The sequence below is a fragment of the Nomascus leucogenys genome, chromosome 1a (genome assembly GCF_006542625.1).
Source record: "Nomascus leucogenys isolate Asia chromosome 1a, Asia_NLE_v1, whole genome shotgun sequence".
Classification (NCBI taxonomy): domain Eukaryota; kingdom Metazoa; phylum Chordata; class Mammalia; order Primates; family Hylobatidae; genus Nomascus; species Nomascus leucogenys.
The window spans coordinates 73,424,189-73,568,367 of record NC_044381.1 but is presented as its reverse complement, the minus strand read 5'-3'; the positions used below and the strand labels follow the sequence as shown (position 1 = coordinate 73,568,367).

The 144,179-nt window shown below is 39.9% G+C and overlaps 1 protein-coding gene and 1 pseudogene across 3 annotated transcripts; one reads left to right on the top strand and one right to left on the bottom strand.

Moving 5' to 3' along the window:
- Positions 1-23,736: 23,736 nt before the first annotated feature.
- LOC100595633 lies at positions 23,737-24,057 on the top strand (annotated as a pseudogene).
- A 25,352-nt stretch (positions 24,058-49,409) lies between these two features.
- Positions 49,410-121,798, bottom strand: TMEM260 (transmembrane protein 260). 3 transcript variants are annotated; one of them, XM_030811049.1, is made up of 16 exons: positions 121,518-121,798; positions 116,403-116,434; positions 115,527-115,678; positions 97,902-98,079; positions 96,215-96,328; positions 92,612-92,791; positions 89,626-89,666; positions 85,894-85,977; positions 84,610-84,724; positions 83,136-83,305; positions 80,171-80,342; positions 76,355-76,503; positions 68,083-68,259; positions 66,302-66,355; positions 64,637-64,727; positions 49,410-51,223 (listed from the first exon to the last, which is right to left on the bottom strand). In XM_030811049.1, exons 1-16 carry the CDS (start codon positions 121,675-121,677, stop codon positions 51,182-51,184), a joined length of 1,911 nt encoding a protein of 636 aa, XP_030666909.1. In that variant the 5' UTR covers positions 121,678-121,798; the 3' UTR covers positions 49,410-51,181. The 3 variants fall into 3 exon arrangements, 2 of the variants coding, with proteins under 2 accessions (XP_030666909.1, XP_003267776.2); XM_003267728.2 differs by lacking the exon at positions 49,410-51,223 and adding an exon at positions 51,776-54,055; XR_004029685.1 differs by lacking the exon at positions 49,410-51,223 and adding an exon at positions 65,962-66,136 and having other exon boundaries at positions 64,644-64,727.
- Between the last annotated feature and the right edge of the window lie 22,381 nt (positions 121,799-144,179).

Here is a 144,179-nt window from a genome sequence, read left to right as displayed (position 1 = left end):
CCTGTATGAACCACATCAGTCACTTTAAATTTTTCAGTAGCTGCATTAAGAAGTAAAAAGAAACAGGTAAAATTAATAATACATTTTATTTGACCCAATGTATGAAAAAAATTCAGCATGCAATTAATAAATAGTAAAATTAAGATAGTTTCCTTTTTTTCATATGAAGTGTTCAAAATCCAGTGTGGTATTTATATATACAGCATGTCTCTATTCAGTAGAGCCAGGTTTCAAGTGTTCCATAGCACATGTGGGGCCAAGTGCAGTAGCTCATGCCTGTAATCCCAGCACTTTGGGAGGCTGAGGAAGGCAAATCGCTTGAACTCAGGAGTTCGAGGCCAGCCTAGGCAACATGATGAAACCCCCGTCTCTGCAAAAAATGTAAAAATTAGCTGGGTGGGGTGGTGCACACCTGTAGTCCCAGCTAGGGAGGCTGAGGTGGGAGGATCACTTGAACCTGGGAGGTGGAGGCTGCAGTGAGCTGTGATTGTGATTGCACCACTGCACTCTAGCTTGGGCAACAAAGCAACACCCTGTCAAAAAAAAAACAAAGAGAAAGAAGAAAGAAAGAAAGAAAAGGAAGGAAGGAAGGGAGAAGGAAAGAAAGGAAGAGAAAGAAAGAAAGAAATGGGAAAAAAAGAAAGAGAAAGAACAAAGAAAGAGAAAGAAAGGAAAGAAGAAGAAAGGAAAGAGAAAGAAAGAAAGAGAAAGAAAGAAAGAGAAAGAAAGAAAGAAAGAAAAAGAAAGAAAGAAAGAAAAGCATATGTGGCTCATAGCTACCAAATTAGACAGTGCATATCTAAAGCTGTCACCTTTATTTGCCTCTGCTGCTCACCCTCACACCACCACATAAAGGAAAAATTCCTCTACAAGTGGACACATGCTGAAATAAACACTCAGGCATCCTTGAAGGAAAGAAGTCACCAGAGGATGTACCAATGAAGGAGAAACTCTCTTGCGCTTAGATGGGGGTGGAATAGATCAAGGCCTATTGATACATTTTTCTATAAGCTGCGGACCCACCACCTTCTTCCTCAGTGGTTGCATTTGCAAGTTGGAGCCTCAGTCTATCTCAGTTAAGCAAAGCACTCTGTATAAAAATTCGTATTTGTGAAGGAGCTAAGTGGCTATTCAATTTAAATAAGAGTCTGCTTTACAAAAGGATTCGCTTTGGGATTGCCTAAGCTAGCGCATATCTCTTGTGTGTTTAAAATAAATCCATTTATTTTTAAAAGATTTAATCAGATTGCGCCAACATCTATTGAATGAAATAAATTATCCCTACGTGCGAAGGCTTCCTGAAAGTTGATTTGGGGGATGAATATGAGCAGAGAGAGGCAATACGCATAGAATGTTAGGGCTGTGAGAGAACATTGTGCTCAACAGCATCTAGTCCAGGGATGGCAGATGCAGGCAGCTGGGCCATCGCTTCTTGTGGACAGCAGGGTGGCCTGCCCTACCAAGTCTAGCGTGGCCCCAGCCGTAGTCTCTATCCATTCCTCGAGGCAGTTGCTACCAATAGATCTGTAGCAGCCGTGAGATGAAATCAGACATCCATGTTCTTATAACAGGTAGGGCACCTATAAGGATTATTTGCCAGTCTGCCCCCAACTTCCCCACCATTATTCTGAAGCTCACTGGGGGCCCCCATCCACGGTTGATTGGTCTAGGGTGGGCACCTGAGCTAATGTTAAGGGCAGCCCTTCCCAGGTATTTTTTGCATTTAGGAGACCAAGAGCATGTCAGTGAGTCTCTCTGGTGGCTGAAGCTTCAAATGGAAAACTCAGGAGTTGCCTGGGCTTCTCAATCCTCAGTGTACATCCAAAGGCAGAGGACAGAGCTGCTACTCTGAGGAGGGCAGAGATGACAGGACAGGGGCCTGGGGGCTCATCCCAGCTGAGTCTGTGGCACAGGCCAAACCCCCTCACTTGATTACCTCTCCCTCAGAATCCACACACCACAGTAACCATTCCATGAAGTACTTTTTGCAGAACAAGCATGACCTGGCTTCTCTCATTTGTAAACCCAGAATCTTAATTAATACAGAGACCCAGCTTTAGGGGCATGCAACCTGTGTCCTCACAAGTGGCTCCATGCTTAGGGCACTGTGCTTGGTTTAATGGTCTGCTATCATTGTCTTGAAATTCTTAACCTTTTTTTTTTGAGACGGAGTCTCGCTCTGTCGCCCAGGCTGGAGTGCAGTAGCACAATCTCGGCTCACTGCAAGCTCCACCTCCCACTTCAAGCAACGCTCCTGCCTCAGCCTCCTGAGTAGCTGGGACTATAGGCGCCCACCAGCATGCCTGGCTAATTTTTGTATTTTTAGTAGAGACAGGGTTTCACCAGATTGGCCAGGCTGGCCGCGAACTCCTGAGCTCAAGTGATCTGTCTGCCTCGGCCTCCCAAAGTGTTGGGATTACAGGCGTAAGCCACCGAGCCCGGCCTTAACCATTTTTATAAGGGACCTGACACTTTAATCTTGTATTCACCCCACAAATTATGTAGTCAGTACTGCAAATATACTTTCATTTTAGAAGAGGAGGTAATTGAAACTGAGATGAAGTCAGTAATTAAACTAAAATCACAGAGATGGCTACAGAATCCATTTCAGTCTGGTGGAGTCCAAGTTGGAACTGAGAAAAGGGCATAAACAGGTGAAAACGGTTAAGATTGGTGGGGAGAGAAAAATCATTTTGTTTCTCTTTCTTCTTCCATGACACAGAAATTCCCTAACCCCAAACCTTAATGGCTGTTGTTTTGCTTCTCAGTTTTCATAGAAATAAGCAGAAGAAAGGGTAGGTAGGAAAAGGCTGACTGGTGTCACAGACCAATTGTTCTGAGAGAAGGAAACATTTGCCAGGTTGCCAAAGCCGACCTCATTTCCCAATTTCCCAAAGACCCAATTTCCCCAGCTGCTTTGTTGACATAGCAACAGTGAATTCTGAAAGGGTTGTTATAATATTAATATGTATTTCATGGTGGGTTTGCCCTGTGTTCTTCCCGGCCCTTGTGATCTGGGTCTGAAAAAGAGGTGCTTTTTGGCTTCTGGCCATGGAAGCCAAGGCCCAGTTCTCTGAGTGGGATAAGTAAAGAGCAGGTGCCTCTGTCAGCACATCCACCAATTGGGTGGAGTCCCCCCACCAGGTCCTCCCACCCCCAAGACTTCTCTGCTTTCCCCAGAGTGAAGGGGCTGACGTTGTAGATATTTTAAGTAATAGCTGCACCTTGGGATACGTTTCCATCCTCCTACTACTCAGGGTGTTAAATGTAGCACCTGTGAGCCATTGTGTAGAAAATCAATTATACCTTGGGCCCAGTGATAAGAATTCATCCCCCGAGCTCAATTTTTAAAACGCTTCAAAAGGCCTCCCACCTCTTTCCCTTTTTCCAATGCAAATGAGCAACACTCAGGATATTTGCATGCCAAATTCCAGCATGGGTTTCAAGCGAGTAAATGGTCATATTTATTAGTAATAGCGGTGGTAGATGAGTAAGAGGGATTTAATAAATGTATGTTGAATATGTTCATGTTTCTATAGCACTTAACAGTTTTCAAAGCCTTTTTTCCCCCCTGAACATCATTTATTTGATTCTTAAACAAGCAAACAAACCCAAAAGGCCTGTGATGAGGACAAAGAGGAATTATCCTCGTTTTACTGATGAGAATAAGGCTAGAGAAAGATTTTATCTTGCCCAATGTCATATAACTGATTCATAGGTGTCAGAGTTATGATTAGAACTTGAGTTTGTCTACCAGCTAGCACTGCCTTTCCTCTGTTTCATGTTGCTTCATGGTATTTCAGAAGGGACACAGGGACAGAACAGGAGTTATATTAACTGAGTGCAGGAGAGTGCAATCAATAATAGCTAGAACCTATTAAAGGCTTACTATGTGTCTGCCATGGATATTATCTCATTTAATTTTTTTTTGTGGGGGGGATGGAGTCTTGCTCTGTCACTCCTAAAATATCTACAGAGTCAGCCCCTTCACTCTGGGGAGTGGCGTGAGTGCAGTAGTGTGATCTCTCAGCTCACTGCAACCTCCGCCTCCCAGGTTCAAGTGATTCTCCTGCCTCAGCCTCCCTAGTAACTGGGACTACAGGTACACGCCACCATGCCTGGCTACTTTTTGTATTTTTAGTAGAGACGGAGTTTCACTATATTGGTCAGGCTGGTCTCGAACTCCTGACCTCAGGTGATCCACCCGCCTCGGCTTCCCAAAGTGCTGGGATTACAGGCGTGAGCCACTGCGCCCAACCTCATTTAATTTTTTAATTCAACTTTTTAGTTTGAGATAATTGTAGACTCACATGCAGTTGTAGGAAATAAAAAGATCCTGTGTATCCTTTGCCTAGTTTCCCCCAATAGTAGTATCTTGCAGGACCATAGAACAAAGTCAGAACCAGGATGTTGACATTCATACAGTTAAGATACGCAATATTTTCATCACCACGGAGATCCCTTATAAAAGAAGTCCCCAACCCAGTACTGGTTCGTGGCCTGTTAGCAACGGGGCCACACTGCAGGAGGTGAGCAGACCCTGAGCGAGCACAGCTTCATCTGTATTTACAGCCGCTCCCCATCATTCAAATTACCGCCTCCTGTCAGTTCACTGGCGGCATTAGATCCTCACAGGAGTGCAAACCCTATTGTGAACCACAGATGTGAGGGATCTAGGCTGCATGCTTCTTATGAGAATCTGATAAATGTAATGTGCTTGAATCAGCCTGAAACCATTCCGCTGCACTCCGTGGAAAAATTGTCTTCCATTAAACGGATCCCTGGTGCCACAAAGGTTGGGGACCACTACCTTATATTGTCCTATTATAGCCACACCTACTTCCCTGTCACCCCCATCCCTCCTTAACCCCTGGCAACCACTAGTCTGTTCTCCATGTCTATGAATTTGTTATTTCCATGATGTTGTTGTATGAGTAGAAGTATGCAGCAAGTAATGCGTGATTCCCAGCCTTCCCCACTCAGCATAATTGTCTGGAGATCCATCAAGATTGCTGTATGTATCAATAGTTCATTCCTCTTTATTGCTGATAGCATTCCATGGTCCAGAAGTACCACAGTTTAACCATCTACCTGTTCCAGTTTTTTTTTTGTTGTTGTTGTTTTTGAGACGGAGTCTCGCTCTGTCGCCCAGGCTGGAGTGCAGTGGTGTGATCTCGGCTCACTGCAAGCTCTGCCTCCCGGGTTTCCGCCATTCTCCTGCCTCAGCCTCTCCGAGTAGCTGGGACTACAGGCGCCCGCCACCACGCCCGGCTAATTTTTTGTATTTTTAGTAGAGACGGGGTTTCACCGTGGTCTCGATTTCCTGACCTCGTGATCCGCCCGCCTCGGCCTCCCAAAGTGCTGGGATTACAAGCGTGAGCCACCGCGCCCGGCCCCTGTTCCAGTTTTTGACTATATAAATAAAGCTTCTGTAAACATTGGTGTACAGGTTTGTGTGTGAATGTAAGTATTCGCTTCCCTGGGATAAATGCCTAAGAATACAGTTATTGGGTTGTATCGTAGTTGCATGTTTAAGTCTGCCAAATTGTTTTACATGCCCAGTAGCGATGTCTGATCTGTCCAGCTTCTGCACATCCTCACCAGCATTTGGTGTTGTCACTATTTTTTAGTTCAGTCACTCTGATAGGCATATACTGATATTTCACTGTGGTTTTATTTTACATTTCCCTAATGGCTGATGTTGAATATGTTTTCATGTGCTTGTTTATCATTTGTGTATCCTGTATGATGATTGTGTATCCTGTATGATGAAATGTTTCTTCATGTCTTTTGCCCATTTTCTATTGTAATGTTCTCCTTTTTGGTGAAGGTTTTTTTGTTTGCTTTTTTGTTTGTTTGCTTTCACTGTAAAGTTTTGAAAGTTCTTTTTCTATTCTAGATACTAGAATATTACATATCCTCTATAGGATAAGAGATTTGCAATAGTTTCTCCAACTCTGTGGCTTGTTTTTTCATCTTATTAATAGGGTCTTATGTAGAACAAAAATTTAAATTTTGATTAAGTACAATTTATCTTTTTTTTTTTTAAGAGATCATGCTTTTGGTGTCAAGTATAAGAATTCTTTGCCTAGTCCTAGATCCTAAAGATTTTCTCCTGTATTTTTCTAGAAGTTTTCCCATTTACATTTATCAAGTTTGTGATCTATTTTGAATTAATTTTTGTATAAGGAACAGCCTATGGATGTCTAATTGCTCTAGCACCATTTGTTGAAAAGGCTGTCTTTCTTCTATTGAATTTCTTTTGCATCTTTGTCAAAATTCGATTGGATATATTTGTATGTGGGTCTATTTCCAGGTACTCTGTTCCGTCTTTTTTTTTTTTTTTTGAGATGGAGTCTCACTCTTGTCACCCAAGCTGGTGTGCAGTGGTGCATTCTCTGTTCACTGCAACCTCTGCCTCCTAAGTTCAAACGATTCTTCTGCCTCAGCCTCCCAAGTAGCTGGGATTACAGGCACCTGCCACCGCATCCAGCTAATTTTTGTATTTTTAGTAGAGATGGAGTTTCACCATGTTGGCCAGGCTGGTCTCAAACTCCTGACTGCAGGTGATCCGCCCACCTTGGCCTCCCAGAGTCCTGGGATTGCGGGCGGGAGCCACCACGCCCAGCCTGTCTTTAATTTTTAACAATTGCTTGTAATAAATAGATGCTATTATCGCCTCTACAGATGAATAAACTGACATACAGAGAACAGAACAAGGTTTTTATCACCAAATGTTTGCTACTTTAAAAGGCAAGCAAGAATACTGACAACCACTTCTATTTATAATGAGAAAAAGCTATACTAAAGGTGGGCTCAGTTACATTAAAATTCATTCTATACAAAGTCAAACCAGAAATATCCTCATCTGACCCGTCAGAATAGTGTCAAGAAACAAACACCTAGACTTAGATACAATAAAGTGACACTAGCTGGATTTTTATTCTCTTAGGTTCAATAAAGATCACTCTGTTGCCCTAACAAGCTAATGAGAACCATGACTTGTTAGATAAACTAACCATCAGGTGAAGAAAATAACTGTCAATAGGAGGCCCTTTACCTGTTGACAGACAACTGTGATGTAAAACCAGCAGCACATCATGATTATTTGAGAGGCTTTTTAAAAGTGCAGCTTCCTGAGCCACATACTAGAGCCACTCAGGCAGAATCTCTAGGCTCCAGCTTCTTCTATTTATATTTATTTATTTACCGTGTGTGTGTGTGTGTGTGTGTGTGTGTGTGTGGTGGTGTGGTGGTGGTGAGGAAGGAACATTTATAATTCTCCAGGGAATTTTGATGCAGCTGGTCACTGGATGGCCAAGACCAAAAAAAGCTTTTCTCAAATGTGGCATGTGGCAGAGTCTACCTTTTAGAGAAGAAGAAGCCGGGGTTCATTTTGAGAAATTGAGAGGCCATGAGCAATCCTTTTTTTAAAAATAGTGTCCTGTGTTTGGTTTTGTAGGAAAAGAATTTCCAAAAGTTGCCCATAAACTTCTTCCTCATATTTGAGACTGAATTTGGTTGCTAGAGATTGAACAGAGTTTTAATTTAATAAAGATCGTTCTGCAGGATCGAAAACCATTTTACGAACCCTTAAATGTTCAACTGTGATGTGCAAATAAAATGAACCCTGAAATTGTATGAAACACCTGTGCCTCCAAATTCAAATTGTCTAGGCAGAAGGGACTTTTCAGGTGAAGAATGGTAGTGTGTTTAGGTGAGAGTCTAACACAGGTAACTGGATTTGTCATTCTTTTTTCTGATGATCAAATCAAAGATTGGGTAATCAATACATGAGCAATACAGAGTAAACTACTCTTTCATTTGTGTCATCTTCTAAGATCTAAAAGGTTTATATTTGTTTTCTTAATTGTCAGACCACCTGGAATGGATTTATGATTTACTCCTCAACATTCATCCCACCTTAGAAGATTAGACTAATCTTATTCCACTGCCCTGCTACCACCACCTTCTCGGGTGACTGGTCAGGATTAGGCATGGTGGTGGAGACTTTCCAGCGTCCTCCACATCTGATTCTACTGTCCCTCCTTAGGACATAGGAAGACAATACTTCTCCATATACTTGCAATTGAATGGGGCCATATGACTAATAAGCCATGAAGGAAAGTGAGAAGTATCACTTAGGGATTCAGCATTAAATAGTTGTGCAAGACCCTCTGCTACTCTCCCTCTGCCATAAGGAATGTGGAAGAATGGAGATGCAGGTGTCCACAAGATTTCTAAGCCAGCCAACTCATGGAGCGAGCTGCCCCAGAGAGTCTCTGGAACCACAACATACTTTGCATGGAGCAAGAAACACACCTTTGCAGGCTGAAACTGCTGCGAGTTGAGGATTATTTCCTACTAGAGCATAATTTAGCTTAAGCTATGAACCTATTCTAGATAATGAAATGTTAGATAAAATCTGATGAGTGGCCGGACACAGTGGCTCACGTCTGTAATCCTAGCACTTTGGGAGGCTGAGGCAGGTGGGCAGATCACCTGAGGTCAGGAGTTTGAGATCAGCCTGGCCAACACGGTGAAACCCCATCTCTACTAAAAATACAAAAATTAGTCAGGCACGGTGGTGCACGCCTGTAATCCCAGCCACTCAGGAGGCTGAGGCAGGAGAATCACCCAAACCCGGGAGGTGGAGGTTGCAGTGAGCTGAGATTGCACCACTGCACTCCAGCCTGGGAGACAGAGAGAAACTCTGTCTCAAAAAAAAAATCTGATGAGGGCACTTTGGGAGAAAGTTTCCTCTCCTAAAAAAAAAAAACACAGGAAGAGGTAGTTTCTCATTTCCCTCTGGATTTTAGGTCTGGGTGTGAAGCTGGGACCACTACAGCCATCTCACTCCCAGCCCCAGAGTGAGGCTACTTAAGATGGGAGAGCAGAGAGGTCTTGGATCATTGGTGACATCTTTGAGGTGTTGAATCAACAACTCTGGAACTTACTGTACCTCTTTTCTTTCTGCTATGTGATATAACAAATTTCCTTATTGTTCAAATTGGTTTGATTTGGAGTTTGTTACTGTGATGGTTAATATTGAGTGTCAACTTGATTGGATTGAAGGATGCAAAGTACTGTTCCTGGGTGTGTCTCTGAGGGTGTTGCCAACAGAGATTAACACTTAAGTTAGTGGACTGGGAGAGATAGACCCACCTTCAACTTGGGTGGGTACCATTTAATCAGCAGCCAGTGTGGCTAGAATGAAACAGGCAGAAGAACGTAGAAAGACTTGACTTGCTGAGTCTTCCGGCTTTCATCTTTCTCCCATGCTGGATGCTTCCTGCCCTTGAACATCAGACTCCAAGTTCTTCAACTTTTGGACTCTTGGACTTAACTAGTGGTTTTGCCAGGAGCTCTCGGCCCTTTGGCCACAGACTGAAAGCTTCTCTGTCAGCTTCCATACTTGTGAGGTTTTGGGACTTGGACTGATCCACCACTGGCTTCCTTGCTCCTTAACTTGCAGACTACTCATTGTGGGACTTTTGATTGTGTAAGTCAATTCTCCTTAATAAACTCCCCTTCATATATACATATATCCCATTAGTTCTGTCCCTCTAGAGAACCCTAATACAGTTACTTTCAATCGAAAGCATCTTAACTGATCAATCATAGCTTTTGGCAATACACGATTAAACTTAACTTCACTCCTCTACAAATACTAATCTTGTAGCAGAAATGTTGCTAAAAGCTCTATTTCTCATCTAGGGCCAGGCACAGTGTCTTACTGTAATCCCAACACTCTGGGAGGCAAAGGCGGGAGGACTGCTTGAGTCCAGGAGTTTAAGACCAGCCTGGGCAATATGGTGAGACTTCATCTCTACAAAAGATTTCTTAAAAATTAGCCAGGCATGGTGTCGCATGCCTGTAGTTCCAGGAACTTAGGAGGCTGAGGTGGGAGGATTGCTTGAGCCCCAAAAGTCAAAGCTGCAGTGAGCAATGATTGTGCCACTGCATGAGCCTGGGTTACAGAACAAGACTCTGTCTTGAAAAAAAATAAATAAATAAAATCTAATTGAATTAAATAGGAAACTAAATTTAAAATAAACTTCCAGGCCAGGCACGGTGGCTTACGCCTGTAATCCCAGCATTTTGGGAGGCCGAAGCGGGAGGATCACTTGAGGTCAGGAGTTTGAGACCAGCCTGGCCAATATGGCAAAACACCCTCTCTATTAAAAATACAAAAATTAGCCAGGTGTGGTGGCGGGCACCTGTAATCCCAGCCACTCCAGAGGCTGAGGCAGGAGAATTGCTTGAACCTGGTGAGAGGCGGAGGTTGCAGTGAGCAGAGATCACACCACTGCACTCCAGCCAGGGCAACAGAGTGAGGCTCCATCTCAAAAATAAAAATAAAAAACAAACTTCCAATTGTTCTAACTGCTTTATAGTATTTATCTCCTTAAGATCCCACAGAAGCCAGCGAAAGAATCTGGCTCCCAACTGTGGGGACAACACTGAGGTGTGGCACCTTCTTGGCTCTGGAGGGAGCTCGGTCCCTGGACCTGCATTCTCCCACAGGCCCTGCCTCCTGCCCGCTTCTCTCAGCATCTGGTTGTGGAAAAAAAAAATGCCATGTTATACTGCAGTTGCATGTGATGATTCAGAGGGTAAGGGAACCTGAACAGAGCTTCTCGGCATCCCAGGACAACTTTTAAGATAAGTCTCTTCTGGTGCCAGCTTCCCAAGATGATTTGGTCTCCTATCATGCGGAGCTCAGGTGAAATATGGGCACTGTGTGCCTACTCACTCTGCATCTGAATGGTCCTAAAACCTCATAGAAAGGTTATATCCTTTCTATCTTCATATCCTTGATACAAGACTCCCAGCTGGGCATGGTGGCTCATGCCTGTAATCCCAGCACTCTGGGAGGCTGAGGTGGGTGGATCACTTGAGTTCAGGAGTTCCAGACCAGCCTGGCCAACATGGTGAAACTCCTGTCTCTACCAAAAAATAGAAAAAAAGCTGGGCATGGCGGCACGTGCCTGTACTCCCAGCTACTTGGGAGGCTGAGGTGGGAAAATCACTTGAACCCAGGAGGTAGAGGTTGCAGTGAGCCAAGATAATGCCACTGCACTCCAGCCTGAGTGACAAGAGCGAAACTCTGTCTCAAAAAAAAAAAAAGACATCCTTACACTTCCCCTAGAGGAATCTCTGAGGGAAAATCTATGCAGATCTCTAAAGGGTCACTGGGAAAGCATGAGAAAGGGACCAAGGCGAGTACAACTACTCAGTAGCCGCCGTGAGGGGCTCAACCATGATGATACTGGAGGGTGCCATTGATGTGGGTATGCAGTGACAAAACTAAGTGTTCTTTGTGTGTGTTGGGGGAAATATCCAGGAGACTGTGTGTCTCTTCTTTCTTCCCTTAAAATTTAACTTAATTCTGTTATAATCACTTCTTGGCCTTTTGGCTAAGATCAAGTGTAATTCTGTTATATTATTTTTATGTTGTATTATGTTTAAATTATTTGGGGATGTAGGTGGGGTTTAAGTAGAGTAAATAGTTAACTGTGATATCCAATATGGGGACAGTCATGGTTCGCTTGCAGTCACCTCATTCATTCATCCATCAAAAATACTTTTAAGGATCTACTGCTTGCCAGACATTGTACTAGACACAGGGATACAGAAAGAAGAGACACTGTCACGAGGTCAGGAGTTCGAGACCAGCCTGGCTCACATGGTGAAACCCCGTCTCTACTAAAAATACAAAAATTAGCCAGACGTGGTGGTGGGCATCTGTAATCCCAGCTACTCAGGAGGCTGAGGCAGGAGAATTGCTTGAACCCAGGAGGCAGAGGTTGCAGTAAGCCGAGATCACGTCATTGCACTCCAGCCTGGGCAGACAGAGCAAGACTCCATCTCAGAAAAATAAAAAACAAAGACACTGTTCTTGAATTCAGTATAAAGTGGGAGATAAACAAATAAGCAGGCCCTGACAATCCAGCAGAATGAAAGCCATGTGAGATCGTGCCTTAGTAGCTTCGGGGGCTTGGGGGAAGTTCACTACACCAACATGTATCCTGCAGCATGGAAATTCCACCTGTGGAGATGGAAGCCCTCTTAAGAAGTCCTCTGTTTAAAATAAGATCTTACCTTGACTTCTCCCAAAAAGGGCAGTCTGAGCTGAGGGCCTGTGTGTCAGTGGTTTATTTTGATAAGCCATCCTAGGGGTCTGGTGTGAGGGAATCAAGAAGAACCAAACAAGGGCTGGGCTTGGTGGCTCATGCCTGTAATCCCAGCACTTTGGGAGGCTGAGGTGGGTGGATCACCTGAGGTCAGGAGTTCAAGACCAGCCTGGCCAACATGGTGAAACTCCATCTCTACTACTGATAAAAATATAGAAACTATCCGGGCATGGTGGTGCACGCCTGTAATCCCAGCTACTTGGGAGGCTGAGGCACAAGAATCACTTGAACTTGGGAGGCAGAGGTTGCAACGAGCTGAGATTGCTCCACTGCACTCCAGCCTGGGCAACAGGGCAAGAGTCCATCTCAAAAAAAAAAAAAAAAAAAAGGAGGAAGGGAAAGCCAACTTAGGGGTGCATTACAGAACTACAGAGCTGGTTACTCCCATGGGCAAGTGGGACAGTTCCCCCAGGGAGGCTTTCTGAGGAACCACTGAAAGGCATGGGAGAGGGGAGGTTTCCCCTATTGGCTCTTCCATCCTTTGGTCAAAGTTCGCTCTGGAGTGTTGACGCTCACATTTCCTGGGTTTTGTGTGCGTGCACCAGGGCTGTGGACACAGAAGCCTGGGAGTAGGGGCAGGAGAAAGGAAGGACAGCCAAGGAAGGGCTGTCAGGCTCCAACTGCACAGGAGGCTGCTGCAGCCACAGCAGGAACTCACGGTGGCCTGAGTCAACAGACTAAAGGTCATCAAAGGTGCTTGGCTTAAAGGAAATGTTATCGGAGGAAAGGTTACTATTCCACTAGGCTAGTGCCAGCTACCGAGCATGCATATTCAATTCTGATGCAGCATTTATTGGGCTTTCCACTCCAGGGCCTGGTTTGCTCCCTCAGGGTCCTCCCGAGGAAAGGGACCAGGGAACAGGCAAATTCCAATAAGTCAGTGGGAGAAGAACCTTTTGGGGGCAGTGAGAGGTGGTGGAAGTTTTCGGGGGAAAACAGGGAAAGCCCATGAGACTGACTCAGATCACCAACTGCCTGAGGAGAGTGTGAAGGAAGCTTCAGAGGTCCTCTGTGGAAAGGAGGAAAGAAGCGCCTGTGGCAAAGCTCTCCAGCTGTACTCAGGAGGAGTCCCTCTAGGAGAAACTCAAAATGAAGATGCTTAAAGACAGCAGGGCACTCAGGGCTTCACGGAGAGGGAGACTGACAAGTTTTTGAGAAGTCTGAAAAGCCTTCATCCTTAGCATATTTTCTGAACTAAGGCCACTTTGCAAACCCAGGCCATTACACATACTTGAAACATAAGACACATTTCCCCAGAAGGCGAGGCCAGTTTCTATAAAGATTGGTCACGATGAATAGCCTTCTCATTGCTCCACCAAACTTGGGTTTCATTGGAATTGGATTACACCGTTGCTGCTTTGAACATACAATCCTACTCAGCTGAGAGCTGAGACACTACCTTCTGTGGCCGTAACTCTGCACTCTAATAGAATAACTGTCAGAACCACTAGCCATCAATTCTGGCTCCTCTTTCCTTATTGGTATTGGAAAACACCTACAATATGTTTAAAACCAAATGCTCAAGTGCTTTATTCCAGAAGGCCAAACACAGCCTGGAACTCCTCAAGCAACCCAGGCCCCCACATACCCCACTTGGTTTATTTTTTGCATGTGCGAACCTAGAGTTCCAAAGACCCACATGCATGGGCTGCAATTCCCAAATAAGGAGAGGAAAAAACAGAGGAAATTATCCAGAAAGAAACAGAGTTTCAAACCTCCAAGTCATAAATTTATTAATTAGAGCTACCATTTCTTGCATGCTTACTGTGTGCCAGGTCCTGTCCAAAATAGAATTATCTCATTTGATCCTTATAACAGTGTGAAGTAGGTGCTAGTTTCCACATTTTATAATCAAGGAAACTTGACCAAATAACATGCCCATGGCTGGGCGCAGTGGCTCACGCCTGTAATCCCAGCACTTTGGGAGGCTGAGGTGGGCAGATAATGAGGTCAGGAGTTCGAGACCAGCCTGACCAACATGGTGAAACCCCGTCTTTACTAAAAATACAAAATTAGCCGAGCATGGTGGTGCATGCCTATAATCCCAGCTACTTGGGAGGGTGAGGCAGAAGAATCGCTTGAACCCGGGAGGCAGAGGTTGCAGTGAGCCGAGATCGCGCCACTGCACTCCAGCTTGGGCAACAAGAGAGAAACTTCATCTGAAAAAAACAAACAAACAAAAACAAAAAAACCATGCTCACGATCACACAATTTGAAGGGCAAGAGCCAGAACTCAATTCAGGTCTGATTCCGAAGCCCTGGCTTTAGGTATTGAGTAGGGGGAAAAAAATTATAAATAAGAATAAAAATATCCCCTATGAAAACATCTTCTGTCCAAAAGGATGAGTTGAGATATTTCTAATAATCTGTTATCACTGCTTTGAGTTCTTGGCTTCAGGAGCAGAAATATTATCTTTTCTCCTCATTGACTTCTCTTCAGCAAAACCAGGCCACCCAATCACCCCCTCCCCAAAACCACAACCAATTATTCCTACACACTCCTGCTAATTACGAGTTATGCAGGTTCTTTCGGAGACAGAAGGAGTGATGAGGACAGTCAGCCAGAAAACATCTTCCTTCCACAAATATTCCTCACTGGGGCTAAAGGCTTCGGCTACCCAGATCTTGCAATGTAGTAATGTCTCTAAGCAAAGAGACTTTTTTCCTCCTTTTTGACTCTGGATTGCATCCCATGGTGCTAAAAGAGAACGGACTGGGTAGATTAGGCATCAACTTTAACTCTCCTCTATAGGTAGGGCATGGAATGATTGGTTCGCCTCTCTTTATTATGGAGACTTCCTCCTTCACACACATGGATGCCCACTGAACCCTTCTGAGGCCACTTGTCAAGTAAAATGAGGCACTTGAAAACAACTGACTGAACAACCTCCTCTTTTAAAAATTTTAGTCGATTCTTTCATCTTGCCGTTGCTCTTGGTGGGTGACTTTCGTACTTGAAACACTCACCTTTTCTCCATTATGCCCTCTTACCTGCACGCGGTGGTTTTCTGCCTCCTCCTTGTGGAGTGCAATCAATATTCTGTTATTCTCTGTCATTTGGATGTTACTTTGTGCAAACAGTAGTTAAAAAAAAAATAACATCAGGAGCTCTGCTGTCTACACAAATCAACAACAATGAGAAACAAGAAGTGGATTACTACCGAACGAAATCCTTTTTGTTCTAAACTGTAATCAACTATATTGGATGCGAGGTTTGTCCATTTTAAAAATTTAATAATGGGGTTTGGTCCTCTTGTTTCTATAAAAAGGGCATTTATAAATATTAATATGGAATACCAGGGAAAGAACAATACATAACAATAATGAGAATCACAAAATCCCATCACATTTGACACTGTCATATCACCAGCTTAAGGATTAGCAGGTTAACCTTAGAATTAAAAATATTGCTTTATGATTAAAAAAATCTCAAAATAAAAAAAGCTCCTTGTTGCATTATATATTCATTGTGCCTTCCTTATTTTTCTTCAGGTGATGGGATCACCGCTTCGATTAACATTTTTGGGGAGAGGAGGCTTATAAGAAGGTGGTAGGTTGACTTATCTGAGTTCTTTCTTGTTTAAATCATGCTGAGCTTGTCTTTTGTCTAATTCTAACCCCTGACACTACTTGAGTCAAAGGCCTGGCAACTAATACCCCCATTTTAGCTGGGGGTTTTTATCCACTCAGAGCTCCGTTTTAAATGATAAAGTTACCCAAGGTGTCAGTTTTCACCAGTATTTCTAAATACATCTAGTAAAAATGCAGCAATTTCATAGAAATCCAAGCTATTGAGATCTAATCACTGCTTAAGCTGTGGCTTTATTCAAATCTGGATCACCAATATGGCTTAAGATGTAAATGAAGTGCAGAGAGAAATAAAGCAAGAAAATCTCCGATGGCCTTTCTCTCTGCTATTTGAGGCCCAGGCCCTTATCAGTCAATTAATGCAGCTAAACTTCACTGGCAGCATCAGTGTAACGGCACCAGTGGCTGCTGTCCTCCTCCAGCCTCAGCCAAACAAAACACACTTTCAGTGGCCTTAATATGAAATGGGAAAAGGTCAAAATAGACAGCTTTGCCAAATAAATCCCAAAGATCCATTCTAATTTCCACCCAAGGATGTTTTAAGTCGTCCTGGATGCTTTTTATGATATGTTGATCCACACTTAGTTTCATTAAAACTTTGTGACTTGGTATTTTTCAACCTGATAGCTTCACTAAACTGTTCTCAAAGTGTCCACTAAGCCGCTATGCATAAAACTACTTTGCTGTCACGGTGGCTTCTAATATCACCTCAGTGCAGGCAGTGGCAGTTCTGGAAATGAACCTGATCTACATGCATTCCATCTGAGCTTGGGAATTACTTTCCTTTGGCTTTCACTGGATGTCTTCTGAGGAAGAGGTGCTGTCCTCTGCAGCCCCCATCCTAAACCCTCCTGAAACTGAATGCTGAATTATCTACCACCCTGTATTTGTTCTGGAAGCAATCTATATAGAACACGACTTTTATCTGCTGAGGTTTCCAGCTGGGATTAACAGATGCTGAAACATTTGGGGAGGAGGAAGGGGCCCACAGAAAAGAACAGAATTAAAATTAAGGTCTCTTCCAACAATGGCATGGCAAATACAGAGGAGATTCAGACTAAGCTTAAAAAGCAAGAGGTTCCTCAGAGAAGCACATGGAGAACCTAGCTTTACTGACATGAATTTTAAAATGGCAAAAGAAAAAAAAAAACACTACTCCGGCCTCTTGGCTACTCTGGAATTACTTCCCAGTTGGCTGGGTCTCTCTTAGTGATTACTAGCCCCTCAGCTTCCTTCCACCCTGAGATCTGACAGAAACCTTTATTTCTTTATCAATTGCTGTGGTCAGTATACATTACTACAGTCAACAGAACTATTGGCAAAGGGTTTCAAAAGAGGTGGAGATCATTTTTCTAGGGGCAGAGGGGATTAAACATAAAATAAATAAATCAGCCAGGCTGAATAACAGACTCCTAAACCTGGCTGAGTCTGCACTTGTCATGTTTTCAGGGACTATGGTACCCCCACAAGGTCTACCCAACATAGCAGCCGTGGACAGCCCTGCTCAGCCTCCACTTGCTGGGGTGCAGAGTGGAAAACCAGTCCTCACCTTAGCTGTCTTCACCTTCCTCGACAAGCTGCATTTCAGAATGTGGTGAATATAAGCCAAGATTTGACACCAGGCCTGCATTTATATTTACAAACTCTCAGACTTTGCAATCACATCAACCTGGATTGGAAATCTGCCTCTATCAGCAACTAGCTGTGTGACCTTGGATAACTTCTCTGAGTCTAAATTTCTTTTCTGTTTTTTTTATTATTATTATTCTTTTGAGACAGGTCTTGCTCTGTCACCCAGGCTGGAGTACAGTAGTGGCACAAACACAGCTCACTGCAGCCTCGACCTCCTGGGCTCAAGCAGTCCTCCCACCCCAAAAGTGGCTGGGCTTACAAAGTCTCAAAATGTTGGGATTACAGGTGTGAGCCACCATGCCTGGCCTCAATCTCTTCATCTATAAAATGGAGATGATAATAACACCTTCTGCTAGAGTAGATTGGATACGGTAATTTATGTGGAGCGCCAATCCTGGTGCCTGGCACATGTTTGATGCTTAATGCGGATAATATAGTGATACTTATTGTTGTACTAGGACTCTGTGCATACTGTGAATGGGCTAAGTGAGACTCTTCACTAGTGAACAACAAAATACATCCTGAAGCTTCAACCTCCACCTTTGTTGTTAAACCTCTAAGTTTGCTGTGGGTGCTGTTGTTAGTGTTGCTTCTATAACCAAACTGCTCTGGGATTCTCCCCTATTACTTGGAAATTGAGGATATTTAATTCTACAACTCTACCCACTCCCCACCCCATCATTAGACTGTATGTTATAGAAAGATATGACAACCACGCGTAGGCTTGAGTCTCCAGGAATATTAGGGAAAAGTGAAAAGGCCCTTAGGAGAACTCTCAGAATAGCCCAGTGGGCTCTCCTAGGGCCATAACCCAACCTGCTTCACCCTCTTGACTCTTCCCAAGGCATTTTCCAAGTTGGCTGCAGTTGCTCCGCCCACCGACCGCAGCGGGCCAACAGTTATGAAGCCCGCACAATTCTGCTTTCCTCATTGAGAACTGGATTCAGAAAAGTGAAGCCTTGTGATGATGAATGGACGGCTATAAAGAGCAGGGAAGCGGAGGAGCAATCAGCCACAGGATGTGTTCCCTGTAATCTGGAAGAATCTGGGGTTGAGGTGTGGCTTCAGGTTTTGGGAACATGAGGAATGGGTTAGTCACCTCCCTGTTGATGGCATCAAAAAGCTCCTAATGGCCTGAGGTGCTGGGAGAGGCCTCTTGCACAGAGGAGGGGGTGGAAAGAGCACTGGGCGACGGGATCAGGGACCCCTGCCCTTGCTCTGCCACAGAATGACTGCTTGACTTAACCTCTCTGAAGCCTAGTATCCGTATCTTTAAATGAGGTAGTTGACCCCATTACCAGGAATTATCTCTGAAGGATGAGATTATAGGAAGAACTTTCACTCTTCACTTTAAAAACCTCTCCTTGTTTAAAAACATTTTTTTAAACACCACATTGTATTACTTGTACAATATAAACTTTTCATTGAAATGGAAACTCAGGGGCTAGGGCTAGATCTCCTATAAAATCCAGAGGAAATGGTGGGTAAGGATTGCATAGGTGGCCAAATAAGGACCAACTGGAAACAACTGAGGAAAAAGTCTCTGAGCACTTATCATGACTAAGACAAGATAGGATCCAGAATATTCTTATATAGATCATCAGATCACACTAGGCCTGTGAAACCCAGACTCCACTGAGACCTACTTCTCACACACTGGATAATCATATGATCAACTAGAGCTCCTTCCTCTAAATCTGTGGGTCCTTTGGAACATTTCCTGACACCATGAAATGGGATCCTGAGAGGAACATGGGCAGTGGGGCTGGAGCTGTCCTGTAGGCTCTCTCAGCTTGGGGACTGGCCCTTGTTGCTCAGTCAAGGTGCACAGGATAGTCCTTCAAGTCTTTTGTTGGACTTGGCCAGCTGGCCCTGCCGCCCAGCAGCTTTAGTCTCTATTCGGAGGCCATGGGTCTAATGCGTTGTGACCGGCCTTTTCTGGCCTGACATCTCCTGGGCACCCTTGCCTATCTCCCCTCTTCATGTTCATGTCCTAGGTTACCAAATCATTTAGATCGGTAGTTCCCAAACCTGGCTGCATATCAGAAGCACCTGGGTAGTGAGTTAATAACAGATTCCTGAGCCCTATCCCAGGAGGTCCTAGACTAGGTGGGACCCAAAAATTGCATTTATTATGAAGCAGTGCAGGTATTTCTGATGCCACCAGGCCGGGACAGTGACATCCACTGTGGCATGTTACCAGATGATCTTTTTAGGGCTTCCCAGGAGCATGGTTCAGACCTGAAAACATAGTCACTCATGAACAAACCATCCAGACAGGTGAACCTAAACATTAATCCCAACCCACTGCTGCACCACACACAGGTGGGCGATTAGTGATGGGAACAAGGCTGAGGGTGTTTTGACAATACTGAGTGTGCCCCTCCCCTACTCCATCCGCGATGCACTGCGTCCCACTCTGTCCCTGACACCCAAAGGCAAGTTAACTGCAGATGGAACTAACCTCGAAAAACAAGAAAAGCGCTGCAGGAGGCCTTCTTGGCTTCGGGAGGATTCAGTCCAATTTGCCACCAGTATCAAGGCTTGCTTTTGATTATGTTGATGATAAAGACCGTAAACAAAACAGCCTTTCTCTACTAATTAATTCCCTTCGAAGAACTCTAAAGATCTTTAATTACACAGCTTGAAAAGCAGCGGTTACCGGATCGGCCTGATCGGGCTCTGCGCTCCTCTCTCTGTCCACCTGAATGAAATATTTTCTTGTTTTCCCTGCTTCACACACCTAGGACGGGCTTGCAGTAAATCCTGTCAACTAAACGCCTGACAAAAGTGCTCTGATGTCAGGTATAAAGAATGCCACCTACAGCTTAATATCTGAAAAAAAAAATTCTGAGGGCTGCAAACAATGAAGGTTTTTGTCTTCTTAATGCCCAGTATGCAATCGAGTGGAAATGCTACTTCCATCCATAATCTACAAATGAAATTAAAGTTGTTGAAAGACACAGGGTAAACCAGAAGCCTTTGTTTCTTTGCAGAACAGGAAAAATTTAAACCACTAAATGTTTTAGCAGATTTACTAAATTTCCAATTAAATCATGAAATCTATTACTGCAGAGCTCTAAGAAGGCAGTATCTTTCCCATTCTTTTCTCTGTCTCTCTCTCTCTCTCTGCCTCCTCCTATCCACTTGTGAATACATATGTGTGATATGCTATAAGCAAGCCGAACTCCCAAGTCCTCCAACACGTATATAGCCTCTGTGCAATCTGGGGGAAATTGGGGTACAGAGAGGGGCACACAAGCCTCAAGATAAATGAGGCCAGCTTAGCAGTGATTTTGGGGCGAGATGGGGCCAGGTTTGGGGGAAAAATAGGAATTTTCCTCCTCTCTATGCTTGCAGGGTTCCTGGGCCCCCAGCAGGTCAAGGCAGCAGGCTGGAGCAGAAAGGCCTCAGGAGCTCAGGCGTGGGGAGGGAGTCAGATCTGCTATACAAGAGCACCCTCTGCCAGTTGGCACAGAGGGCTGGCTGGAGAGGCCTGTGGCCCAGAGTCAGGGGAAAGGGCACGGCACCCTGCATTTAAAGCTTGCAGGGTTGGGAACCAGGCAGGAGAGAGATTCTATCTTTAAAATAGAACATTCACCTCTGGAACAATAGCCGGTGCAGGCAGGAGCAATGCTGATTTTCCAAGGGCTCTCCACATTAATCCTCCCCACCAAATCCAGCCACTAGGAGCCTGAATGGTCCTCCAGACACCCATTCAGTAGAAAATGACGGGTGATTTTTGCCCTTGTCTCCCGAAATCTCCGGTGAGCACCGCTGCTCTGGCTGACATGTGTTTGTAAAGATAAAGCACCAGGCTACTTTGGGGGCCCTCCCAGGCTATTACAAAGAGCAAGTGGTGCCAACCATGGCTTTTTAGAATTGAGCTGTTAAATTTTTTTATATGCACCTCTTTCTAAAAAGGATTTGAAGCAACTTACAAAACGGCAAACAACGAAGTCATTCAACTAAAATTAGAAAAGCAAAGCCATGGGGAGGAGGAAGAACCAAGCATTGACTAGGAAGTATAATAGAATTACTGTGATTTAGCATCAGATTAGGCCTTGAGCTTCCTGGCAGGCAGGGCAAGAAAGGATACCCAATGAGACAGTCCATACAACCTATTAGAAGGAAGGGGGACAATTCTCTAAGAGAGGTTTTTTGTTTTTTCTTCTGACATTAACTTTCTTTCTTTTCCTTCTGTGTGTGTGTGCGTGTTTTCTGAGACGGAGTTCCACTCTTGTTGCCCAGGCTGGAGTGCAGTGGTGCAATCTCAGCTCGCTGCAACCTCTGCCTCCCAGGTTCAAGCAATTCTCCAGCCTCAGCCTCCCAAGTAGCTGGGATTACAGGCACCTACCACCACGCCCAGCTAATTTTTGTAATTTTAGTAGAGACGGGGTTTTACCATGTTGGCCAAGCTGGTCTCAAACTCCTGACCTCAGGTAATCCACTCGCCTCAGCTTCCCAAAGTGCTGGGATTACAGGGGTGAGCCACCGCGTCTGGCGCATTAACTTTCTTTTAGGAGACTTTGTATAGGAAACTTTGAAAACGTTATACAGTGTGTGTCTATCAATCTTGTTATACAGTAAATGCAGAGGCTATTCTGATATTGCTCTTTCTTGCTATAATCTTTGGCATTTGCAAAGGGCATATATCAATCACAACTCAGTAATGGTAAATCTTAATGGGATAAAACAAAGTGTGGGGTGAAGGGTAGCTACACAAATGTGAATCAAATTTTATTTCTTGTCCACCATGGTGGTACATGCCTGTAGTCCCACCAGGGAGGCTGAGTCGGAAGAATCACTTGAGCCCAGGAGTTTGAGGCTACAGTGCACTATGATCATGCCTGTGAATAGCTGCTGTATTCCAGAACAAAGCAAAACGCATCTCTAAAAAATAAAAATAGAAATAAAATTTAGCTTTGGGGTACTTCATTCATTCACTGGTGCATTTGATATTTATCAAGTGCCTACTAAGTGTCAGGCTCTAGTAAGGGAAATAGAGCAGTGAAGCGGTGGGCAAAGTCCTACTCTCAGGGTATGATCTCATCTGATGCTAAGAAAGAACTTACCATCCCCAGAGGAGTGGGCGGATAGCAGGCAAGATTCCTGGAGCTCAGTTGCTAAGTAAGAGCAGGTGTAACAAATAGAGTGCTTTCAGATATAGATCTCAGAAATCTCACCTCAAACTGCCTTAAATAATAAAGAAATGTGATTTTTTTTAAATTCAGTGGCTCAACAATGCCTTCTCTGGGTTATACCATCTTCACTGTTGGCCCCATCTTTGGACTCATAGCTATATGGCTGCAGCAATTAAAGACAGAAGACTATTTCTTCCTGTTGCTTTCCCTTAGGATGGAGGAAAAATGGTCTAGCCCATGTCTCCGCCTCCTCCAGCAGACTACTTTTGTCTCACTGGCCAGAAGGCCCACGTGTCCATTTGTGATCCCATCTTGTCATGGAAGCTGGGGTCACTCTTAGACCAACCAAGCCACTACTGGAGTTGGCTTCCCTTCTAATACTTGGCCAGGTGTGAAAGGAAGACACTCGAGCAAAGTTGGGGTTGTGTTGGGAAGGAAGAAGGGGCAGGGGAGAAGTGGATGCTGGGCAGACAGCTAACACTATCATTTTGGCCTTTAAATGCCAATCCCTTGGGAGATGTGAAGATTAGTGTAGAGTCATCAAGGCTGCTGGAATGTCTGTCTGCCTAGGCTTCTCAGGAAAAGAACCTTACTAAATAGTAAATCCTTACTATTTGCCTTATTTCTTGAATGAGACTTACTATTATCCATATCTGCCAATTCCTTGGTTAAAGCCTTTACTTCTGTTTGTACACATTAAAAAAAATTCTTTTAACTGGTCTTCCTACCTCCAATCTTAATCAAATCTAGTCCAACTTCCACATTGTTAGTAGGACCATCTTCTCAAAAATAAATGTATAATATTATTTTGTGTAGCAACCTCTTTGACTTGCTATCACCTGTAATATAAAGTTAAACATCTCTGCATTAACATACCAAAAAAATAAAATATTTAGGTATACATCTAACAAATTTGTATGATATTTATGTTAGGAAAACTAAAAAACTTATGAAAGAAATCAATGTAGAGCTAAATAAATCGAAAGACATTCCATGCTCATGGATAGGAAGGCTAAATATTATTAAGATGTCAGTCCTTCCCAACATGATCCATAGATTTAATGCAATGCTAATCAAAATCCCAGCAAGTTATTTTGTGAGTATCAACAAATTGATTGGAAAGTTTATACATATATATATATATATATTTCCTTACCGATAGCACTCCCGCAAACATGGTGAATGTTCCTAAAACCCACTGGACTTCCTGTAAGAAATGAGGCAAGCACCAACCCCACAAAGTGACACAGTACAAGAAGGGCAAGGATTCTCTGTAGGCCCAGGGAAAGCAGCGTTACGACAGGAAGGAGAGCGGCTGTGGTGGGCAGACTAAGCCGATTTTCTGGAAAAAGGCTAAAACTACAAAGAAGATTGTGCTAAGGCTTGAGTGCATTGAGCCCAACTGCAGATCTAAAAGAATGCTGGCTATGAAGAGATGCAAGCGTTTTGAACGGGGAGGAGGTAAGAAGAGAGAGAGCCAAGTGATCCAGTTCTAAGTGTGATCCTTTGTTTGATTGGGAAGACAATAAAATCTTGGGTTGAAAAAAAAAAGAAAGTTTATATTGAAAGGCAAATAAAACCAAGAAGAGTAAACACAATATTGCAGAAAAAGTCAGAGGTCTGACGCTAGCCAACTTCAAGACTTATGATAAAACTATAGTAATTGAGGCAGTATGGTATTGGTGAAAGAATAGACAAATAAATCAATGCAACAGAATAGACCTACAGAAATAGACAAATATAGCCAACTGATTTTTGACAAAGGAGTAATGGCAATTCAATGGAGAAAGGACATTCTTCGCAACAAATCGTGCTGGAACAACTGGACCATGCGAAGAAAGGAAAAAGAAAAAGAATCTAGACGTAAATCTTATACCTTTTGCAAAATTAATTCAAAATGGATCATCGGCCTAAAGTAAAATGCAAGACTATTAAACTTCTAGAGATAATATGAGAAAATCTAGATAACATTGGATTGGGTGATGGCTTTTTAGATACAATACACACACAAAAAAAATGATTCATGAAAGAAAGAAAAAAATCAAAAAGTTGAACTTCATTAGAATTAAAAAACTTCTGCTCTGCAAAAGACACTGTTAAGAGAATGAAGAGACAAGCTACAGACTAGGAGATAATATTTGCAAAACACCTAACTGATAAAGCCCTTGTATCCAGAATACACAAAGAACTCTTCAAATTTAACAGTAAGGAAACAGACAACGCAATTTAAAAATGGGTGAAAGATCTGAACTGATATCTCAACCAAAAAGATATAGAGATGGAAAATAAGCACATGAAAAGATGCTCAACATTAGGGAATTGCAAATTAAAACAACAGTGAGATACCATTACATATCTATTAGAATGGATAAAAACCAAAACACTGACAACATCAAATCCTGGTGAGGATATAGAGCAACAGGAACTCTCGTTTATTGCTGGTGGGAATACAAAATGGTATAGCCACTATTGAAGACAGTTTGGCAGTTTCTTACAAAGCTAAACATAGTCTTACCCTATGACCCAGCAATCACACTTTTTGGTGTTTTACACAAATGAGTTGAAAATTTGTGCCCACATAAAAACCTGGCATTTAACAATTGTCAAAAACTTGAAAACAACCAAGATACCCTTCAATAAGCAAATGGATAAACAAACTCAAGTACATCCATATAATGGAATGTTAGTCTGTAATAAGAAGTGAGCTATCGAGCCACAAAAAGACTTAGAGGGGCTTTACATGCTCATTGCCAAGTAAAATAAGCCAGTCTGGACCAAGCACAGTGTGACTCACACCTGTAATCCCAGTACTTTGGGAGGATGAAATGGGAAGATTACTTGAGGCCAGGAGTTTGAGACCATCCTGGGCAATGTAGCAAGGCCCTGTTTCTACAAAATAAAAATATTAGCCAGGCATGGTAACCGGCGTCTATAGTCCAAACTACACAGGAGGCAGAGGTGGGGGGATCTTTTGATCCCAGGAGTTCAAGGCTACAGTGAGCTATGATCATCCCACTGTACTCCAGCCTGGGTGACAAAGTGAGATTCTGTCTCTACAAAATCTTTTTTTTAAAAAAAGAAAAAGTAATTCTGAAAAGGCTACATAATATACGATTCCAACTACATGACATTCTGTAAAAAGCAAAAATATAGACAGTAGAAAGATCCATGGTTGCCAAGGGTTTCAGGGAAGATGGAGGAGGATTAATGGGTAGAAAATAGGAGATTTTTAGGGCAGTGAAGTTGTTTTTGTGTGACTCACACTTGTGGGTATATGACACTGTGCATTTGTCGAAACCCGTAAAACTGAACAACACAAAGAGTGAACCCTAATGTAAACTATAGATATTAGTTAATAATAGTGTATCAATATTGGTTCATCAATTGTAACTAATGTATCACACTAATGCAAGATATTAATGGGGGAAACTAGGGGGGAAGAGAAAGGGGGATGAGAGAGGGTGGAAACTGTATTTTCCGACCAATTTTTCTATAAATCTAAAATTGTTCAAAAAAATAGTCTATTGGTTAAAAAAAAACTTTACTATGACATAAAAGACTCTTCACTGTCAAGATGGTATCATTCGCCCTAAACTTAGCTCCACAAATTCTTGCCTATATCCTTTGCATTTTTTATCTTCTCATTTTTCCTAACCACGCAGTGCCATTTTTTTGGGTCCAGAACATTGCACTTTGCTTAGAATATTGCTTTCTTTATTCACTGACTGACAAACTTCTATGCATCAAGGCAAGCACTGCTTGCATGCCTACTATGTGCCGGGCCTATCAAAGTCCCTACCCTAGAGAAGCCCACAGTCTATTGGAAAGAAAACAACTCAAACAACCATCATAATTTTTTTTTTTTTTTTTTTTGAGAAAGTCTCACACCCTCACCCGGGCTGGAGTGCAGTGGCGTGATCTCAGCTCACTGCAACCTCTCCCTCCCGAATAGCTGTGATTACAGGCACCTGCCACCATGCCCAGCTAATTTTTATATTTTTAGTAGAGACGGGGTTTCAGCATGTTGGCCAAGCTGGTCTTAAACTCCTAACCTTGTGATTCACCCGCCTTGGCCTCCCAAAGTTCTGGGATTACAGGAGTGAGCCACCGCACCCAGCCCATCATGAATTTTTTACTGCAGTAATTAGTTTCATCCAGTTTTCTTGTTTATAGTCCACAGTATCAAAATTACCCTCCTGTTTTAAAATAGATTCTGGAAGCATCTCTGTTTCTTCTGATGGTAATTCTGCCACTATACAACGGTGAAGGAATGAAATAGAAGAAGTATCAACTGTCACGTTTATTACCAAAGTATATTCCCACATAGGGAAAGTGCCCATTATACAGGGTAGCAATGAGGCTCAGGGAAGTTCAGGAATTTGGGTAAGGTTGCTGAACTGGAAGGTTGCACAGTTCTTGCAAACTCAGTGCTTTGCAAGAACAGAATTATTATCTGCTGGTGGCTTCACCTCACACAACCCAGAAAGTAGCCCTAGCAGGTAACTTATTTCAGATTAGAGGTTGGTTGGCCTGAAAAGCCAAGCTGAAATCTAGCTGGGCCTATCCATAAAAAGAAGGCTTGAAAACATCCTCCAACCCCATGAATAAATGGAGACACTAGCCCTAGCCTCCTTACAGTCACGATGTGGCAGAGGATGGGTTGTGGTTAGTTTTTACACTACTGTATCCACTCCGCCTAGCACAGTGCCTGACCCACAGCAAATGCACTTGAAGTATCAGCTAAGTAAAAATAAAATAAAGGTCCCTATGTTTACCTTACTCCTTTTTAAGTCACTTCTACCTGCACTATCTCTTTGATATCACATTAGCCCTAAAGACTATGCAGAACAGAAATCATAGTCCTCACGCTGTGTGAAGAAAGAAAATCGGGACCAGCATCCAAGTTTCTTCACGTCCAGTCCAGAGCACTTCGTGTCTCAAAGCCACCCTTAAGGAAGCAGAGGCTCAGTGAGTAGGGATGGTCAAGGCCAACACTTACTGAGCACTCACTATTATATTATCTAATTTAATGCTAACAGTAGTATTGTGGGGTAGATTTCAATATTTCTATTTTAAAGAAGAGAAAACAGGCTCATTGAAATTGTCACTTGCCTAAGGTCACAAAGCTTTGTTTTCTAGTCATTCATACAAATTTATGGGGCACATGAGAAATTTTGTTTCATGTATATAATGCATAATTATCAAGTCAGGGTTTTCAGGGCGTCGAAGTACAATGCATTTTTGTAAAGTATAGTCACCCTACTCTCCTATCAAACATTGAATTTATTCCTTCTGTTTTACTACTGTATGTTTGTACCCTTTGACCCAGTTCTCTTCTTCCTCCTCTCTCACCCCACTCATCCTTCCTAGTCTCTGTTAGCTATTTTTCCACTTCCTTCCTTCAAATGATCAAATTTTCTAGTTCCCTCATAAGTGAGAACATACAATATTTGTCTTTTTGTGCCTGGCTTATTTCACTTAACATAATGGCCTCCAGCTCCATCCATGTTGCTGCAAATGACAGGATTTCATTATTTTTATGGCAGAAGAGTATTCCATGTGTATATATACTACTTTATTTTTTTTACCCATTCATCTGCTGATTCCGTATCTTTGCTATTGCTATTGCTTTGCTATTGTGAATAGTGCTGCAATAAATATGTGAGTGCAGGTATCCCTTTGATATATTCATTTCATTTTCTTTGGGTAGATGCCCAGTAGTGAGATTGCTGAATCCAGTGGTATTTCTATTTTTAGTTTTGTGAGAAATCTCCATACAGTCTTGCATAGTGGCTGTACTAGTTTACATTCCCACCAACCATGTGTAAGAGTTTCCTTTTCTCCACATCCTCACCATATCTGTTAATTTTTGTCTTTTTAGTAATAGCTATTCTGATGGGGTTAAGATGATATCTCATTGTGGTTTTGATTTGCATTTCTTTGAGGATTAGTCATATTGAGCATTCAAAAAATATACCTCACATGCCTGTTGGCCATTTGTATGTCTTCTATTGCGATCTATCTATTAATTTCCTTTGCCCACTTTTTAATAGGACCTTTTTTTCCTGTTGAGTTGTTGGAGTTCCTCATATATTCTGGATATTAGTTTCTTTCAGATGAATAGTTTGCAAATATTTTCTCCCATTCAACAGGTTTTCTCTTCACTCTGTTGATTGCTTCCTTTGCTGTATAGAAGCTTTTTAGTTTAGTCCAATTTATCTATTTTTGTTTCTGTTGTCTGTGTTTTTGAGGACTTAGTCACAAATTATTTGCCTAGACCAATGTCTGGGAGAGTTTTTTTTTTTTTTTTAGGTTTTCTTCTAGTATTTCTATAGTTTTGGATCTTATGTTTAAGTCTTTAAACTACTTTGAGTTGATTTGGTATATGGGGAGAGATGGGGTTCAGTTTCATTATTTTGCATTTGGCTATCCAATTTTCCCAGTGAGAGCCTAGATTCAAATCCAATTTCACTGGACTCCAAAATTCATGAATTTTCTTTCTATGATGTCAATGTACTGCCCAGTTTTCTAGATTAGGAAACTTTGAAAGGGTGTTATGTAATAAATGTTATTCTTATTTTTTTTGAAAACTGGCTCCCCTCTGCTATTTAATAAGAATGAGGTGATGACAATGCTTCAGATGCAGTGGATCAGGTGAGAGTTGATGGATAATCTAATGCAGTTGTCAGCAAAGGGAGGGGCCAAAGTACGGCACATGCAGCCTCTGTTCCGCTCAGTTTACACCTGCAACATTGGCTCTCTTTTTGGAAGCTGCCTTTCAAGAGGAACATTGATCTTGGACAGCATGGCCCTGGAAGGTGACAACAATGGGAGGTGCGAGCCTGGAAACCACTTTTTAATGAATGAAGAGATTAGCTGTGTCTAACTTGGAGAAGACTGAGGAAGACCATTGTTGTGGATAAAAAATGAAAAGTACTATTAGTAGAGGAGTAGTGGACTCACACCACGTGTTCCAGGAAGAAAGACCAAAACCAACATACATGAATGCAAATCAACTCACAGAGAAAAGAGTGCTCAAAGCCATGGTGGAAAGACTGGTCATGACATGGTGAGCTCCTTATGCTCTGCTCATCATTGTCCTCTCATGTCTTTGTCTCACATTTATGACCATCTGCCAGGTAACTAGGAAAAAAATATCTGTGCATCTTGGCCCAAGTCCTCTAAAAGGCAGTGTCAAAGGCAATAGTTTACATGGTTACCCTTTATTGGGGTGCAGGGTACAATCGTAGGGAAGCAGAAGTGAGGGGCAAGTCGAGTGAGGCAGAGCAGCAGTGAGATAAATATGGGAGCATGTTACTGAGCTGGTCTCAGCTTCGAAACAGGTGCCACCGATTGCTCAATCTTGTGGGGTTCATTAGAAAGACTATGTAAACTGCATCACAGTCTGTACAGGAGGAGAAAGGGAGATAAATGATCCCAAGAGTTGCCTTCCATCCCTGTCTCCCATTGGCTAGAGTCTGGCCCATAAGCGATTTACCTTTTTGCACTGTGGATTGCATTACCTGTCTCTGTGCAGCCACTGGGGAGGCCAGCACCCCTGCCTGAGAGAACAATCCAGCCAGTGGACTCCTCTGTCTGCTGGGGTGACAGCAGCAGCAGCAGTGACCTGGATCCATGACCCTGGGAGTAGTCAAGCTGTCACTAGAGCCACTCTGGCTGGACAGGGAAGGCAGCACACAGTGGCCCGCAGGCTAAGTCTAACAGAGTTTGAGCCAGAAGGGAAATAAATTGTCCAGGAATAAGGGAAGGAAGGTGCTATGGCTGAATGCTTGTGTTTCCCCCAAGTTCCTATGTTGAAATCCTAATCCCCAAGGTGATGGTATTTGGAGATTGGGCCTCTGGGAGGTAACTAGGTTATGATGGGGAAGCCCTCATGAATGGGATTAGTGCCCTTATAAAAAGGACCCCTGAGAGCTCTCTTGTGCTATGTGAGGACACAGCAAGAAGACATCCCTCAAGGAACCAGGAAATGGGCCCTCACTAGACACTGAGTCTGCCAGCACCTTGATCTTGGACTTCCCAGACTCCTGAGAAATTCATGTCTATTGCTTATATGTCACTCAGACAACGTTATTCTGTCCTAGCATCCCAAATGGAATAAGACAGAAGGGAATAACAGTCAGTGGAAAACCACTGCCTAGGCCTGGCTTGTGGTATAATAACAGCAATAGATTCTGAATGAGCACTTAGCATGGATCAGTTTGCATTTATTATATCATTGAATCCCCTCAGGCATCCTATAGAGGAAATATTATTGCCTACATTTTCTAGATGAAGCTGACACTCAGAGAGGTCAGGTCCAAGACCCTGCAGGGGTCTCCCAAATGAGAAGGAAAGATGGGATCACGAACTCCTAAACACATGCCACACCCTAGCTCTTCACCCAAGGCTAGTGCTCCTGGAAGGATGCCTTAAGACACAGAAAGCAGGTGCTCTGCACATTCAGAAGGCTGGAGTGGGCTGGCCAAGCTCCACCTTAGTAACCAGAGAAACACTCAGTCATCTCAAGAAAGCAAACAGGTTATGTCAGTACAATGCAAAGGTGTGCTGGACAACAGTTTAGTGAGGAATGTCTGAAAGCTCACTGTGGATCACTGACCTGCCCTAGAAACATCTCAATTTACCAAAAAATTACACACTTCATTCTGAATGTGTAGGTAGAGAACAATGTGGGAAGCTTTATGCCACTCTCCAAAGGCAAAGAAATAAGACTGTAGCCAAAAAGTAGTAGTAAATGGAGTGTTCCTCATGTGGACCTATGGAACTTTGGGATGCTGGGGCGTCCTGCTTCTGGCCAGCATATGAGATGGGAGAAAGCAATGTCGCATCTTGCAAGCAAGTGCCAGGGCACGAAGGATCTGGGAACAGGGGGAATGTCTGAACCACAGGCACCCACCCCTGCACTAGCTCTGAGTTAGGGAAGGAAAGGCAAGAGCATATGAACAATCCAGGAAGAAACAGCATCATAATACTGAGGTCTCCTTCTCTTTCCTGGTGCTTATCAAATACCATCCAGAACACACAATGATGTTGAGAGATGACCCTGTGTTGGGGAATACCATTATCACCAGCCTCCAAGGGCATCAAGCATTCCAAAGAGATCATGTGTATTTCTCTGCCAGGTTAACTCAGGCTCCTACAGATGGTGTCTGCCAATGCTTTGGAAATATGGAGAAAGGCAAAAATCCTCTTTACTCCAATTCAGGGACAAATTGAAGATCATGTTGAAGGCCAAGCCTAAGTTAGCAGGGGGCCTACAGGGACACTCCACTCCTTGGCTGCCACAGGCAGAAGTGAAGAGGGCCTTGCAGACGTTAATGCAGCCCTATCTCAGCATAGAGAGGTCACCGTTCAATACCCTGGGAGCTGGTTAGAAGAGAGAAGCCAACGATCGTCTGGGAAAGGACAACTGCAAAGTCATCTCAAAGATCGCTCTTTCAGGTTTGGGCAAGGTATCCTGAAACAGGAAGCATACTGTAGATGGAATAGGTTCTAATTATTTGTTTGGCATCTGGCTATTTGGAGGGCTAAATACACCTTGGGTAACCTTGAATACCCCAAACCCATATGTTCCTCTGGCCTCATGTTGCTTCCACTCTCTTATAAAGTTCAAAGCCCTGAGCATGGAGTACAACGCCCTTCTGTAGATGGCCCCACCAGCCACCCCACACTCTTTCCCCATCATCGTAGCCTTCACTCCTATTTATGAGGCACTCAGACCTACTTGCTACTGCCCAAACACACTGCAGAGAGATGTGTTTGCATAGTTGCGTTTTCCCTCTTGGCTTCTGTCATGGCAATGAGAAAGACATCCTGCTCCGCCAGTCCCAGGAAATGAGACATTCTGAATAGCCTGAAGCCAAGCCCAGCTGTGCCTAACCTAGATCAGCCAAACTCTAGTCTTATCACAGGTGTGCAAGCAAGAAATAAGTGCTCGTTGTCATATGCTACTGCCCCATCTTTCTGTATCTCTCCTTCACAAAAGGGCTTCCCCCACTTTACCTGTTTTATAGCCTGTTTTCTGCACTCTGCCAGGCATCTCCGTCCCTCACTTGTGTCTGAAAGCTGTTTCCTTCACTTGTTCCTCATCCGCATTTAAACTGGCTCTGCTGGCTCCAATCACTAAACCAAAACATCCATATTGACCCCCAAGTTCTCCTTCAGTAATCATCCTCACTCTCCTTCTCAGTCTGATTTCTTGGTGAGTTGTCCATGTCAGTTGCTCAGCTCCTGTCTTCACATCCTAATTTCCCACTAATTCCTCCAGACCGAAATCGGACTCTCCACTGTTATTCTAGGAAACCACCCTCACATATCTGTTCTTACACTGCTTCTTCACAGTGGCTTTGACTTTGGACCACCCCCTCTCTGAAATGCCCTTTCTTCTTGGTCTTTTGGTATCACACAGGCTTCTTCCTTCTTTCTTTTGGGGACATCACTGTCTCTGCCCTTCTCTCTTTTTTTTTTTTTGAGATGGAGTCTTGCTCTGTCACCCAGGCTGGTGTGCAGTGGCATGATCTTGGCTCACTGCAACCTCCGCCTCCTGGGTTCAAGCGATTCTCCTGCATCAGCCTCCTGAGTAGCTGGGATTATAGGCGTGTGCCACCACTCCCAGCTAATTTTTGTATTTTAGTAGAGATAGAGTTTCACCATATTGGCCAAGCTAGTCTCGAACTCCTGACCTCAAGTGATCCACCCCCCTTGGCCTCCAAAAGTGCTGGGATTACAGGCGTGAGCCACCGTGCCTGGCCTCACCTCTGCCCTTCTCTTAAAGGCTGATGTTTCTCAGGGCCCTTTCCTTGCCCCTTATTTATTCCTACTCTATGTCCTTCCCATGGGAGGTCACATCCACTGCAAGGGTTTCATGTACCATCTATCTGTTGGTGGCCTCCAGTCCTCATCTCTAGACCAGAACTCACTACTGAGTGCCAGACCCATAATCTGGTTTCCTACTGGAGTATCATCTATCTATTACACAAATATTTTGTTGACCACTCCTGTCTGCCAGACACTTGTTGTAGGTGCTGGATGTACAAGTAGTGAACAAAACAGACAAAAATCCCATCCTCATGAAGCATAGAGGTCACTAGAATAGGGGAGGTCAGACGATAAATAAATAAATAAGATGTTAGCACTATCAAAGGATGATGAGCAGAGGGCGATATCATCTGCTTGTATTTCTAAAGGGTCCTTCTGGCTATTGTGTTGCAAATAGACTGAGGAGGGGGGTAGGAGTGAGCAGAGAAAGGCAGGAACAGGGATATCAGCTACTGGACATCTATTTTTAAACGCCCTGTGGGCACCTGAGACTCAAAACTCCAACACTGAGCTCATTACCCTTCTTCTAAACTTGCTCTTCCTCTTGCGCTCAGGACACCCAAATCCACCAGGGACTCAAGCCAGAACGTGGAATTTCTGCCCCTGCAGCCCCTTCCCCTCACATCAAACCAGTCACAAGTCCTGTCCACTCTAGCTTCTGAATAGCCCATTGATTCATTCATTCATTCATTCACTAGTTCACTAGATTGTCAAACATTTACTAAATACTGACCGTGTTTCAGGCCAGTACTAGAAAGGTAGATGATGGTCTCTGCCCTCTGGGAGCTTACAGTTTAGTGTGTGAAACAGATAACAAAATGAAAAATGAAACAATACATATATGACTTCCTCTCATGCTAAGGGCTATAAAGAAAATAAACTAGTTTCAACAAAGGAGAAAAATAGCAATACTCTTAGGTAAGGTGGCCAGGGAAGGACCTCCTTAGGAGGAGATGCCTGAGACGGGATGAGTCACAGGTGAAGAATGATGTATTAATTTCCTAGGGCTGCAGTAACAAATTCCCTCCAACTGTTACAGTCTCACCAATGTACCACAATGTAGCAGTTTCTCATTATAAGGTATCACCCAGAGTTCTTTTTCTCAGGACCGTGCACACAATGGGTGAGGTTGGAGCAAAAGTTTAATAAGCGAAAGAGGAAGATCTCTGCTGCAGAAAGGGGAACCAGAAGAGGGCTGCCGTTTTCACAGTTGCATGCAAAGGCTTTTTTAGGAAATCGATGAGGGCTGGGTGTCTCATTTGCCTAAAGCACGAATTTCTGGTCGCTCCACCTCATCTTCCTAATGCACGTGTGGGCCCTTAGCTTGAGTTATTCCATATTGCTTTGTTCCCCTTACTGCACGTGTCAGGGAATGGAGTTTTCCATTGCGGGCATGCCTGGGCAAGTCACCTGTGTAATCTTTCTTATCTGTATGGCTGTGGCATGTCTCAGGTAAGCCCTCCTGTGCAAGTTCCCTTATCTGTCCCTGCCGGCTGTTCTTTTGTTTGAAAGGATTTAACCAAAGAGCCACCCTGTCTGCCTAACCATTTTTTTTTTTCCTTTCTCCTCAATCAAAACTGATACTTCTTGTCATTCCTTGGCTTATGGACACATCACTCCAGTTTCCACCTCCACATGGTTACATTCCCTCCATGTCTCTATCTCTGTGTGTCCTCCCCTCTTATAAGGATACTAGTCATTGGATTTAGGGTTCACCCTAATCCAGTGTGACTTCACCTTAACAAATTGACACCTACAGAGATCCTATTTTCAAATAAGGCCAGAATTTTGGGGAGACACTATTCAACCTAGTACAAAGGAACACTCTTTTACAGGCGTACAGGGCAGTTTTTACACAGGCCCTCAGGTGAAAGGGCTTGGAGTGTTTGGAGCCAGTGTGGCTGAAGTGTAGGCACAAGGAGTAGAATGAACCCAGGTGAGCTGGGAAAGAGGCAGACCCAGGGTATGAAGGATTGTAATAGGAAACAGCTGAAGTGTAAGGAAAAGCGTCTCTCCAGATGGAGAACACCAGGGTGTGTGATATGGAGAAAGAGAGAGAGCAATGAAAGGATACAGAAGAGGAGAGAACTAAAGGAACAGACAGACTCCTTGAGAAGGCGGTGGTTCAGGAGCGGAGGAGGGGAAGACAGACACAGAAGCAGACAGGTATGATGTAAGGGAAAAGGGAAATCCTGTCTAAAGGCTTCTATGTTCTCGACTACATTGGATAGCTAAGAGGTGGAGGAGTGGGAGCTGAAGTGTGGAGAGAAGAAAGCTTGGGATGTTTGTCTTGGAGAGTGAGAAGTCATGCTTGCCAGGATGGCTGGGCAGTGTTAAGAGTCTGTTCAGGGTTTGGTTTCTAGAATGTGTTCATTTTTCCTTCTCCCCACTGTTATCGACCTAGTTCAGGCCACATCATCACCCTGTGTAAGTGCAACCACCTCTGATTGGGTTTTCTTCTTCCCATCGTGCCCCACCCCCACCCCAACCCAGTCCATTCTCCACATTGCTGTCACCATGGTCATTCAAAGTTTGCGTGGCATCACTCTCCAGCTTAAAGTCCTTCCCCTAGTTTCCCACTGCCCTCCAGGTAAAACCCAACTCTTTACTGTGGCTCTCAAGATCGTTATCGCTGGTTTATGCTTCAGTAGCCTCATTTCTTTCCACTTCCACTCAAATTCTGCATTTTTTTTTGAGACGGGCTTTGCTCCGTCACCCAGGCTGGAGTGCAGTAGTGCGATCATAGCTCACTGTGCCCTCAAACTCCTGGGCTTAAGCAGTCTTCCCACCTCAGCCTCTGGAGTAGCTGGGACTACAGGCTTGCACAGCCACACCCAGCTAGTGTTTTTCTTTTTCTTTTTTTCAGAGACAGGGAGTGGCAGCTGGAGTGGGGTAGTGGTGGGGGGTCTCAAACTCCTGTCCTCAAGTGATCCTCCCACCTCCTCTTCCCCAAGAGCTGGGATTACAGGTGTGAGCCACCACACCTGGCCTAAATTCTGCATTTCAACCACTCAGAATTACTTTATAAATTCCTTGAACGTGCTGTCCTCTCTTTCTCCCCTTCAAGGCTTTGCACTTGCTCATCCCTGTTCCCGAATCCTCATTCCCCTCCTACTCTAGCACTCCCCAGTCATCTGCCCTCTCCTGCTAACTCTCCTCCTCCCTGCAGCTCAGTTAGTCCCCTCTGCCAGCCAGCTTTCTTTGACATCCTCCACTCTGAGTCTAGACAGGTTTCCCGTACAACCCTCTATGTTTCCCTTATTAGAGCAAGTATACCTTGTAATGCAATTGCTCCTTTACCTATCTTAGGTCCTCATAAAAGTATAAACCCCTTAAAGTATCCTGTTTTTCATATTACTTGACACATGCCAGATACTTTAAAAAATGTGAAATAAGTAAATAAATGAAAATATTGAAACAGTTAACGTCTGTGCTGAAAGTCATAAGTAACTCAAAGCTTTCAAACAATTGGTTCTGCTTCCCCTCAAGGCACAATGGGACTGACCTTGATGCGGGGGACGTCAGGGAAGCGCACTCTGCACCTGCGTCAGGACTCAGACCCCTGTTTCATGCTCTGCTTCTCAGTTGGACTTCTGACTTCCATCACGAACTGCATGAGGCTTTGGGAGGGTTCCCCGCAGGATAATTTCTGCTGTGTCTTTCTGCCCTTTTGCACCCCCTGTCTCTTTTGTAATCAGTGGTCTCTGTGTTTTGGTCACAGGGAATGCTTTTCTTTATAAGTGCTCATCCAGCTTCTGAGAGCCTTGGAAGAGGGTGTCTTGGACTCTCCCGGGACATTTGATTTTGAATTCCTAGAACTTGTTATTGTAAGCTGCTCTTTTCTTGTAGCATAAATAACTGTCCCAGTTCTCATACTTCCTACTCTGCCTTCGGGCAGTGTCCCAAGGATGTGCTTCCACTCACACCCAAGTAGTCCTAGAATGGCTTCTCAAATGACAAAAAAGAACAGAAGATGCTGTGGTTTCTGTTTTGCATTAGTTTTCTACATGAAGGCCTTCTGATCATTTTGGAAGCATGCTGATTCCAACTGCTCATGCATGCAGATCCAATTCCTGCAGACTGGCAAGATCACGCTGCATCTTTAACCCATTCTATTGATGAAATAATAGTTTCCCTTCTCAGTTCTAGTCTTCAGAGAAGTCCTCACCTAGCTTTCATGTCATTAGTGGGTAAAACTGGCTATCTTTTGCTCTTCCTCATGTTCTAATCAATTTACTGATTAGTGTGCTTTGGATGTCACATAAATAGATACATGTTGGCCAGGCTAGTCTCAAACTTCTGATCTCAGGTGATCGTCCCGCTGCCTCAGCCTCCCAAAGTGCTGGGATTACAGACTTAAGCCACCATGCCCGGCCAGAAATACATAATTCTTAACCCCCATTATTTTGGGTTGATCTCAATACCCATAAACCCTTGTTGAAAATTCCTGCATTACTAATTTACTCACTTCTGAATGTGCATTTGTTTTTGGTTAAAAAAAAATTTGCTCTTGTGTACAGTTTGTAAATATGTTGTTTCAAAATAAAACCCATGTTTTCATTTCTGTAATTGTTAAAGAGTAGCAGATACAGTGTATCGATGCTCAACATTTAATGCAACTGCCTTCTTTTTTTTTTTTTTTTTGAGACGGAGTTTTGTTCTTGTTGCCCAGGCTGGTGTGCAACAGCGCGATCTCGGCTCATCCCAACCTCCGCCTCATTCAATTCTCCTGCCTCAGCCTTCCTGAGTACCTGGGGTTACAGGCATGCGCCACCACGCCTGGCTAATTTTGTATTTTTAGTAGAGATGGGGTTTCTCCATCTTGGTCAGGCTGGTCTCGAACTCCCGACCTCAGCTGATCTGCCCACCTTGGCCTCCCAAAGTGCTGGAATTACAGGCATAGCCACCGTGCCCGGCCAATGCAACTGCCTTCTAGAATGTTTTGTGTACTGCAGAGGCTGGACAATTAAAACTGTGCTTCCCAAATGCCCTTGCAGTGAGGGTTCTGGACGTGAGCATAGTTCGGCCATTCAGATACACTCATGTGGGATTCAGAAGATGGCAGTGAGACACAGCCTACATTTTCTGTTGTTTTTGCAGGCAAGCCTAGTCGGAGATGCTTAGTTTCCCTGTGTCTGCTCAGTAGCTTTGTGTGTGTTGAAAGGCAGTGTTGGGGAGGCCATTTAATTTGTGTGGATTCTAGTGGGCACAGGGGTGGTTCTGGTTGTAGCAGTTGCAGTAACTTCCCGACCACGGTGGCTTCTGAGAGTGGCAGGGGTGTCATGGTTCTGGAGTTGGGGACAAAAGCAGTAGCTTCCCATCTTGTTAGGGAGCTTCCTGGTTGCGAAAGGCCACAGTTCTATTGGTGGCCGGGCTCTGCAGAGAAGTTTTGAGAGTCTTCTTTGGGAAGGTTAAACCTAGAGCCTGTCTCTTCACCCTCCTCGTAATTCTCTCAGCCATTTAATGCTTAAACTAGGTGGAATGGATTCTGTTCTCGGCAATAAATTCATGACCTATATGCCATGGGAGTAGTTGTCTGCAATATTAAATATAGCTTCTGGTTGGAAAGATGTTTAGACAAGAAAAGTAGCTATCTGAGAAGACAGACAAGATTTAGACTTTTCTCTTGAGAGCTGCAGCTACGTAGAAGCCAAATCATGGCTCTTGCCACTTGGGGTGCATGTACAACTTTCCGTGACAGTAACAGCAATCGGATTTTGAGGGGTGAATGAAAGGCAGACCTCTGGGGGCCCTAACTTTCACACTAAACTTGAACTCACCCTGAGACCTAAACTTATAATCCTGAGGGTCTAATTCTTCTGTCACAACCTTTCTAATGATGAATAGCCTCTCTCCATTCTCCACCTCTTTTTTCTCCCTTCCCCTAGGAGTAAGGACTCCCACTCGACCCCCACATACACACATGTGGGTGGGAGAAGGCCATATGTAAAGAAACAGTGTCATACAAACAACAAACTCAAGTTTCAAAGGAGAAAAGATAACAAAATCTGCAATAGAACATATGCCTGTGAGAAAGGACAATTATTCCTCTATGACAAGCGGAAGAGGGGAAAGTCACTCACATGGCAGGGAGAGGCTGACCATGAGAACAAGTCTAGGAATTGGCTAGTCACTCCTTTAGGCCAGGTCCTGTTTCCCTACAATTTTCCGTTTTTTAATTCCTTCCTTCCCTCCCTCCCTCCCTCCCTCCCTCCCTCCCTCCCTTCCTTCCCTCTTTCCCTCCTTCTTTCCCTCCCTCTTTCACTCCCTCCCTCCCTCCCTTTCCTTCCTTCTTGCTTTTTCTTTCTTTCACCAACTACCTGTCTGTCTATCCATTTAAAGATTGGCTAACACTTGCTCATCGTACAAAATTCAAAGCTAACAAGGGCACAGAGTGAAAAGCAAGTCTCCTGCTCCACCCCCAAGGGCATTCCTGGTTCCCTACCCAGAAGCAGACTCTGTGGTTTCTCCCCTTGTTCATTTTCCCCACTCCTCTCACCTCAGATCCTATGGAAGCATCCAAAATTGTGGGGAAGAATTCCAGAGGAGAGGCAGAGTCTAGGAGGAGGAGGGGTGGCGACCACAAGGATTCCAGACCCACTAGGCTGGTGCCCAGTCCAGGGTTGGATCCTCCAGTGTGGACAGGACAGTCTGTGGTTACCCCCTGCAGCCACCTGACACCTGGGCAGTAGTGGGAGGGAGGGTGGTGACTTTTTCTTTAGCATGGTTGTCTGTTTGGTTTTATTATGTTGTGTCCCCACTCCTGCCTCCAGCCTTTCCTTCAGCTGCAAACCATAGTGCCTATGGATGAATGTTTGTTTACATATGTCATGTTGCTGTCCCTTCAGAACAAATGTGTGTATTTGAAGCAGGAGACTGTGTTTGGTTTTTAAACTAAGTGGAACTGCCAAACACCCTTCACCCAGCTTGTGGACAGGTGCACTATTAGGAGTTTACATAAGAAAAATCTGTGCCAATTGTAACAGGTAGAGGAGAGAGAGAGAGACAGAGAAAGAGAGAGAACCTGAATAATCCTTTGGCAATTCTTAGTGTGACATAAGATTCACTTCCTTCTTAGCATTTCTGTGCCTCATGCCTCATTCCTGATAATTTTAGGGTCTGCTATGTCTTTTGCCATGAGAATTAGCATCAGCAGCTTTCAAAATGACTTACCAGTTAGCCCCTCCAGAAATCTTAGGACATTATTCTTTTCTTCTCCAAATTTCCCATCTCTAAGCCTTCTAATTCTCCTTCAAATTTCCATCTGTAAAGTTAATACAATCCAATAAGAAAATAATGTGCTCTTGAGACGTTGACATGCTCAGAGCCATTTTATCCTGCCCTTAAGCCTGGAAAGTTTGAATTTTCCTTGGGATAAAAAAGTAAGAAATAATAGAATAATTCACTGTACTGTAACAATTAAATCCAGCAATTTAACATTGTGCATTGGTAAATATAATGCTCGCAACAACCAAAAGTCTCCCACGTATTGACAGACAAAACCAAAGTTATAAATCTAAATCTCCTATTCCGAACCACATTCCTAAATGTAAATAAGCATCCAAGCATGCTGCTACATATCTTTACAGAAGCAATTACAAACAAGCCTTATCAGTTGCTGCTAAGTCACCAGTGCACACAATGCTTATCTGCTATGCCCTCTACTGGATAGAGTACACAAGGCAAGTCACATTATTTCCAATTAATTTTTGGCATCATCACTCTGTATCTACTTTAGGAATGCAAGGCGTGAAATTTATAGTAGCAGGTTTAATATTCCATCCAGCCAAATCATTTCACTACAAGGACTTACCTTTGGTAAAATATTTTGGGTTTTTTTTTTTAAGTACATAGATTGCTTCTCCCCTTCTTGCAACCCACTGTCCAAACTCTCAAGCTGTCACAAAACTCAGTACGTGGCAAGAATAATTTCATGCTGAGTAAAATGTGTTTAATTTCACATCTTGTAAGAATAATTACTTAGCATAATGCCACTTAAAATGTATTTTTATCTGCAAATGCTAATGAAGCTACAAAAACCTGACTCATCTTTTGAAAGAATGAGGGTATTAAGGGTGCTTCGCCTCCACTCCCTCTTCTCCGTAGTGGCTGCCTGAAGAGAGAAACCCGGACTGGAGGAATAATCCCCGACTAGATCCTGCTGTCTTCAAGCTGGGTGTGAGCCCAGTGGCTTTGAGGGAAATTTAATCCCATCGGCCTCTCCTGAGCCTCCCAAGGTGCTGAAAACAGAGCTTCAGACTCCCTGGGGCTGCCCAGTTCTCACCCAGGTCCACCTAGACAGCTACTAGGAAGAGGCTCAGGCCCAGGGCCGAGAGCTACCTACCCTAACGACTGGGCTGGTGGCAGGCCTGTGGCCTTTGGCCTTAGGGATTGTGTCTCTTTGATCATTGGTGCACCCAAGTCATAAAGACCACTGTCCTATCTATTGTTTGTCTTGAGGACTAAAGCAGTAGTTGACAAAGAATGACAAGGAGTAAGGGGGAAAAGGAGTGCCTTGCTTTTAAAACTAAAAAAAAAAAAAAAAAAAAAAACCCATAAAACAAAAAACAAAAACTCTCTTCTACTCCTAAATAGTTTTAGAATTACAGAAAAGTTGCAACAATAGTTCAGAAAGTTCCTGTCTACCCTTCATGCAACTTCACTCACCTTAATATCTTACGTAATGATCAAAACCAAGAAACTGGGACTTTAGTGCAATACTATTAACCACACTATAGATTAAATTCAGATTTCACCACTATTTCTAATAATAGTATTTTTCATTGGGCGCGGTGGCTCATGCCTGTAATCCCAGCACTTTGGGAGGTTGAGGCGGGCGGATCAACTGAGGTCGGGAGTTCAAGACCAGCCTGGCCAACATTGAGAAACCCTGTCTCTACTAAAAATACACAATTAGCTGGGCATGGTGGCACATGCCTGTAATTCCAGCTACTCGGGAGGCTGAGGCAGGAGAATTGCTTGAACCCGGGAGGCGGAGGTTGTGGTGAGCTGAGATCGTACCATTGCACTCCAGCCTGGGCGACAGAGTGAGACTTTGTCTAATAATAGTAATAGTATTTTCTGTCCTAAGATTGAATCCAGGATCCCACGTTGCACGTAGCTGTCGTGTCTCTTTAGCTTCCTTAAATTCAGGACACTCTCTTATCTTTCCTTGTCTTTCTCAACCTTAACATGTTTGAAGAGTACTGGTCAGGTATTTTGTGGACAGTCTCTCAATTTGGATTTGTGAGATGTTTTCTCATGATTAAATTAAGACCGGGTGCGGTGGCTCAGGCCTGTAATCTCAGCACTTTGGGAGGCTGAGGCGAGTGGTCAGGAGTTCGAGACCAGCCTGGCTAACATGGTGAAACCCTGTCTCTACAAAAAATATAAAATTAGCCAGGCATGGTGGCGGGCACCTGTATTCCCAGCTACTCGGGAGGCCGAGGCACAGGAATCACTTGAACCTGGGAGGCAGAGTTTGCAGTGAGCCGAGATTGCTCCATTGCACTCCAGCCTGGGCAACAGAGTAAGACTCCATCTCAAAAACAAACAAAAAAATTAAATTGAGATTATATATTTTTGGCAAGAATGCTACCAAAGCAATGATTCCAATGATTCCCTTCATTGCTTTGTGGAAGCAGGGCCCACTTTCCTAGCAATGAAGCTAAGCAGGGGCATGGGATAAGAGCCTGAATGAGATCAACATCCCTCTAGAAATTTGAGTGGTGGCTTTAAGGAGAGTTAGGCACCAAGCTTAAGAGCAGGTGACACACTTTTATTACCTCTCATCTCCTTTCTCTGTTACTATGGGTGGCAATGGGAGAGGTGGGAATATTTCTTTGCCACAGATAGCATGAATGTTTTTTTAATCCAACGTTGCTGAGACCAGCAGAAGGATAAAGGGTAGCCAAGGAAAGCAGAGAATTACTCACGTTGCTGTGGGAAAGAAGGTGGGGAGAGATATGCCAAAATAAAAGTGTGGTCTAACGACCATTTGGGGGTCCAGTGAAGCCTTGTGGATTCAGCAAAGCTCCAGATAGACCAAGAATGAGATGCAGACATCTCAACAGGTGGGAAACTTGTAACTCGGGTTGAGAGGATGGTGGTAAACATTTCGTAAGAAACACTTTTAACAATGAGAAAGCAGGTTTGATTCCTTGGTTGGGTGGAATGTAGTAGTGGTGAACAAAGATCCTTGGGCAGATTTTTAGATTGGCATTTTGGCTTTCTCCCCTTCTGGAATGGAAGCTCTGTCAGGGACAGGGCCCTTGTCTGGTTCCCCTCTGAAAACCTCGTATTCAGACCTGGCACATTATAGAAGCTCAAAAAATGTTTATTGATCAAATGTATTAAACGTAAGTGAATGGGCTGGGCATGGTGGCTCATGCCTGTAATCCCAGCACTTTGAGGAGGCTGAGGTGACAGGATTGCCTGAGCCCAGGAGTTCATGACCAGCTGGGGCAACACAGAAGACCTCACATCTATTTTTTAAAAAGTAATAAAAAAAGAAGTGAATAAATGGGGTGCTCATTTACAAAACATACTCTTGGCCACTCCAGTCATCCCAGCTCAGCGATCTACGAACCTATGCCCCAGGATGGTTTTGAAGGTCCAGCAGGGCCCCTGTGCTCTGGACTGCAAGCTTTCTGCCCCATGCCAGTCCTCAAAGCACCTGCAGAAGCTGTGCTGGTAGGAGACTGTTCTTTGAGAAGTCCCTGAGGGGCAGAATGCAGGGGACGATAGACCAAGATCAAATATATAGATGGTAAAATCTAAGTTTGGGAAGAAGAGGAGATAATGTAGATGCCTGCTTCCAGGTGGGCCATGGTTTGGGGAAACCAGTAGAAAGAGGGAAGGACGGTCATGGTAATAGGGTCTCATGAAAATGAATGGTGCACACATGATTTTCACTTGTGTGTGTGCATGTGTGTGCACAGATTGAGATGTGTTTTCCTTATTAATGGGGCTGATTTCACTTCTTTAACTGCTTAGTGCTTTTTGGTTACTCTCTTCTAATTCCCAGATACTTACATAATTTAAGTAACATATTTATAATTATCATTGTAATTTATTTGAATTATTTAAATTTTCCAGATGCATATTTAGTAAAGACGTTTTTAAACATACTAGAGAGACAAGCAAAGTACCAGGAGGCTTTGAACATTTATTTTACTGAGTAGAAAGTAGAGAAGAACTGTTTTTACTGACATACTAATGAAAACAGCCAACATTACTTGCAGTTGGTCTATACTAGGCACTGTTCAATATACTTTATAAATATTAACCTTTTTCATTTTTATAGCTGCATCATGAGGTAGTCTATTTCCATTCTACAGAAAAGGAAATTAAGGCACACAAAGCTTTATTATTATTTTTTATTTTTTTGAGATAAGATCTCACTATATTGCCCCAGGCTGGAGTGCAGTGGCACAAACACAGCTCACTGCAGCCTCAACCTCCCGGGCTCAAGCGATCCTCTCGCCTCAGCCTTCTGAGTAGCTGGGACCACAGGCACACGACACCATGCTTGGCAATTTTTAAAAATTTTTTGTAGAGATGAGGTCTCAACTATGTTGCCCAGGCTGGTCTCAAACTCCTGGCCTCAAGCGATCCTTCCATCTCAGCCTCCCAAAGTGGTGAGATTACAGGTGTGAATCACTGTGCTTGGCCCACGCAGAACTTTAAAAACTTACTCCAAGTCACACAGTGAGGAAGTGGCAGAGCTGGGAGTCTAATCGCTATACTACACAGTGCTTCTGGTGCAATCCAGAAAAAGCCTATGTTCGGGAAAGAACTCCGTTTCTGCTCTTTGCTCTTTTAGGGGCAAAATGAACACTCCAGACCCACATCCTTCCAAGTGCTTCTTTGTGCAGGCAATATGAACTAGAATTGTCCCCTCTTCCTGGGAGGGAAGTCACAGTGACTTCCCACAGGAGATAGCACATGGCTGTGGGAGCTTTAAGAGATGAGGTGAAGGTGTTAAGGTGTAGACTTCATCCAGGTGCATGATAATAAAATAGGAAAATAGAATCTCTATTGTATCCCAATTATAAGCAGGTCACATGTTTCACATAACAATATAAGCACAATTATTAAGGGATTTCATGGGATCCCATAAAATAAAGTTCTAGTCTTGTACAGGTTCACACATGTTCTTGGTACAAATGAGCTCACATATTTACCAGATTTAGGCTCTTTAAATCAACTATTTATTTGTTCAGCAAGGGACAAGTGAAAGAGAAAAGTTTTGTCCTAGTAAAAGTGAACCCTGTGAAATAGGTAATCTATATATCTTTATCAAATGCACAAAGTGCATGCAGTATGGCTTATGTGGTCACATCAGAAGGGGATTTTTGTTTCTTGAGGGGTGCCAAACTTATTTGCCTCCAAAGATGAAGGGCCAAATTACTTTTTTTTTTTTTTTGAGACGGAGTCTTGCTCAGTCACCCAGGCTAGATTGCAATGGCGCGATAGCTCACTGCAGCCTCCGTCTCCTGAGTTTAAGCAATTCTTCTGCCTCAGCCTTCCGAGTAGCTGGGATTACAGGCATCTGCCACCTTGCCTGGCTAATTTTTGTATTTTTAGCAGAGACGGGGTTTCACCATCTTGGCCAGGCTGGTCTCGAACTCCTGATCTCGTGATCCACCCGCCTCAGCCTCCCAAAGTGCTGGGATTACAGGAGTGAGCCACCACACCCAGCAGGGCCAAATTACTTCTAATTCTGAGAGTAAATGAAGGAAATTTAGGTGAAGCAATTAAGTGGCTAACAGATGTCACCAAGATTGTTATAATAACAGCTATTATTACTATTTTTACTACAGTCTATATTTTCACAAATCATACGTATAAACCAAGAGTCAAATTTGGGAGAAATCATTGTCACCTACACTGAATACATAAGGTTCATATTTAGGATATCAGACACTTAGGTCTTCAAAGAGGTTTCTGCCTTGTGGACATTTAACATTTTTTTTTTTTTTTTTGAGATGGACTTTCGCTCTTGTTGCCCAGGTTGGAGTGCAATGGCACCGTCTCAGCTCACTGCAACCTCTGCCTCCCGGGTTCAAGTGATTCTCCTGCCTCAGCCTCCCAAGTAGCTGAGATTACAGACGTGTGCCACAACACCTGGCTAACTTTGTATTTTTAGTAGAGACGGGGTTTCACCACCTTAGCCAGGCTGGTCTTGAACTCCTGACCTCACGTGATCTGCCTGCCTCGGCCTACCAAAGTGCTGGGATTACAGGTGTAAGCCACCGCGCTCGCCTGACATTTAACATTTTTTAAAAAGTGGCTGAACCAAATAGAAGAATCATGAATACCAGTGGTAGGTGGGGTCCGTTTCTGGGAGGTAAAGTCTAATTCCAGTGGAGCTGGGACATATTTCTTTCTCCAAAATATAGAAATATGATCGTGTTTTGATGTCTACTTAAGAGGGGTAAGAAATATATAAACTAGTGCAACGTTTTTCAAATTGAGCTTCTAGCAGCTGATTCAGCTGGAATGTAATTTATGCTAATAAGTTCCTGGATTTCAAAGTGACTTTTTTCTTGTCACACTAAAACCTTTTAATTTGGGTATACATTCCTAAGTCCAGAAAGGGCAAGGAAATTTTCAGTCAAAAGCCAGGGATATAACTATCCCTGTCTAAAAGGAAAGGGGAAAAAAATTACACTCTGGAGGGTTGAAGGAGAGGGGGAAGGTTCAACGTATAGCTTTTCATTTCCTGCAACACAGTTGATTTCACACACCATTTATCCCTAGACAAGTTTATGCTAATTTTAAAATGGCTGCATTATTTGAGGACTTTAATGTGCCAGAGAGTTGATGGTGGAATATAGCTGGTATCATGTAATTGGGACTGGAGTATGGAAACTACCAGGTTGAGCCAAGAAGCTTGTGTCCTAGTCTCAGTGCTGTTACTATCTAGCTGTGTGACATTCATCAAGTTACTTGTTTAGTATAGATGTCAGTTTTCATTTATTAAACTAGATTAGCTGTGATAGTTAACACTGGATGATCCCTTACTAACCCTTTTGATGTCCTGTTGTTTTGTTTTGTTTTTGTTTTTTTTTTTTGGAAAGTCTTGCTCTGTCACCCAGGCTGGAGTGCAGTGGTGCCATCTCGGCTCACTTGCAACCTCTGCTTCCTAGGTTCAAGCAAAACTCGAGCCTCAGCCTCCTGAGTGGCTCAGATTAAAGGTGTGCACCACCTCACCCAGCTAATTTTTGTATTTTTAGTAGAGATGGGGTTTTGCCTGTTGCCCAGGCTGGTCTCCAACTCCTGATCTCAAGTGATCCACCCGCCTTGGCCTCTCAAAGTGCTGGGATTATGGGTGTGAGCCACCGTGCCTGGCCTGGTGTTAAGTTCTTCTAAGCCAGTGACTTTCAAATTTATTTTTTACTATGACCTACAATGAGTATATTTTATATTGACTCAGTATACACATTTATCAATTTATATACATACAAAAGTATGACATATGTTATACACACATGCATATGTGCATACACATGTGAAATGAAACTGAAGGTTCCATGAAACAATACTTACCTTTGTTACCTCGAATGCATTGTGGTATGTTTTTATTTTTTTTGAGAGTCTTGCTCTGTTGCCCAGGCTGGAGTGCAGTGGCATGATCTTGGCTCACTGCAACCTCTGCCTCTGGGTTCAAGCAATTCTCTCTGCCTCACCCTCCTGAGTAGTTGGGATTACAGGCACCCGCCACCATGCCCGGCTAAACTTTGTATTTTTTAGTAGAGACAGGGTTTCGCCACGTTGGCCAGGCTGGTCTTGAACTCCTGATCTCAGGTGATCCACCTGCCTCGGCCTCCCAAAGTGCTGGGATTACAGGCGTGAGCCACCGCGCCCGGCCCATTGTGGTATTTTTAATTCTATTTCATTATGAAAAAGCTGGTCAATTCTCACTCAATTGACTTCATGACCCACAGTCTGACAATCAGTTTAAATAAGCAAAATCCTGCAACTGGAGGAACTGCCTCCAGGTGGATACGGGCAACTGCATAGGTTAATGGCTAAAATTCTAATCACTGAAAGAGAAACTTAACTGTGTAGATACAAGCCACATATTGAATGAATATGCTATAATTTTAGGGGAAAATTATGACACTCTAAGTAAAAACAAACAACTAAGTACGAGTATTCTCTATCAATCATCAGTGAAGTTGCTTGTTTTAAGCTCTGCATAATTGAACTCGTTTTTTATGCTTCTAAGAATGAACTTTTTTGAAAACTTTTTCACCTGTTAGGCTAAGGAACGCTAGTTTTTTGATAAATGGATCATTTTCCATTTATAAACAATCCGTTTTAAAGTTTCTGTAGCTTTTCCAAGAGTAATTTTTAAAAGCTCTTGAGTTTTTATAACTTTTTTTTTTTTTTGAGACACTCTGTCACCAAGGCTGGAGTGCAGTGGCGCAATCACAGCTCACTTCAACCTCCACCTCCCAGGCTCAAGGGACCCTCCTGCCTCAGCCTCTCAAGTAGCTGGAACTACAGGTGCATGCCACCTTGCCCTGCTAATTTATTTTTGTATTTCTTTTGTAGAGACAAGGTTTCACCATGTTGCCCAGGATGGTCTCAAACTCTCGGACTCAAGCGGTCCACACGCCTCAGCCTCCCAAAGTGCTGGGATTACAGGCATGAGCCACCACTCCCGGCCCTGAATTCTTGTGCCTTAGCTGATACTCAAGGATCCAGGGTAATGGGTGATTCACTTAGGTCCATAATCCAAGGATGAGAAAACTGGGTCTGATTTTCCAAGCAGTGTTCCCCTTTCAGTTTTAATCACACACACTTTTATATGTGAACAACCACCACTGGTATTAAAGATATCTTCAACAGTTCAACTATCTAAGGGAATATTTCATTCAGCTGAGAGAAATATCAAGTACCTTTTTTTAAAAGGTTACATTCCAAAAAATACCCTTTCAGATAACACTTCTAAATAGAAGATGATTATGGTTTGTTATTTTAAAAACAGGACATAATCTCCATTTATTAGTTTGCAATGTTTATTAAACAATGAACTTAATGATTAAAAACTTTTATGCCATTTCCATCTATTGTACTTCACCCCATTCTTCTTATATGCTAAAGTTTTGAAATGGTTAAACCTTAGATTTGGCTTATTTCTATTTATCTTTTATTATACTTATCTAATGGCAACTATGTACCAGAAGACTTGCAACTCTGCAGTTGCTCTGTGAGGTTGGATCACTGGGATAGGAGTATGGCCCCGTAATTGTGCCTTTGTGTCTTGACCTTTATCTTGTAACTTTCTCAACCTTGTCAACTCAACTTTTTAATATCATCGCAATGTCTGTATTGAAAATTAACCCTCACACCTAACTTTGGATCTGCAGCAAAGAGTCAGAGAACTCCACTTTCAGGCCAATAATTGTTGGCTTCACATGTATACTGTTGGAAATGCTACTTGTCCTTCCCATGTGGCATCACCACCTTTTTTTTGTTTTCCAATATGGCATGAGCTAATCTTTCTAGTACATACAATTTCCATCAAATGTATGTTACATTGTTGAAGAGCAATCAGAATTTTTTTTTTCCTGAAAAACCCCCTTTTCAGGTTATATTCCTGTTTAATTTTCTATAGCTGGGTAAGCACACTGTACTATTCCTGGGGCTGTTTTAAAAATACTGTCTGTGCTGATCCAAATCAAACAGATCTTTAGAGGGTGCTGACAATGATGTCTTCATTGAATATGATCACTGCTAAAGCTTTAGCTCCTTGTTTGCTCTGTAATGCTGTGCCAAGATCTTGGCCTTTAGATGTTCCCAGAATCCCTGGAAACATTACTTATTTGTTTGTGAGCATCAGCATTAGAATGGCTTTGCATTCACAACAAAATGTGAATCTCTTACTGGGTTGAAGTTGTTTTCTTTACCTAACCATAAGACTTGAAGCCAGTTAGAACAGAATTTTAAGTAATATCCTGTGTTGATGCATTTATAAAACACATCAGAAGTCAGAGTAACAGGATTCTTTTTTTTTTCAACCTTTGGTCTAAAATTTTTTCCTAAATATTAAAGCATTAACATTTAAAAATTCTGAGGGATATTGATGAGAACTATGATTAAAGATTCACAATATTTCACTTTTAAAAAACTACTCTTCATATCCTAGCCTGATGACTTAAAGTTACCAGCAGAGTATCACAAAAATAAATCTAACACTCAAAATGGGTTTTAAATATCATAAAGGCTAAACATTATGATTCTACCAAGAAAAAACACTAAGAATATGAGCAGAAATAACATTTCACAATTTCTGTTTGAAGCTTTCAAAATAATACACTAGTAATTGATTCCCTTCTATTTTGGCTACATTTTGAGTAATAGAACAGAAGCATTGAACAAAATGGGTCCTTTTAAAAAACAACAAAAAAAGGCAAGTCAATACCAAGAACCAACCATACTCCTATCAGAGGCAACGGCGGGGCACAGGGAGTGTCGCCCACCCAGTGGTTAGTCAGATAACATGGGAGCCACCATCCACTTCTCCACTCGCCCTCTGGTGCGTGCCAGCCTTGGTGCCAGGGCGGCAGGGCCCTGACACATGTGGAGAGGCAGACAGTTTCACTGGCTCTCACTGGCTCCTCAGGCCGAAGTCCAGGCAGAAGTTGGCCTTGCGGGGTTCCTGTTGTCCTGCCGAACCATGGCACTCCCGGGACACTGCTAGAACGCTGGCCAAATCTTGCATGAGAAGTCACCTCCCTTACAGTCTCCTCAATGTCGGGGGTCAGACTATAGGAAACCCCTTTTATCAGATTTTATGGTGTCTGTACACTAGCCAAGGAAAGCAAGAGAAAGAAAAAGAAAGCAACTTGTTTAACCTCATCTAATAGAAAGGAAAGGATTCTCCAAAGTAGTTGATCTGGGAATGAAGCCCAACATCCCTATATCTCAGCTCAGTTTACTAGTTTTCATTTACCAGTGGTTTTTAGAAACTTAAATCATTATGATCCTATCTACTCCGGGCCATCATATCATTGGTTTCTCAAAGACAGAGTGGCCCAAAGTCACTGTTGCACACATGCAAAATAATCTATGTACCATTTGACAATAATCTATACACAAAGCACATTCAGCCATACACATATCTCTATAGTACAGACACATACTTAAAAAAATCTTAAAAGCAGAGAGTCTCAAAAAGAGGTCTTCATTTGCCATTCTTAAGGCTACTAATAGGAAATACCACTTTTAATAAGGTTCCTCAAACACATGCGTATGTAGATGCAGAGATGAATATTCACACACCTGTGTATAGATGTTCAGAAACAAACACGACCACCACGCATGTGTGCAATCTCTTTTCTGAACCAATAAAGACAATGCTTTCCTAAGGAATGTTTGAATTTTATTGTACTTTTTTTTTTTTTAAAGAAAAGAGAATATCATAATCTTACACAATTTCTTTCAAATGGATAAACTTAGACAATTTATCAACGCTTCCTTACATTTTTACACCACGCTGAACTCCAACAGGTTTTTGTTTTAAGGTAAACCAGGTTTTTGGTCCTTCCCTGTGGAGAAGTTACTTTCAAGTCAGTGAAAGTTCTTGGCCCATGATTAAAAGTCTTTGCCAATTAGTACTCAACAACTTCAATTCATTTTTTTCTGGTTCAAGATGAGTAGGAGCCTAATAAGGCTGTGATAAAAGGGCAAAAGGCACTGAGAGCCAAAAGCGGATTAATGAGCTCCTCCATTTATTTGTCTTCCTAACAGCTGAACTGTTACAACTATTGACACTCTTCAAAAGGTTCCGCTCTGAACCCTGTCCAGGCACTGCAGGCTCCAATGGACATCTTCAAATCCAGAGAATGGAGGGGCAAGAGCTTCCCCTGTGTGATGCCAAAACCAACAAAGCCCCATGGATCAGGTAATGAAACTTCAGCTTTTCCCCCTTTGAGATTTATTTACTGGCAGCTGACAAGGGGCAAATTCAGCTCGAATTGTGCAGTCAAGGCCCTGTCAAGCTTTTAGAGGCACCCTTGTCTTGAAGCACCTTCATGACTGGCATTTCACTCAAAAGCCCTCGGCACTGGTCCTTAACAGCTTATGACATCACAAAGGACACTCCAGACAGATGCCTACATGGCATCCTGCAGCATTTTAAAAGAGAATTAGTGGTTTTAATTATGGTCGTAGTATGAAAGGGAACCATGCAAGCTCCACAGGAGACCTTTGATCAGACCCTTTTGCTAGTACAATGCCACGGAACTGTGACTATTCCTGGTAAGGGGCCTTTTCTTGCTGAATGACTCACCAGTGATCTTTGAATGCAGACAAGCTTCTAGCCCTCCCTCTTCATTAGTGAGCATTTCTATACAGGGGCCTATATAGTGCTTGGAGTCTAGGAGCTACACAATTGGGGGGAAAAGAAGCCCTACAGATTCTGGCCTCTACTTAGGAAGTGCTGAAGGACTCTGAGTGACTTTATTCATTAAAACAGGTTGCTATTAATTAACTGTCATAATAAAATAAAGAACCATTATTTGCATTTCTTACTATGTTCTCTTTAGTAATATGTATAAAAGATGCTTGTAACAGAAATGAATTTATTGGGCCACTTCCCCATCCCCCCAATCCCTGCCTTTTTTTCCCCCTTTGCATTTTGGCAGCAGGAGCCTACTAATTATTGGGCCTAGATCTCTGAGTCCAAATAGAAATAAAACAAATATAAAATTAGTTAAGTAAATGCAAAATCTTTTTTACTCGCCAATCAGTTTCTGCAACTGAAATAAGCAAACATCAAATTAGCTTTTTTTTTTTTTTTTTTAGTGATTTCCGAGAACAATCTAAGACAGTAAAATACAAACTTTTTTCAAAATATCACCCATTTGGTGTTTAGCTTAAAGTGTAAGACTATGTAACAACTATAGCTACTTGGTAAAAAATGTACTGTCACCTAAAGCCTAACATGATTCATTTTTTTCTAGGAAACAGAAAATGTCTTTGGTCTGGTATTAATATCAAAAGAATTTAACTTTAAAACTGATCCCAATAAGCACGGCCCTTACACAGTTCATGACCAATATTTAGTTATATGAAAATGGTTCATTCTCTTCTAGAATCTAATCCAGCGCAGTCATCTGGTGAAAGACTGGAAGTCAGAAGACTTTTCAAAAGCTTCTCACTGAAATGGTAATTTGGTAACACGGGATAAACAGAATTTTGCATAAATAGTAGATCTTAGTCACTGAACACCCCATTAAACAGTACTGCTGGACCATGATACTTATATCTGGGAGATGACTTAGTTTTAAATTTTTTATGCAGTTTCTTTTCTTGAAGGAAAAACTTCCGGACTTCAGAATTTTGGAAGCTGACTGATGAGCAGGTTTTTCATATTTTGCTGTCTCAGACATTTTTCCTATTTCTCAGACTTTGCAGTTCTTTTCTTAGGTGCTTTAGAGCACCTAAAATATCAGCTTGCTGTGGGTCATTCGGTGCTTTCTGAGAGTACAGACGGAAATGTCTGATGGTTTCAGATAACAGCACTTCAGGGTCTGCATCTCTTGCCTGAAGACGCAGCATCCGCTCACAGGCGATGGCATAGTTCTTGTGCCAATTCACTGGGGGCTCCTTTTGTAAATAGACAATCTCCTTATAAAGCTAGAAAACAGCAGAAATGTTGGTATTCCATTGTTATTCTTTGACCTTTTTTTTTTCAAAAACAAAAATCACACAGAGGAATTAATAACAAGAAAAAAAAATTCAAGCAGCCTCCAGTAAAAATCTAATCATTGCTAGGCCATGCAGAAAATGCAAGAATGTTACTGTAATTATTACATGAGCAGGAGGCAAATACGCTGTATCTAAAACTGCTTCTGAGGTTTTCAGATGTTGCAGGGGAAACCTAAGACACACTGTGTTAGGACAAAATGCTCTTCCTCCAGAAAGATGTTCTGGGGAAGGGATTTAGTTTTAATTCATGGAAAGCTATTTACTCAACAGGCAGAAGGGTTGAAACTCTAAATTTAGCTGTTGGAGAAAAAAAACCCACAGCTTTCTTTAGAAGACTGCCTGGAAAAATAACTTAAAGGAATTTAAATTTTTGTCCCACATTTTTGACAGAAATTTCTCTCTACATTAAAAGCAACACTAATAACAATAGCAACGATAAAACAATCCAGACAAATTCATCATCATAGAGGCTGGGTGTGATAGAATTTAAGAGATATCCATAAAGTGAGATACTGAAAAGCTTCACAGTATCCTGTAATTTACAATTTTGATAGTTAAAACTTTGCCCATAGGAATTTAGAATTTCATTTTTCAACATCAGAGAGAGTATTAATTGGATAGAGTTAGATTTTTTTGATACTGAGTTTTCTAGAGGAAACACATCAAGAATTTAACAAATAAAAATGCAGATACAAATCTGCAAAATGGAATATTACAGTTGCTTATTTGGGAATCTCACAGCTTTCTTGGAGATTGTCAAGTTAGAGCTGTATTCACAGGAGTTACCTGTAGACTTTCTGAGCGCACAGAAAAACAATAGTGCTTTCTCCAAGGGACACGTGCTTTTTGAGTTAGACATGACATAATTTAGTTAAAAGAAACCCAATCATATTATCTATTTTTCCAATTCCTACTCCAGGGCAGACAAATGCATACCTATTTTTAAACAGCACCCTCATGAAATATTCCACAATTCATGTTTGATATGTTGTTTCAATAGTTAATAACCCTCAGTTGTCCAGCTTCCTTTTAAAGCAAATTTCCCCTTCGTTCCCTTTATTTTATACAGTAGGCTGGGCATGGTGGCCCATGCCTGCAATCCCAGCACTTTGGGAGGCTGAGGCCAGAGGATTGCTTGAGATCAGGAGTTGGAGACCAGCCTGGCCCACAAAGCAAGACCCTTTCTCCAGTTATAAAAAATAAATAAATAAAAAAGAAAGAAAAAATGGGAAAGAATCACCATGCACTTTCATATACATCAAGGTTACTGTCAGACTCCTACCCTTTTATCCTCTTGGTAAAATATTCAAAGTTGCTTTACCCTTTTTGTCATCATCCTTTTTTCTCTAGTGGTTTCACTTCCTGAGCCCTCCTCTGATACGACATGGGTGTAAAGGCTGTAGCATGCTGCCTCACGCAAAGCAAGCATTAAGGAACTGTTCAGTTTTCAAAATCCTACTAAGTTTATTGTTGTTTTACAGATATCAATTTTATTTTTTAAATTAAGTATATATTTTTTAATTTTATTATTATACTTTAAGTTTTAGGGTACATGTGCACAACGTGCAGGTTTGTTACATATATATACATGTGCCATGTTGCTGTGTTGCACCCCTTAACTCATTTAGCATTAGGCATATCTCCTAATGCTGTCCCTCCCCCCTTCCTCCACCCCACAACAGTCCCCGGTGTGTGATGTTCCCCTTCCTGTATCCATGTGTTCTCATTGTTCAATGCCCACCTATGAGTGAGAACATGTGGTGTTTGGTTTTTTGTCCTTGTGATAGTTTGCTGAGAATGATGGTTTCCAGCTTCATCCATGTCCCTACAAAGGACATGAACTCATCCTTTTTTATGGCTGCATAGTATTCCATGGTGTATATGTGCCACATTTTCTTAATCCAGTCTATCTTTATTGGACATTTGGGTTGGTTCCAAGTCTATGCTATTGTGAATAGTGCTGCAATAAACATACATGTGCATGTGTCTTTATAGCAGCATGATTTATAGTCCTTTGGGGTATATACCCAGTAATGGGATGGCTGGGTCAAATGGTATTTCTAGTTCTAGATCCCTGAGGAATTGCCACACTGACTTCCACAATGGTTGAACTAGTTTACAGTCCCACCAACAGTGTAAAAGTGTTCCTATTTCTCTACATCCTCTCCAGCACCTGTTGTTTCCTGACTTTTTAATGATGGCCATTCTAACTGGTGTGAGATGGTATCTCATTGTGGTTTTGATTTGCATTTCTCTGATGGCCAGTGATGATGAGCATTTTTTCATGTGTTTTTTTGGCTGCATAAATGTCTTCTTTTGAGAAGTGTCTGTTCATATCCTTTGCCCACTTTTTGATGGGGCTGTTTGGTTTTTTTCTTGTAAATTTGAGTTCTTTGTAGATTCTGGATATTAGCCCTTTGTCAGATGAGTAACTTGCAAAAATTTTCTCCCATTTTGTAGGTTGCCTGTTCACTCTGATGGTAGTTTCTTTTGCTGTGCAGAAGCTCTTTAGTTTAATTAGATCCCATTTGTCAATTTTGGCTTTCGTTGCCATTGCTTTTGGTGTTTTAGACATGAAATCCTTGCCCATGCCTATGTCCTGAATGGTATTGCCTAGGTTTTCTTCTAGGGTTTTTATGGTTTTAGGTCTAACATGTAAGTCTTTAATCCATCTTGAATTAATTTTTGTATAAGGTGTAAGGAAGGGATCCAGTTTCAGCTTTCTATATATGGCTAGCCAGTTTTCCCAGCACAATTTATTAAATAGGGAATCCTTTCCCCATTGCTTGTTTTGGTCAAGTTTGTCAAAGATCAGATATTTGTAGATATGCAGCATTATTTCTGAGACCTCTGTTCTGTTCCATTGGTCTATATCTCTGTTTTGGTACCAGTACCATGCTGTTTTGGTTACTTTAGCCTTGTAGTATAGTTTGAAGTCAAGTAGTGTGATGCCTCCAGCTTTGTTCTTTTGGCTTAGGATTGACTTGGCAATGCAGGTTCTTTTTTGGTTCCATATGAACTTTAAAGTAGTTTTTTCCAATTCTGTGAAGAAAGTCATTGGTAGCTTGATGGGGATGGCCTTGAATGTATAAATTACCTTGGGCAGTATGGCCATTTTCACAATATTGATTCTTCCTACCCATGAGCATGGAATGTTCTTCCATTTGTTTGTATCCTCTTTTATTTCATTGAGCAGTGGTTTGTAGATCTCCTTGAAGAGGTCCTTCACATCCCTTGTAAGTTGGATTCCTAGGTATTTTATTCTCTTTGAAGCAATTGTGAATGGGAGTTCACTCATGATTTGGCTCTGTTTGTCTGTTATTGGTGCATAAGAATGCTTGTGATTTTTGCACATTGATTTTGTATCCTGAGACTTTGCTGAAGTTGCTTATCAGCTTAAGGAGACTTTGGGCTGAGACAATGGGGTTTTCTAGATATACAATCATGTCATCTGCAAACAGGGACAATTTGACTTCCTCTTTTCCTAACTGAATGCCCTTTATTTCCTTCTCCTGCCTGATTGCCCTGGCCAGAACTTCTAACACTATGTTGAATAGGAGTGGTGAGAGAGGGCATCCCTGTCTTGTGCCAGTTTTCAAAGGGAATGCTTCCAGTTATTGTCCATTCAGTATGATATTGGCTGTGGGTTTGTCATAGATGGCTCTTATTATTTTGAGATACGTCCCATCAATATCTAATGTATTGAGAGTTTTTAGCATGAAGCGTTGTTGAATTTTGTCAAAGGCCTTTTCTGCATCTATTGAGATAATCATGTGGTTTTTGTCTTTGGTTCTGTTTATATGCTGGATTACATTTATCGATTTGCATATGTTGAACCAGCCTTGCATCACAGGGATGAAGCCCACTTGTTCATGGTGGATAAGCTTTGTGACATGTTCTTGGATTTGGTTTGCCAGTATTTTATTGAGGATTTTTGCATCAATGTTCATCAAGGATATTGGTCTAAAATTCTCTTTTTTTGTTGTGTCTCTGCCTGGCTTTGGTATCAGCACGATGCTGGCTTCATAAAATGAGTTAGGGAGGATTCCCTCTTGTTCTATGGATTGGAATCGTTTCAGAAGGAATGGTACCAGTTCCTCCTTGTACCTCTGGTAGAATTCGGCTGTGAATCCATCTAATCCTGGACTTTTTTGGGTTGGTAAGCTATTAATTATTGCCTCAATTTCAGAGCCTGTTATTGGTCTATTCAGAGATTCAACTTCTTCCTGGTTTAGTCTTGGGAGGGTGTATGTGTCAAAGAATTTATCCATTTCTTCTAGATTTTCTAGTTTATTTGCATAGAGGTGTTTGTAGTATTCTCTGATGGCAGTTTGTATTTCTGTGGGATCAGTGGTGATATCCCCTTTGTCATTTTTTATTGCGTCTATTTGATTCTTCTCTCTTTTCTTCTTTATTAGTCTTGCTAGCAGTCTATCAATTTTGTTGATCTTTTCAAAAAACCAGCTCCTGGATTCCACTGATTTTTTGAAGGGTTTTTTGTGTCTCTATTTCCTTCAGTTCTGCTCTGATCTTAGTTATTTCTTGCCTTCTGCTAGCTTTTGAATGTGTTTGCTTTTGCTTCTCTAGCTCTTTTAATTGTGATGTTAGGGTGTCAATTTTAGATTTTTCTTGCTTTCTCTTGTGGGCATTTAGTGCTATAAATTTCCCTCTACACACTGCTTTGAATGTGTCCCAGAGATTCTGGTATGTTGTGTCTTTGTTCTCATTGGTTTCAAAGAACATCTTTATTTCTGCCTTCATTTTGTTATGTACCCAGTAGTCATTCAGGAGCAGGTTGTTCAGTTTCCATGTAGTTGATCTGTTCTGAGTGAGTTTCTCAATCCTGAGTTCTAGTTTGATTGCACTGTGGTCTGAGAGACAGTTTGTTATAATTTCTGTTCTTTTATATTTGCTGAGGAGTGCTTTACTTCCAACTATGTGGTCAGTTTTGGAATAAGTGTGATGTGCTGAGAAGAATGTATCTGTTGATTTGGGGTGGAGAGTTCTGTAGATGTCTATTAGGTCCGCTTGGTGCAGAGCTGAGTTCAATTCCTGGATATCCTTGTTAACTTTGTCTCGTTGATCTAATGTTGACAGTGGGGTGTTAAAGTCTCCCATTATTATTGTGTGGGAGTCTAAGTCTCTTTGTAGGTTACTAAGGACTTGCTTTATGAATCTGGGTGCTCCTGTATTGGGTGCATATATATTTAGGTTAGTTCTTCTTGTTGAATTGATCCCTTTACCATTATGTAATGGCCTTGTCTGTTCTGATCTTTGTTGGTTTAAAGTCTGTTTTATCAGAGACTAGGATTGCAACCCCTGCCTTTTTTTGTCTTCCATTTGCTTGGTAGATCTTCTTCCATCCCTTTATTTTGAGCCTATGTGTGTCTCTGCATGAGAGATGGGTTTCCTGAATACAGCACACTGATGGGTCTTGACTCTTTGTCCAATTGGCCAGTCTGTGTCTTTTAATTGGAGCATTTAGCCCATTTACATTTAAGGTTAGTATTGTTATGTGTGAATTTGATCCTGTCATTATGATGTTAGTTGGTTATTTTGCTCATTAGTTGATACAGTTTCTCCCTAGCCTGGATGGTCTTTATAATTTGGCATGTTTTTGCAGTGGCTGGTACCAGTTGTTCCTTTCCATGTTTAGTGCTTCCTTCAGGAGCTCTTTTAGGGCAGGCCTGGTGGTGACAGAATCTCTCAGCATTTGCTCGTCTGTAAATCATTTTATTTCTCATTCACTTATGAAGCTTAGTTTGGCTGGATATGAAATTCTGGGTTGAAAATTCTTTTCTTTAAGAATGTTGAATATCGGCCCCCACTCTCTTCTGGCTTGTAGAGTTTCTGCTGAGAGATCAGCTGTTAGTCTGATGGGCTTCCCTTTGTGGGTAACCTGACCTTTCTCTCTGGCTGCCTTTAACATTTTTTCCTTCATTTCAACTTTGGTGAATCTGACAATTATGTGTCTTGGGGTTGCTCTTCTCAAGGAGTATCTTTGTGGCATTCTCTGTATTTCCTGAATTTGAATGTTGGCCTGCCTTGCTAGATTGAGGAAGTTCTCCTGGATAATATTCTGCAGTGTTTTCCAACTTGGTTCCATTCTCCCCATCACTTCAAACGTAAATTTGGTCTTTTCACATAGTCCCATATTTCTTGGAGGCTTTGTTAGTTTCTTTTTATTCCTTTTTCTCTAAACTTCTCTTCTCGCTTCATTTCATTCATTTTGTCTTCCATCACTGATACCCTTTTCTTCCAGTTGATCGCATCGGCTACTGAGGCTTGTGCATTCGTCACATAGTTCTCATGCCGTGGTTTTCAGCTCCATCAGGTCCTTTAAGCACTTCTCTGCATTGGTTATTCTAGTTATCCATTCATCTAATTTTTTTTCAAGGTTTTTAACTTCTTTGCCATTGGTTCGAACTTCCTCCTTTAGCTTGGAGTAGTTTGATCATCTGAAGCCTTCTTCTTCTCTCAACTCATCAAAGTCATTCTCTGTCCAGCTTTCTTTGGAGGAGGAGAGGTGCTCTCATTTTTAGAGTTTCTGGTTTCTCTGCTCTGTTTTGTCCCCATCTTTGTGGTTTTATCTACCTTTGGTCTTTGATGATGGTGACATACAGATGGGTTTTTGGTGTGGATGTCCTTTCTGTTTGTTAGTTTTCCTTCTAACAAACAGTCAGCACCCTCAGCTGCAGGTCTGTTGGAGTTTGCTGGTGGTCCACTCCAGACCCTGTTTGCCTGGGTATCAGCAGCGGTGGCTGCAGAACAGCAGATATTGGTGAACTGCAAATGCTGCTGCCTGATCGTTCCTCTGGTAGTTTTGTCTCAGAGGAGTACCCGGCCTTGTGAGGTGTCAGTCTGCCCCTACTGGGGGGGTGCCTCCCAGTTAGGCTACTTGGGGGTCAGGGACCAACTTGAGGAGGCAGTCTGCCTGTTCTCAGATCTCAGGCTGCATGCTGGGAGAACCACTATTCTCTTCAAAGCTGTCAGACAGGGACATTTAAGTCTGCAGAGGATATTGCTGCCTTTTGTTTGTCTGTGCCCTGCCCCCAGAGGTGGAGCCTACAGAGGCAGGCTCCTTGAGCTGTGGTGGGCTCCACCCAGTTTGAGCTTCCCAGCTGTTTACCTGCTGAAGCCTCTGCAATGGCGGGTGCCCCTCCCCCAGCCTCGCTGCTGCCTTGCAGTTTGATCTCAGACTGCTCTGCTAGCAATGAGCAAGGTTCCATAGGCATATGACCCTCCGAGCCAGGTGTGGGATATAATCTCCTGGTGTGCTGTTTGCTAAGACAGTTGGAAAAGCGCAGTATTAGGGTGGGAGTGACCCAATTTTCCAGGTGCCATCTGTCACCCCTTTCACTAGGAAAGGGAATTCCCTGCCCCCTTGCACTTCCTGGGTGAGGCAATGCCTTGCCGTGCTTTGGCTCATGCATGGTGTGCTGCATCCACTGTCCTGTACTCCCTGGTGAGATGAAACCGGTACCTCAGTTGGAAATGCAGAAATCACCCGTCTTCTGCATCGCTCACGCTGGGAGCTGTAGACTGGAGCTGTTCCTATTTGGCCATCTTGGCTCCGCCTCCTATAATACATATTTCTATACAAATATATACCTGTTAGATTGATGTTTGTTACTTTTAATTTTTGCAGATACACAGTTGGTGTATATATTTATAAGGTACGTGAGATATTTTGATACAGGCCTGCCATGCATAATAATCACATCAAAGTAAATGGGGTATCCATCACCTCAAGCATTTATCCCTTCTTTGGGTTACAATCCAATTATACTCTTTTAGTTATTTTTAAATGTATCATAATGTTGCTGGTTGTAGTTACCCTATTGTGCTATCAAATATTAGATCGTATTCATTCTGTCTAACTATATTTTTGTACCTATTAACCATCCCCAACCCAGCGCTCCGCACTAAAGTGTTGAAGTCCAATATAGATGCCAACACTTCCAGCAGCATTTCCCCAACTGCTCCAGAGAATGGAGGCTCATTCATGACCCACCTACTAGTCTTCAGGCAGCAGGACAACTGTGCTACCTTTTTCTGAAACATTTTGTTACTGACACATTATCAGCTTATTTTAGATGTCCTATTAAGTCACATGTACCATGTCTTAAGAAGCCCATCATTCTTATGTGGAATTATATTTCCTCCCCTATCTACATGTGTTGCTGTGATATTAGTCTTAGTGGATGTATTCTGTTAGTTGGGGACACCTTCAAATTATCCAATTTATTCCTATAGCATTGCCTACTCCCTGCCCTGCTCCTTGACCACAGCTAAATTATTAAGTCACCTGAACTTAATATTCTGTATGAGCTATTGAGTAGGATAATATAAACAGCAAAAATATATTCTTTATACCTAAGAAGAACATTCTTGAAAAACTAGCACTGGGGGTGGGAATTCAGTAATTACCATGAAGTTATTGGCCTCATTTGTCTTGTAAATATTGTCGCACATCTGGAGACTATGCAAAAGAGATATCAATAATCTGTATTGACTGAAAAAAAAAATAGAGCTTGCTGACCCAAAGGGACAATAAATCCACAAACGAGCTTTAGTAATAGCCTAACAACTGACCATGGAAGAGGTCACTGATGAGAATATAAAGTATCAGTAAGTCTCAGATTTCTCCCAACTAAATACTACTTGTTTTTCATAGAATTACAAGGTATTAGAGATAAACAGGATTATTATATGAACGAGATATGAAAGGCGAGCTTTTCAAGTTTAAAGTCCTTTCTTTTTTTCTTTTTTTAGAAAAAAAAAAAATCAAGGCCTGGAAAGGTTCTCTAGGCAGAGCGGGCCTAGAAGCTGGGCCTCCCTACTGCCAGACAGAACTCCAGCATGCTGCCTTCTATAATCAGGTATCTTGCTGTCCTCAAGTGGGGTGTCTCGGAGGGTTCTGCCTTTGCCCCCATGGCTTGCTCCTTATGGACTGCTCTCCCCTCCCTCTCTCGCTTCCTTGCCCTACCATCTGTCTGGTTAGCTCCTTCTGATCTTTCAAGATGACACTCCAATGACATCCTCTCTGGAAGCCTTCCCTTCCTCCCTCCCTCACCAGCCTACTTCCCAGCTTGCTCTGGTCCAGGGCTCTGGGTTTCTGTAGCACCCTTGTGTGCCTCTCACAGCACTCACAAGACTGACCTGTGACTGAGGACTTGATCTTCTGTCTCCCTCTCTAGACTGCCACCTTTTTGATAGCAGGGATAGGACTTTATTGCCTCCAACACACTATTTGCTATGGAGTGGGTGCTCAAGAAATGCTTTGTGAGTGAATGAATAAGTGAATAAATAAGGAACCAGAGATCACAATTGAGAAGTAAAAGTAGTCATACTGATTGGGCACCATGCTATTTTGTCTTAGCACCAAACACTTGTCCTGGCTGAGTAGAACCACAGCAGTCTAAAGATGGCAGAAATATCTCAGCTGCTCATATATATAGGTCCTACCCTCTGCTTTCATTGGCCCTTGTCAGGATATTAGTTTCCTATAGAGCAGACTCTGCAAGTGTCCAAAGTGGCCAGTGCCATAAGTCACAGCAAAGCAGAGACTTGGTTACGATAGTGCCACAGCAAGCCTCTTGTATCTGCTCCCACTTCCCATCAGAAAGGACCGATTTGTGCAAGACCTTTGGTGTGGCTGTGTCTTCCGAAGGTTCGTTTGGCTTCCTGGGGCCACAGTTAGAAGACAGAGCCACCCTCCATGACTCTTTATCTCTTCTCGTCAAATCTCCACAAGCCAGGGCCCTATCATCATTTCAAGTGTAGCCAGGATCATGACCTTTGCAGAGAGAGTAACCAGCTAGAACTTGTTTTATATGAAGCTATTATATTAGTTTCCTATTGCCACTGTAACAAATTACCACAAACATAGTGGTTTAAAACAACATACATTTATTATCTCACACTTCTGGAGGTGAGAAGTCATAAAACCAGCATGACTGCGTTCTTTCAGGAGGCTCTAGAGGACACTCTGTTTCCAGCTTCCTCCAGAGGCAGCCTGCACTCTTTCACTCCTGGCTCCCTCCATCTGCAAAGGCAGCATGTAGAATCTTCAAGTTTCTCTCTCTCTGCCCTCTGCTTCTGCATGTCTACTTCTCTGACTCTGACCTGCCTGCTTCCCTTTCATGATGACCTTTATGATTATATTGGGTCCACCTGGATAATCTGGGATAAACCCCCTGTCTCAAGACACCTAACTTAATCCCCACCACCCCCTGCTTTGTTACATAGGTAACATATTCACAGGTTGTGGAGATCAGGACATAGACATCTTTTTTGGGTGGGAGGTATTATTCTGCCTACCACAGCCATTTACTTTGGATATTGTGATACAATTGAGGATTTGTTCATATGTGCTGCTTTATACCACCCAAATTAAGAGAGAAATAAAAGAATAAAAATTCTAATGTGATATACCCTCTATCCATCCCAATCACCATCACCTTCCCACCAAATATATCTATATCTACATATAAAACTATAACATACGTCATATGCATGAGTGTAGAGTTGAGCTTTCACTTTTGAAGGCATGTGAGCAGTTTCTGCCAGGTTAAAGATGAAGAACGGTGTTTTCATCCTGGGGGGTGGGGATAGGAACTTTCATTAAAATCATACAGTCAATTGCACATTCAGGGCTAAATCTTCCAGGCTTCTCCACTGATAAGGGATGTACCAAATCCTTTACTGTATTATTTTCAATTCTCTCATATTCATGGACATTTGCTCTGAACCAACAACAATCCCTCCACCCACCCACCAAGATGCTGCATTCACACTGATGACCAAATCTTTTAGAAAAGAAGCTTATACTTATCATCACTATTATACATTGTTCATCCTCCAAATGTATGTTATTGTTATGCAAGAGAAGCCAGGAAAAGGGGAAACCTGCTGAGTTTGCCAACACATCCCTGAAGGTACCCATCACGAAGCTCATGCCATGTGTGCCCAGTTCTTCCAAGGTGGCCAGACCCTTAGACCCCATGAACTCATCCAGGTTGTATTCAGAATGCCAATTAAATCAATACCTGTGCAAATAATGACCTCTTTCTTCTTTTATGTGATTTCTTCCCTGCTTTCCCACATTCAATCACAGTGAATTGTGCAAACATATGGTATATCTTTGATCAGTTCCTTAAAGTGAGAATTTGTCCCTATGACTACAGTGACAACTTAAAATATGCTATTTTCTGACTTATTCAAAAATACTATTGCATAAACTATAGTGTATATATATATATATATTTGCAATCATTATTTTGCAGCTGTATTTCTTGACCCCTCTTTAAAAACCTCTTTAAACTTATGTAAGCTCTTTACATCATAACTGTTCTCAGTGCACAGTCCCTGGCTCAGACTGGACATCAATACATTTTTGCTGAAGGAAGTACTCCCTATGTGCAAGATACTCCGTCTGCACTACTTAGGACTTTTACATTAATACTTAGGCCAAAGTTTGTTAGTGTTATTTCGATTAAAAAAAAAAAAAAATGACAGGAACCAAAAGAAGCAGTTGCATCACTATGAAATGTTCCATAAAGGACAGGATGACATCTCTCCTCTCTGAACTACAGCAAAGAATAGGCTCCATCAGATTAATATTTCAATCTCCTTTAACGTGTCTGTCTGCTCATTAGACTATGAGCTTCATGAGGGTAGGAACTGTGTCATATTCATATGTGTAGCTTCAATGCCTAGCCCAGTGCCTGGCCTCCAGTAAGTACTGAATAAGTGCTTAACTAATTAACAGGCACATTACAAATGGAGGCGAGGTTGTAATGATTAATTTCTACTCAATTGATTACACTCACTTTAGTTAAGGCAAGAAAGCATAGGAGAGATGAGTGTTCCAGAGGCAGACAGATGTGAATTTTGGACTCCATCACTGGCAGCAGTGTGCCCTTGGACAAGTAGCCTTTCCACATCCAGTTTGTTCTTTTATAAAATGGGGATCATAATAACCTCAGAAGTTATTGTGTGGATGAACTGAAATATTCATGTATAATGATTAGTACAGTGCCTCAAAAACATACTCATAAATGCTATTTTTATTATCACTACTCACCCCTACTCTCAAAATTAAAAGTGCCATAGGCCACTTCCCTGCCATATTAAAAACAGACTGCACACACAAACATGTAGAATAGTCACCTCGCTTGCCACATTTCTTCATTGGCCACAGATTCCCAAGAAGATGGATCAAACCTGTAGTTACAAGAAAACAGTAATATCTTTCTGTCATCCACATTTTTTTTTTTTTGAGACAGAATTTTGCTCTTGTTGCCCAGGCTGGAATGCAATGGTGCGATCTTGGCTCACTGCAACCTCCACCTCCTGGGTTCAAGTGATTCTCCTGCCCCCGCCTCCCAAGTAGCTGGGATTACAGGCGCCCACCACCACACCCAGATAATTTTTGTATTTTTAGTAGAAATGGAGTTTCACCATGGTGGCTAGGCTGGTTTCGAACTCCTGACCTCAGGTGATCACCTGCTTCAGCCTCCCAAAATACTGGGATTATAGGCGTGAACCACCATGCCCAGGCATCATCCACATTTTTGCAATGGATACATCATAACTTTTATCATCTGACAAGGCCAATAAGATGAATCTTGAAATACTGACAGTGATCAAATTAATAAACTTGTTCTCCTAAAAAAGCTGAGTTATAAGGAAGTCTGAGTTGTGGTAAATACCTTCTTAATCTGCATAATGAGCTCCCATGTCTCAAGAGAGCAAACAGAAGATTCATGGGAAGACACTGAAAGTATCTGGGGAGCCAGGCGTTCATAAGAACTATATGTTAGATGGCAACAGGGCAGAGGTGAGATGTAGGTCACTCTATGGACAGAGGTAAGAGCCAAAGAAAGAGCCGTGAAACAAGGGGATCAGCCTGAAGGGAGGGGACTCCTGGCTTGGAAAATCACTGCTGGAGCTTTGATGCTGCTCAAAGAACAATGGCCAAGCCATTTGATTTTTCTTTCTCTTAATTAAAAATTTTCTTACTACGTACATATTTGATAGAATGGGGATAATGAGCAAAGTTATACACGTGTACTAGTTGTCAGCTGTTCTGGCTTTTTCTTATGACGGCCACAGAGAGTTTTGATCATCCATCTCTGGCTGTTATACAACAATGTGGTCTGTATTTCTGCATACTGACTTTTCAAAAAACCTTTACAGTATTTTAAAATATAATCTTGTCTGTTGCTCTTAGATTATAAGCAATAGGTTATATAATCTTTAAATAATTCATAATTTTAAAAGTAGGTAATGGAGGCACATTTCTTTAGATAGTGACTCTGTGTGTGTGTGTGAAATCAAGTAAAAGAATCACTACTCCATAGGTAGAGCAGCCTAGATACTGACTCATTTTCTATATAGGAAAGATTAAGCTCTATGTAGAAATGCTTAATGGAAGGCTAGTAATGCCCCAACAACATAACCAGATTGATGCCAAGAAACTCTGAAAACAAAGCTACTCAAAGCTGAGTCTTCCCTCACAGAGAAGTTATCTGCCATTCTTAAAGAAAAAAAAAAAATGACAAGTTTGTGCATATGGAAACTATCATAAACAACAGAATGCCTTTTAAAGTTCAACTGCAGCTAATGAACCTCTTCTGCTTTTAGGGTAATGAGCTATAGGATGCAGACGATGCGGCATTCAAAGACTTGGAAGTAGAAGGTGCCATGCATCTAACCATCATGGTATCCACGCAACCAGCACCCTCTTCCCTCCTCTCTCCCCATTGTTCTGTAAGTAGGAGAACGAGAAGGACATGTTCTCTTTCTGTTGTTTTATGGTATTTTGTGGGTAGCAAGTAACAATATTAACAATTAACAAAAAATTAAAAGGCATCTCAAAATGTAGTAGTTTTTTTGGGTATTCAAAACTGCTACGTTTATATGCATCAAAATGCAACTGCTGTTCATACCTTCCATATTCTTCAGTCCAGTTATAGATATTTTTTGTAAGTTTAATCCATTCCTCAGGGTTGAATACAATCTCCAAAGGAACTAATTTGTCACAAGACCCCCATGGCCAAAGTGAATAGTTCTTTTTCCAGGTTGGGTCGCCTTCATGAATTCCTATGCAAACAAATGTTTCTTTTCTGTTGGAAACAGAAAAATACATGATGTACTTAAAATTTAAAGTTTTAAATGTTAAGTAAATATAATTCATGAAAGATCATTTTTAGATTTTTTCCCAACATTTATTACCTATATGATTTTGGAAAAATTACTTAACTACCTGTGTTTAGTCTTCTCACTTGTGAAAGAGGTATGGCAACTATCTTTCAGAACTGTTGAAGATTAATGAGATATCTAATATAATTAACAGTCTCAAAGCATAATAGAGGCTGGACATGGTGGTTCACACTTGTAATCCCAGCACTTTGGGGCTGAGGTGGGAGAATCACTTGAGGCCAGGGGTTTGAGACCAGCCTGGGCAACACAGCGAGACACCCATCTCATGGGGGAAAAACGAAGCTTAAAACTCAGAAGTATGTCTCAAATAAGGACAAAAAAAGCTCCAAGAAAAGTCCCCCCATTGTTTGTAGCCCAAGAAGCAGAAAAGGGGACCAAGGTTTGGAGAGAGTGGAGGGAATCCCCCAGGTCTTTTTCTTTCTCTCCTTTCCCAGGTGCCAGGCAACACCGTGCCATTAGTGGAGGCCAGCAGCATAGTGATAGTAGTGGTGGGTTGGCAGGCACCCAAAACTCTGAGGGAGGGGAACCCTTCTCTCTAAGCAGAGGCATCGTGGTTCCAAGAGTGTGGGGCAAATCTCCATTGCTTTTTCTCTCTGTCCTTCAGCCTGGCTCCAGATGCAGACACAGTCACAGGAAGGGCACAGCAGAAGAAAGAAATTAAAGCCCCAGCTTTCTGGCTAGAGAACCAAAATCGAAGGCCCCAGCAAGTTGGAAAGTAATGGAGTGACAACAGAAAGGAGAGAGATGCAGAGAGCCATCCCATAAAGTTGTATCCTCAGCTTATCTCTGAGTTGAGCATGCACAGGTCTAACCCTAAACAGAGTTTGTAAAATTAACCACAGGGCAGATCACCACCCAGGTTCCAGACTGGGTACCCGTTAGTGTTACCATAGGTAGCTAGTCAGGCATGAGCAGAGCAGGAGAGGGCTCTCTGCCATCCTGCCCCAACCCCACCAGGAATTTCAGACAACCATCAGGTGATGGCCAGACAGTTGTCACACTGCTTCTCTAAAATAATAACTGGTCACAGTCAGCACCAGGAAAAGGCAGTTTCCCAATAGATAGAAACACCTGAAACTGGTGATCAGCAGCTTCCCGAAAAGATCTCGAGTTGAATGAGTGGGCTCAAGCATGTGCACTAAGAGGCAAAATAGCAGAGTTTAACCGGTATATGACCTTCTAGGGATATTCCACCAGTGAGCAAAGAACACAAGTGAGCATGCATACAACTCCAGTAAACACACTGCACAGTCTCTCTCTCTCTCTTTTCTTTTTTTTTTGTTTTGGCGACAGAGTCTTGCTTTCTAGCCCAGGATGGAGTGCAGTGGCACATCTCAGCTCACTGCAACTTCTGCCTCCCAGGCTCAAGCAATCCTCCTGCCTCAGCCTCTGGAGTAGCTGGGATTACAGGCATGCACCACCATGCCTGGCTAAATTTTGTATTTTTAGTACAGACAGGGTTTCGCCATGTTGGCCAGGCTGGTCTTGAACTCCTGACCTCAGGCGAACCACCCACCTCAGCCTCCCAAAGTGCTAGGATTACTGGCGTGAGTCACCGTGCCTGGCCCACACTGCACATTCTCACCTCCCAAGTGCTAGCAGGCTACTGCACATCTGGACAGCCCACCCCCAGGGAAGAATCAGGGGTGAAGGGATGCAAGACCCTAGAAGTATGCCAACATATAAAACCCTGAGTCTAAGGTCAAATGGGGCACTTATCTTTCAAGTCGCCTGCTTGGCCTTCTTCCAAGCGTAGTTTCCTTCCTTTCATTTCTGCTTTAGAGCTTTTAATAAACATTTACTCCTGCTCTAAAATGTGCCTTGGTCTCTCCTGTCTTATTCCCCTCAGTTGAATTCTTTCTTCTGAGGAGGCAAGAACTGAGGCTGCTGCAGCCCCGTATGAGTTTGCTGCCAGTAACTCACTCGCCACTGGTAACAGTAGCACACACGTGGGATTGATCCAAATAGCACTGCAAATGCTTTGGAAACAGAACCAGTATTGGAACCACAGTTCATAGAAGGCAGGCCAGAATTTGAAACCTGAGATTAACCTGGCCAAGGGCTTGTTAAACAAACAAACTAAAAAGTCATCATTCTCCTTGGGATTTAAATAAATAAGACCCAAATATTCAAAATGTGCAGTATACAATCCAAAATTACTCAGCATATGAAGAACCAGAAAAATCTCAACTCATAAGGGAAAAAACAATCAAGAGATGTCAATTCTAAGATGACACAAATGCTAGGATTGTCAGTCAAATACTTTAAAACAACTATTATAAGCATGCATCAAGAAGTAAGGGCAAGTACTCTAGAAACAAAAGGAAAGATGGAGAAGCTCAACAAAAAAGTAAAATATATAAAAAGGAACCAAATGGCTTAATATAAGTTTGGAGAGACAGTATGTCAGGGAATTTGAAGAGAGAGAGAGAGAGAGAGGGAGAAAAAAGATACAATTTAAACAAAAAAAACACTGAAAAAAGTACAGAGTTCAGGCATCTGTGGGACAATACCAGAAAGTCTAAATTCATTTCATCAGAGTCTCAGAAGGAGAAAAGAAAGACTGTGAAACAGGAAAAATTATTTAAAGACATAATGTATGAAAAGTTCCCAAATTTTGTGAAAGATACAATCTTACAGGTTGAAGAAACTTGGCGAACTCCAAATAACTCAAAGAAATCCATCCTAGCCAGGCGCAGTGGCTCACGCTTGTAATCCCAGCACTTTGGGAGGCCGAGGCGGGCAGATCACGAGGTCAGGAGATCAAGACCATGGTGAAACCCCGTCTCTACTAAAAATACAAAAAAATTAGCCAGGCGTGGTGGCGGGTGCCTGTGGTCCCAGCTACTCGGAGAGGCTGAGGCAGGAGAATGGCATGAACCCAGGAGATGGAGCTTGCAGTGAGCTGAGATTGTGCCACTGCACTCCAGCCTGGGCGACAGAGCGAGACTCCGTCTCAAAAAAAAAAAAAAATCCATCCTAAAATATATCATAATCAAACTGCTGAAAACTAAAGACAAAAAGTCTTGAAAATGGCCAGAGAAAAACAATAGATTTCACCTAGGGGAACAATTATTTGAATTACTCTGGATTTCTAATTAGAAGCTACACAGGCCAAAAAATGTAACTTACTTTTTTTCTTTTTTTTTTTTTTCTTTTTTTTTTTAGATAGCATTTTGCTCTGTTGCCTAGGCTGGAGTGCAGTGGCACAATCATAGCTCACTGCAGCCTCAAACCCCTGGATTCAAACAATCTTCCCATCTCAGCTGCCCAAGTATTTGGGACCACAGGTGTGTGCCACCACGTCCAGCTAATTTTTTATTTTTATTTTTTTGTAGCGACAGGGTCTCCCTATGCAGTCAAGGTTGGTCTTGAACTCCTGGGCTCAAGCAATCCTCCTGTCTCAGCCTCCCAAAGTGTTGGAATTACAGGCATGAGCCACTGTGCCCTGCCTAAAGTAACATTTTTAAAATGCGGAGGAAGACAGTATTATCAACCCAGAATTCTATTTCCACAAATATCCTTCAAAAAGAAAGGTGAAATAAAGACATTTTCAGATAAAGGAAAACTAAGAGAATTCACTGCTAATAGTTTTGGTTTGAAAGAAATGCTTAAGGAATATCCTCAGAATGAAGGGAAATCATACAAGAGGAAAATGTGGAATATCAGGATTGAAGAAAGAACAACAGATCTGGTAAGTATCTGATAAATATTGTAAAATATTTTTTCCCTTAAGTTCTTTAATATATGTATGACAACTGAAATAAAAATGACCCTATCTGACATAATATATAACACAAAACGTAAAAGACTTATATGGCAGTAAGGTTGCCCTATTCTGCTTGAAGTGGTAAATTATTACTCCTAAGTAGACCATGAAAAGTTAAGTATGGATGCTGTAATCTCAACAGCAACCAGCTTCAAAAAAAAACTAAACAACAAAAACAAAAACTTTACCAAGCGACATAGTAAAAAATCTCAATAAACATTTTAAAAAGAAATACAAAAAGTCAGCCAGGTGCGGTGGCTCACGCCCGTAATCCTAGCACTTTGGGAGGCCGAGGCAGGTGGATCACTTGAGGTCAGGAGTGTGAGACCAGCCTGGCCAACATGGTGAAACCCCGTCTCTACTAAAAATACAAAAATTAGCCGGGCGTGGTGGCACATGCCTGTAATCCCAGCTACTCAGGAGGCTGAGGCAGGAGAATTGCTAGAACCTGGGAGGTGGAGGTTACAGTGAGCCAAGATTGTGCCACTATTCTCCTGCCTGAGTGACAGAGTGAGACTCCATCTCAAAAGAAAAAAAAAAATACAAAAAGTCAATTAATCTAAAAAAAAAGATAATAAAATAGCAGACATACATCTAAACATATCAATATTTACATTAAATGCAAATGGTCTAAACACAGCAATTAAATATAGAGATATCTGAGATAGTAAAATAAGACTCAAATATATTCTGTCTATAAAACACCCATTTTAAATATGATATAGGTTGGTTAGAAACAAAAGGATGAAAAAGATAAACTACAAAAACACAAATTAAGTTAAAACCAATAAAAAACTCCGGAAGATTTTTTTCTTTTGTGTAGACAGAGAAAAGTGCAAATACAATCCAATGAAGAAAGGATAATCTTTGTAGCAAAGAGTATGAGGACAATTTGACATCCAAACACAAAAATAAAACTATAGAACTCATAGAAGAAAACATGAGAAAATCTTTGTGACCTGGCATTAGGCAAAGAGTTCTTAGATATGATACCAAAAATATAATTCATAGAAGAAAAAAACTAGATTTGAGTTTCAAAGAAATAAAAAAGTTTTGCTCTGCAAAAGACACTTGTAAAAGATACGCAACTAACTGTGAGACAATATTTACAAATTGCATATTTGACAGAGGTTGTGTACCTCGAATATATACAGAACTTTCAAAACTCAACAATAAGAAAACAACTCAATCCCAACCCTATGCAGAAAACATACTCACACACAAACCTGTATATGAATGTTTATGGCAGCTCTATTTATAAATGCCCCAAACCGGAAACAACCCAACTGTCCTTCAATGAGTAAATGGATAGACAAACTACGGTACATCCATACAATGAAATATTACTTAGAAACAAAAAGAATAAACTATTGATATACACAGCAACTAGGATGGTTCTCAAAGGCATTACACTAAATGAAATATGCCAATATCAACAGGTTACATACTTTGATTCTACTTATATGACATTCAGGAAAAGGTAAAGCTATAATAATGAAGAACAGATCCGTGGTTGCCAGGGTTAGGCCTCAGGAGACAGTATGACTATACGGGAGCAGCACAAGAAAGTTTATGGAATCATGGACTGCTCTGTGTCCTGACTGCTGTGGTGGTTACACAAATGTATACATGGGTTAAAATTCATAGAACTGTATACCACACCCCCTAAAAAGAAAAGTAAATATTACTGCATTTTAAAAATAAAATAGGTGCTCACTAAACATTAGCTAGCTTCCTTTCAGAGGTACGCATTTAGATAACTTTCATATGATGATGGTCCATCCCTTTGGGGGGTAAAAAAATCTCTATCACGTGCCTTTAAATAACGCATGTCCTTTCAGTTAGTAATTTTACTTCTGAGAATCTATACTAATAATTTAAAATTCTTCCCCTCCACAAAAAAACCTACATATACAAAAGCAGTTGTTGTAGGTATAATTTTATTATAGTTAAAATTAGATACCATGTTAAGTATCTCCTAATAGTTTTATTCACTTATTATTTTTTTTTTTTTTTTTTTTTTTTTGAGACGGAGTCTCGCTCTGTCGCCCAGGCTGGAGTGCAGTGGCGCAATCTCGGCTCACTGCAAGCTCTGCCTCCCGGGTTCACGCCATTCTCCTGCCTCAGCCTCTCCGAGTAGCTGGGACTACAGGCGCCCGCCACCACGCCCGGCTAATTTTTTATATTTTTTAGTAGAGACGGGGTTTCACCGTGGTCTCGATCTCCTGACCTCGTGATTCGCCCGCCTCGGCCTCCCAAAGTGCTGGGATTACAAGCGTGAGCCACCGCGCCCGGCCTCACTTATTATTTTTAAATTACAGTACATGTATTTACAAATAGTTTGTAAAAACATAAGGAAATCGTTTTATGATAGTAAATATAAAAAAACAGGACACTTATGCTTTCGCCTTTGTAAAAAATATGCATTTTTTATATATGTGTTGTTTCTGAGTGAATAGGACCATGTTTTCTTCGTTTTTTAAAAAATTTCTCATTCTGTAACAAGCACATGAAACTTTTAAAATTAAAAACTATTTTAAAAACTGATATTAGTAAGTCATATTTATGCAGCGATCTTTGTTTGTCAAAAATATTAACAAAACTTTATGGGGCAGAATGTTCACCATCATTTTATAATAGCAAAAGTCTAGAAACAGAATATCCCAAAAATAGAATATTTGTTAAATTATTATGCATCTTATGAGAGTATTAGCCAAAAATGACAATAATATACATGGGGAAATGCTTATGATATAATGGTAGGTTAAAAAAAAAATTGGACATAAAGTGATATCTCAGCTATATATAATACAGTATGTATGAGTATGTGTATGTTTTAAAAATAAGTCATTTATGTTAAAGATGAGTGGAATCCAACAATATTTATCAAAATATTAACAGCAGCTGTCCTTGGAAGACAGATGATACTGATCATCTTTACACTTTTCTGTGTTGTTTAGAGTTTCCTCAAAGAGCATACAATACTTCCATCATATTGTTCTTGGAACATTTTGGACATGCAATTTTTATTAAATAAATGCTGAAACAATGTCCCCAAACAGAATTAATGGCTTCCTTATCCATGCTGCCAGAATACTTGGCATATGTTGTCAGTTAAATCATCTATCTATTCAGTAAACACCTATCGAGCATTTACTATGTCTGACACTTTACAAGGCATTGATAGTATAGAACTTATCCCACCAAATTATGGCTAGTCGTATTCACATCTATGTATGTATACAACTAGATTGTGTTCTATTTGGATTTGGAACTGAGTTCCGTTCATCTTTCTATTGCCGGAGCCTAATACAAGCTGTAACATAGTAGACATTCAGTAAATGCTTGTGGGATTGAATTCTCAAAAATTCACAAAAATGCCAACTTGGGGATGTTAATGGTTCCTAATATTTTATCTAGAATAGAATAATTAAATGTTACTCTCACAGCACATTTATACCCATTACTTTTGTTTACTCCACGAGCCGCATAAACTTCAGGCTCTAAACACCCAAAATACCACATTATTATGTTCTTAGCAAGGGATAATTTAACTTTGGGATTTACAAAGACATTCTGAAGTCTTCTTTATAAGAAAAAATAAATCATGAAATAAGTGTTTCTTTTTCAAGCTCTGGACAATCTCAAGCACTTTATGGCAGAAGAAATGTTCAACACTGTATCATCGGGGGAATTATTTATTCTTGACCTAACTACAAATAATTTTATGTTCTCAAGTATAGAATTCAAAATTCTCATATTTTATCTCAGCTAGCATAAACTGTAGGTGTTTTTCTTATTTATAAAAATGTCTTATCCTTTATAAAAATTCTTAAGCTATTTTTATATAGTGATTATTCCTGAAAACATTTGCTTTACACTTAAAAGGGGGGCCATAGTGTTGATGGGGGGAACTATAATTGCTTGCCATCCACCTGCAATGATTTCAAGTAGGCAGGCACATCTCCAATTTCTGTGAATTGTACTAAGATCTTATTTGCTGTTCTTGCTAATCTGTTTGTATTTTTCCTTTATCCAAAACAATAACATTTATTTCTGCCTGGCCTCATTTATGCACAGATATTCAATTTAATTACAAAGATAATCTCACCAGTGACAGGGAAATAGGTATAGAAAATTGGTCTTTTGGATGAGGCACAGCTGCTACAGAAACAATTTTAGAAAAGCTTAAGATTTTAGAAAAGCTATTATATAAAAAGAATGCTTACTGTTTATTTACTTCAAGAAAATGATAAAGATTAAATGTGACCATTCCACTAGGTAATATTCCTTCCACAGGATTCCACCGGTTCCCAGGAAAGTTGACACCTGGCAAGTGCTTTGCCATCTTGGGTAAATACCACTCATAAGTCATCATCTGCCAGAAAAGTCACACATAATGTCAGACCTTTAATATATTTCTCAAAAAGAATCAAGTTTATCAAGTAATGGCAAAAACCTAAATTACTTTTGTACCAACCTAATATATATATAATTGAAAAATATAAGCACAACTGAGAATGTGGTACTGATTACTTTTTCAGTGACGTAAACCTTGGATTTTATTATGACTATCATCAGTCACATCAGTACCTTCTTCCAATTTACCTGCCGCATTTGACTCCCCAGAAGAACGTTCCCCCATTCTTATACCTAGAGCAGGGGTCCTCAAACTGGGCCGCACAGTAGGGGCCAGCATTACTGTTGTGCTCTGCCTCCTGTCAGATCAGTGGCAGCATTAGATTTTCACAGGAGTGTGAACCTATTGTGAACCACACATGTGAGAGATCTAAGCTGCATGCTCCTTATGAGAATCTAATGCCTGATGATCTGAGGTGGAACAGTTTCATCCCGAGCCCATTCCCCACCCCCACCCCCAACCCGCAGTCCGTGGAAATACTGTCCTTCACGAAACTGGTCCCTGGTGTAAAAAAGATTGGGGACCACTGACCTAGAAAACATGTATTCAACTTTCAGAACCAGTGTAAATATCACTTCCTCTGATGCCCTCCTCTGTCTCCATAGCCAGAATGGCACGATCCTCTGGTACTTTGTACTCACCTCTATTAGAGCCTGTTCCTCACCAGACTGTGAGCTCCTAGAGAAAAGGCACTGTATTTTTTCATCTCTGTGTATCTGCATGCACCTAGCACACTGCCTGGCATAGAATAGTTCTCAAATTTATTATTATTATTTTGAGACAGTCTCACTCTGTCACCCAGGCTGGAGTACAGTGGCATGATCTCAGCCCACTGCAAGCTCCACCTTCTGGGTTCAAGCAATTCTCTTACCTCAGCCTCCCGAGTAGCTGAGATTACAGGCACGTGCCACTACACCTGACTAATTTTTGTATTTTTGGTAGACACAGGGTTTCACCATGTTGGCCAGCTGGTGTCGAACTCCTGGCCTCAAGTGATCCACCCGCCTCGGCCTCCCAAAGTTCTGGGATTACAGGCGTGAGCCACCACGCCTGGCCAGTTCTCAAATCATGTTTGCTGAAGTTGAAATGCCTTTGATGGCCAGACTAGACAACCTAGACAAAATAGCCATTATTTTATTCATTCAAAAAATCAAGTATGCTCATCTATAATGAATAAGATATAATCCCTGCCCTGGAGAAGCTCAATCATGTAATAATCTAGGCCTCAAAGTTAAAAACTCTTTTGGCATTTCAAATTATCTGAATTTATTAGTAGCCCTATATTAATTACATATCCTTACAGGTTTACACATTCTTTTGATTTAAATAATTTACTTATATTAGAAAAAATCATTTTACCTAGTTCTATACTTAACACATACTTAACTCTATACTTTGATATGTATTCATTCCCTCTTTTTAAAGAAGAGACTCCCATTTACACCACCAAAGCTTTGTTATGTTCAGATATCATCATTTGAGAAATTGTGCTTATGTTTTACTTGTCTTATATAAGACATTACCTAGCAAATGTCAAATTAATTTTAATCTAAGTCCAAACTGTAAATACTCAAAAAATGCTTACTGAATTAGGCTTTATTACCCATTAGTTCTGGAGGATATTAATATTAATTACATACCCACTGTGTGCTATGGACTTTACTGTTCCCCATTTGGTTCTCATAATAACCTTGCTATATGAGAATAACTGTATCAGACACTGTTGATTGCCCACTCAACAATGAATACCTTCTTCTTTTTCACTAATGCAATCTTGATTTTGATCAGGTAGCTCAGGCTGCAATGTTCTCAGTCTAGTCATTCTCCTTTGCTAATGAGCAGTTCAGGTGTGAGTATATGACTCGGTATTGGTGAGTGGGGCCTGAGTGGAGGTCTGCTGGGGGGCTTCTGGGGCTCACGTTATTTCCAATAAATTGAAAGAGAGAGGGAGATACCCCAGAAGAAGCACCATGCTTTGTTTTAGATTGTGATGTTTGGAACTGGGCATCCATCCTGTGACTGGGAGGGAAAAGTCAAGAGAATGGCAGAAAAGCTGCCTCAGAAACTGATGTCCCTGAACTGCTCATATTATCAATCCTAACATCACCTATCTCCAGACTGCTTCTCATGTGAGGCTAAAAACTCAGTCATTTACGTCAGGTATTCTGTTTCTTGCATTCAAATGCACCCTAACTTATATAATGATGACTTACATTTCATAAATAAGGACAGAAGCTCTGAGAGGAAAAATCATTAGCCCCATGTCACATATCCAGGAAGTGACAGAATGAGGACTTGAGTTTAGGTCTAGTTCACTTTCTAATCCATGCTTCTCAACTACAGGAGCTGACATCCTAAACAGTGTTTAAAATAGTGTGGAACCACGTTATTAACAAGTAACATAGCTTTTGTCAGAATCTAGACTGAAGTTCAAATTAATCAATTGACATCCATGATATAAATGCAACTGCTTATAAAAATGTAAAATTGTATATTCACAAATCTGTTTACAAAGTTTTCTCCAAAAATTATAATTATTCATTAATTCAACAAAGTGCATTAAGTGCTATGCCTAATAATTTGTTCAACTGAATTCATCATATTATTCTTTTAAGATTAAGAATTTCTCTTTTCCTAATGACTGCTCTAAAAACACCAGAGACAGGTTTCTTCCCTTTTATGTATCTATGGCTTAAATAATAAATCTTACAGTTTAAATAGTTCTTCACTGAAAAAAAAGTTTTCATAGCCCTCAAAATTTTCACGAGTCCTCTCAATTTATTTTTGTCATAGCATTAACAAAGTTTATATAAAAATTCTATAGCATAATTATGGTTAATAATTTCTATTTTGAGTGAAATGTTTATTTACCTACACTATGATTTCATATTCAATATAATTTATTTTAATCCCTGGACCAATGGGCAAGGTAAATTTGAATGGCTGAGTTAGCCGAATATAAAATAACAATCTTTTTTTTTTTTTTTCTGAGACGGAGCCTCGCTCTGTCACCCAGGCTGGAGTGCAGCGACGCGATCTCAGCTCACTGCAAACTCTGCCTCCCAGGTTCACACCATTCTCCTGCCTCAGCCTCCCACGTAGCTGGGACTACAGGCACGTGCCACCACGCCCGGCTAATTTTTTGTATTTTTAGTAGAGACGGGGTTTCACCATGTTAGCCAGGATGGTCTCGATCTCCTGACCTCATGATCCACCAGCCTCAGCCTCCCAAAGTGCTGGGATTACAGGCGTGAGCCACTGCACCTGGCCTGAATGTAAAATAAGAATTTAAAAATAGGTTTACCATACAACAAACACTTTTATGGTTTGTCACATGAACTGGAGACCTAAAACATGAATCTAACATGAAACACACTAATTCTTAAAACATTCAGTTTAAATGTTTTTAAATGAGAAAGAAGCAACTAGTGTGACTTATGCTATTAGTTAAAATAAAAAAACAAGTATGCTCATATATATTCTACCTAACATGTAGAATGTCATATATATTCTACCTAACAGTGATCATGAAAACTGTACCCATCCACCATTTTAAAAAGATTTTTTCCAAAACATATGTTTTTAAATCATCGCTATATTCTAAGTATATTTTTCACATACTTACTTCCTGATCCACTAATGAAATGTCAGGCCTCAACCCCTCACAGTAATGCATGTAACGGAGAGAATTTCCTGGCAAATCTCCTCTGAGTAAGATAATTGCATCATGAGGCATAGAGGTGAGAAGATTCTTCGCGAACTTATCAATCACATAGTTGGTCCTTTGGTCACAAACACTAAATAAAAGGATTCAAAAAAATTAAAATAGCAATACTTTGCTAAAGTTTTAATAAGACTAGGCTTATTTTCTATGCCATTCTTTTCCCATCCTACAATCAACATTTAGTGTTTCCATATATTCTAAAATAATATGTATGTTTGAAGAGAGAATACTATCATCTGACAAGCAGCAGCTAATTGTGCAATTGAAAAAAAATCAGTCTACTGCTTACTTCTGGAGTTTATAATCATTTCCACAAAAAGGGAATCAGTACATAAGAATAGGTCCTTTTCTCCCCCTAAGTGCAATCCAATTTTATTTTTAGAAAGTAAGATTTTTGATTCCACTTGGAGTTTAAGGCAATTTTATGTTCATTCCATTTACTCAAAGAACCTTTCAGAAATGCAAAAGGAAATCTGCCCATTTCTGACTTGAATTTGTATGGCATTTGAATGATTTTCTTGCATGCAGAGGTTGATCCTTTCCACTTCTCCCCTGAACCACAGGCCTCCTGTGTTCCTCTCTGCCTTTGGAGATCAAGAAATCGCTAGGGAATGAGACCAATGAGAAGCAAGGGGAGGATGAGTTTCCTGAGTTGTTTACTTCTCTCCAGGCATTATTAGCTGTTGCCAATAACTTCATTCTTTTCAAGAATGAAGTGAACTTTCTAACTTCAAAGAAAAACTGGCATGAATTCTGAGAGCATTCTATGAAAAAAGAAAAAGATGACAAAACAGTAATTAGTATCAAAAAATGAGAAAAGCAATGTCCTTTCTGTTATTACCAAGTCCATTACATTTGATGGAGCTGGGAAACACGGCCTAAAGTTGAATACCTGGGGTATCACAAAGCAAATGAACACCTCTAGGAACAGAATATTATCCCTGCCTTTGTAATTGATGTAAAAATTACTGTTTCCTACCTGATTCCCTATGTTGCAGAGTGATGAGGCACATTTTGCCACCTAGCAAAAGTGCTGTGTATTCCATTCCCCTGGGACAAATAAAAAAAATCAAAACAAGATAAAAACACCTAGCCTGTGCAAATATGTCTGGTGTCGAACCTGGACTGCCCTAATGGCCTGAGCCAGGAGATGACTGGGATAAGTAAAGGTTGGGAAACACACTGTGGGCTTGGTGCACCTTCTTGAGCTAGCGATGATGTTGTGTCTAGGACATGCAGCCCCTTCTCTCCAGGCCTCCTGGTGGCCTTCCTAACACCAGCTCTACCCCAGTATTATAAAGAACAATGTTGTGGGTTTTTTTTAACTTTTATTTTAGGTTCAGGGGTACATGTGTGGGTTTGTTGTTATAAAGGTAAATTCATGTCACAGGGTTTGTTGCACAGATTATTTCGTCACCCAGGTACTAAGCCTGGTACACAATAGTTATTTTTTTCTGATCCTCTCCCTCCTCCCAGCCTCCACTCTCAAGAAGGCCCCAGTGTCTGTTGTTCCCCCTTCTTTGTATCCATGAGTTCTCATCATTTAGCTCCCACTTATAAGTGAGAAGATGCAGTATTAGGTTTTCTGTTCCTCTGTTAATTTGCTAAGAATAATGGCCTCCAGCTCCATCCATGTTCCTAAAAAGGACATGATCTCATTCTTTTTATGGTTGCACAGTGTTCTATGGTGTATATGGACCACATTTTCTTTTTCCAATCTACCACTGATGCGCATTTAGGTTGATTCCACGGCTTTGTTATTGTAAATAGCGCTGTAATAAACATTCGCGTGCATGCGTCTTTATGGTAGAATGATTTATATTCCTTTGGGTATATACCCAGTAATAAGATTGCAGTGTTGAATGGTAAGAACATTGGTTTTTAAAATTAAGTTAAAAGAGAAAATTTAATCCTTTAAAATACCAGTCCAATCTCACTACAGCAAAATTCCAAGGGACTCTCTCTTTCATTTCCATAATGTGTACTTGATATTGCTAGAAATAAATGAACTATAGTCTAAGACTTAGACGTCTTTTATGTTAGACTGAGATTTTTATTGTAATGGTTATTAAACAGATTTTGAAAAATACATGTAATACTAATAACATACGAGTTAAGAAACTTTAGAACTTAATTTAAAAATAATTAAGGCTGGTGTAGTGGCTCACACCTGTAATTCCAGCACTTTGGGAGGCTGAAGAGGGAGGCTTGCTTGAGACCAGGAGTTCAGGACCAGCCTAGGCAACCTAGTGAGACCTTGTCTCTACAAAAAAAAAGAAAAAAGGCATGCTAATGGTGGCATGTGTCCATAGTCCCAGCTACTGAGGAGGCTGAGGCAGAGGACTGCTTGAGCCCAGGAGTTCACGGCTGTAGTAAGCTACGATCATGCCACTGTACTCCAGCCTAGGGGACAGAATAAGACCGTGTCTCAAAAAAATTAGTATTTACTATTACAGAGTAAACTGGACATAAAGGGAAGCATAAAGTGAATTATTTTAGGGTATACAAAAAACCCTAAATCATTTTACTCTCCATCTAAGTGGTATTTTAGGTCATGGAATTTTACCCATACTAGGAATTCTAAAAGTATCTCTTGGGTTCTTTAGAGAAAAAGATACAAATAGACTAGACACACCACCTAAACCCTTGTTTGCAATGGCCTGAAACCATACATCGCCCATGCTAAGATTCTGATTCAGGAGGTTTAACAACCCTTGAAAGTTAAAGAACTACTGCATTCAACCAAGCTGTCTCACTTTGAGTCTTGAAAACCAGTAGAAGTAACAATGAAATGAAGTGTCAGAATCTGAATATTCAGGTATCTCTGGCTTGACAGCTACTTTTCATAAAAATAACCATGTGTTACCTGTAATTAGAATATATTTGGTAAACTACAAAAAGAGTTGCAGAAAGCCATTCCAGACACTGAAGCCCATTGCTATTCAGCACTCGGTTAGTCTCAGACACAACTGCAGCCAAACCAATGCCAGCGAGGACGGCCACTACTGCATTGCTCTGCATCCAGAATCGTTCCACCTGTGAAAGACATATGCAACCAGTGGGTCCAGGTGACTATTTTATGCTATCAATCAGCTCCTCATATATTTTTTAAATATACTGCATGTACCTAGTTGTGTGTGCCTGTTGTCATTCAGGTTTTGTTAACTGATTTCCCCAATCCAAGCCCAGGTCATTTTATTTTTCTATTTTCAAACATTCTTCCTTCCCAGTTTGACAGGTGCATCTCCCTTTTTAGATCCACACATTCATTTCAATACTGTGGCCTTAGTCTTGAACTCCAGTAATATACAGGCTGAAGGAGTTAGAGAAATGCTTTTGCTTTACTCCTGATGTTTCCTTCCACATCAGGTGGAGAAGCTCCACTGTCCTGGCCTCTCTCTGACCCCTCACATATTTCCTCCTGTAGGATGTAGGGACTGATCCGACTGGGGAGTTTGGGAGCTGAGACTGGGCCTGCAGCACCCTCCCTTTTCATCTCCCTTTCTCCTGGAAGTCAGCTACCCACAGGAAGCACTTGTCCAGGGCCAGAGTCTATCTCTGTGGCACCAGTGGGGTGGGAGAGACATGGGAAAAGGCCTGACCTGCACAGCACTGCCTATGACTAGTGGGTAAATATGTCTATTCTGGGATGCTGGAAGAGGAAGCCCCCTTGGCTACAGATATAAGCTGCATTTTCCAATCTCAGTATTATCAGTAATAAAAGTGATTCTCCTACCCGTTGTACTGTATTACCTTGTTTCTCAATTGATTCAGAACTCAGGTGATCAAGTAGGGTATTATTTATTAGGCTTCCTGAACACACACATACGCAGACTTGGTTTCAGCTGTCAAAAAAGAGCTATTGACATTTACAGAGATTCTATTATAAGTAGAAGAAATACTCTAATCTCAGAGACTGCTGCCAAAGAAAACAGAAATACGGTTGCTCTTTTGCCTAGGCCTGGGACTGGGGAGGTAAGAAATAAGAAAATATGTTGTTAAGTGCCCTCAATTACAATTCATATTGCTATTAAAAAAATTCCAGGAGAAATGCAGTTGTACCTATATTTGCAAGCACACACACATACAATGACTGACTTAAATCTACTTTACATTTACTTTTCTATTTAACAACTGTGTTAATTAAACACTGCATTCTTTTTATCCTAAAAAGAGGCCTTAGCTGTATTGACTCAATAATTTAACTTTGATTTATAAAAATGTATATAAAATTTTAACTATTCCTCAAGTAATTTGCTCTTCTACAAACTTTATGAAATGCAAATTTGTACATTCTTCACAAACTTTCTGGTCAAAGGATATATCCAAGTAAAACTTACCACACCCATGAAAAGTGGTTTTGAAATATCTAAATTTGCTCTCCAAGCAAAGAACAATGAATAAATGCAAAACATTCCAGTAAAAAGCCATATTAATGATGGATTCTGTTTGTCCCTACAAAAAATAATAAAAATATGTCTAAAATATGTAGATACATGAATGTCAAATATAATATCACAGGACTTTAAACTATTAGATCTATAAAAACTTTCCATTTTTAACTAGGAGCAAAGAGAGATTTTGGTTTTTAAAATCTGAGTTGAAACAAATAACCAAAATATAATAATAAACTTGAACTACAACTTGGGACTACGCAGTAAAGGATATAAAGCTAACATTTACAGAAGAAATGCAAACTACTGATTTTGTTAAATTTCAGAAGTCATCAAAAATAGGCAAAATAGAAATATTTTGAGGCTTGAAATAATAAAGATTTAAGAACGATATATCTCAATGTTGGTGTGAATGCGGTGGTATGACAATATATGTTAGTATAATCCTTCAGAAAAGTTAATTTGGTAATATCTATATCAGAAGCCTTAAAAATATTAATAATCATTGACTCAGTTATTTGTCATGCAGGCATAAATCTTTAAGCAATAACCAGAAATGTAAATAAAGATTAATCCATAAAAATGCTTTGGTATTACTTATAACAGTGGAAAAAGTGGAAGCAATCTAAAGACCTCTCAATAGAAGAACAGTTAAATTAATTCTACTGTGGTCATAGAATGTTCTATTATATAGACATTTAAATGATTTTAAGTATTTTTATAGTATGAGAAAATGTTCACAATAAAATGTTTGTGTCAAGTAAACAAAACTATAGATAAATGTACAAATATACATTTACATACAAATACATACATTCAACAGACTAGATCATAAATGAATAAATTAATGGAGATTTACAGTGCTACATTTTTCAGGGTTTCTTTTGTCATCAGGGATCACTTTTACCATCAGACGAATTTAAATAATTATTTCTTTTTAAAATCAGCAATAACAATCGGTTATAGCAGAGTAAGGGATCAAACCTGAAGTTTAGGACATCAAATGACTGCCTACTTAGACATAATATAATGCTCAATTTCTTGAAATCATTGATTTAGAATCAGGATAAAAGTAAGAAAGCAATACACATTTATCTTAATAGATAGCTAGGAGAGTCATTTATTTGGAGCATAAAATAATACTGGCAATGTCCTACAGTGACATATTGAAAACATTAATTCAATTTATGAACATAGAAAAATAACAGAAAAAGGAATTGTATTACTTACTTTCTTGCTAAACATATATTTGCACAAACTGCAAGGGCTTGGATGTTGAATGAGAGTTCGGTCCTCATATTTGTTACTTGAGAACTGCAAAAAAACCACCTAACTTAATGTTGGCAGGAAACAAATCTAATTAATTCCAAGTAAAATATTCCTTGTAGGATACCACTGATTATACACTGAACAATCATAAGAGCTGGGGTCAGACTTTAAAATTTTGTCTTTCAGAGTTGGAAGAAAAAGTGCAATAGAAACAAATAGTTCCAAGACGTTTTCCAGTGGTAACATTTGGTTATCAACTTACATAATTTGGAATAGGATCAGAACAAATAATTCTTCTGTATTTTTTATATTGGTATACTGTATAGAATATCCCCAACTTGTTTGGTAGGAAGCTGTTTGAAATGAGTTTTTGAACTTTTTTCTCTTGGCAGTGTAGACATGGCCTCCAGTGATTTAGCAAATGATAACAAAATTAATTCAAATAGCTTTCTGGAGATCTAATATGAAGAAAATAAAGGCCATGAGAGATAATTCCCAGCCATTCTTTTGTGGGTTATCTTTTTCCTTAAATGGTTCCCTTGTTTTCTATATTATTTGTTTTGGTTCAAGAAACATTTAAGCAATCTCAGAGAAATGTATTTTTTTTTCCTACAAATAAACTAAATTTTTCCAGTAACTCATATGCATTTTCAGGTATTAAAATTTGAGTTCTATAATAGCTTCTGCTCTAGCTGTCTCTAATTGTTAAAAAAGAAATGACTTATATATCATCTCAAAGAACTTTCTTCTCCCTGCCGGCAATTTTACTGGAGAAAATGTGATACCATAATTATAGAAACCATACAATGTGTATTTTACTAATGAAGACTCATCTACTATGAGAAGATATCCTTACTCATTTTCAAATACACTTGAAAAATTGATTCCAGCATGAGACCCATTTCAAACCATTCTTCAAAAGGAATGAAGTCAGTCTCAAAATTAATTCTTAGAGATCTATTGCTTAAGTGTAAGCGCTGAAAGATGGTCACTGCCTAAGGTTAGATTCAATAATTTCCTTGTACAGGATTGCAATTTAGAGATATGCATGGGGAAAAAATTTAATTTGCTTGACTGGAAAAGGGTAGATGATTAGCTTCTATCATTTTGAAGGATTTTCTCATAAGTTAATTATGAGTCGCCTTTTTCAACATCCCTGCCCACCTGAAACAATTAAAGACTAGACCTTCTCATTCAGGGAGTGCTAAGATTATGCCTTCATTCTACATGATGACTTGGTCCACACAAAAGTGTGGGTGTGAGTGGTCATCACTTTTGTCAAGTCTTTTTTCTGGGTATACAGCCTGCTATTATTTTAACGTAAAGGAGGCCTTTAAGGGTCCCAATAGATGACTTTCATGTGCAACTAATAAAAGTTAGTCATGTGGTCTAGGATTACTCTCGAGAGTTCTTGGGAGTTCATGTAGGGTTTGCTAAGGCAAAAGATATCAGTTATCCTTAATACTATAATGATCTCTGGAAGGTAGATAGAAAAGTCCTTCTGCCTGGAGCAAAGCAGAATAAAATGAAAGCTCAGAGACATTGATATGACATTTGACTGTCTTTATGTTTATTTTTTTATTTTTTGAGGTACAGTCTCACTCTGTTGCCTAGGCTGGAGTACAGTGGCATGATGATGGCTCACTGCAGCCTCGACCTCCTGGGCTCAAGCGATCCTCTCACCTCAGCCTCCTGAGTAGCTGCAACTACAGGCCCTTGCCACCATGCCTGTCTATTTTTTTTTTTTAATGTTTTGTAGGCCGGTTGTGTTAGCTCACTCCGGTAATCCCAGCACTTTGGGAGGCCAAGGCAGGTGGATCACTTGAGGTCAGGAGTTTGAGACCAGCCTGGCCAACATGGCAAGACGCTGTCTCTACTAAAAATACAAAAATCAGCTGGGCATGGTAGCACACACCTGTAATCCTAGCTACTCAGGAGGCTGAGGTGGGAGGATCACTTGAACCCGGGAGGCGGAGGTTGCAGTGAGCAGAGATCTCACTACTGCATTCCAGCCTGGGTGACAGGGCAAGACTCCTTCTCAAAAAAAAAAAATTATTTTATTTTATTTTTTTTTGTTGTTGTTGCAGAGTCTAGGTCTCACTATGTTGCCCAGGCTGGTCTCAAACTCCTGGGCTCAAGCTATCCTCCCACTTTGGCTTCCCAAAGTGCTGGGATTACAGGCATTAGCCACCACACCCAGTGCCATCTTTATTTTTGAAAAGAAAAGTGAGCTTCTTGTTACATTCCTCCAGCGAAAATGAGAAAGCCACAAAAGTCTCACACATAAAAAGAAATATTTAAAATCAATGGTGAGAACCATCAAAAGGTTATGTGAAAGTAACTGATGGCAGGGAGATATTTCCAAGATATAATGTAAAGTGAAAAACAGCAGGCTAATAAAACAGTATGTTTACTATGATCCTACTTTTAAAAAGAAATAACAATCTTAAAAATATTAGAAAAATATAGTCATTAACAGATTAGTAACAGTGGTTATCTCTGCATGTTGGATTTATAGGTAGTTTTAATTTTCTTATTTTTGCTTACCTGTATTTTCTAAGTTTTCTATAAAGATTATGTACCTTTTTTGAAGTAGAAAAAAGAAGTTGTTTAAAAAGAAAGGAAGGAAGGATGGCTGGAAGAAAGCAAGCTAATAAGTAAATTACACCGAAATTGTGAGAACTCATAAACTGCCTCACATATAAAGTTGAAATACTCTCCTCATAGTTTTTTTTCAAACAGCCTCAAGAGTTCCAAATTAGTAATTAGTTAGGACATCACTTTAGTGTTGTAGAAACCTATTTTCTTCCAAAATTTTGTATCAAGTTAGTATGAATATCTTTCCACTTGTCTTAATCTGTAGGTTTTAAAGCAAATATTAACCCAGTTTTCAAAGTACACTATTAAAATAATATAGATGAAAATATATTTGCTTAAGCCAGCTCTAATAAGGTTGGATGTTAAAAATATGTAAGCCAAAGATAGAGCTTATGGCAAGGATAGCCTAAAGAAGTCATAGGAGACATTATATAAATTAAGCTCTGAAATACTAAAAACCAAAATAACAAGAAAATAGTTGTTCAATTGAAGGTTGAAACATTTTAGTTCTATAAATGCTCTATATAGTATTCTAATATTCACCGTTGTGTTTATTGCTCATTTTAAGCTCAATCTTATTGAAGGAGGTGCTAAAAATATTTGATAGTACAGTCGGCCCTCTGTATCCATGGGCTCTGCCTCCGTGGATTCAATTAACCTTAAATTAAAAAAAAAAAAATGGGGAAAAAACTGTCTGTACAAACATATACAGATGTTTTTTTCTTGTCATAATTCCCTAGACAATAGAGCATAACAACTATTTACATAGCATTTACATTATACTAGTTATGATAAGTTATCTAGAGATGATTTAAAGTATACAAGAGGATGTACATAGTTTATATACAAATATTATGCCATTTTATATCAGGACTTGAGCACCCATGGATTTTTATATCCTCAGGAGTTCCTATAACCAATACCCCATGGATACTGAGGGACAACTGTAAATACAAACAACTGTTAACTGTAGAGGTAAAAACTACTTCTCTGACATACTTTGTTACAAAGAGATGAACTCAGAAATCCCTAAAATCACTTAAAGGAACTAATAGAGAATTCATTTTAAAATAGTTTCAAATATTTCATACTCACAGCAATATTTCAGACATACTGGATCCTATTTCAGATTTGGCCTAAACACAAAAGACAAAAGTTTATCTGCACAAGAATTAAACTGATGCTTTATTAGGATATTGTATTTTAATAATCTTGACTTAAAAGATTCGAATTTTCTTAAAAAAATTTTTTTATTTTAGGTTTCGGGGTACATGTACAGGTTTGTTACATAGGTAAATTCTGTGTCAAGGGAGTTTGGTGTACAGATTATTTCATCACACAGGTAATAAGCATAGTACCCAATAGGTAGTTTTTTTGATCCATTCCCTCCTCCTGCCCTCTGCCCTTAAGTACACGTGTCCATGTGTACTCAATGTTTAGCTCCCACTTATAAATGAGAACATGTGGTATTTGGTTTTCTGTTCCTGCATTAGTTCACTTAGGACATTAACTCATTCTTTTTTATGGCTGTGTAGTATTCCATGGTGTATATGTACCACATTTTAAAAAATCCAGTCTACCGTTGATGGGCATTTAGGTTGATTCTATGTCTTTTCTATTGTGAATAGTGTTGTGATGAACATATGTGTGTATGTATCTTTATAGCAGAACAATTTATATCCCTTTGGGTATATAACCAATAATGGGATTGCTGGGTTGAATGGTAATTCTGTTTTAAGTTCTTTCAGAAATCGCCACATTGCTTTCCACAATGGCTGAACTAATTTACACTCCCACCAGCAGTGTATAAGCATTCTCTTTTCTCCAAAACCTCATCAGCATGTTTTTTGACTTTTTCATATAATAGCCATTCTGACTTGTGTGAGATGGTATTTCATTGTGGTTCCAATCTTCATTTCTCTAATGATTAGTGATATTGAGCACTTTTTCATATGCTTTTTGGCTGTGTGTATGTCTAAAAGATACAGGTTTTAAATGTACAATGTATCATTTCTCTTCACTCAAAGTCTTTAGTTCAGAGTCTTACTGAATTTTTAAAGAGAAGTCAGTGAAAACTAATTTGGACATCCTTTAGGAAGAATTTTAGAAGTAATAATTGGCAGGCTGGGTGCGGTGGCTCACGCCTGTAATCCCAGCACTTTGGGAGGCCGAGGTGGGCGGATCACGAGGTCAGGAGTTCAAGACCAGCCTGGCCAACATGGTGAAACCCCGTCTCTACTAAAAACACAAAAAATTAGCCAGGCATGGTGGTGCACGTCTGTAATCCCAGCTACTCAGGAGACTGAGGCAGGAGAATCACTTGAACCCAGGAGGTGGAGGTTGCAGTGAGCTGAGATCGCGCCACGGCACTCCAGCCTGGGCGATAGAGTGAGACTCTGTCTCAAAAAAAAAAAAAAAAAAAGAAGGAAAGAAAAGAATATTTGGCTAGAAATCAGTTAAACTATTCCAGCAAAAATGATTTACATGTTAATAAATTAATAACCTTTTTATACTTCCATTATAGACTTTCCTTAAGCTCTTTATGAGCACTTTGATTAAACTTCATTATAACTTGTTCATCTATAATTTCACAATTATGTATGAATTATATAAATTTGAATCTAGAATGGTCTTCAGACAATATTTTTATGGAATAACCAAAATAAGTAAAGTAGAATATAAATGTAAAGTATCAAACTCTCTAAGTCAAAATAATTAATATTTTTTATTATGAAACATCTCCTACACATAAAAAACATATATAATACATCTTTAAGGGTCAAAGAGCTTTTTAAAAATCTACAGATCCAACATTCATTTAAGAAACAGAACTTCACTGGCCAGGCGCCGTGGCTCACGCCTGTAATCCCAGCACTTTGGGAGGCCGAGTCGGGTGGATCACAAGGTCAGGAGATCGAGACCATCCTGGCTAACACGGTGAAACCCCGTCTCTACTAAAAATACAAAAAAATTAGCTAGGTGTGGTGGTGGGCGCCTGTAGTCCCAGCTGCTGGGGAGGCTGAGGCAGCAGAATAGCGTGAACCCGGGAGGCGGAGCTTGCAGTGAGCTGAGATCGCGCCACTGCACTCCAGCCTGGGTGACAGAGCGAGACGCCATCTCAAACAAACAAACAAAATAAAAAAAAAATTTTTTTTTTAAAAAGAAACAAAACCTCATCAATATCATAAGGTATCTCCCAAAGCCCTCAAAGACTTTTTCTTCCTTATCCCACAGTAGTAACTACTACCTTGAATTTGGTGTTATTTCCCTATTTTTTATAAATATATAGTTCCACTACTTTTGTATGTACCCTTGAACAATAGATTGTTTAGTTTCGCATGGTTTAGAGTTTTGTATAAGTGGTATTATGTACTACATACTCTTCTGAGACTTGCCTTCTTAAGTAGGACACAAAAGTACAAACCAAGAAAGAAAAACCTGATATAACTGTCTATATGAAAATAAAAAATCTTCTGCTCATCCTTTCATTTTTCAGATAATCTTTACTGCGACTATATTTAATGTGTTCCCCTAATATGTCTTAGGAAAAGCAAGGCCTTTTGAACTTCTTTGGAGCACACTTTCCATTTAGTGAACTCATGAGGCATTTACAGATAGGTCTTGAGTTTTAAAAACTAGACACTAACATAAACACTGTTCATGAAATATGTAAAAAATAAATAAATAATAAGTAGTTTGGTCAAAGAAAATTTTTAAAATTGAGGCTTTTTTTTTCCTTCGATCTTTTCCAAATAGTTTTATTCACAGATCAAGTACCCATAGTGACTCACTGCTAACAAGACTGAAATGCTTCAACTGTAGGTGGAAGACTTTTTAATAACTGCTATCCTAAAAAGTATATTCAGGATATACAACTACATGATGTTAAATTAAGTGACTCCGACTTTTTTCTAACATATATCAAAGGCCATATTCCAAGGGGCAAGTTTGTTACATAAATAACCAAAATAAATATTTGATCCACTGTGATTGATAAATACTGTTTTTTTAATCAAGGCCCAGGCAGAGCACTGAAGTTTTGCCACTTGTTTCCTTAGAAGGGCTTTAAATCTGAATTTACCAGGCTGAAGGTTCCATATTCTTCCCTGAGAAAATGTGTCAAAAATCCTTGCAGTGTTGTCTGGTCTCCCCAGGTCCACCGGGCATGATTAAGGTAAGATGAAATAGGAAGGTGGACATAGGGCAGCAAACCAGCAGAGAAGTACAGGCTCAACTTCAACAAAGAGCCCAGGGAGAGTTCCTGCATCAGAGCACATTGGGTGGTATAACAATGTTTATTTTAGTAGATTCATCCTGGAACTTCAAGAACATATCAAGGAAAACATCAAATATGTTTACTCAGAGCTGATCTCCCAATTTATATTAAGTCACCACAGAATACTATGTTAAACCTTCTGATTACTATGGATTACTAGAAAATTGCATCAGCCTGAACTCCTTTGCATGGCAGGTGAAAGCTGAGTGAAGCAAATAATATTAGCAAAGGCTCATGAGTATCATGTTTATTACATCACTTACATTTAAAACCATGTCATGACAAGCAGCATTGCACAGCTAAGATAACCTGCTTGGAAGTGATTATGTGCTGTTTGGCTGATTTTGAATATGCCAAAAATACAATTCTAAGACCAATTCACTTCATCATCATCATTAGGAGTAGACTTCAACTATATATATCATTATGATTATATGTTGACAATTATTTCAACAAGAGTTTTGAACATTTCACGGAAATGTCTGGCATAAATGAAACTAGTTTTTATATAAACTCCAAGCTCATCCAAATGCTTTTTTTCCCTCAATTTACATATAGGATAGAATATTAAAGAAAATTAGTTGTTATGACAATGCTGCTTCATATACCTTATTTGGGAAAATATATTTCTCATTTGTAAATACTTTTCTTAAAGGACAATATTGACAAAGTTTTATAAATATTAAATCCAAAAGAATACGAATTCTGATATATTCAATCAATTCCTGTGTATCTGAACCAAGATTCAAACACTGCTTACTTTAGTAACTGGGAAAGGTGGTTCTCTCACAAATATCATATTTGGAAATGGCCAATTGTTCCTTTACGAAAAAGAGAAATTCATATGTGAGAATGAATGTGAGAATCAAGGTTCACATTCACCAGAAGTAGAACAAGCAGTTGATTTATATTAGCATTTTCAAATAAACATTCTTAATTGAAAATGAAGTGTTTTATTACAGTACTGATTTCGTTTGAGATTTCTACAGCAGTGATGCATAAAAAATGATGGCATGAAAGGAGTGTAAGAAATAACTAATCTAACAACATGCCTTTGCTATTCTTAAAATTAGTTTTAAAGAAAGTAAATGCTTATTTTTGCACAGTTTCTGCATATTATAAAATTGAATTTAGAATGGTAAGATGAGTTGCTGCAGAATTTTCCTTTTGTGTGAGAAATAAACAGGGAAACAATTGCATGAGAGCTATTGCAGAGTTGGGGAATAAGTGGCTCCTAATCCTAACTGCACATTAAAATCACCTGGGGAGCTTCTTAAAAATACTGATGTCTGGGCCTCACCCCAGATCACTTATATCAGAATTATTTTAGGGTAGAATCAAGTTTTAGCATAAATAAATAAATACATACATACATACACACACACACACACACACACACACCCCTATGTATGTACCTATAGATACACATATACATATGTACCTACATTACTGTATACATATGTACATCTGTGTATATATACACACAAACAAACACGAACTTTTTAAAAGCTTCTCAGATAAGTAAGCAGCCAGGGTTGAAACCAGCTGACTCAGGACTTTCTGCTCTGTCTCAAATCACCTCCCAGTGAGATCCAACTACCCTGTTACTTCATTGGTAGGCCTTATTTTCTAGCCTCTGCTTTTTAACTAATGGGAAATAAAGAGTCACAGTTCTCACGATTTCATCACTGTCTGGTAGCTTACCTCAGTGCAGGGAAAACAGGCCCTTAGTCCAAGCTCCAAAATTATCAATTCTGAATCCTCCATGTTTTACAGAAAGTATATGCCTCTCCTTTCAATCAACTAACATGAAATATGTGCTGAGAATGCACCCCTCTGATGTCTGTTCAGGTCAGAAGCCTGGCTAAGATGACTGATACTAGAGGGAGATGTATCCACCCACCCCCACTGATTCACAAGAGAAACATCTGGGCCTCTTTCTCGTATTCCACAGAAAAGCTTCACTGAGTTATATTTTGTATCTCCATTTTTAATCAAGGGTTTACATAATAAAAGGCCATATAAAGAACTTGCTATATACACCATAACCACTGTTAAAGACACTGCCTGTTATGCTGTTTAGTAAGATTTACGTAAGGACTTACATGATTGACTTCACAAAATTCAGTGCCAAGGAAAAGTTCTTTCCTGTCAACTGCTATGTTTCCCTTTTACTTATTTTTTATTTATTTATTTTTTTTGGAGACGGAGTCTTGCTCTGTCACCCAGGCTGGAGTGCAATGGCGCGATATCGGCTCACTGCAACCTCTTCCTCTCGGGTTCAAGAGATTCTCCTGCGTCAGCCTCCCGAGTAGCTGGGACTACAGGCGCACACTGCCAAGCCTGGCTACTTTTTTTGTATTTTTAGTAGAGACAGACTTTCACCATGTTGCCTAGGCTGGTCTCGAACTCCTGAGCTCAGGCAATCCACCTGCCTTGGCCTCCCAAAGTGCTAGGATTACAGGCGTGAGCCACTGCACCCAGCTCCTTTTACTTACTTTTTAATCACATCATAAAAATTTTATAACCTCCGTGTTACCCTTTTTGCTTTACTGTTCAGAAGCTAAGAAGCGAAATGTGTTCAAGTATAGTAAATACAGTTATCTAAAGCTTTGGTATAATTATTTCCCTGTTTCTACATAATAATTTTATTTGTTTTATATGTTTTCTATTATAATTCTGATTATAGCTGGGTATAACGAACAAACAATAAAAGGATAAGTTGAGTTTGTACACAAACAAACAATAAGGTAAAAAGACTCTAGTGCTGGCTTTGTATATAGACTATTTTAACCTCTGGGTTCCTTAATCTCACATTGCCTAATGAAGTAATTTTCCTATGTTGCTTCATATTGCCATTTTAATTAACAATCATTTTTTTCTTTCAGAGAAAGAATAACAATAAATCATTTTTAATTCTAGGGAATCCGTTTTGAGAAAACAATACTGTTACCAGAGATTTTATTATTTAGTTCACAATAGCAGGGATGTCTGTTTTGTTGAGAGCTGACTCTTCAGCACCTGGAGCAAGCATATGGCACAGGGCAAGGACTCGGCACAGAGTTAAATAAATGAAGTATGATGGCACACCACTCTGTGTTTTAGAATGTATAAAATCATAATTAAGAAAATTTGATATTGTTGCTTTAAGTCCTTTCAGCCTACTTTCATCGAGATGCTATTCAGAATCAGTCACAAAATTATGGAACAGGCCAGATGCCACTGCAATCAATACCGCATAATTTTTGTAAATCCTATTTTTTTCAGTCAATATTGTTAGGCCCTAGGGTTATTTATGCTTTACATGAAACCCAAGAAAAAGCCTGAAATTTTCTCATGACAAAAATGTTATATTAGACCTAAGTAAAATATTGTACATTTTTATTTTTACAAAATTCAAAAACTTACCTTCTTTTTTAAAAGTTGAAAGAGAATCCAAGGTATTATGCACAAAACATAGAGTATTATTGTGTGCTGGTTACATAAACTAAGGCCACAGCAGAAAGCACCAATTTTAGCTATCTGAAAATAAATTAAAAAACTAAGTAAAAATTTCACCTAAAACTCTAAGAACAATAATAAAAAGCCATTTTTATATCAAAACCAAGCATTTGTATCATGTTAGGTTAAAATCAACCTCTTTAAGATGCAAGCAGTTATTTTAATAATCATTAATATTTGTTACTATTATTTTTATTAATATTTTCCACGTTCATCAAATAATTGCAATTTGATCTTAAATAACTGTTTTCAAACCAACTTTTAGAAAATCCTGTATGATAAATAGGTAAGTTGTAATAGTAATAGAGTATTGTGTAATGCTTATTCAAGTAAAATCTATAATTGAAATTCAGCAATTGTTTTTTCTCCTATTAAACAAATGAAATAGAGCCTCTTTTATTTAGAAACCTGGTTATCACTGGGTGGTGTTTTTGTTTTTCCAACATGTGTTAGTTTCATAACTGGCAAAGGTTCTCTCCTTGACCAAACTCAAGTCAGGCTCCTCTGAACTCTTCCCAGTGAGGTCCTGACTTTTGAGTTTCCATGTTCATCTCTGCATTGTCCAGTTTTAGCATCAATCCTGTCAAGTCAGTTTAGCCAGAACACTAATTCTCAATATCTGGTCAAGTTCTTCATCCACTACCATTCCCTAGGTGATGTCTGATCACCCTGGCTTGCTTTCAGCAAGAATTCAGTCAAATCTCCCTTTACCGCTGATGTTTCCTCTCAGTAATTTTCCATCCACTAACTCCCACCCTGCTCCTTGGCTATAAATTCCCACTTTCCCTTGTATTTGGAATTGAGCCTGATTTCTTTCCCCTACTACAAAACCCCATTGCAGTTGTCCCTATACCTGAACCTGAATAGTGTGCCTTCTCACTCTTTAAAAAGTGTATTGAATAATTTTTAACATAATCAGACATTTTTTAAGCCAAAAACTCCCTCTAATAGCATCACAGGAAACCACATATAAACCATGACGTTCTTTTGTTTCTACACTCTTTAACAACACAAAGCTGCCTATACTAAGATGATTTGGCATTTCCCAATGTGTAGACTGTAAGTTCTTAGAAGATAGGGTTCTTTCACATGTCAAGTGATTTTGATGATAGTGTTTACCTTAAAATTCATTGTAATCTCTTCTGAACTACTTCATGGTTTACATTTGACACTCTTCTTTTAGTTAAGTAAATTACAAATTTGACCTTTCTTGGCAATTAAGGAGTGGGTCAATGTATCCTAACTTAAGGGGGCCAGTGTAGAGCTTGGCACCTTCTGATAATATACACAAACAAATGATGGTGAATTAACCAACAAGCCTATCTTTCCTACCGGACACACAGGGGATTTTATAATCCTCTAATTCTCCAAAAAACTTTTGAACTCTGAGGGAAGAAAAGTGCCATGTTTTATAAGGGCTATCCTGGTTCCATCCATAATAAAAAAAGACTGAGATCATTTTCTCTCTCAACATGCTAGATTATCCCGACGGTAATCAGAATAGATAAATGGTATTTAAGCCGACGTTAAAAAGAAATACATCTGTCTAAAAATTAAAACAAAAACTGATTTCACTTTGATCAAAATAGGTTACCTTTGATCTCTCCTTAGCAGTTGCTGCTTCCTCAAAATGTACAGTAAGAGCCATAAGCAGCCCCACAAACAGATTGTTTAAGCTAAAAACCTCTGCTGCAATGGACCACTGCCATGTTAGACGAGAAAATGAAAACACCCCCGCAGCAAGGATTCCTCCAGCAGATGAGCCAGAAAGCCTGCAAACACAGATAACATGAAATCTTCTTTCCCAACAAAAAGAACTAACTTTATTTTCCTTTTGGTAAACCGTACCAGCAGAAACTATGACAGTCACCCAGCACTACTCCAACACATTATATGGTTAATACATTACCTCATATAATAATTTCCTTCAACAAATTTTAATTAGGAAGTTCATATGTTAACCTATTAATGAACAAATAAACTAACCTATGGCTAGAATGAGGTTCAGTCCTCAGATGTTAACTGCTAGGATTCACGCCAGTTCAGAAAACCTGAAGACACAGTAGCTAGACAGAGAACAAACCTGTGTCATTTTCTTGCTCTATCCATGAAGAAGGATGGTCTAGTTAACACCTAAATGTTTGATTGTAAAAATTAATAAATGAAAAAATATTTATTCAGGAAAATACATTCTCACTTCAGGTAGAATGTTTGGACCTAGGTACCTTCTATTATCATCTCTCAGCACATGGCAAAGAATGTCTTGATCACAATATTTGATGATTTCAATATCTTATACAGTGCAGTTCTTACTTTGCAAGGGTTTTTTTTTTTTTTTAGACGACGTTGAAGTTAAAACTAATTTTTTTTTTAAAGAAGAAGATGGGAATGTGAATTTCAGTAACACCAGAAGAATCAGATGCTATACTTAGAAACAAATTTCTCACCCACAAATGCCAACAAAACTCATATCATTTAAAACAATCAGGAATCTGGATCTCAGTTCAGAGATTTGATTTGAGACTGGTAGTGTGGTTGAATTTACTAGTGCATATCAAACCAAAACAACTTTCTATTTCCTTATTAATCTAAAACTATGAAAATGAAAGCTATTATGAAATGCCTATTTCTAACAGTGTTAGAAAATTCAGCAAGCATTACTGCATCTAACAATTATATTCTATAGCTCCAAACCATTAATTTTCAACTATATTCTTTTGTATAAAAAGTTACAGAGTAGTTCTATGGCTTTAGTCAATCATTATTTTTAAATGATTAAATAAAAATCTCAGGATCAGTAAACCTGTTTTTACTTTGAGTTTCTGTTTGCAATTTATTTCTGTTTTCTTTCTCTTATAAAAATCAGCAGTTTCCCGTTTCTTTCAGCTTCTCATTCTTCTAGTGACCCTGATTCAACACATTATTATTTCTTCCTTCCAAATTACTTTCCTGTCTACTCATTCCTATTTGTATTTTTACTGCCTTAAACTTAATTATTTTAAGAGTTCCCTAATTTGTCTTCTGTTTTTCAATCTATTCTACAATATAACATCATATCAAGTTTCCTAAAACATATTCTTTATGACTACCCAGTCCAAAAACTTAAGGACTCTCCGCTGCTTCAGGGATAAGTTCTAAATCCGTCAGCCTAGAATCCAGGCTTCCAATAAATTGGATCCCACTCATTCACTAATGATCAACATTATTCTCTCCACCAATCAGTCAGGCTCATCAAAATTTCCTAATAAGACACGCCTATGCCTAGCACTATACCTTGGCTCATTCTGTACCCCTGATTCTAAAGTCCTCCCTGCTCCTATTTATTTAAATCCCACTTCTTTCTCAAATGTTTCTTCAGTTCCTAGGTTTTTAGCCCATTCTGTACATCTATAGTATTTAATTGTCTGTAACAATTACTTTAACATTGTTTTTGAAATGTGAATTGGAGTTAAATTTCATTTATATTGGAAGTATCTAGCCCCAAACACACAAAGGAAACTTACTGAACGAGAGAACAAATTAAAGTATTTCTAACATTTTTAAAGGAACTTCTAAGTTTCATATGCCAATATTATTTAGGAAAGTCAGCATAAGATACAAGATTCCTTCCTCTATTTAAAACCAAAACTAGCATCCTTGGAGAAATGGCTGATTCTAGAGCCGGGGTAGCTCTAGCACAAAATTGGTCTGAAACATCTTGTGCCAGAAAGTAAAGAAGTGCTCAAAGAATGATGGGGGCATGACAGAAGGACACAGGAGCCAGCTTAAAGAGGCTCCCACTGGGCAAATCTGGGATAATTTAAGCATCCAAAATAATTATAGTAATAGCTTGTAAATCACTTAATTCATAAGAAACCATGAATCTAGAGATGTAAATAAATAGGTGAGAAGGACATCATTGGCCTTTCCATAGAAAGTCACTAATAATTGCAGAAGAAATGATGGAATCAGAAATCACCATTTGGCAGCCATCTTAATAATAATCAAGGAATACCAAAACTAGTGGGTAAAAGTTTTGGAGTAACAGAATATGTATAGTCTCAAGGTACCGCCTATAAATAGATGAATTACCAAGGGAAAAATGGTAACTTCACAGTGGTGAAAACTGTCAGACACAATCTTAACCACAGGACCAAAATTAACAGCATTACTAATAGGACAAACATCATATGCTTCCCAATCTCTTCTAGTGAAAAGAATACAGCATCATTTCTACAACATTCCTGCAGAAATGTGTTACCTGAAGCTAAGCAGAATAAAATCCTGATATAAATGAATCCTCAGGAAGAAAACTCAACATTCACTAATCTACAATGATTTTTAACACATATTCTTACACTCAGAAAGGCATCCTAACGCATTTCAACTGCTGACATTAAATATTAGAATTATGAACTACGTTAACTGCTTTTTCAAATATTTCCTAAGGTTTTAAAAATTGAAGAATGTAAGGTCAAATTTTTGACTTCAATAACATTTATCTGGTTATCTTAGATTGTTACACAAAGTTAGGTACATAAGTATTTTACTGAAGACTAATCCCATATCAGCAAGGTCTATAATCTGAATTCTCTCTCTCCATCTCCCCACTAAGGTCAAGATGATTTTGCAATCCATGTACTGTTTCACCTGATTTTCCTTGGCATTAGAGAAATAATTTGTGAGACCGCTGGGTAAAATCATAGAAGACAAGGTAACTGATTATGAAACCAGTAATGGAAATCAAATCTAAAATCTCAACCTTTTTAGCATCAGATGAACTTGCTCGGAAATCAAACTAAGTCTACAGGAATTTGCCTTGTAGTCCTAATGTATTGCACACAAAAGCGTAGTGGATCTTTCAATTTGTTTGTTTCCCAACAGCAGTGTATGAGTCTGACTTTTCCACATCCTAGTGAGCACTTGCTATCTAGCTTTTTAATTCTAGCCATCCTAGTCAGTGTGAAGTGGCATCTCACTGAGGTTTGGATTTGCATTTTCCTAATGGCTAATGCTGCTGAGCATCTTTTTCTTTGTTTATTGGCCATTTGTGTATCTCCCTTAAAGAAATGTCTATTCAGACCCTTTGCTCATTTCTTAAATTGGATTTTTTTTAAATTATTGAATTGTAGAGTTCTTCCCAACTTCATTTTACTGTGTTTCTTTTCGGCTAACCACAGCCAGAGTCACCTGCATGCAACCAAGAACCCTGACTGAAACACAGTCTTCCCTCTTTAGTATACTTCTCATTATTTTTTCAAGGAAAACTGTGTGAAGAAATTCTGAAAATAAAATGCTCCTGTTCTCCTAGTCTTGTGCAAAACAGAAGAGTGGAGGTATGCCTCTAAGAGCAGAAAGTCATGTGTACGTCCATACATAGGATATACAGAATACGAAATGTTTTGGAGGAACCAGTATTCATGTTTTCGTACAATAATCTATATGGGGTAAGCCTGTATGACTTTCTTTGATTTCAATAGGATTTTATAAGTCAAACTCTGAATGCTCCTTAAAATGTACATATTTCAACACACTGCCTTTAAAAGTTTACTTTATGACAGTTAATATGTAGGCTATTTACTGCTTATTTAAATGTTGACCAAATTGTCTACTGTATCTGACTAATCATCATCTCTTTTCATTTTGGAAGAAAAATTATCCAAATAATTTTTAAGACCCAAATGACTTTGGATTTTTGCAAAGAGGATGATAGATAATTTAAACAATAGATTCTAACGTTCTCTAAAAAACCTGAGATGCTTGAACTACCATTTTGTATGGGCTTATGTTGGATTTAGTCCAAGTAACACATATATGTTTAATTGATTCTGTTTCCAAAGATAGGTTCAGCTAAGTCTTCCAAATCAGGAGGTTTTTTGTTTGTTTTTGTTTTACCTTTACACCTTATCCAGTTAAGCAGCAACGAAAACAGACTGAAGATCATGAGCCAGTTTATCAGAGCTATATGTATAATAAGACTCCTCTGCTAACACAAATTTTTTTTAAGTTTACCTTATGCTAAGACTCAGAATCAATCAACAGTTACTTGTCGTGTAACATATACAAACTAGTGGATTAAGAAGTTGAGATAACTTGAAACATCTGTTATGGAAAAATTCCACAGCTCAAGAAGGGTACACACAAGGCTTTGTAGGTAGCAATTAATGCTCAGCTGAGTTTGAAGACTACAGAGACTGTGGAGATGGAGCAGCAGCATCAGTACACATGGCTGTGGGTAGGTCTGCAGTAGTCTGAGCCAGGCTTTATTATAATAATAAAATATTACTTTATCCTGGAGATGCTGGATAGAGCCATCCTTTGGGGTTTTACTAGGTGAGAGGGACAAGAGGGCAAAAGGACAGGACAAGAGTGAGAGTTAAAGTAATGAATCATGGGGCCTAGACTGAATAGCAAAGGAAGTAAAGCCCATACGGAGCTAATGGAGGAGGTAAGAAGGATGAGCAAAGGTTTGTGGGTGCCAATTACACCGCAGACAGTGTGAGCCATCAATGAAATGAGTGAAATGAAAGCTAAAGTCATACCAGGGAGTGAAAAGTGGATTGGGGAAGGCAACATCAAATTGCTGGTGGATGAACAGGCCAGTTAAGCAAGATTAGACTCTACTGTTGAAAGCAGCCAATGATGGAACAGAGTTTTAAAAAGCTGTTCTCAAAATCCTAAGATTTTCAATAAAACTAAGTATTTGTCCTGAAAGTCTGCCAGTAGTTGGTACATGTGCACTAGTAAGTCTGCAGGCTGACTGCAATGTAGAAATACAGCTCTGTGGCCCAGTGCCATGGCTCCACATGCATGCTACTAAGGAGCCATGACCCCCACGTCAGGACACAGCAAGTCATATCTGTGATTTGTGCTGACACATCAAAGGATGATGCCAGTAGTGATAAGGATGATGATTTTCTGAAGACTTTGAAAGTCTTCAGTTAATTCATTGATTCTGTAAGAAGACAGTCTCATTATATCGCTCAAGTCATATTTCCTATGCATTATCTGAGCATACTTCATTTCACCTTAGTGAGACAAAGATAAATGACTACAAAGCAGGTTGGCATCAGGGATGATTTCATGAAGACACATTTCAGGGTAAGGGCTAGGCTCAGTATCAGCCTCACATGTCCACATCTGCAGCCTCTACCTCACTTCTCATTGTAGCCTTCTATTGAAATTGCTCTTGCTGAGGTCCCCAGTGACAACAGGCTTTCTGGACCTCTCTGCTGTGTGGATCCCTGTTGATGACCACTCCCCTTGACACACTTTACTGAGTTGATGTCTGGGACCACATATCCCCCTGGTTTTCCTTTTTTCGCTCTGCATCTTCCTTCTGTGTTTTTTTTCTGAATGTCTCCTCTTTTTCCATTAGTTTCTTTAAAGCTGGTTATTTCCCCAGATTTCATTCTCAGGCAATTGCTTTTCTCACTCTACACATTCTAGGTGGCTACAGTAACTTTATCCACTATCTTGATTTCAACTGCTAACCACAAACTGAAAAAAACAGATCTGTTCCCCGCACTGCACTCTCCTATACTGTTGGACTTAAATATCTCCAACCAACTATGGTACACCCCAATGCCAGTCCAACTCTGGATGCCCCACAGAACCTCAATGTCAACATGTACAAAATTAATTTCTCATTCTCTTTTCTAAAAATGATTTCCTACTCCTGTATTCTCTATCTTAGTGACTTTCATTATCTACCAAGTTAATTGAGAGACCTAGTAGTGATCATCAAAGCTTCTTTTCCCTCTCTCTCTCTGTCGAAAATAACACGTTCTGCCAATTTCATTTCATAATAATTTTTAAAGCTAATCTTCCCTACATCCATACCACTGCCATCCCATTTTAGCTATTATCATCACCTCAGACTCAAACCAATCCAACAACATGGTAAGCCATCTGCCCCCAGTCCCCTCCTTTAATGATAAAACATAATATAAGCCCCTCATCTGACACAAAAAACCTTTCATAATCTGGTCTTTTAACATAGCACATCAAACTTTATGTTTCATCAACACTAAATGACTTGCAAGTCCCTATACTTAAAAGCTGTTTCTCCACTTTGGGGTTTCTTTGCAAATGAGGTTCTCTATACAGGTTGAGGATCCCTTATCTGAAATGCCTGGGACCAGAAGTGTTTCAAATTTTGGATTTTTTCAGATTTTGGAATATCTTAAGAACACATATCAGTTAAACATTTCTAATCAGAAAATCTGAAATCCAGTATGCTCCAATGAGCACTTCCTTTGGGCATCATGTCAGTATTCAAAAAGTTTCAGATTTTGGAACATTCTGGATTTCGGATTTTTTGATTAGGGATGTTTAATCTGTATGTGGAACACTGTTTTGCCTTCACTTTGCTAACGCCCGCGTAACTGTTTACAACTCTGTATAAGCATCGTCTTTTGCAAGTATTCCCTGAAATATTTTCTCTAAGACTAGTATACTTGCCCCTTCTCTAGGTTCTCATCCAATTAAACGCAATGAATAGGTATGAAATAGATCTTTCTATATTTATTAAAAAAAAAGACCCTGAGGAATATAAATTTTTAACTGTAACCTAATCAAAACACTATAAAGAAACCAGATTTTAAGAACTTAAAATCCTCTATATAATGTATTACAAAGTCAAAAAATTATTTTTGGACTATTGATAATACTGGATAACCTGTCAGCATATTGGTGTGTGTATATATATATATATATATATATATATATATTTTTTTTTTGAGACAATAGAGTTTCGCTCTTGTTGCCCAGGCTGGAGTGCAATGGCGCGATCTCGGCTGACCGCAACCTCTGCCCCTCAGGTTCAAGCAATTCTCCTGCCTCAGCCTCCCGAGTAGCTGGGGTTACAGGCATGCACCACCACACCCAGCTAATTTTGTATTTTTAGTAGAGACGGAGTTTCTCCATGTTGGGCCTAGTCTCGAACTCCTGACCTCAGGTGATCCGCCCGCCTCGGCCTCCCAAAGTGCTGGGATTACAGGGGTGAGCCACCGCTCCCGGCCTGATATATTTTTTAATTAAAAATATATCTCAATACATGTATGTACACACTCACATATATATGTGTATGTGTCCCTAGAAAAACTACTTGATTTTTTGAAAAACTAATTGTTTCCCATATATATATAAAGACATACTTTATTTATAGTTTTTAATGCCCTCCAAGTAGCAGTGGTTTCTAATGACCTCAATGTAAGTCCAAACATTTTCAAATAATGCTTGATAAAATTACTTATGCCATTATTTGGAAATAAATATTTTTTTAAACTGCAAAAAATTAAGACAAAAGATGTTTTGGTCTTGGGGTAAATTTTATTTAAGAGCCATGTCCTTTATTATTGCTGTCTTTTACGATTATATAAATGGTGTCTTGGTAACAAATGCTATTAAGGGAAAAATTAAAGAATTCATTTTAAACTTGTTACATTGATTTTTTTTCTTAAATAAAATGATGTTTGTATGGATAGATCTTCCAGAAACTAAGGAATATTATTTTATCATTCTGTACCTTAATTCGAGTGTTTAAATATTCTTTTGGCAAGGGTATAGAAGTAATAATTTATTTTCAAAAACTTTCTATTTTCATATTACTTTATTCCTTGTCTATAAAATAAATATTTCAAAGAGAATAATAAAATATAGATTGGGCGTGGTGGCTCATCCCTGTAATCCCAGCACTTTGCAAGGCTGAGGCAGAGGATCGCTTGTGCTTGGGGGTTCATAACCAGCCTGGGCAACTTAGTGAGATTTCATCTCTACTAAAAAATAAAAATAAATAAAAATTAGCTGGCCATGGTGCATATGCCTGTAGTCCCAGCTATGTGGGAGGCTGAAGCGGGAGGATGGCTTGAGCCCAGGAGGTTGAGGCTGCAGTGAGCTATGACAGCACCACTGTACTCTGGCCTGAGTGACAGAGTGACACCCTTGACTCCAAAAAATAAAATAAAATAAAATACAGGTTCACAGTTACTCACATTGCCTTTCACACATTGATTTGTAAAGAAATTTTCTCAAACTTTTGTGAAATTTCAAACAAACACATCAAATTTCCCATTTTATATTTTATTGAGCCAAACAACAATGAACCCTCCATATCAATAAGACACTACATATTGGAGCTAGAAAAAAAAAGTTAAATGTGCAGAAGGCTTTACCTGTGCAGAAATTCAAATGAGGTTGTAATGCTACAAAAATCATAACAACAAATATATCTGAAGGCATATCTAGTCTTACACTTGCTAAGAGAGAGTACCGAGAAGCACTTTTATCATCTGTTTATTATGAGTTTAAAAGAAAGCCATATTCCTATGAGTTTACAGAATTCCTAGAGCTTCCAATTAATCCACTATCCTTTTTGATTACTGGGGCCTTTATTATCTTATGATCCTGGCCAATTATCATCGCTATCAATGAAGGGAACCTGTGAGTGAGTGATCAGACAAGTTAGGTGCAATCTCTTTTTGGGAATAACTCTAATCAGGAGACATACTCTATAAAAATGTTTCCCCTGGAAAGGCTACAACATGTATTTTAAATTTTTTTGGCAGAGTTAAATTATATAAGTGGAGCAAAACATTATTCATAAATCTTTTGTATACAATACTATTAAATGAATTGGTAGTCCAAATTTCTGACTTAAGTAATCTTTCTTTTAAAAATAAATGGAAGGAATGTCCAATCTGACATTATTTAAATAGGAGATTTAAATGAAATTGTTAATCTGAGCTCACAAAACAAGCTATCTTGTATAATCCATAAAGTCTAAAGTGTAGATGAACTGTAAATAAAACTACACCCAAAATAAGACAGACAATTGTCATCTACCCATAGAGTAAGTCTGATGATTTTTTTCAAATAAAAATGATATAATCAAAAACATGATTGTGTTTTCACTTGGCAATCCAGGGGACCTATTTTCAATTTCCATTTTATTCTTTTGAGCAAATATGCTTATTATTTTTAAAAAGCAACTAAGGAGTTAATAACATGCTAAAGTAGAATCTTAAAATTAGCCCATTAAAGTGAAAAGCCATTTTTTTCCCACTGAAATTGATTATTACTTCAACCAAACTAAAAGCAAAAGAGAAATTCAAATGAGGTTGTGAATAAATGAGAACTCTTTTCACCAGAACTCACAAATATATGGCTAATAGTTTAAACTACTTTCTATTTTAACTTGAGAACACTTCATGATAAATTAGATATGAGAAAAAAAATGTTTTCCATTCTCAATCTAATTCTTACAGAGCCCCAATAGAGCAAGGTCAAATGAGGTATTCCTTCAAATGAAATACATATTTTAATCATCTAATCTGACTTATAGAAAGATAAAAATCATATTGGGTCATATGAGGAAAAGATCACAATCTTCAAACACCACCACTACGATAATTTTAATAACACAAACCTTGTATTATAAAAGATACTCACTTGTCAATACCAATAATCAAAATCAAGTTTTTACACTGTTAGAGAGGTAAACTTAATTCTAAGATCTCATAATAATGGATGAAAGCACTGATATAGATTATTCAAAATATCAAATCCAAAAGTCATTGAAGTACATTTTGTTTTATATAAATAATTTTATACTTTATATAAAAAAATATACTTTACAGTATATTTGAAGTAGATAAATCCTCCTGTATTGCTTTTTACTTAGGTTAACAATAAAACCATGTAGTTCACATTCCAGGAGAGCACAGTGTTTAGTCAACAAAAAAAGACACACCAAGAGTATGACAGATAGTATGGGAAGGACAGTCAAGTGTTTAAAATCTCACCCAGATCATGCAAATGACAGAAATTCTCCACTGGAGTAAGGATGATGTGATGCTATTAAGCATCAAATGTCAGCATCAGAATTCTCTGCTTAAAACATAACTGTCTTCTTTTTTTGGTCCACAAAATTCATGAGACCTAGATAAGAAGATTCCTAAGAAAGGTACTGATTGCATAGTAGTTTTCTCACTGATGGAATACTATTCATCTGTTGACACAATGGATAAATCACGAGGTTACAATTTACACCATTGACACAGGTTTGCTATTGATAAGGTATATTTTTCTTTCCGCTACACAGTATTTGACTTTCATGTGTAGTCACATGTTTGTCTAACCCTTAATCAAAAGGCAAATAACAGAAACCTGAAATTCTTTCCGAACACACATTTGACATGCCTCATAAAATTCATGAATGTATTTGTCTTCAGTGTTACTTGCATGCAAAGAACCCAATACAGAAGGTACACTGCCCTACTGTCTATACTGAGTGTACTGAGAATTCCTACTTGAGGTAGAATTTGACTGGGCAGGCCACAGTGCAGCATCTGAATGTTACTGTTTAATAAATTACTATTAGTGTCAATTCATAGTGACAACTAAAATAGTGCAGCTGACTACAGGGAAGAGGTATGGTAAAGGAGGATAAAATGAACAGCAAATCTACCACCCTTATCCTTCCACGTTCTTATCTTTCTGGGTCTTATTCATGAAAATGACATAAAAGTTCCCTTCAGGCTCATTCATATAATCAACACAATGTATTTCTCTCTCCAGTCTACCTGCAGAATGGTCAAACTAGGGAGCTAAAGTTACTGAAAACCTAAGTCCTGCTAAGCCTCCTTCTTTTGGTGGCAGCTCACTCAACATTCTTTCAACAAATATGTTCTGGGTATCTAACATGTGCCAGGTACTCTGTGGGAAAATTATAATGAAGCCACTGAGAGAGCAGTAGAATATAAATCTTTTCATTGTCAAGTTTAGACCTAAGAACATAAATCAATAATTTAGGACATGATATAAAAGGTACATCTGTGAAGCCATCATCACTGAACCTAAAAAAATTTAAAATATTTCCGTCTTTAATGAATTTGCAAATAAGTCCTTTCTTCCACATTTTAGAAAAATTTACTGTCATTCCAGATAAAAACTTACTAAGGTTAGTTGTACTTCATGAGGTCTGATCAAAAGGAGAACTGTTTTACTCAGAATTCTCAGCTATATAAATATTCACCACCAGTACTCTAAAAGGAAAAGTATAAAGTATTATTCCTGATTCAAAACCACTACATAAAATTAGAGTAAAAAATTTAAAGCTTTCAAAAAGGAAAAAAGCACAACTAAAATGCAGGGAGTAAGGTTAGGAATAGCTCCCATAAATAAAATGTAATCACACAATTTCCATTAGAATTAAGAGTTGTGCATTAGCTATTAAATCATAAAGCTACTTAAAGTTTAAAACAATTCATTTTATTATACTCCGTCAACTTATTCCTGAATATGTGGAAGAAAACATTCAACTAGGCTTTATAGGAACTTTATAACAGAATTTATAAATGTAATTCACTTCACGTTTTACTAAGTTTTCACAGTATGCCAAGTAACTTGCACAATGGTACAGCCTGGTTTAAAATAACTCCCCAATTACATATTTTAGTCAGTTTTGTTTAAAATGTATAAAAACATATAAAACCTCAAGATTAGTTTGTTACTCAATCTTCAAAATGTATTTTGCATTCAGTAGCAAGACTGAAATTGGTTAAAAGGATATACCGTCAAGAGTATTCTCAAAGGCACCAGCCAAGGCATATCATCACGCGAAGTCCTTTTTAACTGAAAACTTAGAAGATGCTGTGTAATTTTTACAATGTTAAGATACTAAAAGTATAGGAAGTCAATGTAAAACATCCAAATAACTAAAGTCAACAAAATGAGGGTATTAAACTACTTTCCTCAGCAATACTAACCAACTTAATAAACAATAGAGATTTAATATTGAGTAGTCTCATGCAAAGTTATGAAGTATATCTTAATATCTCAATTCATTAAGGCTACTTTCTATTTTTATGGCTTTGAAAAGCACCAAATCTATATGAGTTATGATCTATAATTTTATTTGTAATTTAAAGAAATACATGCGCTTATTATTACAACCATAATAACTGATGACTAGTTCCAGTGGCAAAATCTCGGCAGGAAACAGATTTAGCAATTTAAATGTTTTATAAGTTTTCGTAATTGAGGAAACTTTTCATAATCTGACATTTGTTAAAACCACTTATTAGAAATTATGCAGCACAGTAGCTATGGAAATATGAGCTAGCTTCACAATTATAAAGTCAGCCTATGTAGCCCTTTCCTATTGTATATAGTGGCATAAACCCCACGGCGGCCTATCAGCTAACTGGCAGGCAGGGGGCTGCTCTATTCAAAGTGAGAGATACAAGCTGCAGGGCAAAAACCTGGCAGCTCCCATCTGACCCCACAATCCCCTACTGGTGACAGCTCCAAGCTCCATGGCAAATTAGGCCTTCTCATATTACAATTGGAGAAGACAGATTCCATTAGCAGTATCTGAAATTGAGTGGAGAGCTGCACTGTTATCAGACTTGACTCATAAGCACTGCTATTAATCAGAGCTATGATAGCATTTATATATTTCAAGCTATCTGCTGCTGCTGTGATATTCTGCTACAAAGGGTTGATGGGACTTAGGAAAGTGAACAATAGAGCTTTCTGGGAAAAGCAGAGTAAATCAAGAAAGTCTATGACTTTCGCACATTCTGAAGGGATTGTGGTTTACATAAATTTTCTCCCAATTGGAGATTGAGCTCTTCCTCATCTTACACATGGGATTTAGTTGTCACTCAATGGTAACAGCTGTGAAAAGGTGAAGCGGCCCACCGCTCAGAATATTGCCTTCGCTTTTAAAGCAATTAACCCATGAACAGGAGGATACCTGGTGATATCAAAGGGATTAGGCCAGGCAGTGCATTATTAACATTTCCTTGAACTAATTCTAACTCTGACTAGCTGTCAGAAAAGACTCTACAGTCTTAAAAAAGAGTTTTTGCCCTGCTTTTTTTTTCTCTCAAAATGAAGCGCTGCTATTTGAGCCTAATATGTCCCTCTACTTATAAGAAAATGCAAATGAACCAAGCTCTTAATATGCTTAAGCAGTCTAAGTCAATGCAATTTTAATACAAGTATGAGAGAAATATATGATCAATTAACCAAGGATCAAGACAGATATTCTCCTGAATGGAAATTAATGCTTCAGTACTTTCCATTCTTCTTCAACTACAAAAACTTGGTAACTATTTGTTACTCATGCATAGTTACTTCTGAAATTAGGAAGAGCTTCACATTATTCTCTATGGCAATAATCTAAAATACTCTTTGAGCTGGAAAATCCAAATGTCCCTTAAGCAGGAGATTCTGCATTCTCTAAGGTATGGCATTTTAATTTTCTATTCTTTATTGAATGGAATCTTAGCTGAAGCTATAAGAATAGCAGACACAGTGCTCAGAATCAAGTCTTCGCTTTCTAAAATTTAATCAAATTAATTTTTAGCAGCAACACAATGTTCAAAAATATATAAGTTATAAAATTATAAAATCCATGAGTTAAATACTGGCACAAAACAATCTGCCAGAAGGTATTTAAGGATTACTGAAATTGATCATACGTTCTTTGTAGTAAGCAAAGTTTCAATATACCTTTAATATTAATATTCCCATATTCTAGGTAATCTACTTGACATTAAGAGATCTGATGTCTTACTGCACAATATTAATGATGTTAGGAAGTATTTTTATGTGAGTTTCATGAAACTACACCTTTTAGAAAAAATATTTGAAAAACTGCCTACTTAATGGTTAGTAACTTTGTATTACTTTCTTTAAAATAAGCACTGAATTTCGATTATAAAAAATAAGAGCTTTACTTTCAATTCACATGAGTCTTCAACAAATATTGTGGAATGAATTCTATAGTTCCATTTGGCCGGTCATAGTTTGAAAAGGATAGGCTGACTCTCAGGCCTGTTGAGAATACATCCCCTGCACTGTAACTACCAAAGTAAATGACACAACGTATACCCTCCACTGATATCATAAGCAATGTAAATCTTCCCTGAGGTAAAGAATTTTTATACAATGCTATCAACATGCTCCCTTCTCTTTTAGTGATACCGGAACATATGAAGGACGAGAATATAGATGTTTAATGATAGTGACTTCAGTACTCCTTCTTTATTCAGTAAATAAGACCTAGTTTGACATTTCCTGGAAAATAATTTTGAAATTCAAGCATTAAATAATGTTAAATGGTGTTCATGTTAATGATTTATATTACCTATAACTTTAAAATTTTATATTAATAGGATTTGTGAATTTCAAATAGAATAGGGCATTTTAAATATTATGCTGTTAAATCTAAAAATCATTTACTTTAATAGCCTTAAAAAAGAAAACCCCAGTTCCCAGAAATCACTAACTATATTACAGCCTTAGAAACACAGATGTACACATTAATAAAATGAATACTATTTCATATAAATGAGATGTACTAGATTAAACTCCCCTAACATAATGGATGCTTAAAAATACTCCTTAAGGGGACAATACACAAATAAATACTTACAGAAACAACTGCCACAATCTTACTATTTTTAATTCAATAAGCTACAGTGACACATACGGCTTTCAATGTGCTGTTTTACTCATATGCTTTCTACATTAGAGCAAAGCAAATATTAATGAGTTCTTGCCAACCATTAGGAAAGACTGACAAAAAATGCAGTGTTAATGACATCTTACAGCTTTTAAAAGCATGAAAAAGATGCAAGAAAAGCAAAAATTACATAGTAATTGGAAACAACGAATAAAGTGCTCTTTCAATCTAAGTCATGTTTACTGAAAAAAATGGAGCTTTTTACATCAACACATTTAAACATAAATTTGCTTTTGAAATAAAATCTTTGTTTAAAAGGTACAGAAGGTCTTTATGTCCACCCCAAGAGCTAAATATAGTGAATGCTATGTGAACAATTACCTGAAAAAAACCTAAACCTGTTAAAAGAATTAATTTACTGCACACCAGTCAGCACTAATCCTACATGTACAGTAATGGTCTCTTAAGTGATGGGGGAAAGAAAGAATAAAACTGTTTCCTGGATCAAAACCCTTCAATATTCAACAACAAAACGGAATGATGATTTGGTTTGTAAATGAATAAAGTAGTGAAATGTCTCCTAAACAAATTCTGATAAGGGAGTCAACCTGCAAAGAAACACATTTACTGTACACTGGGACAGGAAAAAAGCCATCACTGTAATGGTTGTACAAAAACTATGTCCTGCTGTTGGGTTTATATTCACAGAAGAAAGGTTTTAAAGGTTAAGTTCAGGTCATACAACAAATGAAATTGTAACAAGCCAGCTGACATTGTATAATGTCTTCTTCCACTCAATCAATAGGCCACTGTTAGTCCTATTACCATAGAGATGGCTTCTGCTTTTTGAAGGGTGTCTATTGTTTGACAAAACAGATTTGCCACTTGAACTAGGTTATTCCCAAAGGACGTGTACCTTGTCAATTATTTGTATTCAAAATAATGAAGTATTTTCATATTAAAATTATGTAAGAGATAATAGTTAGATCCCTTTTCTGAAAGAAAGCAACTTTTCCAAAGCACATACTATATTATTAAAACCACTCAAATACCTAATTTAGTCATATTAAGAGACTGAATTTAAAGCACATGTCAGCAAGTATAAAATACATCATTAGCCATGTATATTAAAAGAAAAGCATTATAGGCTAGCGTGCTAATCTAAACCCATTATAATCAATCATAGTAATTAATAAAAGCTATTTTTAAAGAAAAGTACTGTCCAGAGCTATCCAGATTCTGTAAATTTTTAAGATTTTTATTTATGATTTTTAGTGGTTCTCATATGGAATGGCATCAACAATTAATGTTGAAAAACATGGAAAAGTTTTAGAAAATGAATCCCTTTACTTGCACAAAGAGCTATTTATAGCTACATAACATTTAAATATACGTATATGTTACATAAATGATCTAAAATACAGACTATCAAAATGAATATATTAGTCTTCTTTAAATGTTTTTGTTCTAAAGTATCTTGTGAAAATTAATAATGTACTCATTCAATACAGAACAAGGAAGTTCCCGTTCAACCTAGATATTTAAAAACAAAAAACACTTTTTCTCTCAGTGGAAATACTGACAGATTCTTAATTACAAAAGACTCAGAAGGAACAATTCTAATAAAAATTATCCTAACCATTGAGAAAAAGAAAAATATTAATAGTACTAATGAATCTAAGCAGAAACATTATTTTAAATATTTCATAAAGACTAAAATAACAAATTTAATAATGTAACAATTTGGGAAAAGATCAACAGTTATAATACTTGAATCTGAAAGTTTTTTCACATACAGATCAAAAGTAAACTTCAGAGTTATAGTTATACTAACTCTTATCTTTCTATAAATAATTAAGAGACAATTTAGAATGTAGCTAAAGGGCAGTATTATGACTTTAACACAAATAAAAATATTGGTCTCCAAAAATGACATTTGAAATTATACCTATTCAAATTATATTTACCTACAGAAATCATTTGTTTCATAATAAGACATGCAAAAGTTTTTAGAAGAAGTGTTTTAATTTGGTTTTTCCTTTTGCAGAAAGTGTAATTTGTATTTTTCACTATAATCCTCTTAGGTATAGGATGCACTGAGTTAAGAATGAAGGAGACAGAAACATCAAAGACAAATGGGTTACCAGCATTCTAAACTAATGACCAATGTTTTAAAAGCAGGGTAGCCTTCCAAACTAAGAAAGTCTTCTATCAATGAATTACATGGGATCTAATTTGCCTACCTTTCCTACAACCATAATGCAGCAGAGTGAAACCTTACTAAAACCACATCCCAAATTGATTTCCTTAGTTAATATTCTTATTTCAAAAAGTATACAACATGGTCATATTTAGAATACAATATAATTAGATATTAGCCCTGGACCTGATTGGCAGCTGCCCATCAGCAATACTGTGAGTAATTAAATGATATTTACCATTTACCAAAAGATGAACCTCATATTCTTGAATTAAAGTGGCCCATCTGCATCTTCATAAAATGACAAACCTCATTAGTTCTGCCTAATCAGAGAATTGTGATAATGAACTGGTGACACCTTCACTCCATTGTACGAAACAAAACCAACTGTGTAATCATTTGAGGGGTCGAATGCATATGAAATTATTATAAATTAAGAAAGTAAAATCACATGTGTTAGGGAAACCAAGCAACAAAAGATTTTTTTAACGTATGTACTTGAGCCATAAGAAATCTACATCTCCAACTGCTCAAAATTAATTTTAACTAATCAACTACTTTACCTGAAAACAGTGAAAAAAAGTAATGATGCAGCTACTGCTCCAAATAAGCCACAGAGAAGATTGACGCGGTAGGCAATTGAACCAAAAGGAAACAGTATAATTGCCAGTTTAGCCACCAGCGTGAACAAAGGATAGCCAGGAGGATGCGCAACCTACGGAAAAATTAGCAACAGTTAGAAGGTTTTCATCTAGGAAAGGAAGAGTCACACAGGCCTTAATTGAAAAGTAGCCCTTTTCTCAGGCAACTATAAAGATTAGGCACCAATGACTAAATGTTTGAATAGTGGTTTTCTATTGTAATCCTCTTGAGGCAATACAAATAAATATTTTCTTTAGTGGATTTGGCAGCGTCTATCACATGGTGCGTCACCCAGAGAAAGGGTGACACATTTCATTGTCAGTTCTTAAGCAGTTTGTTCTCTGGGTTCACAGTACATTAGGGTCATTTAAAAGGCTATTGAAAAAAAGCAGGTTCTGAAATATCGTATTGGTTAGAAAGTTGAAAGACCACACTGCTATCGGATTACCACCATGCTGACAGTCGTTAAGGTCTTGCCTAAAGGGATCATGCACCATAATAAAGTTTATTAAATAATAAACTTATTAAAACTGTTAACCCGATTTATTTTATTCTCCACAGCTTATACAAAATTTGGGGTGATAATAAGGCAGTTACTGTATATATAGTAAAGGCTTTGCTTTATAATTTAGTTTAATTGGATTTAAAACTTAAATTGTCACGTACTGTACTTATAAGTTACTAAAAACTGGGGTTTGAAAATAAATTAATCTACTTTACTCCATGCTTAATTAAACTTTCTTAATTCCTAAAACTGTTAATGAGAGCATTGATTAAACAATAAAACTAATACTTACTGCAAGCTCATGTGCGGCTGTGATCAGTTCCCCTGTGAAAAAATAATGTAAAACCAATAATTACTATTAGAGAATGACACTCCTCCAAAGTTTTCAAAATCCAAATGCTTGCATTGGGGTTTTGCATTAATTTGACTGGATAAAACTGTAAATCTGTAGAGATTTAACAGCATGAAATAGTCTAAGAATATTTTCTCCCTTAGGTCTTATTGAACAAACTATCTTTGATAGTCTTTAAGAAGTGGTCAGTGGAAATATAGGTAAATTCTGGTCTTTAAAAAGTGCTTGTTTTCCCTCTTGAAAGTTGTATCCACTTGCAAATACACAAATACTGTTGGAGCATTAGTGTAATATGCTTTATTATCCCTCAAGAAATTAGCACGAAAGTCTATAAAGATGCAACTTTATGGTAAGGTAAAATGTGCAGACATCTGAGGTTTGGACACTCCATAAATGTCCCATACTACCCTAAAACTGGCATTTGGATATCTTCTCCACATTAATTGCACTGGATATCTTTCAATGATTTCCAAGTGTTTATTAACTCCAGGTTATTTTGGCAAGGTCCACTGTAAGACATTTTTTCAAACCATTAAATAATATTCCTTACATAGTCCTTTATAGTTCCTCACCATTAGTGACTATTTCTAAAATTATGATGCAGTAATTTGATGCCTATTTGTTAACCTTTTACGTACTCAGAGCACAGGGACTATTTCTGACTCATCCCTGTACATTGTAATACTGTACAATGTAAGGAATCAATATTGATGAATGACTCATGAAAGTTACTAGTATCTATTAGGAAATGTACTACTGTCCATTTCCTATCCTTTCATAGATAGCAATACTCTGCTTTTAATTTCTGTCCCAGCTACAATTTAGACCTTTACTCTCTCTGGCCTGGACTATGGCAACAGACTTGACCAATCCTACTTCAATTCATCTTCATACTGAAATCACGTATAATCAACACCTGCCTTGCCCCATGCCCCTAAACACACACACACACACACACACACACACACACACACACACACACACACACACACAAAGGCTGGATTGCATCCCTAGTCTAAAACTTCTCAATGGCTGCTCTCTGCTTACTGAATGAAGTTCAGATTCCTCAGCATGATGTTCAAGCTTTCTATGGTTTCAAGGTCCCTTTTCTAGGCTTATATCCATGAAACCTATGTTCCCTCCAGTCAAATCTGATTACCCACTGTTTCTCTGGATTGCTCCTCTTTTGCACCTCTTCTCACTTTTTCTCACCCTGGAGTATTTTCCCTAGCATTCTCCCCTGAAATCCTTCAAGGCTAAGTTCAATTGCCACCTTCTCGGTAACCTTTTCTTAGACACCTGCTTCCCCAGCCTCCCCATCAGAATTAACCACTTCTTCCTCCTCCATAGAACCTGCTTGAGTCTATTTAGCACTTTAGATGGCCTTATATCCTGGTTGGTTTTCATTTCTCTCTCCCACTAAGTTTAAAAACATTATCCTATCCATTTCACGATCCTGCCAGGATACCACCACCTCTCCCCTCTGGCCACACACAAAGCAAGCATCAATTCAAGCCATACACACAGAGCTTAACAAAAAGACACATCACATTGTCATCCTTGCTACTAAGACACCCCAGTCTTAGGTGACTGCATCATGGAAGCCTTATAAGGGCACCTGAAGACAGATTTAGTCAATTACTTAAGGACTTTTTTGAAGAGATATTCAAGAGCACCTTAGAAACCAGCACAATTTATATCCTAAATGCTTCTTTTTAAATAGTTTATGGTCTCACGATGTCTCAAAGAACTGTTCCCTTTGTTAACTACTGTAAAGGATATGATTTTGTAGTTTACTCCATAATGGATTAGCTCTTAAGTCTTTAGCTCCAAACTATTTTCAATTTTTTTGTTCTTGTAATCTTTTTGCGACGAAGCCACCATAAGTTCAAAATTTCAAAGGTCACTATTCATTCTCCTCCATTTAAAATGTATTCAGAATTACATTTAACATTAAGAAAAATAACCTATTTTTCTCTAACTTCTTTTTACCGTGGAAAAGTCAGTGTGCTGTTATTATTTGCCAGAGTTCTGCTGCTATAAAGATAAATCTAGAATGTGACAAACTTTCATCCATTCTTATCAAATGTTAAACTAAACTCGAAATAGAAAAGATGTCCCCATTCAAAGCCTCTAAATGTAACCTTGATAAAGATCTAAAGGGAAATACTACTCTTACATTGATTGTGATAAAGAGCAGAGGAAGTGAATAGTAAAAAATACCGCGAGCTTCCCGAGTCTTGGCTTTCTCCCAACCCTTTACACGAAAGGTTCCTCAGAGTTGTGTCTACCTGCATCAGAATTAATCAGCTTTTTAAAAATGAAGATTCCTTGCCCATACCTCCAAATTCCATCATCTACTAAGACCCACTGGCACTGAGGGCTCAAGTTTCCCAGGTAATTCTGAAGTACGTTCCAGTCTGAGAACCACAGCTTTATTGTCTGCAATACGAACTAATGGCAAGCCCAGAGTTGTCAGCAGATGCTTAACCTTTACAAAAAACAGCTCCCTTTATATCATACTTCTCAATATTAATTAGACTAGATTGTCACACATCACATCTGTTAAAGACAGTATCTTTGAAACAAACTCACGTACAAACTAATTTAGTGAAGGCCAGATTCCTACCCCCTCCCCGAAAAGCACCACGAGCACCCTGCCCATATATGAACTATGTGTGTCAAGTGGTACAAAGAATAATTTTGGCAAGACCACACAATGTGATGAATCTATGGAGTAAAATATAAGACTTATCAGGAAGAAGAATACATGCTTTATATTGGTTTTGAGATGTGTTCTGTTTATTGATGAAAATATAATTCATAAACATTCAAGAATAGTACATTCAACATGTAAACACAATTATCAAATATACGATAAAGCAAATTTTCCATATTGGCATATACTTGGAAAAGTTTATCATTCCCAAAAATGAACATAAAAATATTAGAAGCAACCACTATTTAACATCAAACCAAACAAAATTAAAGCACCTAAAGTTTGGTAACTCAAGGTGAATACACAACTTTATTCTTTTGGGAAAAAGTAAAATACGGTATTAAGGCAGGGCAATAATCATGATTTTAAATAGATTTTAAATATCACTACATATGTGATGGTGGATTTGGAAAAGAATTTCATGAAATGTTTTGACGAAAAGTAGAGGTTAAGGGGGCATATTCTGAAGTCAATATACATGGGTTCTTTTCCTGATTACTCTGTGTGACTTTGGGCATAGCTTAGCCTTAGTTTTCTCATTTATAAAAGGAAAATAATAATTGCACCTACTTTTAAGGGTAGCTGGGAGGGTTAAAACAACAACCCATATAAAGCACTTGGAACAGTGCCTGGCACACAGAAAGTGCCCAACAAACGTCAGTTATTATAAATCTCACTCCCATCCTTCACACTCAACCAACCATAAGTAGCTGTCAATCTTTTTTTTTTTACAAGTAACAGAACTACTTAACCTCTGAATAATGCTCTCCAGTACCAAAACTCTCACAACTATAAAGTTACTTCCATTATGAAATACCAATCTTGGTAACATGGTACAGAAACTCCCTACTACACGAATGAAACACTATCCCTACTTGTGCAACAGGACCTGAAAGAAGAAAGGTAACAATCTGAAGATGGAACATCAAGGATCTTCAATGTGGTAGGCAGCCCTAAATATGATCCCCACTAATACAACTCCTGATATTCTCACCTGTGTAATCCTTCCCCCTTGAATATGGGTTGGGTTTACTGACGAAGTTCCAGGAATAAAATGGAGAAGTGGTATATCACTTACAGTATTAGGTTACAAAATGACAGAGGTGTCAGATTTAACCCTCCCAGCTACCCTTAAAAGTAGGTGCAATTATTATTTTCCTTTTATAAATGAGAAAACTAAGGCTAAGCTATGCCCAAAGTCACACAGAGTAATCAGGAAAAGAACCCAAGTATATTGACTTCAGAATATGCCCCCTTAACCTCTGCTTTTCGTCTTTTTCTTGACAGAAGTCAGTTAACTTACGGAGACTCACATAGCAAAGAACTAGATTGCGTTTCTCCCCAAATTGAGCCTTGAGAAGACCGCAGCCCCATCGCACACCATGACAGCAACCTTGTTCTGAGTACGAGCATCTAGCTTAAACGGCACCCAGATTCCTGATTTACAGAAACGGGAGACGACAAACGTTTGCTGTTTAAGCTGTTCAATTTGGGGATCACTGGTCATGCAGCAAAAGCTGCTTCTTCAGTCCATAGGTTCACCACCTGAAATTACAGCACTATTCTGACAAAATTACTGGCCATGATATGGCATTATTGAATCCAAAAACAAAACATGGATCTTGTTTCTTGCATCAAATACAAAACAATTAGTGTGATTTAAAGGGCCAATGAGTCATGCTTTTCTTTTTCACAGAAACAGCCGCACCTGGCTTCCACCTTTTTAAGAGTTCTCCTGCAAATATTCTGCATGGCTAGTTCCTTCTCAATATTCAGGTTTCAACTAAAACAACACCTCTTCAGAGGTCTCTCCTGAATAGCCATTCGGAAGGACCCACTACTTACCCCCACTCTTAAATCATATTTCCCTCCTACTGTCTCCATAACTTATCACCAGTTAATATGCTGTTTATTCATTAACTTGTGTATTGTCTAACCGCACTGGGAACACTCGCAATTATCTGTTCGCCACTACTGTTCTTTTGTTTGAAACATAATAAGGACTCGGTGACTAATATCTGTGGACTAAAAAAGACTGAAAGTAAATACTCAGGACCAGGAAAAAAGATCTGGGGAAGTGGAGAGGTCGATAAGCTCCACCAAGCGAAACCAACAATAAGCCCCATCTCGAAAGCCTGAGAACTAAAGAAACCACAACGACAGGGATGGAAACAGAAGTGGGCTCTGGAACACACAACAGTGCGCTGTGCAAAGGCAGGCGGATGGAGGCCCAGAGCTGACCAGACCGAATGCCAAGAGCAGGGGCCAGACACAGACCCTGCCTGTTCTGGGACCAGCGGAGAGGGACAGAAGAGGCAACCCTGCGAGTACTTTACCGGAGTCTCCCCCCGGTACCGAGGGGGGCAGGGTGAGGGTGAACACTGCGGCCACGGCGGCGAACACGGCCATGCCGCCGCGGATGCCCCCGGAGCGCCGCAGCCCCACTCGGACTGCCCGCCCCCGGGCCTGGCCCCTGCCGTCGCCATGGGGACTCATGGGCCAGTGGCGACCGAGGGAGGAGGACACGGCCGGCTCAAGAACCCGGTGCGACACGTAGCTCCCCAGCCGAGAGACGAGCGCAGCTTGTGCGGCTGCCACGGCGGCTTCCGGGTCGAGCCTCCGCGGGTTGGACCGCACCTTTCTCCGCCTGAGCGCGGGGAGGAGAAAATGCCAGGCCTCCCTTGAGCCAGGCCCTGGGAGTTTTCCCGCAGTGCACCATGCATTGGCGTTCACCTACTTATAATGTGATTTAAGGTTCCTAATCACCGGGAGAGCTTTCCCTTTAAAAAGCAAGCCCGGCCACAGGCCTACCGTCTCCATGGCTATTCCCCCCTTTTATACTGACTTGGTTGGGTCTGACAGAGACCAAAGCAGCGTCGAAAACCGCGAGCGAGGAAGGACTGCTCCTGCCCCCTACGGCGCGGGGTGGAACTGCACAAAAGGGCCACGATCAGCCAGGAGCCCCTACCTGTGCTAAAACAAAGGGTGGTGTATTTACCGTATGTGCAAAGTAAGCCAATAAATACATTAATCGCAATTATGTATTTATTACGATTTACTACGTTACTATGACTAATTACAATAAGTCTGTGTGCTACTTATTAAATCACTGAGTAATTTTTAGAGAGATTAGAATATGCTAGTGCGTTTTTTTTTTTTTTTCATTCCATAGCATAATGAAAACTCTGTAGATGAGTCGGGAAATTTGAGTTCCTGTATTCATGCAGATAACTCAAACCATGATAAAGGTGTCTCCTAGTTTAATGAAGAGGAGTGTTTTGCTGGAGCTTTCAACACAACAAAGTGGAAAATGAAATTGAAATCACCATATTTTACCATAAGCTGTAACGCAAAAAAAGAATCGGGGCTGTTAATAGGACAACCACATAACAGTGCAGTTAAGCTTTTTAAGCTTATGTTTTATTATTAAAGCAATTATCCTGGAGTGGGAGGGGAGGAGAGCAACCCCCATGGAACGTATCTCAAAGACACACTGAAAACCAGTGACAATCTGAAATGTGTTACACGCAATTTGATAGGGACACAGTGACTAAACTATAGAGTAACATATACCTACCTTGACGGTCATGGGGCCAGCATACCTTAGTCTTTTCCAGGTACTTATACAATTTCCAGCCTTTTCCAGGTAATTTCTCAGCTGTACTGTGAGTTCCTGGAGGAGAGGGGCTGTGTGGTAGAGTGCTTCTAAAATGGCTTCCCAGATATCCCTGCCTCCTCACTCACTTCCTGTATAAGCTGCTCCCCTTGTGTGTGAGCTTAACCTAAGGATTGGCTTCTATCAATACAATAAGGCAAAAGTGATGGATGTCACTTTCAAGATTAGGTTAGGAAAGACTAACTTTCATCTTGCTGGCACTCCCTCTTGTCCTCTCACTTGTTCTCTCTGATGAAGCCACCTACCATGGTGTAGGCTGCCCTGTGGAAAGGTCCACATGGGAAGATACTGAGAGCCGCCTCTAGCCAACAGCTGGCAAGGAACTGAGACCCTCAGTCCCACAACCTTAGAGGAACTGAATCTAGGCAACACCATGTGAGGGAGCTAAGAAGTGGGTCCTTCCCCCACATAAGCCTTGAGATAACTATAACTCCTGTCAAGACTTGGATTGCAGCCTGTGGATGACCCTGAAGCAGAGGACCTAACTAAGCCTCATCCAGACTGCTGTCCTACAGAAACTGCGAGATAATAAATGTTGTTTAAAGTTGATAAATGCAGGGTAATTTGTAAGTTATCAGCAATAGAAAACTAAGATAGGCTGCCTTAGTTTTTGTTGATAGTTAAGATAGGCTGTCTTTGCTGAAAGAACATGCCAATGAGTAACCTTGACTGGGTCAAGCATATACTTCTTTCCCTTTTTATGCATTTCACTTTTGCTGATGAGTTTTATTTAAAATTTTTTATTTTGGAGGGGAATAATTCTTTGTCCATGTTTGGGAGGTAGAGATCAGTGCTGGAAGTACAAATTTAGGAGTTGCTCATGTAAGGATGATATAAATGACTAACTTGATAAGGGGATAGTGTAGAGAGAACAAGGTTGAGGTCTAATGTCAGCCCATATTCTCATTTAGGGAATGGCTGGAGAAGGGGAGAGAACAGTGTAAGAGAATGAGGCACCACCAGAAGCTAAAGAAAAGTCGATGAAGTACATGTGGTCAGGATGTTACAGAGAGGTAAAGGACAATGAAGAGAGGCACGTCTAGATTTTGTGAAGCTCAAGTGTATAAAACTTGGAGAATTATCTGTAAGCAAACTGATATAAAACTGCAGATACAGAATTAGGCACAAGATATTGGAAGACACCTGGGCTAGAGAGGAACTGTGAGGCCTAAGCTTCATTAGCTTCATGGTTGTTTTCCCTTGAAGATTAAGAACTTCCAGTTCTCTGTTTGTGTCTGACTCTACCTCTCAGTAAGCATCTGACTATTCCTTCCTCCCTGGAAGTATTTTCTTTTCTGGCCTTCATTGATAGCACACTCTTTGGTTTTCCTTTTATCAATGGCCTCCCTGCCCTGGCTCTGCTTCCGTCAGTCCTCCAAATGCTGGAGTATTCCTGGGCTGTTCTAGACTTTTCTCTCTTTCTGTCTTCTTTCCCGAGATGATCATATTGAAGCTTTAAAGGGCAACTATTGGGCAATATATCTCAAAATTATACCTCCTCTGCTTCTCTTTTCTAACGACCGATTATTTTAAAAAACCCAACTGCCCCCGACCTCTCCATTTCTATGTCTAAATAGCCTGTCAAACCTGATGGACTTTGTCTAATTTCTACCATATTTAAAATGATGCCTGGCACAAAATGGGTGCTAAACAAATATTTATGTAATAAATGAATACATGAACAATCAGAAATCATTGGTATATCCGTTAGGGATTGCATTTAGCTACTAGTGACAGATCCTACTACAGTGTCTTAAACATTAAAACAATCATTCTCTTATATAAAAGAAGTCAGAAGTCTGGAGGAAGTCAATCTAACACTGGCTTGGCAACTCCCTGATTCCACTAGGGACAAAGCTGAAGTCCTCATATCTTTCTGCACCATCCCACTCAGCTTACATTCTCAAGGTCATCTACTGATCCAAGGTGGCTGCTAATGCTCCAGACATTACATCTGTTCTTGAGGAAGAAAAAGAAAGAATGGGAAGAGAAAGGCCTGCTCCCGCTTTTTAAAAAAAGAACGCTCAAACAGGCCCTTCCGTGCTGTTCCACAATTTTGCTACATCTAATTGGTCAAAATTGAATAACAGGTCATTCCTAGGGGCAAAGGATGCTGCAAAATGGACTTTTCAGCTGGACAGTTTGCCTAGAATTCTATTACAAAGGAAGAAGGGGACAATGGATACTGATGGGCAACTAGCAGGCTCTGCATGGTTGGATTTGGAGACCTGGAGGTATTTGAACCTTGAAAGTTCAAGAGGTCAGCTTCAGTAGAGTAGTATATATGGAAACAAGGTACTAGAGGGCTAAGAAGTGAGCAAATGGAAGACATGAAAATAGAATACATTTGCAAAAAGTTTGGCAGTGAAGGGAAAGAGAGAAATAGCATGAAAATTCACAGGGATCGAAGTGTCAAATGAAGATTTTTGAATGTCTTGTTTTGTTTGTAACTCAAGGGAGTATTTGGAGAGAGATAGTGATGAAGTAAAGATGTACAGGTTATTGGAGAGGATGGAACCGAGGAGGACAGAAGAGAAGGGTTGAAGATAGAAAATGTTAGAGATAAAGAGAAAGATCTCATGATGTCTCTCTTTACACATGATGTGTAAACAAGCGATGGTTGGACTTGATCCTGAGGCAGACCAATAAGACATACAAGGAGTATTGATTTATTGTTTATGCTCTACATCATTCTATGATGGCTTAGAGTTAGCCACTATAATACAAACCATAAAGCAGAAAAATATGTAAATAATTTGGGATTCATCCAGAGAAACAGAACTAGTAGGAGACCTATGTATGATACAATTTGTTGCAAGGAATTGTCTTATGTAATTGTGAGGGCTGGCTAAGTAACTCTGAAGCCCATAGCACAGGCCATTAGGAAGGGAAGACTGGAACTCTTGGGCATGGCAGAAAGCTGTTGTCCACAGGTGGAAGTTTGTCTTCATCAGGGGACCCATATCCCTGCTCTTAAGGCCTTTCCACTGATTGAACCAGGCCTAGCAGATTAACTATGATAATCTCACGGTTTTGAAGACAACTGAGGCCGGGTGTGGTGGCTCATGCCTGTAAACCCAGCACTTTGGGAGGCTGAGGTGGGAGAATCACTTGAGGCCAGGAGTTCAAGACCAGCCAGGCCAACATGGCAAAACCCCATCAATACTAAAAATACAAAAAAAAAAAAAAAAAAAAAAGCCAGGTGTGGTGGCGTATACCTGTAATTCCAGCTCCTCAGGAGGCTGAGGCATGAGAATTGCTTGAACCTGGGAGGCAGAGGCTGCAGTAAGCCAAGATTGTGCCACTGCACTCCAGCCTGGGTGACAGAGCAAGACTCTGCTTGGAGAAAAAAAAAAAAAAGTCAACTGATTATGAACTGTAGTCATGTCTACAAAATACCATCACAGCAACACCAAGATTCGTGTTTGATTGAAAAACTGAGGAATGTAGCCAAGCCAAGTTGACACATTCAAAGAACATCACAAAGGCCAGGGAACACTCAATTAGATACAGAACATCAAATTGACGGAAAGTAAATACATAGATCCGTGGCCCTATGGTACCCTAAATTTGGCTCTGGGAGTCTTCCTGGAATTTATGGCCAGCATCTAGCTTCTGTTGAAACAAAGGAGGTGGCTCCTCATTATTGCTGAGCAGAGGTGGACATTCCACCTACCCGCCGGGCCTCTACTGCTACCTCCCTGCTGTGAGGTGAAGGAGTGCCTCGTCACTATTCCACTTGTGGTTTCCACTAGCACCACATGGTTATGGGGGTAGGGAGATGGCCTCCTTTTCCTTGGACAGTGGTGAAAGTCCTGACTCTCACTAGGCTCCCTCTGATACTACCCCAGAAGGGAGGGAGAGGGGGACCTCATTCTTTCTGGGCAGGGGTGGAAGTCTAAGATCCCCACGTGGTCTCCACTGCCACTGTGGAGAAGAGGGATCTCATTACCACCCAACCAGAATGAAAGTTCTGGCTTCTTCCTTTACCTTCTTTGACATGACCCTGGTGGTATGTGGAGGCACCTGAAGAGGGTAGAAGTCTAGGCTGCCCACTCAGCCTTCCTCATGGTTTATTCTTTGGTTTTGCCTACAGTACAGTGATTGTTTTCTAAATGTATCTGTCTTGCCCCTTTCTTGTTCTTTTAGCTAGAGGGACGAGGATTTTTGGTGGGGCTTTTTTTTTTTTTTTTTGTCTGGGCCCATTGGCATCTCTGGGTTGCTAGCTTCTTTAGCAACCAATCTGTGATATAAGAGAGAAAAAGAAGTCCAGAGACCTCACCACTCTGCTGTTCTTCAGATTTCAGAGCTCCTGCCTCAACTGCCTTTTTTTCTTCACATTTTGAAGTCTCATTATCTTTGCTTTATATATAATGTCCAGGGTGTTTAGTTGTACTTAGCAAGAAGTATTCAAAAAATATACCTATTTCATCTTTCTGAAAGCAAAAGTCATTCCTCTGTTTTATTCTTTCTGAGCATTCAGAGTAGCTTCACAGACATTAATGCACTGAAATTCACCTACAAATTACAATTTAGATGTCTAATTCCCCCAAACCCCACTTGATATAAAGTCAATGTCTTAATATTTCTATTATCAGTGAAATTTAAGGTTAGAAACTTTAGACTAGAAATTAGATGCCTAGAATACCAACCAGTAATCCATCTACAATAGGAAAATACAAGAGATACAAATATCCCTGTCAAATGCCTCAGAATAGTAATTTTAAACATATAAATGTATTGGTAACCAAAGGAATTTGAAATAAAAATAAATGAATGCCATTTCCACCTTTCCAATTGTCAAAGGTATTTAATAGATATGGGGGATTGGTGATAAGGGAATTTGGTATAATATTTTAGGGGTCAATTTATCTATGTGTATCAAAAATTTGTAAAGATATTCATATAATTTGACCTAGAATTAACTGTAAGTAAATATTTATATACATCTTTAACTTTACTAGTAATCAGAGAAATACAAATGAAAACCATAATGAGATACTACACACCTACTAGGTTTGCAAAAATCAAAGTCTAACTATATATGATGTTGGCAAGTGTTTGGAACAATAGAAATGTTACCAGGAGCATAACCACTTGGAAACCACTTCCAACCACTTGGAAAACAGACATTTCTAGTACAATCAAAGGTGTTTAGAGTCTGCCACTCAGTAATTCCACTCCAGTTTTATACCTAGAGAAACCAGGAGACACATACAGCATGTCCATAGCAGTGTTGTTCATAATAGCCCCCATACAGGAACAGCCTCAAACATCTATCAACGGCAGAATAGAGAAATAAATCCTCTTATGTTCATACAATAAAATAGTATACAACAAAGAGAATGAACAAACTATAGCTAGCTACCATGGAAAAATCTGGGTGATTCTCACAAACAAAATATTGGGCAAAAGGAACAAGTTATGGTAGAACACATGTGGAATGATTCTAGTTATTTATTTACTTATTTGTTTATTTATTTATTTTTGAGATGGAGTTTCACTCTTGTTCCCCAGGCTGGAGTGCAGTGGCATGGTCTCGGCTCACTGCAACCTCCATCTCCTGGGTTTAAGTGATTCTCCTGCCTCAGCCTCCCACGTAGCTGGGATTACAGGTGTGTGCCACAACACTCGGCTAATTTTTGTATTTTTAGTACAGACAGGGTTTCACCATGTTGGCCAGGCTGCTCTTGAACTCCTGACCTCAGGTGATCCACCTGCCTCGGCCTCCCAAAGTGCTGGAATTACAGGTGTGAGCCATAGTGAAACTAAACTATATTGTTTAGATATGCATTGTGTATATATAATATCATATATGCTATATATGCACAATGTATATCTAAACAATAGGTATACATTGAAAAATTGTATACTATATCATATATCTCTCTATATATACCTCCATAGGGTTTAAAACTATAAAGGAAATAAAATCAAGATTGCAGTTGTTGGGTTAATCTCTGCAGGTAAGTGGGAGCTATGATTGGAGAGGGGTACATATGGGCTTCGACGTACTGTCAATATTTCTGTTCTTGATTTGGGTGGTCGTCACATGGGTGTATTCTTTATAATTATTCTTTAAACCATTTAAAAATGCTTTATGCACGTTTCTATCTATATATCACATAATTTTCAAAATAGCTAGGAAGGAAGATTCTGGAGTTACCTAATGGACAGTATTGTAATGAATGCCTTTTTTTTTTTTTGGACAGGATCTTTGCTCTGTCACCCAGGTTGGAATGTGGTGGCGTGCGTGATCATGGCTCACTGCAACCTCGGCCTCCCCAGGCTTAAGTGATCCTCCCACCTCAGCCTCCCCAGTAGCTGGGACTACAGACACGTGCCACCACACCCAGCTAAATTTTGTATTTTTTTTGTAGAGACAGAATTTCGCCATGTTGCCCCGGCTGGTCTTAAACTCCTGAACTCAAGCAATCCACTCGCCTTAGCCTCCCAAAGGGCTGGGATTACAGACATGAGCCACCATGCCTGGCCTGTAATGAATACTAACCAGAATATTACCCTGAGTTGACATGAAATAACTCACGAATTTTCCTGCATCTTTTTAGTGCCATTTAATATAAGTGATTATGTGGAAGTGTTTTCTACTCAAGGAAAGTAGATTTCAGCATGAAAGTAAATTTTCTTTCAAAATTCCTTGTGGTAATCTAATGTAATCAAGTACTAAACTCTCTCCTAAAACCAATTTACTTTTCAGACGTAAACTTTATGAATTCTATTCCAGATCTTTGGCCAAAAAAACAAAAACAAACACAAAAAAGTCAGTTTTATAGTCTGATATTTGTCAGTAATCTTCACAGTTTTAGTAAACCCATTTTTTAAAACAAAACTCTAAGACATCACATAAAAAGAAATATTATTTAAAGGCACAAAAGTAAACAATTAGTAAGTTAAAATAACAACTATGAAAATTAGGAGTGAAGGTGAGGATAGTGGCAATGAACTCTGGCACTGGGGAGTCAACAAATAATGTCTTTTTTTTTTTTTTTTTGAGAGAGAGAGTCTCGCTTTGTCACCCAGGCTGTAGTGCAGTGGTGCCATCTTGGCTCACTGCAACCTCCGCCTCTTGGGTTCAAGTGATTCTCCTGTCTCAGCCTCCTGAGTAGCTGGGGTTACAAGTGCCCCCACCACACCTGGCTAATTTTTGTGTTTTTAGTAGAGACGGGGTTTCACCATGTTGGCCAGGTTGGTCTCAAACTCTTGACCTCAGGTGATCCACCTGCCTCGGCCTTCCAAAGTGCTGGGATTACAGGTGTGAGCCACTGCACCCAGCCTAATAAATAATGTCTTATATTCATAAATCAAGAGATAAATAGCACTAGGGGCACCAGAGGCCTACTGTTAAGGGAGGTAACCCTGAGTAGAACTAAAGTCATTAAAAGTTAAAAGTGGTTGCCCCTGAGAAAAGAGGACTAGTGGAGAAGCAAAGAAGGATAGGAGATATTGCTTACATTATAAATTGCTCTGTATTCTTATATGTTTTGCCATGTGCATTGTATTACTTTGATAAAGAGTAGTATGGCCAGGCACCAGTGGCTTATGCCTGTAATCCCAACACTTTTGAGAAGTTGAGGCAGGCAGATCATTTGAGGCCAGGAGTTCAAAACCAGCCTGGCCAACAGAGTGAAATCCCATCTCTACTAAAAATATAAAAATCAGCTGGGCATGGTGGCATGTGCTTGTAATCCCAGCTACTCAGGAGGCTGAGGCATGAGAATCACTTGAACCCGGGAGGTGGAGGTTGCAGTAAGCTGAGATTATACCACTGCACTCCAGCCTGGGTGACAGAGTGAGACTCCATCTCAAAAAAAAAAAAAAAAAAAAGAAAAAGAAAAAGAAAAAAAAGAAGAGTAAAATATTTGTAAATAAGCAAATGAGAAGGAAAAAAAGCCAAACTACAGCTCTTTTGAATTAGACATTATAATGCATGTGAAGAATCTGAGACAGTAGGAGCTACAAAAATGTTTGCCCTAAATGAATTTTCTCCTGTTTAAATTACATTTAAAAATCTTCTTATTTAATCATTGTATTTAATTTCTAAATATAATTTTTCCTACATTAGAGAAATTAAATGTTCATAAAGTGTTTCAAAAATCTTTGTTCCAGTTACCTGTTATTATGTTAAACTACCCCCCTGGTGGCATATGACAACCATTTATTATATCTTATAATTTTATGAGTCCAAAATGTATACAGGGCTCAGCTAGGAGATTCTTCTGTTTTGTGTAGCATTGACTGGGGTCACTGGATGGTATTCAGATGGCAGATAGGCCAGTCCGGAAAGTCCAAAATGCCTTTACTACATGCCTGATGCCTTGGTAGGGATGGCCGGAATGCTGGGCTCAGCTGAGACTTTTGATCTGAATGGTCTCATGTGGCTTCTCCAACATTGCAGTCTCAGAGTAGTTGAACCAAGTTTTCAGAGACTTATAAGAGGCCTAGGCAGAAGCTGTAAGGTTTTTATGTCTTAGGCTTAGAAGGCACAGCATGTTGCTTGTGCTGTATTCTCTTGATCAGGCAAGTCAGTAAAGCCAGCCCAGATTCAAGGGGAGAGGAATTTGACTACCTCTCAAATGTAAAGAATTTGCAGCCAGCTTTAATCTATACAACCCCCAACAAAACCCGTGATACAAAAATAAAAAATATATATGGGGCAAATATTTTTTTCTGCCTGAAGGGGGAAAAAATCATATGTGAATCAGGATTGTGGGAAAATTCAAATCGTTAACTCAATATACAGTTTGGAAAATAAGTATTGTATGGCCTCAACACTGAAGAGTCTTCTAACAAATATTAAGGTAATACTGTTTCAAAATCTGATTCACTTAATATTTGAATTATTTAATTAGAGTATTAAAAGGTTTGTGTTATTTTCAAAATCTTTTTGTTCTATTTCAAGTTCAAAGAATAAAGTTTTTACATTTAGTAAGAAAATGATAGTAAAATCTATCAGATGGAAAATGAATATTGAATACTAGGACTGTGAATGTATTCAAGTACCTAGCACAGTACCTAGAACATAGTAAGTACCGGGAATAATTTGAAGATTGACTGTAGAAGGGACACAGAGAGGATATCTAACCTTGCTTACTGCTTTCAGAAAAGATTACATCTAAACCACCCACCCTAAGGAAAGTCTCTCCTAACCCAGACCCAAGATACAAACCAAATGACAAAGGAAATGTAAGAGGTATATAATTATAAACGATAATTTAGAAGGTAATTATGGAACTTATAAAATATTAAGCATTTTCATAGTCATTCAGGGAGCAGCCTGTGTTCAAATCCTGGCTCTACTAGTTATCACTGTGATCTTGAAAGTTCTTAAATTAACTGGCCCCATATGACTCATCTGAAAAATGAGAATGATGACAGTGCCATCCTCTTAAGTTTTGTGTAAAGATTAAGTAAAATAACAAAAAAGAACAGAACTTGGTATATTGTGAGTCACAATAAATATTAACTGTTATATAACATTTAGAAGAAATTTGATAGGATATTATTTGAAAATAGGGCAAGTAAAACTGATACTTTTCGACTTCCATTTCAAAGGTAATTAGCTAGAACTGAAAATATATGAGACAAACAAACTATCCATTTGCAACCAGGATGTGATCTGGGAAGCTTGGTGCTCCCTAGAGACTTAGTCAGCCTTGGATAAAAACTTCAATTCCGTGGTCTGTGCAAGTCCAAACTCCATCCCAATATTTCCAGGAAATCTTGCTGCCTTGTTCCACTCATCTCTAGCTCTTCAATTATTCTGCATAGCGGCTGGGCATGGTGGCTCACGCCTGTAATCCCAGCATTTTGGGAGGCCGAGGTGGGTGGATCATGAGGGTCAGGAGTTCAAGACCAGCCTGGCCAACATGGTGAAACCCCATCTCTACTGAAAATACAAAAATTAGCTGGGTATGATGTCATGTGCCTGTAATCCCAGCTACTCGGGAGGCTGAGTCAGGAGAATTGCCTGAACCAGGACCCGGGAGGCAGAGGTAGCAGTGAGCCAAGATCACGCCACTGCACTCCAGCCTGGGCTACAGAGCAACACTCTGTCTCAAAAAAAAAAAAAAAATTACTCCTCATAGCTCAAACTCAGTCCTTTCTTCAGTTTCCAGAGAAACCCACTGGTTCCAAACAAGCTGATTTCTGAGAGAATGGAAAGAGGAGTGTTCAACCAACAACCATCTCCCCAGGTTCCTGCTCACTCTCCCCCGATTTCTCCTTTTCCCAAACTTGCCGTTGCAAACTCTTTCTTCTCCTCTCTTCTGCGCAGCATGTTAGTTTACCTTAGGGTAAGCTATCTCTAAACTACCTTTGATGACCTAACATCATCAAGGTATTTAGTTAGTAGAATAAAGGATCTTCCATGTAACAGGATTTACATGCTCCAGATCACAGATGTAGTTAATGATCCGGTACTTGGCTTCTGCTCTAGTACATGTTCTTCTATCTCATGTTTCCTGCATTGATGTCATCAAGATTTGAAGAAAAATAACCAAGGGATAGGTGTATAACATCTTGATAAGTTTAAAGTAGCTGATAAAATGAATAGTTTCATGCATATGCATACAAATGGCAATTCCACATATAATTAAAGTTTGCCTGCTATGGGCTATGCAGTGAGTGGTCTCTGTGCTTATAGCAATGGAGTTCCTGGATGGTGCTCTTTGAACATCAATAATCCAAGACCCCAGTGGCCAATGTTGCTGTATGCTAATGTTCTCTCCTTCTCCTTGACCTGAAATTCTTATGATTCGAGTCATTCAGCCACACTAAACACTAGAGTTGGAAATGTCTCCAGAAGTGTCAGTTTGCTTGTGATTATCTAATCTTGGAAGTTGGGAAGAAAAAAAAAAAAGCATAATAGGTGTCAGACTGTAGTTTAAGGATTTTCTTTGACTAATACTTTCCTACCCCTTTAGAAAAGAGCCACACTAATTGTTGGGATTTAGAAGAAGGCAAATATTGGCTCAAAAATATTTCAAGAGTCAAAAGACAACTTACTATTTTCACAACCCATTGGAAGAGTGTCATAGTTAAATTTATCTTCCTAAGACAGATCATTTTTCATTTGCCTGGGTCTTAGGAGTGAATAAGTGAGGGAGAAGCCCTTTACTTCTCATATAACAGACCCCAGTGGGAAACTGGCTTTTCTCTGAAAAATGGGAGTGCCAATAAGAATGGGAATGCAAATGGAGTAGAGAAAGGAAAATACTTCAGTAGGTCGGGGACCCACATATGCCAAGGCTTCTGGGACTGGCATTATATCATTTATATTAGATGATGCCATAGGTCTGTCCCTACTGTTTGCATCTCCCCACGTGGGAAAAGTGACATGCCAAAAGTTGAGTCCTCGTCTTGGAAGGATATCAAGAGCAAGTCCAGAGTAAACCAAAGATACGCTGAAATGAAGACTATCTGAACATGCAAGACTTCTATCAGGCATTGGAAGGGGAATAGCAAACTGGGCAGGTAATGCCATTCCTAGTGTTTTATTTTTCCACAAACCCAATAAAAGGGCTTTGTTTCTCTGTGGTAATACCTAGTGTTGAGTATGTTATTCTGTTGAACCATGAAGTTGGGCTCAGAACATCTGGAATAAGCAGATTATAAATCAGTGGAGGTAGTCCAGGGGACCATTTTGCAAATGTTACTAAGATTCAAATATACTACCCAAGGGACACATGAGAATTTTCTTCCCTGTGTACATGAATAAATACAGGTTTAATAGGTTTCAGAGACTTCATCTTGAAAAGCAATGTCTTAGACACAAGAGAAATACATGAAGCACATGTGTTTATAGAAGTGGGGGAAGGTCGCAAGAGCAGAAAGGGTGGGAACACGGAAGGAGCAGGCAGCACGCATGGGTTGCAGGAAACTGTCATGAGCAAGAAGAGGGTTCTCTCATCAGAAAGCCACTCTTGCTAGAGCCCAGCAGCATGGAGTGCTTGGCCTACCAGGAGCTATGCTCCTTTCACGACTGAAGGGTGATAGTTACATTTATGGTCTTTGGAGTTAGACTTCGATTTCAAATCCCATCTCCATCACTCACTGGTTGGGCAAGTTACTTCACTTACCTTATTTTCTCCCATCTATTAAATGGAGATATCATGAGAATTAAATAAAAATAATCTAGATTCAAAGTTTAGCACCCAGCTTGGCACAGAGTAAGCACTCAAGAAATGTGGGTTATTGTTATTCTTATCCACTTTAAAAATATCAATTGAGTGTACTGTGTTCCAGGCTCTGTGCACTGGTAAACAATTATAAGTATGGCATGCATTGTTTCTGTCCTCCCAGAGCTCACAGACCAGCGGGAGATACAATACGCAATCTGGCAATGACAACATTGTATGAAAAAGGGGTATGATTGGGAAAATGCAGGGTGTTATGGGATCACAGGGGGCTTCAAAGAAGCTGAGACTTGAAGTAGAACAGGAGTTCACCAGGTGAGGGCTGCTGGGGGAAGAAGGAAAGCATAGTGCACATGAAGACCTGGAGTTAAAGAGGAATGGTGCACTGAAGCCAATAGTTCTGTGGGCCTTGTGTGCTGAGGACAGGGTAGGCAGTCAAGGGTGATGCTGAGGGAATGGGTTGTGAGGACACGTTATGTAGAGATAACCCAGGTGGAAGAGACAGGAATTTTAATTCACACCACAAGGGCACATTGACTTTACTTTAATAAGCCAAATTTAATCTGTTTTGAATCCATGCCCCACATGGTTATCAGAATATTCATTCAGTCATTACTGGGGCTCCTTTATTCTCCAGCCCCACCCCACCAGGCTCTAACCACAGCATTCTGGGCTTAATCTGCACAGTGGCCTATGCTGATGTCCTCATTGTCCACATCCACATGGTCTCTTGAAAGCAGGTGCAAGCAACACTAGTGCCACATTTGAGCCTGCAGAGATATTTCCCTTCTGGATACCAAAGAGATGGCTGTCTGTGAATAGCACCGTCCTAGTTCCCATTAATCTATTCCACCATTTTCCATCAGTCCTTAGTCTGAAGTGTTACTAACAAGTGGCTCAGGGTCCCCATCTCATTGAAAGCCTTTCAGAAGCTCATCTCTTAACTCTGGAAATATCTCTCAGTCCTCTAGTTTGTCTACTTCTGTCTCTCTTAAACACCCAGCTCTTGACCTCTTCCTCTCCTTCTCTGGGACAAGCTAACATCCATGAGCCCAAAGGTCACAAATAAAATCTGGGACAGGAGTTATCTTCTTCCTGGTAACCTCTCCTTTCAGTTCTCTAACACAGACTCCAAGAAAACACAAAAATCTGACTACTTTCTTGGGATGGGGGAAGGAAAAATATCTAGAGCAGCAAAAATGACACTCAAAACAAAACTCATCTTGTCACATATTATTCTAGAACCTTTATCCTAAAACACATTAGGGAACATTTAAAGGGTTATGATTCGCATTTCAGAAAGTTCACTGTGGCTATAGAGTAGAGAAGAAGAGGTGGGTAACAGTAGAGGTGGGGAAAGTGATTAGAAATAACCATCCCAGTAATCTAGGTGAGAGCTGACTTTGGTCCCATCCAGAGTAATGCTAATAGAAATGAAGAAAAACAAAATTAAACACAGTATAATATTCATATTTAAATACAGATGCTTGCTTTTCCAGGCAATTTTCTGATTTACTAACTTTTTTTATATCTGCCACTTCCTTCTGGGCTCATTTTTCTTTTTTTCTGAAATGTATCTTTTAGTAGTTTCTGAATCTCTGTATATCTGAACTTGTTTCTTCTTTATCTCTATTTTTGATTTTGAATGATTTAGCTGGGTATAGAATTTTAGATTCATTATTTTCCCCGTCAGTGCTTTTCTCTTTTCTTTTTTTTTTTTTTTTTTTTTTTTTTTTGACAGAGTCTTCTGTCACCCAGACTGGAGGACAGTGGTACCATCTTGGCTCACTGCAACCTCTGCCTCCTGGGTTCAAGTGATTCTCCTGCCTCAGCCTCCCGAGTAGCTGAGATTACAGGTGCCGACTACCACGCCAGCTAATTTTTGTATTTTAAGTAGGGGCAGGGTTTCACCATGTTGGCCAGGGTGGTCTCAAACTCCTGACCTCAGGTGATCAACCCGCCTCAGCCTCCCAATATGCTGGGATTACAGGCGTGAGCCACCGTGCCCGGCCCCTTAGTGCTTTTTATTCACTCTGTTTTCTTTTCCCCGTGGAATCTATTGATGAGAAATCTGTTATCAATCAAATTGTCATTCCCTTAGCTATTTTGCCTTTTCTCTGTGGCAGCTTTTAGGATTTTTTTTCACTTTGTCTTTATTGTTTTAAAATTTTTCTGTAATGTATCTGAGCATAGATCTCTTCTAATTTATTCTGTTTGGTATTCATTTGTTCTTTTCAACTTGAAGATTCAAATCTTCTTTTAGTTTTAGAAAATTGTCAGCCATTATCTTTTCAAAGATTGTTTCTCTATCATACCATCTTTCCTTCTCTTCTGGAACTCTGGGCTTTTCCTTGTTTCTACATCTGTTATGAATTCCCTATTTCTTATCTCTCTGAGCTACGTTTTGAGAGACTTAGTTCTCTCTTCTAATGTGCTTATTGCCTCTTCAGTTACAAACAGTTATAAACCAGGTAGCCTGTCTAATGTATTTTTTAGTGGTATAATAATCAACTGTATTTTTCACTTTCATGATTTCTAGTTTCTTCTTATTCTTCACTTTTCTAATGCTTACTTCATAATTGAATTAAATGTTGTGCATATGAAATTGTACATTCTTTCTCATAACTTCCAGTTTTTGTTGTATTATTGCTATTTTCTTTTTAATGTCTTAAGGATTGCCCTATTGTATTTATTTCCTCAGGGGTGAATTTTCCCATTTGTTAGATCTGTTGATTCTATTTTATGCCATTAGACCTTCTTTGGCCTTAAGATTATTGCTTGCATGCATATTTTATACTGTATTTTTTCCCACATTTACTCTGAGGCTATATAATGGTTGCTCCTACTTCACCACTAAAGGATGCACAAGTAGGTCTTATCTTAACAGCTCAGCCTGGGGTTCTCATCGTAAGTAATATTGCATGGCAGGTCCCAAGTCCTGACCTCATTCTGTGACTCATCCTCTGTCCCTGGAAGTTTCATTTCCTCCCTCCATCCTTCCCTTCCTTCTCTCCTTCCTTTTTGTCCTTTCTTACTTTTTATTATGAGAAATGTTCAAACATACATAGAACTAGTGTGAATAGTATAATGAGCCTCTGGTACCTATTACCCAGCTTTAACACTTATCAATATATGCCTAATCTTATTTCATTTATACCTCTCTCCTACTTTCTACCTCACTGGATTATTTTAAAGAAAATCCCAGACATCATATCATTTTATCCATGAATGTTTCAGTATGTATGTCTCAGAAGTATTGTCTTCTTTAAAAACACATAACCATAATACCATTAGGACATGCAAAAATTAGTAATTTTTTTTTTTTTTGAGACAGAGTTTCACTCTTGTCACACAGGCTGGAGTGCAGTGGCTCAATCTCAGCTCACTGCAACCTCTGCCTCCCAGGTTCAAGCAATTCTCCTGCCTCAGCCTCCTGAGTAGCTGGGATTACAGGCTCCCGCCACCATGCCCGGCTAATTTTTTGTATTTTTAGTGGAGACGGGGTTTTGCCATCTTGGGCAGGCTGGTCTCGAACTCCTGACATCATGATCCACCCACCTCAGCCTCCCAAAGTGCTGGGATTACAGGCATGAGCCACCGCGTCTGGCCAAATTAGTAATTTTTTAATATTACTAAGCTGTTAGTGTTAAATTTCCCTGATTATTTCATAAATATTTTTATAGCAGTTTTGTTTGCATTAAAGTTCATATAAGCTGCAGACATTGGCAGGGTGTGGTGGCTCACACCTGTAATCCCAGAACTTCGGGAGGCCAAGGTAGGAGGATCATTTGAGTCCAGGAGTTCAAGACCAACCTGGGCACCTTAAGGAGACCCTGTCTCTACAAAAAAATTTTTAAAAATTAGCCAGGCATGGTGGCATAAGCCTGTGGTCCCAGCTACTTGGGAAGCTGAGATGGGAGGATTGCTTGAGTCCGGTAGGTTGAGGCTGCAGTGAGTCGTGATCACACCACTGCACGCCAGCCTTCGTGACAGAGCGAGATCCTGTTGCAAAAAAAAAAGATGGAGACATTGCCTTTGGCTCATAAGTCTCTTAAGTCTTCTTTAATCTCTAACATTTCTTCCTCCAGAATACAGGGATGAAAGAATATACAGGACAAGAGAAGAAACTACATTATTTATCCTGGACAATTTCCCACATTCTGGTTTTCATTGATTGCATCCATGTGCTATCACTTAACATTTATGGATCTATTGCTTCAATAATGCTATGTAACAGAACACCACAAAACCTCAACGGCATACAACAATAAGGGTTTATTACTGCTCATGCATCTGGGGAAACTGGCAAGGTGACTTTGCTGATCTTGGCTAAACTTGCTTGCCTGTCTGAGGGTCAGCTGGCTAGCTCCCAGCTGGGATAGGATGACCTTGGCTGGGAGGACTGGGGTGACTGAATTCTCTTCTATGTATCTCTCATCTTCCATTAAATTAGCATGACCATGTCCTTCTCATGGTGATGACAGAAGCCAGAACACAAAAATTGCTAGGGTTAAAGACACAGGGGTCAGCAAGACCTCACGTGAGGGATCTTTTTTTTTTTTTTTTTTGAAACTGAGTCTTGCTCTGTCACCCAGGCTGGAGTGCAATGGTGCCATCTTGGCTCACTGCAACCTCCGCCCTCCAGGTTCAAGTGATTCTCAAGCGATTCTCCTGCCTCAGCCTCCCAAGTAGCTGGGACTACAGGTGCATGCTGCCACACCCGCCTAATTTTTGCATTTTTAGTAGAGACAGGGTTTCACCATATTGGCCAGGCTGGTCTCAAACTCCTGAGCTTGTGATCTGCCCGCCTCAGTCTCCCAAAGTGCTGGGATTACAGGCATGAGCTACTGTGCCTGTCCCCTAGGATCTCAGAAGATGGCTGAAACAGGAGGAACCCAGGTCCTGAGGGAAATGGGTGACTGGAGAATGTGGTAAGTTGGAGTCTCAGAGAACACTGCAGAGTCCACCAATAATTAGACTGTAGGATAAAAGAATAGTCACAGCATATAAAGCAATAGTCCAGATTCTGTGTCCTAAATAAAAAGTGAATCAGAATCAGGATGAACGCATGGCAGGTTTTCTGTAGATTAATATTTATTGCATTCCTACTAATGCTAAGTACTTCATCAAACACATTACATAAATTATAGTATAGTGGATGAAACCATGAATTCTGAGCCTGCCTGGGTCTGAGACCTATCTCCACCAGTGAAATGAGTTAATAGACCCACAATGCTTAGAAAAATGCCTGCCACAAAGTAGGCACTCAAAAATCTTAGCTGCTACACATGATCTCATTTTACATTCCCAGTAACCCTGTAAGATAGAAAAATATTGGCTGGGCACAGTGGCTCAGGCCTGTAATCCCAGCACTTTGGGAGGCCGAGGCAGGTGGATCACCTGAGGTCAGGAGTTCGAGACCAGCCTGGCCAACATGGTGAAACCCCATCTCTACTAAAAATACAAAAAGTAGCCAGATATGGTGGTGAGTGCCTATAATCCCAGCTACTTGAGAGGCTGAGGCAGGAGAATCGCTTGAACCGGGGAGGCAGAGGTTGCGGTGAGCTGAGATCATGCCGCTGTACTCCAGGCTGGGCAACAAGAGCAAAACCCGTCTCAAAAAAAAAAAAAAAGATAGAAAAGTATTTTATTCCCATTTACAGATGAGAAAAGGGAACCATAGACAGGTTAGCTGACATAGCCAAGTCACATAGCCAATGAGCAGCAGAGCAGGAATCCAAACCCAGGAATTTCATCTCAGGGCCCACATACCAATTACAATAGGATGCTATCTCATCTGTATCGCTTGATTTGAGTCCTGGAGTTAGTTTTTTAAGTGTCCTTGTCTCGGGCTAGGATTGGCTCCAGAGCCTGAGTATGTACGTAAGAGGGGTGGTGGGGGTGGGGATGGGATAGGAGGAACTGGATTTATCCCCATAAGTGGCTTCAGACATAGGAATTAGTGAGCTACAGAGGCAGAACCCAAGCAGTCAGAACAGTGTGGGACTCCCAGTGGACGAGGGCCCCAAGGACACAGGAGGAGCAGAGGTGTGTGGCCAAGGCTGCAGGTGCAAAGCAATGTGTCCCAAAATCAGTCAGCAAGGCGCAAGGAGGGTGATGGTGGAGATGAGTTGAATTTGAGAGATTCTTCTTGAGGTATTTCTTTAAATAGAGTAAGAAAAGAGCCATGCCAATGAAAGACCAACTGTAGCCAGTTTTCTAACGTAGTATTTCTTTTCTTTCTTTTTTTTTTTTTTTTTTTTGAAATAGAGTCTCACTGTCTTCCAGACTGGAGTGCAGTGGTGTGATCTCAGCTCACTGCAACCTCCACCTCCTGGGCTCAAGTGATTCTCCTGCCTCAGCTTCCTGAGTAGTTTGGATTACAGATGTATGCCACCAGACCCGGCTAATTTTTGTATTTTTAGTAGAGATGGGGTTTCACCATGTTGGCCAGACTGATCTTCAACTCCTCACCTCAAGTGATCTGCCCACCTTGGCCTCCCAAAATGCTGGGATTACGTACATGAGCCACCACGCCCAGCCTTCTAATGCAGTATTAATATTTCTGAAACATGGCTTATTATCAGAAACATCTGGTGGAGCTTTTCAAAAATGCCCATTCCTGGGCTTACCCCTGTTGATGCTAATTAGTAGTTCCAGATACAGCCTGAATAGCTGAACATTTCTAGAGCTTCCCAGGTGTTGATTAGCTTGGTCTGGGTCCCACTGATCTAAAGGTACAGCCCTTCAGGTTTTCTAAAATTTCAACTGTTATTTTAGATACAGGGGGTACGTATGCAGATTTGTTACATGGGAATATTGCGTGATGCTGAGGTTTGGAGCACTGATTCTATCACCCAGGTAGTGAGCGCAGTACCCAGTACATAGTTTTTTAACCCACCCCACCCTCCGCCCTCTAGTAATCCACAGTGTTTGTTGTTCCCACATTTATGTGTGTTCAATGTTCAGCTTCCACTTGTGAGAACATGCAACAACTCTTCATTTAACAGGTAAGGAAGCTGACACCAGGGAGGTTAAGCATCTCACCTGAGCCACACAGCTGGTTGATGGCAGAACTGAAACTGGGTTTTAGTCCAAAGTTCTTTCTATAATATACATTCCTGTCACTGTATTCAACGGGTAAAGTGGCTTGGGGGAAAATACTCCCAAATATAAATGCATTTGTATTTTGATATAAGAGTATCAAATAGCATTCATCGTCATAAACTATGAGCAACCATAATTATGCACAAATTCTATTTGACAAACTGTCTTTATAGCTCCTAGGTGTGTGGCTGTATCCCCAGGTGGGATATCAGTAGCTTATAAATTGGAACTTTTTTTTTTCATTTTTATACCTCCAACTTTTCCCACAGTACATTTAATAAATGTCAGTTAAATAATTGTAATGACCAAAAAAGTCAATATATTATGATATGTTTGGTGGGGAAAATTCAATAGCATGGTATGAAAACGTATTTATGCTTTTGCAAACCTCAGAATTTTTTTCTTTTCAAGTCTGTCAAACATTTGCCATTTGAATTACAGCTTGTTTGATAAGTGATATAAATCCACGAAGGAATAATATAATACTTCCCCCTTAAAGGAGGTTTTGACAAATATGATTGAGTAAACCAACTTCAGATGAATGGATCAGTTAATGCACTTAGCTTGACAAATTCTCTGCCTCACCTGATAGCACTGATTTTCACTTTGGGGATGGCAGTATGCCACACTAAGCCTGGTGTCACATGTTACCTTTCTTTTACAAAAAAGAAAACTGAGGCACAGAAAGTTTGCATAATCCTCCTAGATTACATCACTAACAAGTGGAGGAATTTGGAGCCTGTGCTTTTTCTATGCATAGTTTTATGCTGCTGCCCAGATAAGAAGAAGAAGATTGCTGGGTTTGCTTTTGCTTTTGCTGCCCAAAGATGTCTGCAAGTCACAGAAGCACAGAGGCAGAAGAAACTTCAAGAGAGTAAGAGGAGACTCAGGGTCAGTGGGAGTCAGTGCAGGAGCTTTGTTAACCACATAAGCCATCTTCATGGGTATTCTCAGAGGTTTCTGAGGTCCATAGAACCTGGCACTCTGAGGGCTCCTGGTCCTGACAGAACCCCAGGATAAGGAATAGGGCAGATTGTGCTCATTTGTCCCCAGAGGCTTAGAGCCCAGTAGGGGCTAGCTCTCCTAAGCCTCTGAAACAGAAGTCTTAAGGGTTTGTTCAGGAGTCAGCATGGGGTCTTCATACCAGAAGAATGATGACTTGATGTCCATAGGGTTGGGGCTCTGGTTAGAACTTAGAAGGACCGCTCGTTACACGACTTGGCTTCAAGTTGTACCTGCATAGCAGGTGCGCTGCTTTTATTTAGATTCTACTTTTATTTGGGGTGGCTTTGAAAGGGGCTGGGTGGAGATTACTGGGAGGGGTGTTTCTAAATCTCCCAAGATACCTCTTTGTGTCCCCATTGTGCAAGAGACAGCTTCAACTGAAGAGCATTCACCACCACCTGAAAAGGAAGCTGGAACACTGTCGACTCTGAATCTAACTTGATGTTCACAGGAATAGAGGATCATCAAGTACCACACAGGTGGTACTTGACATCTACAGGGGTCCCTTTAACCCATCTAGAGGCAAAGGAAGGCTGGCACCCTGGTCCATCTCAGATAGCTTTCTGGGCTGTGGTCCCTCCGGAGCCAACCTATTCAAGTTGGCATACAAAGCTTTCCTCTGAGCTGGGCCTCCATCTGTCCAGGCAGACCCAGTCACATACTTTTGGGAAAGCAGTCTTGGGCAACCTTCTCTGGTCAGAAAGAGAATGTGAGACCCAGAGGTGGTAGTCACTGAACCCTGAGCAGGAGTCTTAGACACCCAGGGAGACAAACGGTCCCAGCTATAGGGACCTTGTTTTAGCCTTTGCTGCATATTATGATTAATGTACTGGAGGAGGAAGTTATTTGGGGTTTGAAGCTGTTTAAAGGTCCAGGAGCAAAAGGACATTAGGTCACCAGAGGCATAAAGGGAACTGAAGGGCCACAGTACCAAGAGAGAATCTCAATGACCTGCCCTCTCCTAGGGAGGAAGGAAGATGGAAGATAGGAATGAAGATGTTCTACTAGAGGGATGAAGGAGGAGGCGCTGCTCAAATGTGCTAGAATCACAGTGA

Bases quoted from the DNA above. Each gene is read 5' to 3' on its own strand.
- TMEM260 (XM_003267728.2), bottom strand. From the start codon at position 121,677: ATGAGTCCCCATGGCGACGGCAGGGGCCAGGCCCGGGGGCGGGCAGTC. The intron at 116,435-121,517 runs GTAAAGTACTCG...ATTTTTTCACAG, and splicing joins GGTACCGGGGGGAGACTCCG to GGGAACTGATCACAGCCGCA. The intron at 54,056-64,636 runs GTATGTTATAGT...GCTGTTTTCTAG, and splicing joins TCTACACTCATGCATATGAC to CTTTATAAGGAGATTGTCTA.